This window comes from Phocoena sinus, chromosome 1 (assembly GCF_008692025.1).
Source record: "Phocoena sinus isolate mPhoSin1 chromosome 1, mPhoSin1.pri, whole genome shotgun sequence".
NCBI lineage: Eukaryota > Metazoa > Chordata > Mammalia > Artiodactyla > Phocoenidae > Phocoena > Phocoena sinus.
The window spans coordinates 29,407,902-29,549,495 of NC_045763.1; the positions used below are offsets into that span (position 1 = coordinate 29,407,902).

The following is a 141,594-nucleotide window of genomic DNA, read 5'->3' on the forward strand; positions in this document are numbered from 1 at the left end:
CTATGGGGGGCAGGAGGGAGGAAGGCGAGGCAGCTCGGAAGACTGTAGAGCTGGTGAGTGAGCTGAGGAGGCCCTGGAGGAGCAGAGGCCGTGCTGCGTGGGAGCGGCTTGGACCGAGGAGCTCCCCAGCTGCCATCTGGTGAACTTTTTAAAACACTTAATTAATTCATTAATTTTTGACTGCGTTGGGTCTTCATTGCTGCACACAGGCTTTCTCCAGTTGCAGCGAGCGGGGGCTACTCTTCGTTGCCGTGTGCAGGCTTCTCATGGCGGTGGCTTCTCTTGTTGCGGAGCATGGGCTCTAGGCGCGGGGGCTTCAGTAGTTGTGGCTCGTGGGCTCTAGAGCGCAGGCTCGGTAATTGTGGCGCACAGGCTTAGTTGGTCTGAGGCATGTGGGATCTTCCCGGACCAGGGATGGAACCTGTATCCCCTGCAGTGGCTGGCGGATTCTTAACCACTGCACCACCAGGGAAGTCCCTGGTGAACTTCTGAGGTGCAGAAAGGGGTCTGGGTGGGGAAAAAGAGATAAAAGATGTGGTGAGGTAGAGAGGAGAGGCGAGGGAGGGCATCTGACACAGGTATTATCTTCTCAGTTGTAACTGAAGCTGAGAGGCCTTCTGGATATCCAGAAAACCCAAGTCAAGCATCCTTGACCTTCCCCTTGAATACTTGAAAAAAAGGTCAGCCCCTGGGGAATTTTATAAAGAGCAGGAGGGTGGAGTGATCTGAAGCCAATGTGCACATCTAGGATTTAGGAGTCTTGGGTCCGCCCCGAGCTCTATAAAGCTTTGTTTATAATACTTATTTTATCCTTTGTGTGTTTTAAAGTTGTATGTATCAAGTAACCCTAAAATAAAGAAACAATATTTGAAGTTTATAGACTGCTTTTGGATGAATTATGTAAGAGATGGGAATTTAAACAACTTCCTTTATTGTAATTTCAGCTGTCTCTGTGACTTTCAAGAAGTCACTTTTATTTTCTTCCTCTTATTTTTCTCCCAGGTTACTGGCACTAGTGTTAATGAACCACCCTGGCAGGTCCTTCACCTTCATAATGAAATTAAAAAAAAAAAAAAAAAAAAGGCCACACCTACTGGTGTGGCCTCGCTAGGCCTCAGGCAGCTGGGGTTTCCTGTGGTTCTGGGAACTAACAGAGAAGGTAATGTTATTTTTGACATCAGAGGAGTGACTGGCCAGAAACAAAAAGAACACAGCGTTGTGTATGTGGGGTGGTGGGGGGTGTTAAGGGGATCAAGTAATTCAGAATAATCTCCATCGGCCCTTGGAACGCATCTTGACCTTCTCATCTGGAAAGAGGTGGCTATGATCTGAGAATTTACTTCACGTTGAATCATGAAACTGGGCAGGCAAGATTCAACTGTGAAGAGGGTTCTCCAGCCCAGTCCCTTGAAAACACTTCTTTTCACTCCCTCTGCTGCCAGCTGTCCAGGAATTTGGCAGCTGACGAGGAGTTTTCCAGGGCATAATTCAAAGGGAGGAAGGGGGAGGTAAACAGTGTAACAGTTTTTGGATTTTAATTTGGGTCTTTACGATTCGGTATTATGCTAATATATATATATATATATTTTTTCCCCCTAAGATTTGCATTTGTCTTTCTGTGGTTTCCTGAGGCTTGAGTTGGTCTCCATGGATGTAAACCAGAGTGACAAAACAGGTGGAAGAGGATGAGGGAATCTGATCCTGTTCAGACTTGGGGATCTCCAGGATCTGGTTATGATGTTTGAATTTGTTTCTCGCCTACCAGGATCTGGATCAAAGGAAAAAAGTGAGTTTATCTTTTAAAATTGTTACATACTTATGTGGACTGCATGGGATGACTTTCATTCTAGAACTAAGGGCTAAATACATTTCCTCCTTTTTTTCTTCCCCTTCACTCTCAATTTTTATTACATCTTTCTTCTGGGAGCCATTAAAGTACTTTTGTTCAGAAGGCTTTTCTAGAGCTTTGCCTTGCATGTTCTACGGGGCCTTCCAACACTATGATAAGAACAAGAGCAGGACAGTTTAAAACCTAGTTGAGAAGAGGTTAAGTCACAGAATTGCTGAAAGAGAGCAGATATACTCCCAAAGCATGGAGTGGGGTGGGGGAGTGCGGCACGGGTAAAATTCCAGTTCTCAGACCCCACCTGGGGCAGGGGCTAAGAATCTGTAAACTCAGCGACTTAGCTGGGGTTGTGGGGCCCAAAAAGCCCTTTGAGGATTTTCCATTACTCCATGGTCCTTGCAAAAACAACTTCTGACGCCACTCCCTCCTGTTCAGATAAGGAACTTGTAGATCGGGTACTTTCCAGGTGCATGAAGCCGATATGCCCTTAGGCAAGAACCGTTCTGCGAAATGGGCGGCTTGTGCTAACCGTTAAACCGCAAAAATGTTGAACAAACAAGCCTAACTGGGGCAAAAGGACTGAACCAATAAGTTTAAAGATCGCCCTGTTTGCCCAATCATTGTAAAACCTACGCCCTGTAAGTGAATCAACCTATAAATAGCATGAGCTTTTGCTTTTCGGGGTCCGAAAACTGCCTCCTGTGTGAGGTTTGTGGGACGCCGGTGCACCGGCTTTCAATAAAAACCTCTTGCGTGTTGCAACGACTCTCGGCTCTTGGTGGTTCTTGGGCGAGCTGAATCCCAGACAGACCGGTTGGGTCTAACATTTGGGGGCTCGTCCGGGATCCACACTCGCCCCGTGCCACAAGAATATCGGGAGTCGGAGGTATCAGGTAGGCTTGAGCCTAATTGTCTGTTTGTTTGTCGTTTGTTTGTTGCTAGCCGCCATTAGGAAAAAGCCGTGTGAACCGGCTTGCTGTGAAATCTGTATTGGACTCCTGGCTAGGCAGACGTGCCGATAGCTGGTGTCCACGGGCCCCAGGGGACGCCCTGGTGGTCCATCTGGAAGGAGAAACAAATTTTGTCTCTCCTTCATCTGGTTCTGGCAGGTTATATAAGCTGCCATCTGAATTTGAGTTGGTTTCAGTTTTAAGTTCGCGGCGGCAATATCAATGTGTGTCTTTTGAAATTTTATTGTTTTTCTGTACTATTATCTTTCTTTTGACGGACGACAATGGGACAAACTATGATGACTCCTCTTTCTCTTACCCTAAGCCACTGGACCGAAGTTAGGGCTAGGGCCCACAACCTTTCGGTAGAAGTAAGGAAAGGAAAATGGCAAACGCTGTGTACCTCTGAGTGGCCTACATTTCAGACAGGGTGGCCACCCGAGGGATCTTTTTTGTTAGATAAGGTTGGGCTAGTCAAGTCTAGGGTCTTTAACACAGGACCCCACGGACACCCAGACCAGATACCATATATCCTGGTCTGGGAAGATCTAGTTCTCTCCCCGCCTCCGTGGGTCCGGCCCTTTGTTTCCTCAACAGGCACGTCTGCATGCGCTCCAGCACAATCGGAGATATTGGCCCTGAAGAAAACCCCAGACACGGAAAAGTCATCTGCTGCCCCGGACCCGCCAAAGGCGATATATCCTGACCTGCAGTCTGATTTGCTTCTTCTAGATCCCCCACCTCCTTATCCTCCGGCCCTAAATCCCATGCCGCCCCTAGGACCCCCAGCTTCACAACCCTCCGCACCAGTAGGGCCACCTGTTATGGCGGAAGGGGGGGTCCCTCGGCGGGCACCAGAAGCCGGAGGGCTGTTTCCCCGGATTCCACTGCTTTATCCCTTAGAGAATATGGCCCCCCCGATAACCACGGGAATAGGCCCCTTCAATATTGGCCCTTTTCCTCTGCAGATCTTTATAACTGGAAGATGCATAACCCTACTTTCTCTGAAAATCCACAGGCTCTTAGGCTTTAATAGAGTCTCTTGTCTTCTCCCACCAACCCACCTGGGATGATTGTCAACAGCTCCTCCAGACTCTCCTCACAACTGAGGAGAGGCAATGGGTTCTCCTGGAAGCTAGAAAGAATGTGTTAGGCGCCAATGGACAACCTACCCAGTTGCCTAACGAGATTGATGCCGGTTTTCCACTCGTCAGGCCGAATTGGGACTTTAATACCCCGGAAGGTAAGGAGCACCTGAAAATGTATCGCCAGGCTCTGGTGGCGGGTCTCCGTGGAGCGGCCAGGCGCCCCACGAATTTGGCTAAGGTAAGAGAAGTAATTCAGGGGCCCCAGGAATCGCCAACCGTGTTCCTAGAACGCTTAATGGAGGCTTTTAGACGATTCACTCCTTATGATTCAACCTCTGAGGAACATAAGGCCACCATAGCAATGGCCTTTATTGACCAGGCGGCCCCTGATATTAGAAAAAAACTACAGAGGCTGGATGGCCTACAAGGTTTCTCCCTTCAGGACTTAGTAAAAGAGGCAGATAAGGTATATAATAAGAGGGAGACGGAAAAAGAAAGGGAAGAAAGAAAACAGAAGGAACAAGAGGCTCGTGAGATAAGACGAGATAAGAGACAAGAAAGACATTTGAGTAAGATACTGGCCACTGTAGTCAGAGGAGGAAACATTAGAGACAGAAATAGACAGGAAGGGCGAACAACGGATAGAAGGCGGCCATGAGACAAGGACCAATGTGCCTACTGTAAGGAAAAAGGTCATTGGGCAAGAGAATGCCCTAAAAAAAGGAACGGAAGAAGGCCAACCAGAGATAAAATCTTAACATTGGAAGAGGAAGATTAGGGAAGTCAGGGCTCGGACCCTCTCCCCGAGCCCAGGGTAACTCTTAAAGTGGAGGGGGAACCCGTCCAGTTTTTGGTGGACACCGGAGCCCAGCACTCAGTCCTCCTCCATTCAAAGGGCTCCCTTTCAACTAAAAGGTCATGGGTCCAGGGGGCCACTGGAAATAAGCAGTACTCATGGACCACCCGAAGGACAGTAGATCTTGGGGTGGGACGAGTAACCCACTCATTCTTGGTCATACCTGAGTGCCCATACCCTTTGCTAGGTAGAGACTTACTCTCTAAGGTGGGGGCCCAAATCCACTTTCAACCAGAAGGGCCCACCATAACTGACAACCAAGGTAGATTACTCCAAATTTTGACCATGAAACTGGAAGATGAACACAGGATATATGAAACACCCTCGCCTCCACAAGTTGATATGCAGGATTGGATGACTAGGTTTCCACAGGCTTGGGCAGAAACTGCCGGTATGGGAATGGGAAAATATCGGCCCCCCGTGGTGGTAGAACTTAAAACAACCGCCACCCCAGTGACGGTCCGTCAATACCCCATGAGTAAAGAAGCCCGAGATGGCATCCGTCCTCAAATACAAAGGTTGCTGGAATTAGGGATCCTGGTAAGGTGCCAATCTGCATGGAATACCCCTCTTTTGCCAGTTAAAAAGCCAGGAACTAATAATTACCGACCGGTACAAGACCTACGAGAGGTAAATAAGCGGGTAATGGACCTCCACCCCACGGTACCCAACCCCTATAATCTTTTAAGTACTCTTCCACCTCAGCACACTTGGTACACTCTTTTGGATCTTAAAGATGCTTTTTTTTGCCTGAGACTCTCCTCTCTCAGTCAGCCCTACTTTGCTTTCGAGTGGAAGGATCCAGCCTCGGGGATGTCAGGCCAGCTGACTTGGACTCGCCTGCCACAAGGATTCAAGAACTCCCCCACCATTTTTGACGAGGCTCTCCACCAGGGTTTGGCATCTTATAGAGAATCCAATCCCCAGGTAACTCTACTTCAATATGTTGATGATATTCTTTTAGCTACTGAAACCCAAGAGGACTGCATCAAGGGAACTGAGAGACTGTTAACAGAACTGGGAACATTGGGATATCGGGCTTCTGCAAAGAAAGCACAAATATGCCAACGACAGGTTAGTTACCTGGGGTACTTGTTAAAAGGAGGACAGAGATGGCTTTCGGAAAGCAGGAAAGACACCGTTGCCCGGATACCGGCCCCCAAGAGTCCCAAACAAGTTAGAGAATTTTTGGGGACGGCCGGATTTTGTAGGGGTTTGCTGAATTAGCAGCCCCTCTATATCCTCTGACCAAAACTGGCATCCCTTTTGCTTGGGGGGATAAAAAACAACGGGCTTTTGACCAAATTAAACGAGCCCTGCTATCAGCCCCAGCTTTGGGGCTACCAGATATCACTAAGCCTTTTCATCTGTACGTGGCCGAGAATAAAGGTATTGCAAAGGGAGTATTAACTCAGAAACTGGGCCCCTGGAACCGCCCAGTTGCGTACCTATCAAAGAAATTGGATCCTGTGGCAGCAGGATGGCCCGCCTGCTTAAAAATAATCGCCGCGGTGGCCGCTTTGGTCAAAGATGCTGACAAACTGACTTTGGGGCAGAACTTAACGATAACAGCCCCCCATGCATTAGAAAGTGTGATTCGCCAGCCACCCGACAGATGGCTAACAAATGCCAGAATGACTCATTACCAAGCCCTGCTGTTAAACTCAGATCGTATTAAGTTTACATCAGCCACAGGACTCAACCCGGCCACCTTGTTACCCGACCCTGACCTGGAAAGCACTACCGTCATCCATGATTGTCAGGAAGTACTGGCTGCAGCACACGGTAGCAGACCAGACTTGATGGATCAGCCCCTGCCCAACGCCGACGTTACCTGGTTTACTGACGGAAGCAGTTTCCTAGAGAAAGGTAAGCGTCGGGCGGGAGCAGCCGTGGTAGACGGGAAAGAGGTCATCTGGGCAGCCGCATTACCGCAAGGGACATCGGCCCAACGGGCTGAACTAATCGCCATGACTAGAGCATTGGAACTAGCAGAAAACAAAAAGGTAAACATCTATACGGACAGTAGGTACGCATTTGCTACCGCCCATGTCCATGGGGCCATTTACCAACAAAGAGGGTTGCTCACCTCGGCGGGCAAAGAAATTAAAAACAAAGAAGAAATAGTGGCACTGCTAGCTGCCCTCATGCTCCCCACTAAAGTCAGCATCATTCATTGCCCCGGACACCAGAAGGACAATACCCCGGTGACAAGAGACAACAACATGGCAGATAGGGTAGCACGAGAGGTGGCTCTACGGGAAATCATACTAGAACTATCAGATGAGAGTCCTGGGAAACCAAATGATAGGGGAACAATTACCCAGCCATAACCAAAGGAATATTATCTCCTCAACAAGCAAAATCCATGCTACAACAGATTCACAGATGGACGCACTTGGGAACCAAAAAGATGGTGTCCCTACTACACAAGACAGGTTATGATACCCCTGGACTAACCAAATTAGCTGAACAGATTGCACGGGAGTGCATTCCATGCCAACAGGTAAACTCCCATAAAGGAAAACTTGAGGTCGGAAAAAGACTCAGAGGAGACCGCCCAGGAACCTATTGGGAGGTCGACTTCACTGAAATACGCCCTGGAAGGTACGGTAACAGGTATCTTCTAGTTTTTATAGATACCTTCTCAGGATGGGTAGAAGCTTTCCCGACGAAAAAGGAGACAGCTACTGTGGTGGCCAAAAAGATCTTAGAAGAAATTTTCCCCCGGTTCGGGGCACCAAAGGTAATAGGATCAGATAATGGTCCCGCCTTCGTCGCCCCGGTAAGTCAGGGTGTGGCCAAATACCTGGGGACTGATTGGAAATTACATTGTGCCTATAGACCCCAGAGTTCAGGACAGGTAGAAAAAATGAATAGAACTCTAAAAGAAACCCTAACTAAATTGTCCATAGAGACTGGCAGTACAGATTGGACGGTGCTCCTTCCCTTAGCCCTGTTCCGGGCTAGAAATATCCCCTCCTGCTATCATCTTACTCCATTTGAAATACTATACGGGGCCCCACCTCCTCTTCTTACGCTAAGGGAAAAAATAAGTCCTGACTGCCAGAATAACACTGACTTATATGCTAGGCTGTTGGGACTCCAGTTGGTCCAAAAGGAGGTGTGGTCCCAGCTGGCAGAGGCTTACCGACCAGGAACACCAGCGGAGTCTCATCCCTTCCAAGTCGGAGATTCCGTGTACGTCCGTCGGCACCGAACCCAGACACTAGAGCCTCGGTGGGAAGGACCATACATCGTCCTGCTCACCACCCCCACGGCTATAAAGGTAGACGGCATCGCTGCGTGGATCCACGCTTCACACGTAAAGGCCGCACCAGCATCTTCATCATCGGAATGGCGAGCCCAAAAGACCAGCAACCCGCTCAAGCTCAAGCTTCTGCGATCATCAGACTTATAACTTTAACTTTGTTACCCCTACTGACTGTGAGTAATTTTAGTCCTCACCTGCCCCAGCGTTTAACCTGGCAGGTAATTTCCCAAACTGGAGATGTAACATGGTCTGTTAGCCATACTACTGCTCCTTGGACCTGGTGGCCAGACCTTTTCCCCGATGTCTGTAAATTAGCCATAGGAGCTCCCAATTGGGACACAGCACACTCCCATGATCGTCAAAATGCCCCATCCATACCCGGTCGGGCCGGCCAATACGGCTGCCAAAACTCGGGTACGCGACAGAAACTTAGCAACCCCACCTTTTATGTATGCCCGGGATTTCATCGCCATAGGTCCCTAAATTATCAATGTGGGGGGAAAGAACATTTTTATTGTAAAAGCTGGGGATGTGAAACCACAGGAGACACCTATTGGAAGCCCACCTCTGGCTGGGACTTTATTAAGGTGACAGCCAATTATACACACCCAACCAACCCCTTAACTTATAGGCCTGAATGTATTAAATGGTGCCATCCCCTTAAGATCTCTTTTAGTGAACCAGGGAAAAAGGATAAAAACTGGATAAATGGCCATTCATGGGGAATTAGGTTTTATAAAGAAGGATATGATGATGGATTACTAATGACCATCAAACTAAAAATTGAAACCCCTACTCCAGTTCCTATAGGCCCCAACCCTGAGATAGGGCACTCTTTGCTACCTTTGGCCCCTCCCACAGCGTTACCAGAGATAAGAAACCAAACTTTTGAGCCAAAAGAAATGACAATCAAACCCAAGACCCCCCGGGACTGAATGCTCTCATTGATCCAGGCGGCTTTTGAGGTTCTAAATGCCACAAATCCGGAGGGTACTAAATCATGTTGGCTTTGCTATGCTGCTCCTCCCCCTTATTATGATGCTATAGGATACAGTTCTAATTATAGTAATGTTAACACTTCAGATCAATGTCGATGGAAACAAGAAGGAAATAGTAAATTGACTCTGGCCTCAGTATTAGGAAACGGTACATGTGTAGGAACGCCCCCCTCGTCCCACCGACATCTTTGTGCCAATTTAAGCCTCCCACAGGGCTCAGGATATCTCCTCCCTCCTCCGGATGGATGGTGGGCATGTAACACAGGATTGACCCCCTGCATTTCTTTAGAGGTTCTTAAAGCTTCAACTGATTTTTGTGTATTAGTTCAGCTGGTCCCCAGACTTATTTATCATTCAGATTCATCCTTTCTAGATGAATACGAGGGCAGAGGAAGGTCTAAGAGAGAACCTATAACACTCACTCTGGCTGTACTCCTAGGACTAGGAATGGCAGCCGGGGTAGGAACGGGTACAACAGCCCTCATTCAACAACCCCACTATTATGATGCCTTAAGACAAGCTGTAGATGTTGACCTCCGGGCATTAAAAAGTTCCATAACTCAGTTAAAAGAATCTCTCACCTCGCTTTCAGAAGTAGTAATACAAAACAGGAGGGGATTAGATCTGCTGTTCCTTAAGGAGGGCGGACTATGTGCTGCACTAAAAGAAGAATGCTGTTTTTATATTGATCATTCTGGGGCTATTACCAAAACTATGAACAAACTCAGGGAACGCCTGGACAAAAGACAACAGGAAAGAGAGAATCAAAAAGGGTGGTTCCAATCATGGTTTGATAAATCTCCCTGGCTTACTACTTTGGTTTCCAGCTTGTTAGGACCCCTCATTATTTTGTTGTTGCTTTTAACCTTTGGACCATGCATTTTAAATCGATTAATAGCTTTTATTAGGAAACGCATCAGCACAGTACAGATTCTGATGCTAAGACAACAATATCAGAAATTACAAGAAAAAGAAACTGAAATTCCATGATTGAAATTAGTTACAAAAAGAAAAAGGGGGGGATGTGGGGCCCAAAAAGCCCTTTGGGGATTTTCCATTACTCCATGGTCCTTGCAAGAACAACTTCTGACCCCACTCTCTCCTGTTCAGATAAGGAACTTGTAGATCCGGGTACTTTCCAGGTGCATGAAGCCGATATGCCCTTAGGCAAGAACCGTTCTGAGAAATGGGCGGCTTGTCCTAACCGTTAAACCGCAAAAATGTTGAACAAACAAGCCTAACTGGGGCAAAAGGACTGAACCAATAAGTTTAAAGATCGCCCTGTTTGCCCAATCATTGTAAAACCTACGCCCTGTAAGTGAATCAACCTATAAATAGCATGAGCTTTTGCTTTTCGGGGTCCAAAAACTGCCTCCTGTGTGAGGTTTTTGGGACCCCGGTGCACCGGCTTTCAATAAAAAGCTCATGCGTGTTGCAACGACTCTCGGCTCTTGGTGGTTCTTGGGCGAGCTGAATCCCAGACAGACCGGTTGGGTCTAACAGGGCAAGCTGGCTTTGAGTCAATGAACTAGTTCTTTTCCTTTCTCACAGATGAGAGAACTGAGGCTCGGTGAGGGTAACTGCCTAAGACGCCGTGGTGAATTCGGGGAAGGGATGGGGACCACGGTGTGCCTTCCCTTGGAGCGCACTGGGCACTGTTGTGTGACACCCTCAGACCCCGTGACCTGGTGTTAAGTGAACAATGATGCCTTGTCAGTACTCAGTCCACATTCTTGCCCGGGTAATCCTTGCCTTCTCTTTCCTTTGCTCCCTCCCGACTCCCCTGCTTTCTCTGGGTACCCTGAACCACCATGCAAATAAACTTGTTTTTCTCAACATTTGTGCAAGTCTAGAGACATGAAACTCAAAGACTGCCTCATCACCAGGCTGCCTTACCAGAGACGTGTGTCTTGTTTATTCACTGAGAGAACAGATAGGTTTGAAATCATCAGCACAGCTCTGGGATAGGTGGAGGCAGAAGGCTGCTTCTCAGCAGCCCGTGGCCCGCCTCCAAGGCCCCAGGACAAGCTTGGAGCAGACAGTGAAGTTCAGGTTTGTGGCAGTGCGGTGGCAGCCAGGCCTAAGGCAGAGCCTTCCCCTTCACTTGTCATCCAGTCAGGCCACCCCAACCGGTGGCCAGATTGCTTAAAAGAGACTAAAACAGTCTGAAGGCACTTTGAAGCCTGTAAGAAGCAGATTACACGGCACGGTGTGCTTCTCCTCCTCAGCGGACCTTTTGGGGGCTTTGGTGGGTAAGAAAGAGTCACTTTCATGGGTAGGAAGCAACTTTATTGGGTGATTTACCCTTCTGTATTCAAACCCTATGCCTTGGGTAAGCTAAAGGACAGGCACCCTTGCATTCCAGAAATATGTTCGCCTCAACTCTTGCTAAGGTGCCAGGGTCCCGAGTGGTCCTGGTGGCTGTGGCTCAATCTCAGGCAATGAACAGCTCAGCTCAGTTTCTCTCCTACCATCTGCCGTCCTGGATATTTTCTTCCATGGGACTGAATGTACCTTGGCCTCTGGATATTGGCTGATCCTGAGCCCGCCAGTTAGTTACTCAATTCAGGATGAATATGAGGTGGAGGGCTGACCCTCCCTCCTGAGGCAATCGGGGCAGCCCTGGCCTGAGACAGTTCTCATGGAGCCCAATTAGACTTGGCATCCTGCCAAGGGAAGTCACTCATCTGGTGCACGGATGGGAAAGTGGTACACCGTGTGCACCTCCCGTACATCAAACTTAAGGCTCTGCTTGGCCGCTAATGGCGAAGCAGAGGAGACACATGTCATGGCACGTCATGCTGGGTGTCTTTAGAAGGCAAGAACACTAAGTGGCAGAGGGAGACTCTGGGGGTAAGGAGGACGCATCATTCTTAAAAAGCAAACTGTTTCCTTGGTACGCATTTCCATATGGGATAAGTCCACACTACATATGGATAGAGAGGTGTGCGGAGAACCACAGACACCCACACGCTCTGCGCGGGGCCTGCCTGAGGCGTCCCTGTCACGGCCTTGCTTCCTCTGCCTCTGAGCTGACAGTTCCCAGTGTGCCAGGGAGAGGAGGGCTGTGTAAACTGGGCCCCGACTGCTTGAGGCAACCGCCTTTTCCACTTACGTCAAACTCACAAGGCAGAATACGTCCGAGAAAGCGCCGACGTTTAGTGATGATTCACAGGCACCTGTGAGCCGTAGGTCCCCCGGGCAAAGCTGTAATGAAAACGGCAACAGGAGCGCCCTCTTACTGACTCTCAGGCTTGACCCTGTGGCTCCAGATGCTTTGATTGCCATAAAACTAGCAAGAACGTGGGAAGGGTCCAGTTTAAAAGCCAGAATATATTTTGCTGAAAATATGAATGTGTGTGTGCCTTCCAGAGACTGTGCTCCCCGAGGGAGACCCGCACAGTTCGTTAGGACATAAACAGGAACAAGAGGTAAGGAAGGCCTTCACTTAGTAGAAAACTAGCAGCATCATTTGGCTCCCTGGGGACATCCCCCAGGGTCCTCATCAAGCAGCCTCTCCATAGGGGGAGGGTCGTGCCTGGTCAGCACAGCTATAACTCATCCATCATGGCAAGCAAATCATCGCCCTTGCTGGCACTCCGCCTTGGCTGGTCCGAGATCTCAAACTCCCCCATGATCCGAGCCAGCTCTTCGTTCGTCTGCTGGTCCTGTGAGAGAAGTGAGAGGAGGAAGGGAATGAGGAGGATGTGTGGGCACCATGGCCTCTTTGTGCAGTTGGTAGTTAATTTTCCCACCACTGTGATGCATTTCAGTTCCTCACCTGTTTGTCAGAATAGGGACTACATTACGTGCGGATTAGAGAGGAGAAGGGAGGGCCTTTGGAGTTCAATGTTATTATAAGATGAGGAGGGGAATAAGAATTGACTTGTGTAATCCCCTGCACACACCTGAGTAGCTTGGATGTTGATAACTTCATAGAATAACTCTTCTGGCCTGGTTAGCGCTGCCTGTCTGCACAAGATGGTAGAGAAATGGGTCAAAGGTTAGGGTTTTCTCCCTGCTAGTGTGGCAAACTGGCCCTTGATAATTTGGCAACCTATTTTTTCTGCCTCACCTTCTGCCCTTTCCATTCACCTTTCTACCCTGTCCCCAACCAGTGCACCCTACACTCCAAGAAGTCCTTTTATGTCTCTGTGCCTTTGCACGTACTACTGCCAAGAACGTTTTTCCCCTTCCTCTGCTTGGCAAACTCCAAGACCCAGCTCAGTTGCCACCTCCTTCAATCCGCGGGTGCAAGGTCAGTCGCCGTGTCCTCCACTGGAGTGTTTATGACGTGGCGCTCGAGTGACTTGTGCACGTGTTCGTGCCCCTACGACACTGGGAGTACCTGAGGACAGGTCCCAGGTCCTCCGCTCCAACTGTGGGTCCCCACACGTACCACAGCACCTGCCACTTCAGTGGAGAGGGAAATAGAAGGCAACCCCCATCCCAAATATTTGGTTGCGAGGGGCCTCACATGAGATAATGAAGGCAGAGGTGCTCTGTAAACTGTAAAGCGCTGTGTCAGTCTCGGTGAATTGCCACCACTATTGGTTCTGGGGGAGACTGATCCCAAAGATATCATGCTCCGACCTCCTTCTGGTTTACCAGTCTTTTGTTAACATGATTAACTTGACTTCCAATTCTCTCATTGAGCTGTACTTTGCTAAATGAAACATTAGAACTATTTTTTGAATGAATCCACAAAGTTCAGGCTATTTAATACTGGTGGATTCTTCTTCAGGTTATTGAGTTTGCTGGTATTTCATTTGTGGTCTTTACATCTGTGTTTATAAGGGTCATTGGTTTATAACAGTCATTTTTCGGTTCTTATCACACTTAGGATTTTTATACAGGTCTTTACAGAAACAGGCTGAAAACATACTCTTCCTCTTCATCAGTGGTGAAGAGATTCAACCGGAATCCTGGCTCAGGGCCACTAGGTTTCTTAATCTCCATGCCTCCTATCAGCCTGGCCAAGAGATTCAGCTCTTCTTTAGCAAGAGGGTTTGGAGCAATGCTTTCCTGCAGGAACAATTTCATGATTTTTAGCCACATGAAGGAGACCACATTTTCTGCTGAGACCCCAGAGCCCCGGGGTGGTATTATATAACAAGGCAAAACGATAACAGTTTAAATTACTTCTGGGAAGGACTGGGTCCAAATGAAACATAGAAAACAGGCTTAACCAAGAGAGAAATAACCTGTGTCAGAGGCAGAGGGACTCTAACAAGGCACAAACCAGAGATTCTCAAGATGAGGGGAAGGCCCCAGGGATCCCCATTCTCCTCAAATTACCTTCCTCCTTGAAGGAGAAGAACGTAGCTTCTCCTTCAGGCAATCTAGTTCCCCCAGCCTTTACAAGTAGGAGGCTCCAGGTCCAAGGGCACTCATTCCATGGGAGCGACCACCCCGCGCTCAGGTGGTGTCCGTGCACAATCCCTCCCCCCGTGCCCCCACCGAATCCCTTCCGTCCTGTGGCTTCCACTCACACTGCCTGGTCCCACTGCAGCCTTCCCCCCTCCTCCTAACCGGCTCTCTCTAACCCAGCCTTTCGCTGCTTTGCCTCTTGAGTCAGGCCCCATGTCCCTGCCCAGGCGAATCTCTGAGCACTGCTGCTATCACGTTATGATCTAGCCATGTGGGAGAGACGCTGCCTCCCCGCTTCCCCCAACACTGTGATTCTGGGTGCTTTTGCTCATGCTGTCACCTGGGTTTGTATGCCTGTTTCTCCCTCTGGGCTATTGAGTATCTTCTTCACTCCACAGCCTCGCTTGAATGTCGCCTCCACTGAAAAGCCTTCTTGTTCCCTGTCCCCCACCCCCCCCCCCCCACAGGACGTGTGTTCTGACACAGCTCTTTACTCAGAATGCTCAGCGAGCGTCTTTCGTCTTCCGCCGTGTTGTAGTTATTTGTTCCATCACCGTCTTTATAAGCCCCTTCAGGATGGGACCACATCTAAGCCAGCTCTGTGCCCTGGGAACCCAGCCCATAGACGTAGTTCAGTAAATGTTTACAGAATAACTGAGTATTCCATGATTTGTCCTATAGCTAGCTGGTAGCTAGTTCAGTGAAAATTTGTACAACAGAATTCAGAGAACCAAAAACCCCATTTTCAACTTAGCTTCCACATCATCACACAGGAAAGCATTGAAAAAGGGATGTTTTAAGGATCAGAATACACACAAGTGCTAAACTCAGCAACCACGGACCTTGTGACACTGGTACAATGCTATTTCACGTGTCCTGGTGTGTGGTTCCTGCTTAATTATGGTGGGAGCCAAGTTTAAAATTACCTAATTAGATCACTGGAAGTCTCCATGAGAAACTGTAATTAAAAACCTGTGTGATGGGGACTTCCCTGGTGGTACAGTGGTTAAGAATCCGCCTGCCAATGCAGGGGACACAGGTTTGAGCCCTGGTCCGGGAAGATCCCACACGCTGCAGAGCAACTAAGCCCGTGAGCCACAACTACTGAGCCTGCGCTCTAGAGCCCGTGAGCCACAACTACTGAGCCCACGTGCCGCAGCTACTGAAGTCTGTGTGCCTAGAGCCCGTGCTCCACAACAAGAGAAGCCACCGCAATGAGAAGCCCATGCGCCTCAATGAAGAGTAGCCCCCGCTCGCTGCAACTAGAGAAAGCCCGCGCACAGCAATGAAGACCCAACGCAGCCATAAATAAATAAATAAACAAATAAAATTTAAAAACAAAAAACCTGTGTACTGGTAAGGCGGAATGGAGAAGATTGCAAACAATGAGGGAAATGTTGGCCAGCTCTGAAATCTAGAGATCCCTCCCTCTCCCCGTCCAGACTCTTGTATCTAGAAATAAGCTATGAAGGTAAACAAGGGAGGCAGAAGCTTACCTGTGTCTGTGCAGCTAAGTTCTCTGATGCTCCAGACATATGGGTTTCCACGGGCCGGTTCACACTGTACCTGGTGGCAACAGAAAACCACAAAAACATTGTCCAGCCCTTTTACCCTGACTTCCTTCTAACTCATAAATATAGTGCATAGTTTTTATTTTGAGACATTAAAAAGTGTCCAGAAAGGTGCTGGGAATACAGAATACAACTAAGTGGGTGTCAACCACTCAAATTTCGCTTCTTCCCCAAACAAAATATCTGGGAAGCTGTGTGGAAATTTTTTCTCTGGCAAAATAATATGTACCACTGAAAAAAACATGATCGGTACGCGAAGGCCAGGCCCTTTCGGATCGCCACTGCAACAAAGGTTTTGGCTAGCTCTCTTGCGTGGCTATTTAAAATTATTTGTGTTTTCAACTCGTTAAGTTATCTTATGTTGGGAAATCTGAGGTGCTCTTTGGAAACATCGGGGCTCTGCATGCCGTATACCTAAGGGGAAATTCCTCCAATTGTCAGCAGGGATTTTTCATAGCAGAAGTCAAGCTGGTTTTTTAAGTGAAGGGACCTCCGTTGGACTTGAATTCATTTGGGGAAGGAGGAATTTGCTTACATATTAGTTCCCAGTTTCAGGACTCGGTCTCCATAGAGTTCAAAAGACCCTTCTTTGGGGGCAGTGACATAGCTCCCGCCGTGCTTGAATTCTACCTTCCTCACTTCTTCGCCTTTGTCGTTGAACGTCCTACAATACAAAATAGGACGTGATGACGTGCTCTCCAAGCTTGGAGAGTCCCGGAGGCTTCTTTAATCTTGGTACTATGGGACCAAAGGGAATTCACACACTGCTTCAAGATAAAGATGCTGGTTGATATAATGATAGTAATATAATAATAATATTTATTGAGTACATGTTATGTGCCGGGTGCTGTGTAGCACTTTGGAGCATTACAGTATTATCTTATTCATCCTCACAGTAAACGTTCCGTAGATGAAGAAATAAATCCTGGAGAACTGGGTGGTTTGTTTCAAGTGTCTGCGAGGTGACAAGCTGGGATTAAACCTCACCTCCTCACTGCTGTGCTCAACTGAAGAAAAGGAGGGGCCCCAGCAGGGCTACATTCTACGTGGTGGCCCACATACTGGTTTCCCAGCACCCCAAATATTGGTCTGACAATTACTGTTGAGAATTCACCTGATGAGTCCGGGAACTTTGGTTCCCCAGGGAAGAGGCCCAGACACTGGCAACACAAAGCGACCGTTGGAATTCTGAACTTTGTCCTTTAGAAATATGGACACCTGGAAAAAAAATATTTATTGTCATTTTTCTTGGTATATTTCCATAGACATATGCATTCTGAGGATGGAAAGTGTGTAATGGCTTAAGAATGCTACCTAAGAGAGAAAAACTCACCGTAACTAACACCTGCAGAGGTGTAGTGTTTTTACACAGAACTTCTTTGGCGCCACACATCAAATCTTCCAGGTGAGTAGTGCTACCCCCCTGCCTTAATGAGGAGGCTGAGGTTCACAGAGTGAAATGACTCGCCCAAAGAGAACAAAAAGAGACAGGACCAGGATTCAGAACCAAGGTTGGCTCCAAATTCCACACCCATTCCTTGGTTCCTTGCAAACTTTCCATACAGCTGTGAAGCTTGAGCTATAAGAACCTCATTATCTCCGTTTTACAGATGAGGAATTGGTGGCTCAGAGGTTAAGACACTTCCTCTAGGCCAGCCAGCTCATGAGGGGCAGGGCTGAGGATTCAAGCCCTTGTGTTTCCGACTCCAAGCTCTCAGCTACGTGCTGGACCGGTGGATCCAGCTGGCATTAGAGTCCGAAGGTCTCCTTTGTGTCTGAAAACCCTACGTGATGCTTGCTTCTACTCCTTGCTTTGTGCACTCCGTATTCAGGTCTTGGGCAGGCTAAATCCCATCAAGACTGTAGCAGTTAATCAATTTTATTGGGGAGTTCCCTGGCTGTCCAGTGGTTAGGACTCGGTGCTTTCACTGCTGTGGCCTGGGTTCAATCCCTGGTCGGGGAACTAAGATCCCGCAAGCTGTGCAGCACCGCCCAAAAAATAAATAAATAAAATCAATCAATCAGTTTTATTGGAGCTTAGCTTCCTCATCTGTAAAGTGAGATACATTTGAAGGTCCCTAGAAACTCGAAAATTCTACAAGATCACATTAGTAATATCAAGAATAAGCATTTGTTCCATGCAAGGCAGTGAAAATGCCAAGTGGTGAGGATTTGTATGCTGGCGGTCTGGCCTGCCGACGTTAGACTGCCCAGGCTCACGGCTCAGCTGGGCCTCTCCTTGGCTCGGGGTTTTTTGGTAAGTTACACCACCTTTCCCTTTGGTAAACTGGGGATAATAACAGAACCTATCCAATGGGTTAGTTGACCACTATGTCAGATGATGAACAAAAAGCACTCACCACAGAGCCTGACACATAGTAAGTGCTCAATAAGAGATAACTAATATTCTCAGTATCACAGTCTAATTGGGCACAGGACACAGCATAGAACGGAAAAGCGACGACACTATAAAACACGATATGCTGAATGGAATATGCAGATGAGCTGAGCCCACTGAGGAGAATGACCACAGGCAGCGGGGCTGGGTAGGTGCAACTGTGGGTTTGGAGCTGGGCCTGGAGGAGGAAGGTGGGTGTGAAGACACTTCAGGAGCAGAGCTGGGCAGGCACAAGGCATGTTTTGGGGAAAATGTGTACACTGGGTTGGTTGGAGGGTTTGGCTTTAAGGAATTCTTAACCTTGAGATTCTGTGACCAAGGGATATGAATATAAGCATGGAGAAGGAAAATTATGGAGAGAAGTGAGACCATATGTAGGTACTGGACTCTCTGTTAGCTAATTCTAACAGGGTTGACTATGTCATAGATCTGAAATGTACAAATTTAAGTCAACTGTGTGTTTGACCTGAGAATCTGTCCTTGGCTGGATGGGACTTTGGGGTCTGCCTGCTTGCCCAGCCCCTCTGCTGGCCCTCAGCTGTAGGTGTGACTCTCCCGTGCCCTGTTCCTCTCACTCCACCCTTTTTATTCCGAGGTGATCTCATCTACACCCATACGCCAGTATTCACCTCTGCGCTGATGGCTCCCAGATCTGGAGCTTCCACTCAGTCATCCCCCCTGGGCATCTGACCCATCTACCCCATTGCCTATTAAACGTGTCCACCTATGGGTTCCATGGGATGCACCTCCAATTCACCTTGCTCAGAACAGGGCTCAAGCTGTCTTCCCTAACCTGATCCCAGTGAATGACACCATCAGGTCACCAAGTCAGCAGTCTGAGTCCCCTGCCCACCACCTTCCCATGGCCCTTCAGTCGCCAAGCCCTGCCCACCTGGTGATCACTTCTGTGTCTGGCCCCTCCTCTCTACCCTGCTCCCTAGTGCAGACCTTCATCACCTCCAGCCTGGCCTCCACACTGGTCTCCCTGCCTCCGCTCTCCTCTGTGTTTCATCCATCCTCCACTTGGCTGTTAGAGAGACTCTTCTAAACTCCTATCTGACCGTGTCCCTCTCCTGCTTCACTGGCTCTCTGCTGCCTGGCAGATAATGTCCAGTTGACCCTTGTTCCTCTCCGCAGCCACGCTCCTCCCTGAACCCTGTGTTCTCGCCATACTCGATTGCTTGCAGCCCTCTGGCCCCCCGCGCCAATTACACCAGGTGCTTACATGCCTGTGCCTTTACTGAGATGTGCCTCCTGTTTTCCCACGGTCCTGGTGAAAACCTATTTCTTTTCTTTCGTTCTTTCTTTTTGTGGCCACACCACATGGCTTGTGGGATCTTAGTTCCCCGACCAGGGATCAAATCCGAGCCCACTGCAGTGGAAGCATGGAGTCCTAACCATTGGACGGCCAGGGCTCCCAAACCTATTTCTTTTAAAAGCTATTGGATATTCTATGAAGACTCCCTGATGCTCTTGGGTAGAGGTGGCCATGGCCCACATTGTGTCCTCTCTCTTCACACTTTTCTGGGTCAGAACCAAACATACCCAAGGTACTTAGTGCACTTTCCCTTCTCTGATGAGGTCCTGAAGCCAGGACCCACGTTTCCTATGGAAAGAGGGAATGAAGGTCACAGAGCTGTGGGGCTGGAGTGCTGGATGAGACATCTCCATGAGCACCCACATTCCACAGGATGATGGTAGGAGTCAGGTGGCCAAGAGGAAGTGAGCCAGGGATGTAAATGCTTGGTGAATGTGGGTGAGTGACTTGGCAGTCGGTTTCAGCCGTGAGGGATGAGTGCAGGGCTTTGGATGGTGTAATGGTTGCTGGACTGGCCTTACAAGAGGAGGGCTAAGTTTGTGAGGGCAGGAAAATAATGATCGGAAGGTGAGGGGGAGAAGCTGGCAGAATGACTGACTCTGCTTCTCACATCCTGCCTGTGGATGAGGGAGAATGACCGGCCTCCTTCAGGTGGCCAGAAGACTTCGCATACCGTCTCTCTGCTGTACGCTGAGGATTCCCACATTTACGTCTCCAGCTTGGCGCTCTCCTCTGAGCTCCAGGATTAGGTATTCAACTACCTACTTGACTCTGCTACTTGGAGAACAAATCCAATTTAAATAGAATTGATTATTTTTTCTACTCAAATACACTTCCCTTCAGTCCTTCCCCCACTCAGAAAATGGCACCAGCCACTTAGGAGTTTTTCTTTCTTCTTCTTCCCCTCATTCCCTACATCTAATCTCTTAGTAAATCTTACTGGCTCTGCCCCAAAGGTATATTCCATATGTGTCTCCACTGCTAGCACCTAATCCCAGTGCTTTCATTTTTACCTAGATTTTGTAACTGCTGTCCTACCTCTACCCTTGTTCCATTTAATTCATCTTCCAGACACAAATCATGTTACCATTCACCTTAAGATGCTCCAGATCTCTGTTTTACTCTTAGAATAAACTCCTTTACTAGGGTCTAAAGCTAAGTCAACTGGTAGGTAGGTACCAGTTTACTTATGACTGGCACCTCTTCTGATTAGTTAGTGCCCATGCTGCACAAGTGGTTAACTTTATTTTAAATATCACCCCTGCCTAGATATGCTCCATCCTCACTGGCTTCCGCTCTGTCCAAGGAGCATATCGTGCTTTTTCCTACCTAAAGGCGTTTGAACTAGCTGTCCCTTCAGGTTAGATGTTCTCCCCTGAGATCTTTGTTGTTACACTCTCAACTGAAATATCTGTCCTCAGAAATGCTGTCCTTGCCTCTATCGTCTACGGATGTACCGTCCAGTAATGGTAGCTACCAGTTGAGCATGACTATTTAGATTTAAATTAAATCAGTAATTCAGTTTCTCTGTCGAACTAGCTATACTTCAAGTACTCAACAACCACATGTGGCTAGTGGCTCTCATATTGGATAGCACAGATACGGAACATTTCCATCACCGACAGGAAGCTCTGTTGGACAGTGCTGGTCTAAGGCAACATCCTGTCCCAGTTGCCTTCTATAACTTTACTGTATATGGCCACCTTCCTAAGAGTTATCAGAGCCATAACACGATTTACGTGTCCTCCTTGTCTCTACCTACTAGCACGGAACCTCCTCAGGGCAGGGCCTCTGCCTCGTTCACTTCTGTATCTCAGGACTGAAAACTGCCTGGTGTAGAGCAGGCACTCAATACATATTTGTTAGACGAACTAGTTTTCCAGGGATGAACTGTTTCCAAGTGGAGTGGATAATGGAGTGGAAGTGTAAGGACCATGCTATGAAGAGGCGAAGATGGAGTTATGTTTTCCAACAACTGGAAGAGGGGGAGTGCAGGAAGAAGTCCATGATAGAAGGCGCACGTGTGGGAAGGAGCATTCGGAGCAGGGTGGGTGACCTGAGGGCCCACCTTTTAGGAGGCGACTCTGGAGGGGCTCTGGAGAGCTGAAGGGGGTTGGGACTTGAGATGGTTGTACATAACTGCTCAGGACTCCAAATGGAATCGGTCTTCGTGCAGCCTCTGGGGCCTGGGGCACAGGTCAGGCCTTGACCATACTAAGGCCACTTCACGTTGTTTTGTGATATCACAGAAAGCTTTGGACATTAGGATGAGGAGTCTTGCATTTGCTTTGGTTAAACAATGAGCAAGGGAGTTTTCAGAGCTGTGTTTTCTTGATTTAGTTAGTTTTGCTAACAGAATCGAAAAACTATGAAGGTTGTTTTGAGCACAGAGAGAATCTGTGTAGGCAATCATAAATTGCAGCTGAGCAGAAATACCATTAAAGACCAGATGTGGAAAAGCGGCCGGATGTTACAGACCAGAGGCTGAGTAACGGCAGGATATGTGATTCCAATTTCTCTTGATGAACATTCTGATGTTTCATTGCCTGCCCATTTAGCAATTAAAGCTTAATATATTTTGTGGTTTCATATATTTTAATGATTTTGTTATAGACTTATTATTAGGAAAGTCTTTTTATCATAATGAATTTTATCTTGCCAGAATTGAGAAGTCAGTATGGCTGCTTATATTACTACAGTCCATAAACTAATGTCCAAATATGCAGCCTTGACAACCATATGATGCAGAGTTTTTAATATTTAAAGCAACGCGAAACTTAATCTTATTTGTACTTTCATATTTTTAATTTTAATTGGTGACTATTAGAGATCTCAATTTATATTGATGTTATTATTGCTCCATCCATAGCAAATGAGATTATTCATGGGGGTTAAAAATAAAGTTGGCCTCAGCGTTGAAATCTATTTGTCTTTCCCTGTCCACAGGAGGGAAATAACAATCAGGTTCTAAGCATATTCTATTTCTTCTTTTTTTGAATTTTATTTTGTGAATATGTTACACATGCACATATACAAAATTTAAAAGGTTCAAAGGGTGGGAATTCCCTGGTGGTCCAGTGGTTAGAACTCTGTGCTTCCAGTGCAGGGGGCACAGGTTCGATCCCTGGCTGGGGAACTAAGATCCCACAAGCCGTGTGGCACGGCCGAAAAAAAAAAAAAAAGAAAAAAGGTTCAAAGGATACACGATGGAAAGTCAGTCTCTCTTGTATCCCTGTTCTCCATGCAGTTCCCCACTCCCAGGAGCCAACCACTGTGACCAGTTTCCTGTACATCCTTCCGGAAGCATTCTATAGTGTATACATATATATACGAGCAAATACATATATATTACATGTGATGGTTCACTTAATCCTCCTGAAAAACCCTAAATTAGGTACTATCATTTCCATTTTTCAGATGACGAAACTAAGGCGCCAGGGAAGTAATTTGCCCATGGTCATGGAGCTGTGCTGTAGGTGGGATTCAAGCACAGGAGTGCCTGACTCCCGAGCCTGGGCTCATTTTGCTGTATCACCCACCCTCCCATACCAGCGTGTTAAATTCTGGGAAGGAACAAAGTCCTGTGCAAGAGAGACAGGCCCCAAATTCAGAAGCTCAGAAATGTGTTTTTCTGAGCTAGGGTGTAGAACTGTCTGGAGGAGGCAGGGTCAACTGGGAGGCGAGAGCCAACAAGAAGTATGAAGGCCTGAGCTGGGCTGGTGGTGACAGGAATGGAAAGGAGGGCGTGGAGAGTGAAAAGGCAGACTCGATGGGCCATAGAAGCAATTAGAAGATCAGAGAAGGGAAATCAAAGGTGTGATGCTCTGGTTCTGAGCCGAGTGAGGGAATGGTGGCGCCCTGAAAAGAGACCGGAAGTTGGGCAGGACTTGAATTGTGGAGACTAGTTTAGCTATAGACATTAGGTTGTGGACATGGGAGAGTGTCTCCCCAAGCGGGTGGAGATGTGGGTCTGGACGGCAGGGCTGGGGCAAGGGTTGGGTAGAGGTTAGATGTAGGAGTCATAGGTGGAAGGGTCAGTCGGCAGCCAAAGTGGGGAGGAAAGCGATTCCTCACGAGCAGGGGGTGGGTAGAGGCAGAAGGGGGAAGGCTTGGAGACAGGAGGAGGGGGAGGAAAGAGTGAAAGGCAGAGAGATGGGAGAGGTAAGGGAAGGCCAGGACGGTATGGTGCAAGGAAAGTCCATGAAAGGTGACAGTTTCATGCAGCAGGAGGGCAGCCTCCTGACAGCTCAGACACTGGAGAAGTCAAGATGATAAAGGCTTGAGAAAAGGTTTTGGAATTGAGATCAGGCTGGTGGCCTGGGAAAGCAAGGGAAGAAGCCACATTTTAAAGAAACACATAAGGTAACTGGGAGGGAATGGCGGCATCAACTGTCTTCCTTGGTCCATTGAAAAACTGCTGCGATTTGCTATGAGCATGGAGCCAAACACCGAGGATGTTGCTAACTGGGCAGAATCCCAGCCTTATCTGCCCTGAAGACTTGCACCCTGTCTCCCCAGGACAGCAGCGGCAGGGTGCTCCCAGGCCGCCCACTCACTCACCCTGACGTGCAGGTCCTGGAAGAAGATAAGGAGCGTCTGCCGGATCAGCTGGAACTCCCCCGCAGAGAGACCCCCATATATCTGCGGAGGCAAAGCAGATAGAGGCATTCCACTTTCAGAAGTGAGATGGAAAGTGCGGACAGGCAGGGGTGGGTGGGTGCCCAGGGATGGGAGCCAGAGAGCAAGGAGAGGACTCAGCTGCTGGGCAGGTGGGGCAGGAGGGCCAGCACTGCACCCTCGCCTGAGGGACAAGCCCCACGGTGGCACACCGAGCAGCATGCACTTTACCTCCCCCGTTCCCCAAGATTCTATAGAACATCCACCACCAACTCCCTTTCAGAAAAGTTAGGCGAGAACAGCTATGCTCTGTATCATTGCTTCCCCATTTATGAAGGCAACAGTGAGAGGGTATAAGATGATAATGTCTCTTGTGTTTCCAAAATGGATACCTGTAGATTTTGAGAGTTTTCTGGGAGAGGCAGGTTTTGTCATTCCTCACCCTGTTCTCTTTGTCATAGAATCTGCCTGTCCTTAACAGAGGAATGAGAACGAGTATTGGGGCTGAGAGGTGATAAACTGACGATACGCTTACTTCAGTCAGCTGCTGGAAAGTCTCATCCACTTGATGCAGGATGGTTGGGGAGTCTTGGATGAATCCCTTGATGGCATCTAAATGATTGAAAGTGACCAGCAACACATCCTTGGGACGAGGACACAGCAATACTTGATATTTGAAAGCCATTGTCATCAGGTCATAGAGCTGCCAACCCATACATGAATAAAAGAAACAGGACCATAAAGGCAGACATCAGAACCTCGAATGATGATTCAGTCGGCACTTACCGGAAACCAATTCTGGGCTTACCATGCAGCTCAGTGACCATATCTAGTCATCACTCAAACCAAGACACTGTTGAAGTAAAAAGGGGTGATAGTAATAATTAAGCTGGGACAACAGGAGTAAACCGGGATGTTCCTGGGCAAACCAGGATTTCTGGCCAGCTTACATGTATTGTTGATGGACCACACGTGAAACAGTACGGGCAGCTGGGGGGCCCTGGAAAGGTGCTGGACGTGGAGAATGAAATCCCAAATTCAAGCCCTCCTTGCTGCTGACTTGTTGGATGGCCCTGGCCAAGTCTCTTTGCCTCTCTAAGCCTGAGTTTTCTCATGCGTAAAAAATATTCCTGGGACTCCCCTGGTGGTCCAGTGATTAAGAATCCTCCTTCCAATGCAGGGGACACGGGTTTGATCCCTGGTTGGGGAACTAAGATCCCACATGCCACGGGGCAACTAAGCCTGCACGCCAGATCTACTGAGTCCGTGCACTCTAGAGCCCATGTGCCACACTAGAGAGCCCATGCGCCACAACTACTGAGCCCGTGTGCCACAACTACTGAGCCCGTGCGCTCTGGAGCCTGTGCGTCACAACTAGAGAGCCCATGTGCTGCAACTACCGAGCCCGTGTGCTCTGGAGCCTGCATGCCACAATCAGAGAGCCCGGACACCGCAACTACTGAGCCCGTATGCTCTGGAGCCTGCGCACCGCAACTGCTGAGCTCGTGCGCTCTAGAGCCACAACTGGAGAGAAGCCCGCGTGCTGCAACGAAGATCCTACGTGCCGCAACTAAGACCCGATACAGCCAAATAAATATTAAAAAAAAATACTCCCTAATTTCCCAACATTGCAGAACAGCTGAGAGGAGTAAATGAGAAAACACATGTGAAAGTGGCAAGAATGAAGTTCCACGACTGTATGAGATGAAAAATGAAACTTAGTAAGAGATCAATAAGCCCCAAGTATGGTATGACACTGGTGAGGACCAAAGTGGTCACGATAGGCTTTGTGGAAGAACTGGGCCTGCTACAGACTCAAGGCAAGGTTCCAGCTGGCCGAGGGAGGGGAAAGGCATTCTAGTGGAGGGGAACAGCATGCGTGAGGGTCTGGAGGCAGCTATAGCCATGCTATTTTCCTGGGAGAAAGAGTAGAGCAGCCTGACTGGAGGGGATGGTTTGTGTTCGGGGTGGTGGGAAATAAAGGTGGGTATGGCAAGGTTGGAATGTTAGAGGTTTTAGAAAGATGGACAAGATAATTTAGACTAGATGTGGTAGGAATTAGGGGGCTACTGAAATGCTCTGTGCTGATGTGATAAAAGTAGTAATTAAGTGAGATTGGTGACTCTGGCCATGATGAGATGCGAGAGAAGGGAGAGACTGGAGTGGGGAGGATTAGCTGGTGCCTGGCTCCTAAGAGGATGGCAATAACATCTACTGATTGTATGAATGAAAGAAATTTTGTTGGAGTGACCCAGATGGAAGGCCTGGAATAAAGATGGTGGGGATGGATAAGGAAGGGAAAAGAAGAGCATATGACACTCAGGAAGAAAGCTGTCAGTACATGGTGCTCGCCTGACTGGACTCGGGAGACGATCTGAGGGCTGTCCAAAAGGACCACAGCATTTCCAACTTAGTGCCTGGGAGATACATGATGCTACGACGGAGGGAGGGGAGTTTGGGAGAGAAGGTATGGACACATCTGAGGTGGGCTTGGGAATTAAACTACAGCCACCTGAATGCTGTGCGAGCACGTGGATATGCATGGCCTCAACTGATCCCCTTTAATTTCACAAGAACTCTATGAGGTACGTATTATCCCAAGTTTAAAAATGAAGAAGCTTGCCTAATTTCACATAGCTGGTACTTAGTAGTAGGGTGAGATTTGCAACTAAAGACGGTCAGATCCTGAAGCACATGCTAGAACCCTCTACACGATCCCCTTTCTCCAACATGCAGATAAACATCTCGCTTAGAAGGTGGCATACAGCAGGAGCAGCCTGGTTGTGTGTGTGTGTGTGTGTGTGTGTGTGTGTGTGTACACACGCAGGTGTGTCTGATACTGGAGATGTAGATTTAAGACTCTCCATCATCACCATCAAACATTAAGTACCTGGGACGTCCCTGGTGGCACACTGGTTAAGAATCCACCTGCCAATGCAGGGGACATGGGTTTGATCCCTGGTCCAGGAAGATCTCACATGCCGCGGACCAACTAAGCCCGTGAGCCACAACTACTGAAGCCTGTGCACCTAGAGCCCATGCTCTGCAACAAGAGAAGCCACCGCAGTGAGAAGCCCGCACACCGCAACGAAGAGGAGCCCCTGCTCGCCGCATCTAGAGAAAGCCCACACGCAGCATCTAGAGAAAGCCCGCACGCAGCAACGAAGACCCAACGCAGCCATAAATAAACAAATAAATAAATTTATAAAAACCAAAAAACATTAAGCACCTGTTGTGTACAGGGCACTGTGCTAGGAATAAAGGATAAAAACAGGTATAGGATGAAGAAATGAAAGCTCAGATGAGTTATTCAGTCAATTGTGTCTCAGAGCTATTGGTAGAAAGAAGACTTGAACCCAGGGTTTTTTATTCCAAGTTCTGTGTCCTTTCTCAGTGGAAACCTAAACTTTCTTAAAGGCAGAGGGAGAGGAACAAGCAGAGAAGAGAAGATACCGAACATTTCTCGAACATCTATGTGCCAGGCCTTCTTGTGTCATTATTATCTATGTTTCTCACTTAATCTTCCCACTAACTGATGAAGTAGCTATTATTATCCCCATCTTATAGATGAGAAAATGGAGGCTCAGGGAAAGCAAGTAACTTTCTCAAGGTAAGTGGCAGAAGGTAGGAGGGCATAGTTAAAGGCAGTCTGTCTCTCTGAGGTTTCCAGGTACCAGCAGTGAGACACTGTTGATTTTTGCACACCTGGCACCCACTGTCAGTCCTCATGATTTATAAAAACTCACGTAATGAAGGGACTTGAAAAGGAACTATTATTATCATTATTTTAAAAACTAACTGAAGTCCATGTATTATTCAGATTTTGTTAGTTTACCCTGATGTCTTATTTCTGTTCCAGGATCGCACATTATATTTAGTTATCATGTCTCCTTAGGCTCCTTTTGGCTGTGACAGTTTCTCTGGCTTTCCTTGTTTTTGGTGGCCTTGACAGCTTTGACGACTGGTCAGGTATTTTGTAACATGACCCCCGAATGGTATTTGTCTGATGTTTTTTTCACCATCAGCCTGGGGTTGTGGGTTTTTGGGAGGAAGATCACAGAGGCAAAGTGTTATATCCTCATTGCATCATATCAGGGTACCACCACATGGCTTATCACTATTGATGTTATCACCTGGCTGAGGTAATATTTGCCATGTTTTTCCACCGAGAAGTTAGCTGTTTTCCCCCTCCTTTCCAAACTGTCTTCTCTGGAAGGAAGTCACCAAGTGCAGCTACATTCAAGCAGTGGGGAGCTATGCTCTCTATTCCTGTGGGCAGAGTATCTACATAAGTGTTTGGAATTCTTATGAACAGGAGATTTATCTCTTCTCTGCCATTATTTATTTGGAATTATTCCTTTTAAAATCAGAGTACCCAAAAATTGGTTTCGCAAAGAAACAGATATGTGTATATTATAAATATTGGGTTGGCCAAAAAGTTCGTTTGGGTTTTTCCGTAACATCTTACATCTTTACATCTTCCGTAACATCTTTGGGAAAAACCCAAACGAACATTTTGGCCAACCCAATAAAGACTGAGCAGTTTTGAATTTGCTTTAAAAAAAAAAAGCCTGGTTTGCAGAGCTGAGCTTTGTTAAGGAAGAAGCAGAATTAAAGCTTTTAGGATTGGGTGCTTGTATTGGGTTAAGGTGTTCCTAAACATGGACATGCAAATCAGCACACTCTTTGGGTGACATAATGGAATAAACAACACAGGGGTTGGTGCAGATGACTTCTGAGGTCCTTCCCCACTTGAAACTCAAGAGCAACCCATGTTTACATGTGCCTGTCTTTTGCCGGGCACCACTGCATACGTCATCTCATTTGATTCCGGTCTGTGATCATCCACAAGAAATGCAGCCCAGGGGACAGAGGCAGCTGTCTGCTCACCTTATCCATGCTGGCCTGGTTTAGTCTCATGATGGAGGCGTGAGCCAGGCGGTCGTAGACTGTCCTCAGGGCCTTTTTGGAGTAGAGCTCTTGGGGTTTGAACAATTCCTCCATAAACTTTCGATTGAACATGGTTGAGATGATGTCATTCAGAACTGTAGAGACAAGAGAAGATGCAGTCGAACAAGGTACTGGTGGAAGCTTTATTCAGGAAATGTTCCCTGTGTACGAATGGAATGGAGGAGCTGGGCCTATGTAGAGTGGGGATGTGGATGCGTTTGGTGGGATCTGCTCCCTGGGGAGATACCACACAGGTGTCCCAGTAGAAAGCAGGGTCAGGAGTGCTTTATGAGACCATCTCAGGGCAAACATACATGTGACAATGTACAAATACGCTGTGCTTCAACGGTTACAAACCACTTTTACATACGTTATCTCACTTGGTGATAGGGGATAAGTTTCTTCTTTCTTTAAAATAGATTCCTATTAGAATCTTTAAAAAAGATTCTTTTCGATTAGAGCTCTACCTTAAAACGAGAAACAGCATCATGGTGTTTTGTTTGTTTAGCAAGTTTATAACATTTTTACTTAAAATTAAATTTTATAAAAATGGGACCTATAATGGTAATTGACTCTTTTTTTTTTTTTTGCAAAACAGTTTACAAAGATAGACAAGTCTACCCACTGGTTAGAGATGAAAACTTTTCTAATGTTTCTATAAGATGTGTACTTCAGATAAACACCATTCAGGATGCCTTAATTTCTATATGTGATCTATAATATTGATATACTGTAGTGATGTGTCTCATACTGTTGTTCAGATGGAAAATGTCCATACGGTGAGAATAAAAGGTCCTAAGGCCTGTGCACACCAAAGTTTCTACAATTCTAGTGTCTCATTAACTCATTCATTTAGATATTTTGTGCTACTCAAATAACATTAGTTGAGGGCTAGGAAAACCCTTTGGTACAAGAAATAAGAACGGGTATGGTTGAACACAGATTATTCTTAATTAAGCCAGATATATTCCTACCTAAAGGTGAGGGTATATGGATGCTGAGACTATACATTCATAGTAATTAAAATTTGAAAGAAAACTGGTTACTTAACATAATTATACAAAATCAATTATCAAACGTGGGTGATTATTGCTGAAAGATACAGATGCCTCTTTCTCTTGCCACACAGAGGACACACCAGGTGACTGGCTGTGGCCTTGTATCTTAGAGAGTGAAGGCAAGGTCATGATTTCGGGCACCCTCTCAACCTGTAAGTAACTGATAGACGTACACTGAGGGCTCAGGCCAGCATTTTAAAGTATCTCAAAGGGCAGTTTTGGGGAGAAGCGGGGAGCTGAGGGCTAGTCGTACTTAAATTTTAAATGGAAGGGCTACAGAGAGAGGGGAGAGGGGGAAGGGAAACATCTCCCTCCCCACTCCCCCACCAAGACACAAAAGAACGGACTCCTTCCAGAAGTGTTGAACTCACACTTGACCTTTGGATTTTACTCTATACTCCATCCCATTAGTGAGGAAGAATCAGATCCGTTACCAACACAGGGCATCCCTCACACTGGACAGTTCCAACCCAGGGCAGCTTACCTTCCATGTGCACTAACATTTCCCCATTGTCTCCCTAGAGACAGATGAACTCTTCTGGGTTTGCCTCAAGCACAGCCTTTTGCCTTTGACCTAACCAAGCACGGACCTGCAATAAACTGGGCTTTCTGACATTTTTCTTACCACAGCCTATATAACATGTAGAATTTGCAAGGAAATAGCTACAAATGGAAAGACACGCATAAAGCCTCAGAAGAGAGAATCTGAAGGATTTTCCATAGGTGTATGTAGGCCAGGGAGGAGTGCCAAAGAGGAAGAATTCAAGTTAAAGAATCACACCAGCTCTGACTATGTTCACGCATACAAAGAGCTCCCATCCCCCTAGGGGCTGCAATATGTCCCTAGGGTCTTTGAGCCTTTAGCAGAACCTAGGAAATTAGCTTAGGCTCAAGTAAATCAGCTCTAAAGGAAAGACAATCCCAAGGTGATTGTTAGTCCCTCTGGCAAAGTAAAAAGCAAAATGAAGCCTTTCCCCCCGGGGGGGAAGTGAATAAGCTATGTATCACCATGGCTCCTTGCACGAGAACTTCCAGAAAGTTCTCCTGCTGGAAAGAGAGCACAACAGGCCCTGTCCCTGTGGGCAGAGCAGTGAACACAAATGTCCCCAAAGAGGAAATGGCAGTTTTACTGTTGGGCCCTGGCACCCAGAGCGTCCACCTTTCACTTAATTCTTTGGGGGCACAAATTAACATGCTTATATCTCACAGTGTGCTTCACCTGGCACTTGGTTGACGTAGGCCTGCTGAGTACGAGACACTGAGATGAACAGCAGGGCACAAAGAGGAAGTAAACTTTGTCCTTGCCCAAGAGTAGCAGCCCGCACCGTATTCAAGTTAAACCTGAGAAATAGTTTTAACCCGATCTGTCAGCTGGTGCCGGGGTTGGTTTCTGGCACTCTCACGAGCTCTGCATACTTTCATGAGGCAGGCATGTGCTAGCAGCCAGATTTCATCGGGAGACTAAAGCCAGGGAGTGGGGTGGTTTTTCACAGGTGCACTGGAAGGGTCAACAACTGAGTTCTTCACATAACAGGCTTCTAATACCGGGGTCAGATTATGAAGTCAGGTTCTGCTTATTATTTTTGGACGCTTAAGTTAAGATAAATTCCAGTGATTCAATTACTTACATGAAGAGTCTTCAAAATCCATACTTCTCACCTGAAGTTCTGCCGTGCGTCAAGAGGTGGGCCAAAAATTGCTCAAGAGAAGTGGTGAAAGATGGTTGTGAAATATGATAAAAGAGTATCAACCACTTCGATTGGGCTTTTCTTTGAGGCTGGCCTGATGAAATAATTCTCTTGATGAAAGCAACTGAGTTTTTATCAGCTACCTCTGCTGCAAATTTTATTGTTTATGGGAACATACAACTTGGAACCAAGGGTAAAACAGACAAGCTACTACTTCTGGATGATTACCATGTTTTGAAGCCTTATTATGTTCCAAGTACTGGGCTTAGAACTTTCCATGCATTATCTCATTTAAACCCCAGGACAGCTCTGAATTATTATCCAATTCTGTCAAGGGGGAAAACTGAGCCTCAGAAAGATTGAAGTCCAAGATGACACAGCAGACGGTGCACTTGAAATTAGAATGGGGTTGTTTGATTTTAATGCTTGTGCTCTTAAATATTATATACATTATCTCCTCAGCATACTTGGTGTGGGGAGAGCACTTAAAATATCGAGGACATTGGCTATGACGTGCATAAACTATACCCAAATGTCAAATGATGGAAGATATTCGTGACAGTTAACGGTGAGAAAGGCTAAGGTTTTACTCTGAGGAATAGACAGCTTTTTCAGGTTTGCTGCTAGTTGTAGGTGAACAGGAAACTGAAGATTTGGCATGATAAGGCCATAGTGCGTGCGTGTCATGCCTTCTGCACGCAATCCCGGCGGCCATGCAGCCATAGGCTTCCATTTTTCTCGGTTGTTCAACAGATATCTCCGTGTGCTAAGCAGAACAGCTCTTAGGCTTCACGATGCTATCACAGAATTGTTTTAAGGATGACTAAATGGGACAGCCTATCCAGAAATATAGCTACTGCTCCAGCTATCCTTGCAAAGCTTGGAACTGATGAAAAGGGACAAATACCTCAGGTGCAATATGGTCCTTTGGCCAATGTTTCCTTGGTTTTCATCTTCCACTCTGTATTTAGTTAAGTAAAAGATTCAAATGTATAACCGATGTCTCAGCTAAAGAGAAACTCACACCTATTCTTTTATTTGGAAATATTTAGAGTGGTCCCACTTTAAGCCCCACTGATGAAGGACTGGGTGAACCTGTGGATGCAGACTGAATACATGCAGCCCCGAAATAGCATACCTCGTTTTCTGTCCACCTCTGTCCATTCATCTACATGAAGCATATAAAAAGAAAACACCAGTTCATGAAGCAAGAATGTTATTTTCAATGAGGCTTTAAAAATACCAATTCCAATTACCTGGCTTATGAAACTTTAGTTTTCATGTTTGCATTAACGTTTAATGCAAATGCTCTGCCTTCCATTTGAAGCTCTTAAAAGGATGATGGTTAAACAACAAGTTCCAAAAAAGCCCTAGGGGGGCTGTTATCTTACACAGGGTGGCTTAGGAGGAGAGGAAGCTCAGGAGGACTAGCTACCCTGGGGTTTATCTTGAAAGGCTCAAGAAGTCATCCCCTCTAACACTCTGAAAATACACATCATTCAATACAAGGCTTTTAAAAACACTAACTTCCACAAGGAAGAATAACCCCAAGAACAGGGAGAGAAAGGATTTTCTTTCTTCACAAACCAGATTTTCTTATTACTGTAAGATTTTGCTTTCTAGAGTACAGACAGAACTGCTCAAATTAAAAAAACTTGAAATGTGAATTAATAGGGAAAAAAGTCTATTTGTTTCTGATTTACTTTTTATAGAGAGAGGCATGACTTCCATGTAAAAAGAGGGAAATAACGATGTACAGAAAGCTCCTGAGGACAAAGGTAGTCAGGGAGATGCCAAGAAGAGACCAAACAAGGAAAAATGTACTTGGCTAGAGAAACCTGTGAGAATCAAGACCCTTTATGGGTTGAGACCTGGCTCTACCACTTACTAGCTAGATAACTTCAAACAGCTTGTTTAACCTCAGTTTCTTCATCTGTAAAAGGGGGATGATAACTGCACCTACCTTGTAGGGTTGTGGGGATGAAACAGACACATCAGGCACTTAGCTGGCTTCTCTCCTAATTCTGCTTTCTCTACTGCAGAACTTTGGACACCACCCATAAAGGATGGTGATTTTCTTTTCCTTAATTTTTTGGGAGAGATTACAATCTAGAGAAACCACCCACAGATAAACAGAGCTCCACACACATCCACATTTCAAAAACATTTCGTATTTTGGTGTAGTTTGGAAACATTTGCACTAGATTGTTTGAGAGGTGATTTCTGAGGTTATAAGCAAAGCATATATGTGCCTTCAGTACACAATACCAACAGCTTCGAAGAGACTGGCCTGAAAGCACAGCCAGTGCCATGTCCTAACTAACTGCAAAGGGTTCCCACTGCAATGTCAGACTCCGCTGGGAAAATTCATCATCTCTCTCCCACAAGAGTCACAGGGTTTAGGAGAGAAAACACTGGGGAAGCAGCACCAAGAGTCTGGCCTTCTTAAAGCAGATGCTGGCTTCTTTGGCATAATGTCCGCATCTTCTATCATTTCGTGGCATTTATTTTACAGGCGGTCTTGCCTGAAAGGCTCGTGGGAATTCAGAGAGATAGAGCTGCAACCCTCTTGAAGGTGTGTTTGGGAACAGAGTGGCTGCCAGGGGCTCACCTACCCTAAGGGACAGTGATTACCTGCTGCTGACAAAACAGAGCTGGCTAACACATGCCCAGGGCTACCAGGCACTCCCGCAGGCAGTGACAGTCAGCTCCAGCAGAGGTCTCTGTCGTGCTGTGTGCTCCTGGCCCACTTCCTCCTGAGGATCCGGAGAAGGTAAAGGATGCCCTGTTTTTCTCTTATTTCTCCAGATGACTTGTTTGTGACAATTCCACTTTACTTATATTTTGAGTGGGAGGTAGGCCCAAGGATATCCAGAGCTGCCTGTTAAATGGGAACTAGAAAAATAAAAACAGAACCTCACAGCATTCGGTTGCTCAGTACTACGCTGTGATCTGCGCATCTTGGGAAAATCACTTAATGGCCCCATGCCTCAGTTTCCCCTTGTCAGCTGAGGAACGTAGACAAAACGTAAGAGGGTCTTACTGATGAGTATCTTTGAGAGGGTGGGAGTGAGGTGAAGGCACCTTTTATTATTCTCGCGATTGCTTAAACATGGGACCGCATTCAATATGCAACACTCAAAAGTTGCCCCACAGAGAGAGCACTTCCTTTCTGTTGAATTCTAAACTAGAGGCTGCACTGTGGGGAAGAACTGCAAGATCTGCACTGGCCTTGTGGGAGCAGGATGGCCTCCAGGAGACCAATTAGTTGTATAAGGCAGTGAAAACATCTAGAAGAAATACGATTTCCATTCAAAGCTTCAATGAGGACTAGTTTACCGTGTCTGGTGTTTTATAGGCCTCTGTGCAGGGGCATTTGTCACAGAGGCCCCTGCTCCTGCAGCTACGCCAACTCTAAGTGGTGGAAGAGATGAGTGTTTCTCGATGTTTTGAATCCCGCACTCTCTGCCCTGCTTTCTCGCTCTGTCTTCTGCAGGTCCTCATCAACTAACTACTTTCTGTCATTTCTTTTACAAAATCAGTGGTTATACCGTATTTTTTTTTACAAACCTCTCTGTCTCCTCCCAGTCTTCCAGTCCCCTCCCTACCCCACTCCCCCGACAAAGATTCTGACACAGTCCCCTCGGGTATGGAAGTACAGGGCAGCAGTTAAGGATACGGGTGAAGAGTATGAGCTCTGGAGTCTGATGACCTGGGTTTAAATCCTTTACTCTTCCTCTTACCAGCTATGTAACCCTGGGCAAATTAGCCTACTTTCTCCATCTGTAAAATGGGGACAGGACTATTACCTATATGATAAGACAGTTGTGGGGATTAAAGTGTTCAGAGACGTCTATGGTACATGGTAAGTGCTTAATAAATGTTTTTTGGGGCTTCCCTGGTGGCGCAGTGGTTAAGAATCTGCCTGCCAATGCAGGGGACACCGGTTCGAGCCCTGGTCCGGGAAGATCCCACATGCCGCGGAGCAACTAAGCCTGTGTGCCACAACTACTGAGCCTGCGCTCTAGAGCCTGTGTGCCACAACTACTGAGCCCATGCACCTAGAGCTCGTGCTCCGCAACGAGAAGCCACCGCAATTAGAAGCCTGCGCACTGCAATGAAGAGTAGCCCCCGCTCGCCGCAACTAGAGAAAGCCCGCGTGCAGCAACGAAGCCCCAATGCAGTCAAAAAAATAAAATAAATAAATTAAAAAAAATGTTTGTTGTTGTTGTATTAGGAAGACATATCCCCCAGGTTTAGAATCAGTTACTGGACAGACTGATCAAAAGCCCTACCTCCAGTGAATGTGCAGAAGGGCTGCATCAGGCTCCACCCAGCATCTCACATGGCATCTGACACTCAACCCAACTGTGGAAGGAATGAGTGTGTGAAGGTGAATTATGAAAGGTGGCTGAAACTCCCTGAAGCTGTATCTAGCAAACCCAGAAGGACTGCAGCTCCTGAACACAAAGGAAGCCAGTCCCCTAGTATTCACAGGGTCTTGCCCAGACTGCCTCCTGAAAGACTGCACCTGCTACTCATGGGGTTAAACGTGTTAAATACATGACCTCATTCGATCGTTACAAATTCATTGTAAAGTGCACATTATTATTCCCCTTTTATGGAGACAGAAACAGGCTTATAGAGGTTACACTCCAAGGTCACACAACTAGTTAAATGGCAAAACTGGAATTGGGACCCATATCTGTATGACTCCAGAGAGCATGCTCTTAATTGCTAATTTACACTGCCTTCCAAGATGTAGACTACCAGTCCAAGAACTACCTGTCAGCTCACTAGTGCTAACAGCCCAGATGAAATCACATAACATAGCGCCAAGGAAGACAGAACCCTTTTGAAGAAGAAATGGCAATGTCATACAAAACAGCAGTTCAACAAACATTTACCGAGCACTGATTTATTCTGCTGCAGGCATTATGCTAGGTGCTGGGATACAAAGATGAATAAAACAATCACATGGGGGAGACAGACGCATATACAGACCATTTCAGTATAATGTGGCCAGCGATAAGGTAGAGAGGGACACACTGGGGTGCTATGGGAGTATGCACAGGCCCTTTCCCATGCGGAGATGAGAGGGAGATGGTTCTTAAGCTGAATAATGCAGGATGCAAGGGGATAACTAGCATGGAAATGGGAGGTGTGGGGTAGAATGGGAATTACTAGCATGCAAACACGAATGAACATGCTTTAAATGGAGACCTACAAGCAGTTTGGTATTAAGATACACAGTAGGAGGCAGGCAGTGGTGAAAGGTGGGACTGCAGAGGTGGACAGAGGTCAGATCAGGAAGGGCCCTGAAATGTCCTGCCAAGGACTTGGCCTCCATCCAGAGAGCAGTGGAAAGCTGACAAAGGGTTTCAAGTAGCAGGAAGTGTGGACGGATTTGCAGTTTAGAAAGCTCACTGGCAGCAGTGTACAGAATGAATGGAGGAGGTATGCTATAGGGAGTTCTTTTATCTCTTTATGCATGGACTTGGACTCAGCTGCACAGATACAGTAGTGAATATCTGAATATGTATGCTTAACATCTGAATTCGCATGTTTAACATCAATGGAGCATACAGAAACTGCTGGGTAGAATAAATGTTTTAACCAGCGGCCATGTCAGTTACCTTTGTACCAACTTTTCTTCCTCTACCTTGAAATATAATATCTCCTTCATAGTTAATCCAGGAAACTTGGTGAAAACCGTTGTTGGTTGAAAAGAGGGGGGAAAAGGGAGAGAAAAGGGGTGGCAGAGAGTTCTGGGTGGCCACTCCTCTGGGGTTAGATGTGCTGTGCACAGGAGGCACATTTTGCACTTTAGAAGCTCTCATATCATTACTTCCACAATTGCATTCTCTCCAAACAATTGTGAAGGGAAAAGATTTACACCTTGTCTTCTATTTTCTTATTTATCTATGTTACTTCAGAACCTCACCTTTCGAGAAATAGCTTCTGAACTTAGCAAGACTGGCCTCCAGTTTATGAAGGAGGATACCACACAGAGGAATGGAGGCTCAGAAGCTTCCCTGGGGGGAAAGAAGATGCTCGGGCTAGCAGAATGTGTCGCCAGGTGGTGGGCCACTGGGACTCCCACATTTGGGAGGGACCGGTTGTCAAGAGAGATTGGGAAATCATCTCCAATTTAAGGGGATAAGTAAATGGCGGGGGGGGGGTCAGGTTCCCTAATAATATCCAACAGGGGTATTAAATCCCTCCGCGGTGAAACGATCTTTTGGGGACTTTGCTCATGAGGGCTCTGCCTGGATGGGGCTGTGGGTTGTGAAAGAGGTCCATGGCTACGAGAGAGCAGGGTGCAGGGGTGTTGGTCAGTCTGTAAAGGGGCCTGGCTGGGGAGCTCTGGCTGCGAGAGCGGGGGCGGGGGCTGGCTGTGCGGGCCTGGTCCCTCTCACCTTTTCGGGCCTTGTCTCCCGGGACGTTCTGGGCTCGCAGCCGCTGATCCAGGATGTAAAGCATCTCCCCACCCAGGTTCAAGAAGAGCAGCGGTAGCGTCCGCACCGACATGGTATCGGAAGCGAACGCAGCTGGTACAGAGCCCGGAGGTTTGGTAGTCAGAGGCCTGGAGGCCCGTCAGACGCGTCCTCAAAGCCCGGTTGCTAGGCAACCCGGCGGACGGCAAAGAAGAGCCAATAAACAGGCCGCTTGTTGGGAGGAGCCCGGGGGCGGACGCGTATTGGGCGGGGCGGCGAAGACCTACAGGGTAGATTGGTCCGAGCCGGAGGTGGGAGCGGCTTGGGCCTTAGGCCCGCAGCGCCTGTTTTGAGTTTCTTGAGCCCCGACGGATGGGTGAGTACCCGGCAGGACTGGCGGCCCGGCTTCTTTCACGCCGACACCCTCACCCCGCTGGCCCGCGTGCTCACGTGCCCACGTGCCCCTGAACCGGGGAAACTCAAGCAAAACTCCTTTAGAGCAGACTCCGGGCAGACAGACCTGGGTTTGAATCCCAGCTCTGCAGTTTCCTCGCGGTTTGACTTGGGGCAGGTGTTTTGAGCCTGGGCTTCCTCATAGGAAAATGGAGGGGACACCCACCTCCCAGGGTTGCAGAGAGGAGTTATTGCGATCACAAAATGCCACGAAAGCACTCAATAAAATGGTAACTGACTTTTAGGTGGGGGAAGGACCTATTTGCATTTCCTCCCTAAAAGCTACTTGGAGTGTAGCCCCTCCTGTTTCACACACCGGGAAGCAAACCAGGCCTGTTCACGTCTGTCCCGCTGTCGGAAGACGCGTGCTGGGGGCTCTCCGAAGCTACCCCCCACGCTGTTAAGCAGGCCTGGCATCCAATTCTCTGCTTTGAGGGCAGTGACCACATACTTCACCCCCATCTTGAGCTCCAGGATCACATTTTCATCACCTGTTGCACATTTTTACTCATGAGCAACCATTTCTGTAAATTTCAGTACTTCTATGACCTACTCATCATCTTCCCCTCCAGCCAATCACACTTGAAACCTTAGCCTTGGTTTCCAACTCCCTCCCCCTGGTCCTCTTATGTCACCAATTCTGCTTTTTCCACCAAAATCTTTCTCAAATTTACCTCTTCATTTCTTTCTATCTGCATTACTGTTTCTCCATATTAATTGCTCTCTTTTCTTCTCCACGGGCCTGGCTGCTAGGCTAAATTTCAGGAGACACCACTTTTAGTATGACATCCCTTCAGTGGCTCTCTACTGTTTGGCAGACCACAGGTGAAATCCCTTTGTATGGCATTCAAGGCTGTCCACTCTGGCCAGTAGAGAGCCACTGAAGGGATGTCATACTAAAAGTGGCGTCTTCTGAAATTTAGCCTAGCAGCCAGGCCCGTGGAGAAGAAAAGAGAGCAATTAATATGGAGTAACCAGGGAAGCCCAAAGCCGAGTTTTAAAGAGTAGTCTAGGGACTTCCCTGGTGGCGCAGTGGTTAAGAATCCACCTGTCAATGCAGGAGACAAGGGTTCGAGCCCTGGTCTGGGAAGATCCCACATGCCACGGAGCAACTAAGCCCGTGCGCCACAACTACTGAGCCTGCGCTCTAGAGCCCACGTGCTGCAACTACTGAGCCTGCATGCCGCAACTACTGAAGCCCGTGTGCCTAGAGCCCGTGCTCCGCAACGAGAAGCCACTGCAATGAGAAGCCCGTGCACCGCAACGCAGAGTAGGCCCCACTCCCCACAACTAGAGAAAGCCTTCACGCACGCAGCAATGAAGACCCAATGCAGCCAAAAAATAAAATTAAAAAAAAAAAAAAAAAAAGAGTAGTCTACACTCACAACCTGAATTTCCATAACATCCTCATTCCCCACCTCACTACCACTGGATTCAGCTCCCTCTACTCTACTGAAACTGCTTCACCATGAAGACTTTTTGGTCCTTAACTGACATCTCAGCATTGGATACTATACAGTAATTGAAAGCCGGCAGCCCAAGGCTTTGATCTGATCTTGCCTGGTCTGTGCACAAAAGGGAATATAACTAGGATGGGAATGTAACAAGCAGCTTAGCATCATTATCTTACACCTGGCCTTCATGCATTATGCTATCTGCCTGGTGGCTAAAGGCTTTTGAGTTTGCTACAGTGTAATTACCAGAGCTTCTCAGACCACTTTTTGCCCTAGGCTGTGTGATAATAATGAACAGAACATGGGCTTTGGAGTCAAGACAGATGTGGGTTTGAATCCTTGCCTGCCCCTAACCAGCTGTGTGAATTTGGACAAATTACCTAACCTCTCTGAGCCTTAATTCTTTCACGGTAAAATGAGGATAATTATGCCAATATGGTGAGGGGGGGCAAATAGGTAAAGGCGGCTTTAAAGATGAAATGAGTTAATGTGCCTAACACGGCACTTAAAACAGTGCCTTTCCCGAAGGGCCTGTTCCACGAATGTGCGAATGTGTTCCTTTTCTTGCCTTCTTTCCACTAGCCCCCTTACATGTCAGCACCTGGCCCTCCACACAATACCTCTTAAGTAGCTGTGAGTCCTGCCCCATAAAAGGCCTTCCCTCTTGTTCTTGAGGTGGTATTTGAGCAGCTCATCTTCAGTTCTGGCCCTCTCATTTCATTTCTGATTCTGCAGGATCCCAGGTCCTCTGTTCCACCCTCACTTCACCTTCCCCTTAACCTCGGCTACTCCTCCTGACTCAGGCTACGCCCTCAGAGATCATTCTTCCCATCCAGACATGGTCCTTTCTTCTTTGTTTACATTCCCTCCCTGGGCAATTTCACTCACACCCATGGCTTGGGTCACTTTAAACGTTAACTCCCAAACCTGTCTCCAGCTGCTCTTTGGACATCACTTTAACACACCTTCCTTCCTTTCCGGCTTTCCTCAATGGCAGGGGTATTGGTGTTCAGATTGAGAATCAGGTAAAAGCTACAAGTCCTGTCCCTAAAATCGCACACATACAAAAAACATTGCTTATAAATTCTGGCTTCCTTTCTCACTCAGAATGAAGTCTTAAGGTCTTCCCCACAGTGATATGGACTGAATATTTGTCCTTCCCAAATTCAAATGTTGAAGCCCTAACCCTCAATGTGATGGTATTTGGGGGTCTTTAGGAGATCATGAGAATTAGGTCACGAGGGTAGAGCCCTCATCATGGGATTAATGCCCTTATAAGAGGAAGAGATTCACTCTCTCTCCCCGTCTCTCCCTCCTTCCACATGTGAGGACATAGTCAGGAGGCAGCCATCTGCAAGCCAGGAAGAGATTCCTCATCAGAAACCAAACAGACCAGCACCTTGATCTTGGAATTCCTAGCCTCCAGAACTGTGGGAAAATAAATTTGTTGTACAAGCTGCTCGATTTATGGTATTTTATTTGACTGCACTGTATCTTAGTTGTGGCACACTGGATCTTTTAGTTGTGGCATGCGGGCTCTTAGTTATAGCATGCAGGATCTAGTTCCCTGACCAGGGATTGAACCCAGGCCCCCTGCATGGGGAGTGCAGAGTCTTAACCACTGGACCACCAGGGAAGTCCCAGTTTATGGTATTTAAAAATGGCAGCCTGAACAGACTAATACACCCCACAAGCTTCATATTACCTGGTTTCTGCTTGCTTCTCGGACCTCCTACTCTTCTCTTTGCTCACTCAGTTTTGGACACACTATCTTCTTTGGCTTCTTCAAACATGCTAAGCATACTCAGGCTTCAAGGCCTTGGCACCTAACTTGGTGTAAGTGGGTGGGCTTCGTGGGGAAGGGCTTATCCTTCCCCAGAATATTCTGACACCCCAGAATTTATAAGCAATGTACACGTGCAGTTTTAGGGACAGGACCTGTAGCTTTTACCATTCTCAATCTGAACAGCAAAACCACTGCCCCCCAATCAGTCAATCGCTCTGATCTCTCCCCCTCCCATCCACCTCCACACTGATGCTGCTTAGCTATCAAACAGCCTTGTTACCATCATCACGCCTTCGGTTTTCAGACCGAAACTGTCTCCCCTCTCCATAGAGGACCGTGTACCGTCTCCTCAGCCAGCATATGAAACCTCTCATATCCCAGCTTCAGCTTACCCATCAAGCTGTATGTCCCGTTCTGCTGCTCTCTGAATGCAGCATGCACCTGTACACTTCTTTGCCTCTGCACCTGCAATTCCTTCTGCCCGGGATGCCCTCGCTCCCATTTCTGCCCAGTGAACTTCCACTCATCCTATACGGCCCCATCTAGAAGGGAGTTCGTATGCTGGCTTCCTCTGTGCTGCTGTGTGCTCAGTCTTGCCTCCACTGAACGGCCCCTGGAGGACAGGAGGTTGTTTCTGTGAGTGTGTGTGAGGTGCGTTATGAGAATGCATCCCGTGGCATGTGAGGGCAGGGACTCTGCCTCAGATATCCCCGGGACCCCAGAGTTCCATGATGGAATGAATTCTTCCTCGTCCTCAGGCCACTAAGAGCCCCACCTTCTCTACTGTTATTCTTTAAGGCAGCAAGACATAATTTTAACATTTATTGGTTTTCTTTGATTGCCTCTTCCAGTTTTGGAAGGCCTCTCTGGGTTCTTCTGGCGTTGTTTCTGGCTGCTGCAGCTGCAGCTTTTAAGGCCCTTTTTTGCTTCTTCAGCTTTTGAGCCTCTTGGAAAACCTGGGGATGAGAGAGGGCAGGAAAAAGCTTTGTAATGCTATGCAAAACCTCAGACTTCGAGCATCTGGGGTGGGAAGTGACTCCCCCAGATGGTCACCCTAGCCTTTCTCTATGGGCTTCGTGCCCTGGGAGCCACTCAAAGCCTCGGGGCCAGCTCCACGCCTTGCTCAGAAACAGACGACCCCTCCCTTATGCTCTCCCCTCCACGGTCCTGGAGTGGGGCCAACCGAAGCAGCAGTCCCGACTCGTACCCGAATGCACAGAGCCTTCTTGGTCACCCAGCGGCGGTGGGCTTTTCGGTAGTACAGAGGGGGAAAGGTGTACTCAATCCCCAGCTCCCTGCATGTCTTCTCAAAGACAGCATAGTTGGTCTTGCGGAGGTTTTTGAGCATCTTTTTCCTCTGGTCAATGCTCATCAGCAGATAGCGCTTGTGGGCTTTGTCCTGTACGAGAGTTGGTATTACTTTGAGTATTATGTAAATAAGTGGTGTGCCACTTCACAGTAGCAAAGGATGGTCATTTTACCCTGGCAATGAAACTTCCCCACAATCTTAGGCAAATATTAGTGCAACTCTGAGGTAGGCAGTGTTACTGTTATTCCCATTTTACAGATGGGAAAATAAAGGCTCATAGATGTTAACTGATTCATTAAAGGTTCTAGAACTGCTGGGTCGGGACCTTGTGTTATACCTTGAATCCAGGTCTAGTGGTCTGACTCCACATCTCATGCTCTTTCCCCTGTACCACCCACTCAGCCTCTGCAGAGCTCAGCAAACTATCAGCTGGGGTGGAGAGGAGGGAAGGCTTAGGAAAACCCCTGCCCTCAGCCAGGCACTGCTCCCTCAGTGGGGCTGGCATTCCATACTCCAACTCTGATCTCCAAGGAACAGCTCAACTAGCTTCAGGGAACACTGAAGTGCTAGGTGTGGAGCTGGGCCAGTCTGTGTTCACAACTGTGTGTTTATTAAAAATACCAGCAATTGCCTAATTATAGCAGCTCTGTGTCCGACACTGTGCTGAGATCCAGCAGAATGGTTAGGAGTGTGGGCCCTGGAGCAAGATCACCAAGTTTCAAGTCCTAGCACATCATTTCCTAGTGGTATGCCTGTGCCTGGAGGGATAACTTCATTACGCCAGCCTAGCTCATTCTTCTGTACAATGGGATACAAAGACAAGTATAAGGGTTAAATGAACTGATGCATGTAAAGTATTTAGCATGAGGCCTAAATACTTTATATGCGTCATGTTGGCTGCCATTACCTCATACAGCCCTTGCAATCCTGTCGGTGGGTACTATTATGATCCCCGTTTGACAGACAGGAGAACTGAGGCTTGGACATGTAACTTCCCCAGGGCCACACAGCCAGTTAAGTGGCAGTGGCAGAGCTGGGATTTGAACTTGGGGCAATCTGACTCCATGCACGCATTCAACAACTATTTATTGAGCGCCCACTATGTGCCACACGCTGTGCCCTTGCTTTGAAGTTTGTGTTCTTGACCATTAGTGACACTCAGCACTGTCCTGTAAGGCTCCCATTTCACTGTCCTGTAAGGCTCCCATTTCACCCCTGGAGGTGGAAGGGAAGTGTGTTTCCCACCGCAACTGAGGGGTGGGTGCTCTGCTGCTCTAGCCACCTGGCTTCTCAAGTTGTTTCTCTGGACCCAGAGCCCATCAGTGCTCAGGCTCCTCTCCCCCAGCTAGCTGTGAGTGAGGCCCAAGGGTTACCTTTCGATGTTTCTGCATGTGTGCTTCATAACTGTGGATCTTGACAGTCAAGGCAACAACTGAAACCACAAACCACAGAGGATGAGAGCCGGGCACAGAGGAAGGAAGAGCCAGACCCTGGTTATGTTTTAAGACCTCAAGGAAGGGCTTCCCTGGTGGCACAGTGGTTGAGAATCTGCCTGCCAATGCAGGGGACATGGGTTCGAGCCCTGGTCCGGGAAGATCCCACATGCCGCGGACCAACTAAGCCCGAGCGCCACAACTACTGAGCCTGTGTGCCACAACTACTGAAGTCCCCGTGCCTAGAGCCCATGCTCTGCAAAAGGGGGAAGCCACCACAATGAGAAGCCCGCGCACCGCAACGAAGAGTAGCCCCCGCTCACCACAACCAGAGAAAAGCCCACGTGCAGCAACGAAGACCCAACGCAGCCAAGAATAAATAAAATAAATTAAAAAAAAGAAGACCTCAAGGAATAACAATCACCAAAGCTCTTGTACACCTCTCTATCACTCCCAGAGCACTCTGAACTTCAAGATCTCAAAAGCCTTTGGATTATCTTTCCTTTAGAAAGCAAAGTATAAGGAAGGGAAGTTCCTTAATCTTATGAAGGTATCATCCCCAAACCCCAAATCCCAAATTAGCATTCTTAATGGTAAAACTTTAGAACATTCCTGTTAAATTCAGGAATTAGTCTGGGATGGCTGCTGTCACGGTTTATGATTCAATACTGCCCTGGAGGTCCTCAGCAATGTAATAATTTAAGATCCCAAGACTGTCAAGGGTCTTCTCCTTGCCTCTTCCCTTCCAGCTGCCATCCTTATCTCTGTGTTTTCATTAATGAGTTTTCAGAATTATCAGCTCCCACTCATCTCCTAAAGCCCCAGAATATTCTTCCCTCAGCTATCCTCTTATTTAACTCAAACCTATATTGCAAAGGCAAAAGCAGAAGGTGGCCCCAAGGAGAGGCTGTCACTACAGCAGACCCTTGCCGTACACACCCTGAGCTCTGGGAACACTGCAGAGTGCAGTGGGAGCGCTGGCCCTGACCCCATGCCCTTTCACACCACTTCAGCTGCAGAGTGGAGAGAGAGACAAGCTCTGGTTCCTGAGGAGCTTGGCCTGAGCTCATACAGAGGTAGGTACGAGGCAGGACCTGGGCGCTGACTACAGCATCACGGATAGAGTCCAGTTTTCACTGTCCTTGGTCCTTCCCGTCTCTCCCTTTACCAAGCCACATCTAATACCAGCGTATCTGCAGGTGAGGGGGCTGGATTAAGTACCAGCTAGCAGACTCCCCTGCACCCCGACCCCCCCCAGGGCCCCCCGACCAACTTCGAGCCTCCAGGGAGCCGGTGTCCTTAGGGTTTTCCACGACCTTGTTCATCAGCTGCTCTTTCTTGACTTTTAGCTTCTCTTTCTGTTTAAGACAGAGACCGAGAATCAGTGAGGTCTGCCACCCTGTAAGAACTAGCCCTCATACCTCCAGGGCCAGGGCCACAGTCATAGCAACTAGGCCATAAGGCTCAGGGCGTGACTTTACTCTGCTCATCAGGGTGTGGCCTCTGGCCAACCACATGGTTGTTCACATCTAGGTGAGCCCAAGGCCAATGCCACTGACAGAAGAATGTTGGATGAATGTCCCCAAACCATGCTCACTCATTCAGGCATTAGATCTTTATCGAGTACCTACTGTTTGTCAGGTGCTAAGGGTACAATGGGAAACAAGACAGTCCTGGCCTTGGAGGTGCTCAGTCTGGGGGTATTGACAAGTGGATATAGAATGAGAGTGGGATAAGTGCTGTGACTTGAGAAGCATGGGCTGGGTGGTGTTACCAGGGTAGGAGGGAATCTCAGAGGAGAGGACTGAGAGAGGCCAAGCCTTGGCAAAGGCCACTCACCTGGTTGGCCATTTCCAAAGATAAGAGTTTTTTCACGACATCATCAACCCTGTGGAAAAACCATAGCAATGAGAGACAGGTGTCGGCGGGGGTGGTGGGTGGGAAGAAGGAAGGGGAGCAATGCTGTTTTCATTTTAGTTGGAAAACCAAGGATGAGTGAAAATTTCTTTTACAACATGAGTCTCTCTGGAAGCGGGGTGCCATTTCTCAGGGATTCAAAGTCAGCACGGATCTGATTTGCTGGGCTGTGAACACGGAATGATGTGATAACTACAGAAAATTGGGGCTGTCAGCTCACGTGTTTCAGGCTTGTCACAGGGAAAGCAAAAAGAGGATTTCCATTTTAGCTGGAATATGGTTCAATCTCTCTTGAGACACTTCAATTCTACAATCATTGTTTTTTTCTCATGTCACACTGCACAGTGGGAGGGACTGGAGGGACTGCCCAGCTCCCACTGCACAGGACAGGGGCTGAGCAGAGGATCCTGGTTTTGCTATCTTTCAGCCCTGGATTCAAACTCCAGCTCTGCCCCTTAGGAGCTGTATGACACTGGGCAGTCTGACAATCTACAAAATGGGGACACTATTTCTTCCCTCACAGGATCAAGAGATGAAAGATTTCTACAAACACCCGTGAGGCACGGTGCCTCTTTGGTATCTCACGGTAGAGGGTCTTTACCCAGAGCACAAAAATGGCAAGCAGGTGTGCTCCATGTGCCCCTGCTGCCCACTCATCCTCACCATTCCTGGGCTTCTATAGTTCTCTGCCCTGTTCCGTAGTCAAGCTGCAGATACATCAAGCATCTACCTCGAAGCCCCCTCCTTGCCAATCCTCCCAGGGCCCCCTGCCTCATCAAAGAGATTTCTTCCTGCTTACTTCTCAATTCCGGGGATGTCCTGGTAGTCCTTGAGCAGCATAGAAGGGGGTGGGTCATCTTCATGGCTGGGCTGGACTGTCAAGTGGAGGAATGGAAAACACCCAGAGTCAACTCTCACTGCCCATCCTCCCAGACTTGGCTCTTCTCACCAACTTTGTCAGAGACATCCACGGTCTCAAGCAAGGCACTGGGTAACCCTGGGCTCAGTTTCTCCTGTGCAAATCCTGTGGGCCTCTGCCTTGATATTTCATGCTGGGAGTAGGTGGCCTTTCCCAAGACCCTGGACCGTGCCTGCACTTCTCACACACCTGTCTGGCTCTACAGTTATCAGACGTCCCGCTAGGATGGGTGCGCCTGTGCACGGACTGAGGTCGACTCCCTTTGAATCCCCCACGTCTGGTCTGCGGCCCAGCACAGAAGAGACGCCCAACTAATGCTCGCTGGCTGACTGCATGAATGAAATAAGGGGCTTGAGGGGGGACCCTGAACTTTAAGATGCCCGAATTGTAGACACCAAATAGAGATCCAAGGAAACCCTGAGGCTTGGACTGTGCTTGTAGGTGAGGGAGAGGCATGGGAGAGAGAAATTTGTCTTCTCCAGTCAGCCCCCGCTCTGCCGCTATGCAAATAGTACTAACTAAATAACACTAAGATTTAGTAAGAGACCTGAACAACTATGCAGACTGCCTGGGAATGGGAAACCGGGCCCTCCCCCTCGGAAGGGCGGACACGAAGAGCTATATCCCACCCTCCACCTCCCCTCCTCTTGCCCTTCATGCAGGCTCCAGGCCCACGGCTTTGTCATAAGGTGGGCGTGGGCTTCTTCGCAGGACCTCCGGCCCCCCCCGTCACCCGCACCCCCCTTCCCCCCACTGGCTCCACGTAGACACCTCTGTCCCTTTGGCCACCCCAAGCTTTCTAGGCAATCTAATCTCTCTTCTGCCCTAAATCCCACCCAAGAGCTCCTACCTGGTTTCTGGGTGGCATATCCGCGGGCGGCCCGGAGGATGAAACCTACACAAAAAAGGGGGGTGCTGAGGACATTCTCCTTCAAAAGTCCAGCCTCGATTCTCGTCTACAGCCCTTGCGTTACCCTTCTTCCAAGATCTTGGCCCCTCTGCGAGGACCACAGTCCCATTTCTTCCGCACCCCGAATACCCCATGTCTCTCCCACCGCGCCTTACTTGTTCCCCACCCACCACTCTTTCTCCTGCCGCTACACTCCGCCCCCCCGCCCCCCTCTTCCCGCGTACCCTCTATCTCCGCCGAACCCCATTTCCCTACTTCCGCTGTCCGGCTTCTCAGCTCCTTACCTCCAGGACGTGAGGGAAGGTCCCGCTGGACGGAGAGAAGCTTGGCGCACCCTCCGCCCGGCAGCCCGAGGACTGGGGCCTGGGTCACTGCTTGGGTCCGAATCGAACTCAGCGCCCTCCACGCCGCCCTCAGCATGGTACCTTCTCACCCCCGAGGGGCCCGCCCCACGGCCGCCGTCGCCTTCGCGGTACGGACTTGGTTTAGGGCGCCGCCATATTGGCTCAGGCTCGACCAATCGAGTGCAGTTGCGAGACCGGATGAGCAGATGAGGACCGAGATGATGGATTGGCAGGCCGGACTCAGTGATGACGCCAAGTTGGGTCGAGGGGAGAGGTCTGGTTAGCTGTAGCGCGAGATTGAGGGAGCTTGGTCGTCGCCTGACATCGTTAGTGGCGTGCGGTGCCGTATAAACTCTTAAGATGCCACGTTTTCTTGAGCATACCTCCCGCCCTTAATCCTACTCCACGTTCCTGACCTTGGGCCCCGATTATCTCGGGGGCTTTCCTGGGGCCTGTCGTGTCTTCTTCCCCCAACCTAGCATTTCCACCCCCTCTCCCTCCAGAGTGCAGGATGGACCCCTGTAAGAACGACTAGGTTTCAGCCTCTTCTCTGGCAGTGTTGCAGCGTGGTGATTAAGGTCGCTGATTTTGGACAGCCCTGGGCTGGAAGCCTAGCTCAGCCGTTCACTGGCTGTGTGATTCTGTGTGCAAGTCGCTCAACCTTTCTGGGCCACAGTGTGCTTACTCAACCATGAAATGGGAGTGGTAATAACCGTGTCTTATCTTTTAGGTTGTTAGAGGATTAACAGAGGCAGTTGTGTGCAAAGCACCCGGAATATAGTTAAGTATTCAAGAAATACTAGCTTTGATATTTGTGAAATGAGGGGTGTAAGGACAAATGCCAATTAAAAGTAGGAAAAATAAATCTTAATTTTCTCTGGTGCAAAAAAGGGAAAGACTCTTCTGCCCCTTGCTTTTTTTCTTAGAGCATTGACTTTAGAATACCTGTAACTGTGAGTTCTTTCTCTGCCCTTTTGAGATGTATGTAAATCTTTTTAAAAGCTAAATAAGCCTCTTGCCAATTTTACAACCCAGGAATGTGTTTTTCAAGGACCTGGGAGCCGGCTCTTTGAAATATAATCATTAAGAAAGATAGAGCCCCTGTCTCCCAGTTTCTGCTGGAGGGTAGGAGCCTAACTTCAGCAGGTGCCCAGCTCCAAGTTGCAAACCTCCCTCCTCTCATAAAGATATGAGAAATTTATTTTTCCTTTGGTTAATGGCAATTAGCAAACCCAGGTGGCTACCCCATTTCCCAGCTGAATTTAGGATGACCCCTGTGTGACAAGTAGTGCTGTCAAGTCCTCTTGCTTGAGGACTAGTGATTATCTTGAGAAAATGTATGCAATGAGTCGTATCCACTTGGCTGTGTAAACAGATACAATTTCTCTTCATCTTTGCAAACTCTTGAGCTGATTGCCTGTGACATTCTGGTTTAATTCTCATCCAATTAAAAAAGAGTTTTCTTCCTCTTCTACCCTTGTGGAGAGGTTTTCTAGGTTGGCAGGAGATTTTGTTTTTAATTACATTTCTGCAACAGGGGCTACTCTTTTCTGAGGTCTGTTCCCCATGTCCCACAGTTCTCTGTGACTCCCTCGGTAACCCTGGCCACCGTGCCCTAATGGTCATTTCTCAAGTCTCCACCACTGGAATGGGAACTCTTTTTTTTTTCCTGGCCTCGCCGTGCAGCATGCGGGATCTTAGTTCCCCCACCAGGGATCGAACCTATGCCCCCTGCAGTGGAAGCGCGGTGTCCCAACCACTGGACCGCCAGGGAAGTCCCTAGAATGGGAACTCTTTGAGGATGGACTGAGCCTGGTCATTTTGGAACCCCCGCTGCCAGCACAGGGCCTAGATGCTAGGCGAGGGCAGGCTGAATGAAGGAATTAAGGAAAGGATAAATAAATGAATGATTCTAAGGAGTAACCCCCCCCCGCCCCGATTTCTAGGGTTCTGAAAAGAAAAAGAACAGAGATTCAAGCACACTCAAGAGTTTCTCAAAACCAAGGCAAACCAAATCAGACCATAAACCAGTTTAAGAGACTGAAATTATAGGAAACAAGTACAAAAAGCTAGTGGGCAGGGCTTGAAAAAACATTCTCTGGCCTTTGAAGTGGGAGGCCCAGCCCATGGAAATTGGGGGGATGGGGGAGGGATGCTAGGGGCCAGAGATAGGGGGACACTGGGAGACTTTCTGCCTTTCCTGGGGCTGGGGGTTTTTAGTGAAGGGCTTACTGACCTCCTCTTCTCTGGATAGCCCAGGCTTATCAAGAAGCAGGCCCAGGTGGGGAGTTCTAGGAAGCCCTAGAAGCCCCCGAGACCCTCCACCCCACTGACCCGGAGCCCCTGCAGGAGAGGGAAGTCAAGCAGTGGCTCAAAGATACAGTCATCCTCCGGGTTTGGGACTAGGGGCTCTGGGGTCCCCAGGGGGCTGGTCTGGAACCAGAGGTTCTCATAGGACTTGGGGCTGGGGGTGAGGCCCCCCAAGAGGGGCTGAGTGGAGTCGCAGCGGAGGTAGTGCCCAGGCCGTGGGCCTGTGGGGCTGCCCAGCACCTGCACGTAAAGGACCTGGTCACTGGTGCCAGACTGGGGCTGGGGCTGCATACGAGGTACTCTTGGGTCCCCCTGGAGCACATAGGCCTGGACCAGGCTGGGGAGGCCACAGGTCCCTGAGCTGTCATTGGACTCCCAGGGTCCTGGCTTCTTCTCTTCCTCCTCCAGCACCGTGATCTTGGTGATGGGTGGCATGCTGGAGTCCCGAAGGCTGGGCAGCTGGAAGGTATCCTGGACATAAGGATGTGGGGTGAGGGCCTGGTTCATTTCAGATATCTGCCCCAGCCACTTCCTGCTGCTCTTTGCTGAAACTCAAAGGGTTACTCAAAGGATGCAAAGCATCTCATATGTTCCTGACACGTGTTATGTGCCGTTTAGACTTAGCCAACTCTTCTGCATGGGGTTAGTCCCATTTCACAGTGAGGTGACTGAGGGTTTGAATGGGTAGAGCAGGGATTCGCACTCAGGTCTGCTTTGCTCCAAAGAGGTGAAGTGATGGGAAGGCCTGAGTACTCATCCTCAGAGGGGTATCCCTTCACTTTGAGCCTGGGGTGGGAGCCTAACCCCCAGCCCCATTTCCCTCTCCCTCTAGTGTTCTCACCTCCGTTGTGATGGTAGGCACCCAGGAACCCAGGCTGCTGTGGGCTGGGTCTGGAACACTTGGCCAGAGGGGATTCTTCCTGCTGGAGAAGGGGGCAGGTGAAGGCTAGGTCAGGCATGCCCTCCCATCTTTCCATCCTTTCTCCCACCTACTCACAGCAGCTGAAGGGACGACCCCTTCATGTAGAGAGGAGAAGGTGGAGGGCCCGACCCCCAGACCTGGGTCCTGAGGCCTGGCAAGGCTGTGACGAGCCTAGACCGGCTCACTCAGGCCTGCACTTCCCTGCAGGCAGGGTTAGTTGGGTGTCATGCCTCTCAAAAGGACTCACCTGGGTCTGCAGCAGAGCTGGGCAGCCCCACAGAGGCAGATGAGCAAGACCAGGAGGCCAAAGAGGCCCAGGAGGATGTGCAGCTCAGACTCCTCTAGAGTGAGGGGAAAGCCAGAAGAGGCAAGAGTGCACATAGGTAAGGCTGGGCTTCCTCCCTCAGACTGGGGTCCAAGGGCAGGGCTGGGTCTCCTCCCTCAAATCAGGGGATCCATGCAAGGCTTATCTACTTGCAAAATGGAGATCCTTTGGGTGAGGCACCCTCCCAACAGCCTTGTCCTGCCAGCCCCCTTCTCCCCTTACCTAGGGCCAAGGTCATCAGGGTGAGGCTTGTACTGTTGGTGGCCCACACCTGGCTGGCAGCCATGAGGTGGACATGGTACAAGCTGGAAGGCTCCAGGCCACGGAGGACAAAGCTATGGGAGGAGGCGTTCAGGACAGTGGCTGGGAGGAGAGGAGAATGGTGAGTCTGGGTTGGCTGCCGAGCCGCCCCAAGGCTTCTGAACCCGCCCTCTCTGGCCTTCTGGGGCTGTGGGGCACTGAGGATAGACTCACAGAAGGACCGGTCCTGAGCATTGGTCCAGAAGATAGTGTAGTGGGTAAGGGGGCTCCTCCCCAGCTCAGGGGCCTCGGGTACCCACTCCAGCTGGGCCCAAGTCTTGCCAATGTGCCTTAGATGCAGCTCTGGGCCATGGGAGGGGGCTGCCGGAAGAGAGAGGTACAGGGGCTGACAGGGAGCGGGGCGGCGGGGAGAGCCCAGTTGGAGTTCTTGTGGCTCCCCAGACCCAAGAACTGGGACAGTTTGTGGGGGTGGGTGATAGGAGAGAGTCCAGGGGGACTCATGTCCAAGCCTCATTATCCCAGGAACTTTCCCTGAATCCCACCGACTGCTAATAAGTGGTTGAGCTGGGATTTGAACCTGCTCCTCGTTGACTCCAAAGCCTTGCTACCTGATTTCTGCCAGGCCTGATTTTGTCTGGTTCATTATTTCTGCCACTGACTCTCTAAGTTTATGCCAGGCCCTCAGTTTAATTTCTATCACACGTGACACCGGATCAGTTTTTGCCAGACTGGCTCCCTGAATTCTGCCGTGCTCACTGCCCAATTTCTGTTACCCCACCACCTGACTTCTTTCCAGCTGCAGGGGTCCAGTGTAAGCCAGAGGTAATCTTAGGATTGGGAGAGACCCTCTTCTGGGCCAGAGGTAGGGGAGGAAGAAAATGTTCCCTCTTATTCCTGATTTTGGGGGCCTAGACAGGCCTTGAGAGAGAGGAGAGGATTCTGAGAAGAGGCTTGGTGGCTGACGAACCCATCTCTTGGGAGTAAGCATAGATGTGCTGGGAGGGTCCTTTGGTGTCCTGGTACAGGGGGGTCACAGTGATCTCGTAGAGCTGAAAGGGCCTGATGTTCTCTGTAGAGAGAAAATAGGGGCACCCTGGTTAGGGGCTAGTCTCTGATGATGGTTGGGGGCTAACCTCAGACTTCAGGGGTAACCTGGGCCTCATTCTGCAGGGCTGGCCTCTGCAGTCTCTTCTTCAGACCATTTGGTGCGGGTAAGGGGCAAAGAGTGGGAGAGCTAGGAAGGTGGCAGAGTCAGGGCTGGAAACAGAGGATCCAGTTAGACTGCAGGAGGGACTTCCTGATTCTGAGGATGTGAGATGAGAAAGAACAGTGAGAGAACAGGAAAGACTGGGGAATCTGCGTCTTTAGGGTGGTTCAGCTCGCCCCTTGCCTACTGTCAGGCAGGTAAAATGTCCCTCCCTCTCCCGGGCCCTGCCCACCTGCCCAGCCCCCCAGGCCTGCCTCACCCTGCAGCAGGGTCCCTGCAATGCTTCCATTATGCTCCATCCGCCACGTCTTAGGGCTGCCGCTGGGGCTGGGGGGACCGAGGCCCCACTCAATGACATAGCCCCGAGGCTGAGGGCTGGGGGGCTCCCAGCCCACCCAGAGGCTGTGAGGGTCTCGAGCCACGGTGTGGAGTCTGCCCAGGGGTGGGCCTGGAGACAGAGTAGGAGACGATGACATGAAGATGAAAAGAATGCAGGCCCTGGAGCCAGATGCCTGGGTTCAATCTGGCCTTTGCTACTTACAAGCTGGGTGACCTTGGGTAAGTCAACATCTGAGCCTCAGTTTCCTCATCTGTAAGTGGAAACGATGATAAAAGTTTCTACCTCGTAGGGTCATGGTGCAGATTAAATGAGGTGGTACATGAAACAGGCCTGGCATGGAGTAGTGCTTGGTGATGATGAAAGCTAACCCTGTGTGGTTCTCGGTATGTATTAATTCACGGAGTCTGCTAACAGTCCCATTGTGGGGCACAGCTACGGTCCCCATCTTAGCAATGAGAAAACTGAGACAGGGAGGTTAAGTAACTTGCCTAGGGTCACGTGGCTGGGAAATGGGAATATTAGCTATTGTTATTGTGAGTCTCACTTCGTGAGGACCCACGTTCAGGGGCACCTGGGGTTGGTAGTGGCTGATCCCCTGAGAATGAGCATTTCACTCAGGGACTGTGTTCGAGCTGGAAAAACTTAGGGCTTTCTTTCCCATTTCCTTGGCAGAATAGACTGTGTGTGTGTAGGCACCACCACCGGCTTAACCTGGTTCTGGCTAATGATAATAGCTAACACATACGGAGCAGTTACTTTGTGCCAGGCACATGTCTTAACTCGTAATCTTCACAGCGATGCTTTGAGTTAGATGCTGTATCATCCCCATTTGCTAAATGAGTAAACTGAGGCCAGAGAGGGTAAGTAACTTGCCCAGATCACATTGCTAGCAAGTGACAGGGCTAGATTTGAACCCAGGCAGTCTAGCCTCCGAATTTACATGCGTAACCATCATGCTCTACTAGCTGCTGGCCCCCTTTACCTCCGCTCTCCAAGAAGACCACTGGGGTGGGATGAGAGGTCCCAGCTGTGTTATAGGCCTCAAGGATCACCTCCCGGGCTTCTGAAGGCAGTTGGAAGGTACAGTTTAGCTCCGTGGTGTTGCAGAGTATTGGGTCTGCCCCAGCCTGGTCTGAGGGTCTCAAGGAGACCAGGTACCCTTGGATCTGCCTGCTGTCTTCCTCCAGGGGCACTGGCTGCAGTGGGCATAGGGGGAAAAAGATAAGGGGATGCCCAGCTCATCTGGAGTGGGGGAGAGCTTCTAGATGGGGTGGCCATGTCCCAAGAACTAAGCCCCCCAGGCTGAGAGCCAGCCCTCCTCCCTCTGTGCCAGGTCCTAGGAGGGAGGGAAGGGAAAAGCAAGTCGGTGTATGCAGCGGGCAGCAAACTAGATGAGTCCTCCACTGTAGTCTCTCCAGAAGGGCCCTACCCAGCTTCCTACCCAGGCACATGCAAAGTGAGTGCAAGTCACCTACAAATGCATCCAAGCCTCCGAAACCTGTTGGAGTCCTGAGCCCCAGCTTGCAGGGGTCTGTTTGGGTTGAAAGAGGTGGAGGGATGGCCTTCAGAGGGGGTTACCTGCCAGAACAGCTGCACGTCCACCGTCCTGGGGTCCAGCTGCCTCTGCCGCCACCATGTGTCCATTCTGACAGTGGGGGCTGTGGGTGGAGCAGGAGGAGAGGGTCAGGGAGGGCCCTGGAGGCCAGACTGGGTCCTGATGGCCGCTCCCAGCCTGTCACCACCCACTTACCCCGTTGTGTGGTGGTCAGCTCCAGGCTGGGGCTCCAGTTGCTCCAGTGGCCAGGCAGGCGCCAGCGGGTGCAGCGCATCTGCAGGGCGTAGGCTGTGGATGGGAGGAGCCCGCATAGCTCATACTGGAGGGTCCTGGAGGGCAGGGCGCCCACCTGGTGGGGGGGACGTGGCTCTGAGCCTGAATCTCTGTGCCCTTCGGTGCCAGCTCAACTTACCCTGCCCTCAGCCAGCCCCACCCCAGTCTCCTGAGGTTGCCCTCCGCCTCACCAGGTCCCAGCTGGCTTCTCCAAGCAGAGGCTGGTGGCGCAGCTCACACTTCTGATCTATGTGTAGGCTTGGCTTCCAGGTCTCCCAGCGCAACCTCAGGCAGCCTGGCTGGGGTGGGGCCACCTCAGGGCTGGGCCCCAGGGCCCACAGTGTGGGGGGCTCCAGTTTCACTGCAAAGAGAGGGGTCGTCAGACCCTTTCTCTGATCAGTCCTATCGGGCTCTATCCTAGCTTCCACTTGTCTCCCTGTCTGTGGTTCCATTTCTTCTCTGGGTCTCCATTTATGGGATCTCTGTGTCTTTCTGTTTCTCTCTGTGTCTCTTCATCTCTGTGTCATCCTGTTTCTGCAGGTCTGCCTGTTTCTCTCTCTGTTTCATACTCTTGCCCCAGGGCCTTTGCACTGGTTGTTCTCTCTGCCTGGAGCACTTACCTTCCGGATATCCAGTGGCTTGCTCCCTCATTTCCTCCAAGGATCTTCTCAAATGTCACCTTCTCAGTGAGGCCTTCCCTGACCACCTTCCTGAAATAGCAATAGCCCCCTGTCCCCGTCGCGTCCCCCCGCTCAATTTCCTCATCAGATTGCCGTTACCCGACATTCTATTTTGTTTATTTTGCCCACTAGAATGTAACATTTCAGGGGCAAGATTTTTGCCTTTTTGTTTACTACCGTATCTCCAGCACCTAGAACAGCGCCTAGCGCAGAGTGGGCACTTCAAGAAATTTGCAGAAAGAATTAAGGAGTGTATCTCTTTGCCTCTGTGTTTCTTCCGCGTCCTTGTCTGGGTCTCCACAGCTCTGTCTACGACTGCATCCACTTTGTTTTCCTCTCTCCTCCTCCTCTACCTCTAGGTGTTGCAGCGTCTCATTGCCTGTCGCTGGGTCTGTGTTTCCCTCCCTGTGCCTCTCTGTGTCCGCCCCTGGTGGGGGCCGCTCCCCTCCCCCACACTCAGTGTCACCCACCGACGTCCATGGGGACAAGGCACAGCTTCGGGGACACGCTGGTTCCCAGCGCGTTCTTGGCCTGCACCCAGATGCCCATGTTCTGGTACAGCTGTAGGTGTTTGCGGGGGATGGAGCAGTGGCTCTGCCCGTCCTCAGGCACGCAGTCGGGGATGGAGTCCTCCCGGCTCTGACAGTTGCCCCGGCTCCTGCCAACGGGCCAGGCTTGGGTGTCAGGCGGGGGAAGAAAGCGAGGCTCCCTTCTCCCTCCCGTCTTTGGCTCTCGCTCCCCACCCCTACAGTCCTACCCATGCTCTGTCCCAGGACCCAAAGGAATGGGGGCTGGCGTAGAGAGCCCTACTCACTTGAAGCTCTTCAGGGTGAAGTTGGTGGACAGGTGGGTGTTGGGGCCTGGCTCCCACTGGCAGGTGAGGCTGTTGGTTGTGAGGTTCATGAGGCAGGACAGGTTGTGGGGTGTGGCGGGAGGGTCTGTGTATGGGGTGGGGAGAGTGAGGGCTTCAGGTAAGACCACTCAGAAAACTCCTACTGGGACCACTTGGCCTCGTTTCCTTGCCCTGGGTCATTTCCTTGTCTCCATGCAGGGTGACCCCAGAGGGGCAGCCCTGGGGGAAGCTAAGTTACAGGCACATACAGGGATAAGTACCACAGAGTCTCCAACCCTCTCAACTCTGCCCCCTTTGACAGTAACAGTGTAGCATCTGGTTTTCATCCTGGTTCTGCCATTCATTAGCTGTGTGATCTTGAAGTCACCTAACGGCTCTATGCCTCAGTTTCCTCATCTGAAAAATGGGGGTAATGGTAATATACCTACCCCCTAGGGTTCTTGTGAGGGCTGAGTGACTTACTATGTATGCAGTGCTCAGAGCAGTGCCTGGCATATAGCGAGCGCTCTGTAGTGTTAGCTTTCACTATTGTTGATTCTTAAATGAGAACCTTGGTCTTTCTTTGTTTTTAGTTATGCATTGGCTTGGCCCAAATCCATCCTTCTCAGTTTGAACAGAAGGCTGAGACTGGGGTAGGGGAGAAGCTGGGAGCAAGCCCAGCTCATAGAGATTATCCTCCCTGGAGACGCTCTCCTATGGCTGAGGGCTTGGACTTACTCGGCAGCCATATGGAGTAGTGGTTACTACACTGGCTTTCGAGCCACACTGCCTGTTATAAATCTTGGCTCCATCCTTATTAGTTTGTTACCTTTAGCATGTCACTTACCCTCCCCGAGCCTCGGTTTTCCCCATCTGCAAAATGGGGCTAAATAACACTACCCACTGGTAGGGAAGATGACATGATATTGTGCCTTTAAAGTGCTTCTTGAGCAAGAGCTTAAGAAAGAATAGTTCTTATTAGTATTGGCAGGAGGGCATTGGAGGCAGAGTGGGTGGATGGCTGCAGGGACTCACAGCCTGCCTGTAGCTCAGCCTGGTCCAGGATCTGCAGGCTGTTGCCCCAGTGCAGGCAGCAGGAGAGAAGGGCCCGAGAGCGGTTGAGGTGGGGCAAGGTGATGGTGGACTGCAGGGTCCCATTCGGCAGGTACTGCTGCCTCTCCCCGGGCTGAAGCTCTGCTTCCAACTTCCATACAATGTGCGATTCCGAGTCCAGGTGGCTGCAGTTCTGGCTGATGGTGCAGGAGGCTGTGATGGGATCCCCCAGGCGGACGATGGGGGCTGAGAGGCTGATGTGCCCGCACTGCTCCAGGCCTGGGGTGGAAGAGAAGGGGCCGTAAGTGATTCCTCTGCTTGGCAGAGCCGGGCTCCTAGACTCAGTACCCCTAGACTCTGTGCCGTTACCTTCATGCTTTACCTCCCAAGATGTGTCACTGGAATGGGGAGGATGTGTATGGGGACCGTGAGAGGCTCTGGGGATGAGATCAAGATAGCGGTCTGTGGGTAAATGTTTATCAGCTGGCTATACAGAGAAAAACAGATCCTGGTTTGTAGCCTGGGCTGCTTTCCCTGGTGTAAATATTCCCACCGTGGCTGACTGCAAGCTACCAGTGTGACATCACTGAATGTGAACCTGGGAAGAGATGTACACAATCAGCGCTTGCAAGCCAACCCCAGCACGCCACCAGATGGGAGATTAGTCCCCTCCCCAGCAGTGGTGAAACAATGGTTAGAATGATAAGAACCCCACAGCCACAGCAATCTTTTCAGATTTCAAATCTGTTACCCCATCTTGATTATAGCACTTCAATGGTACGTTATTCCTCTGAAAGGCAGTATGGTATGGTGGGTAAGAGCATGGATGTTGGAACTAGACTGCCTAGGTGTAGAGCCTGGTTCTATTGCTTATTAATTATGTGACCTTGATGTGTCACTGAGACTTTCTGTGCCTCAGTTTTCTCATCTGTAAAATGGGGATAAAAAAGTCCCTACCTTAGTTTTGCTGGAAGGATTAGATGTGAGAACACGTGTAAGGCACTTAGAACAGTGCCTGTCATGTAAATATTTGCTGCCATGATTAGGATAAAGACTCAGAACCTTCTCACAGCCCTTGTGGCCTGGCCCCTGCCTAGCCCTCCTGGTTCCAGCTCAGACCATCCTTTTCCAGCTCCCATCACTCTGGCCTTCTTGCTATTTCTTGAAAGCGCCATGCTCCCTCCAATCTCCAGATCTTTGTACCTGCTGATCCTTTTGGAGGTGCTCCTTTGCTTCTCTCCCACCCCTCCTTCACCTGGTTAACATTTAGGCGTCTTGCGGGGAACCAGACCAGGTTCCGACCAACCAGACCAGGCCAAGCCCCTTGAACTTTCCCAAAGCTCTTATTATCCTTCATAATTATGTAGTCATGTGATTATTTGCTTGTTTGTCCCCCAAACTAGACCATGGGTTTTGTGAGGCCAGAGACCTCGGCTGTTTCACTCATTGCTGCATTCCCAGCACCTAGCACAGAGCAGGCCCTTGGTGGATACGTGTGGAATAAACGAGTAAGCACTGCACTTTGCCCACGATGCCTTCTCTCCTCTCCCAGGTGTTCTTCAGCCCATTTTGCTGATGGGGGTGCTGAGCCCTTAAGAGGAGGAGCAATTTGTTTAGGGTCACAGAGCAAGTTCATGGAGGCTTCTACTACTCCACAGACTCAGAATTTCAGACTAGAAGGAAACCTGCCAACTGTTTACTTCAAAACTCCACCTGATACTGAGTCCTCCACAGCAGGGCTAGGATGGCCTAGTTTTGTATGGCCTGTCAGCTAAGAACATTTTTTATATGTCTAAAGGGTTGAAAAACCAAACCAAACAAAAACCAAACAAGAACATGCAACAGAGACTGTATGTGGCCTGCAAAGCTGAACATTACATCAGACAAAGTTTGCCGACCCCTGCTGTGCCTTGGCTTGCATACCCCCGGAGATGGGAGGCTCTCTACCTATCAAGATAGAGTTTCCATAGTGTGGAGAGCTCTGCCTGGGATTCTTTTTATTTTATTTTATTTATTTACTTTTTGGCCGTGCCATGTGGCATGCGGGATCTTAGTTTCATGAGGAGGGATCAAACCCATGCCCCCTGCAGTGGAAGCGTAGAGTCCTAACCACTGGACCACCAGGGAATTCCCTGGGATTCTATATTTCAGGATTAAAGCTGCCTCCTTTCGTCTTCCACCCTGATCCCTTTGCTGCCCGTGAAGGCTGCACAGGACTCAGGGGTTCCTTCTGACAACACGGCACAGATTTGCAGGCAAGACCTGGGTCTACCCCACCTTCTCCGGGCTGGCCAGCCCAGGTCCTCTCACTTTTCCTCAGAGGTGGTGGTTTGCCTACAGAGGTCTATGCGTGGGAGCCTGGCTACCCCACATCTGTGGCCCAGTTGATTCTTTTGGGATTCTCTGGGAGTCCCAGGAGCACTGTGGCAGTGCTGGGAAATGCCTCCCTCCTCCACCCCCAGCATCTCTCCCTGTGCTCCCCCCTCCCCTCGGCACCCTCGCTCCTGGCCACACTCACTTCTGGGGAGCAGCAAGATGATCAGAGCAGCTCTCGCTAGGTTCCAGGCTCCCAGCCCCGCCATAGTGCCGGCTTGGTGCTCACCTGGAGGCAGAGGGGGATGGTTAAAGTCATGGGCTTCGCAGTCAGAGCTGAGCTTAGTCCTTGCTCTGCCACAGTGTGGCTTCGGCCTGGTTACTTGATCTCTCCGAGCCTAGTTTCATTGCAAAATTGAGGTAACAACAGCCTATACTGCCTAGGGTTTTGGGAGGAGGAACCAAAATGATACAAGTCAAGGGCTTCACGCAGGGCCTGGCACATAGGAGACGACTCTGTAAGTGACAGCCGCTGTTATTATTCTATTTGCCTTCCAGGAGAGAGCAGGGAAAGAAGCCGCAGGGAACAGTATTCTTCTCCACTTCCGTTCTGTCTTAGCTGGGTTTCCCCCACAAAGCAGAGGCTGAGATGAAGGCTTGCATGCAGGGAGTTTCTTTTGGGAAGGTTCCAGGAACAGAGTGAGGGAGTGGGGAGAATGAAATGGGTAAGGAGGGAAAGCCAACACAAGGGTTCGTCATCAAGCCAGTCACATTTATGGACAACTGGGGCTCAGTCCTGCTGGAACCTTCCAAGGAGCCATGTAGAACACGCCTCAAGAACTGTCCACCCAAGGGACAATTCATCCCTTGGCTGGCTGAGAGAATGGGAACATTTATTCTCCAGTTCCTGCCCCCCGTTGGTCAAGGGCTGTCCCTTGGTGTATTAATTCTCTGGCATGTCCATGTTGCACATGCATGAGTACCAGGCAGGTTCTCCTGGGTGAGCCATGCTCAAAGTCCTTTCCTCTAACGCTGGTGAATATCAGAGACGCTCCCTGGCAGAAAGGGACAACTCCACAGAGTAGCTGAGGACAGGTTACACCTTGGGAAGCTGGCTGCCGCAGAGATGGCTAAAGGGAAGGTGGGCTGGAGGATACCCCCAATTCTGGGCACAGACCTCTGGAGGCCTTCTGGGGCCAGGCATCCTGTGGTCATGGCGACAGTGCCCAGATGGAGGGAGCATTAGTTCCTTCTAATTAGTTCATTAGTCTCAGGAAGTATGCATGGGTTTCTACCGCTGGGGTGGGCTTCCAGCCTTTCCACTCTGCTCCCACTGGGGTCTTGGGGCCAGACACCTGATCCTCCAGCACTAATTGACGCTCTTGGTGGCAGGTCAGTGGGAATCACCAGCCTGTACGTACATGAACACATACATGTACATGGTGTCTCAGCTGATCCCCTGTGCTCAGAAAGGATTAAACTCCTCTCCCTTTTCTCTCCTTCCAAGACAGAGGTGTGAATAAGAAATGCCCAGATACCCAAGGCTATTCCTGCCTGCCTGGGTCTTACTTAAACCCCTGGTCTATCCTTATGTGTTGCAGTATCAGGACACCAGGTGAATGCTAGCCCATAAGTCACCTTTTTGCAAATTAAGAAAAAAGCGCCCCTTCCCCTGGACGAATGCAGCCCCACACTGGGACCTGGCAACTAGAGAACAGGCTGAATTTCAACCTCTGCTTGCTGGGCAGCTTTGTGCAGTGAGAAACCTGCGCAACTGTTCAGAGCACCCCAGTCTACCAATCAGTGGTTGGCAACTTTCTTCTTACAGCATGCCAGTGTGATTATCCACCATGCACACTTGTTGGGGAAGATTTAGCCCCCTTGGCCCAGATTTTGGGACACTGGTGCCCATCTCCATGTATTTTTGATCATATCCCAGCCCTCCTGCCCAGCGAATTACCATTTCATCCCTCTCCATTGGCTCCTGTCCAGAGTGGGCAATGCAACCTCAAACCCCCAGGGGCCCAGGCATCCTCTCCCAGGGTTGCCAAGGGTTGGCACGTTTGGCATCAGTCCCTGGTCCCCCACGGCAGCCCTGGGTGCTCCCTACCCCAGCTGAGTGGGATCTGGGGCCACGTAGAGCATGGTCTCACTCTCTGGCAGCCCAGCACTGAGTCAGACCACCTGGTCTGAACCCCGGCTCCACCACTTACCAGCTTGGTGACCTTGGACAAGTTACTTCACTTTTCTGAGCCTCAGTTACCCCATCTGTGAAAGAGGGATAACAATAGCACTCACTTCTCAGGGTGGTGGTGAGGATGGAATGAGATGGTCCCTGATAAAAGCACTTAATACGGAGCCTGCATAGAGGAAGCACTCAATAACCATGTTATTTTCACGTGCCATAAAGCGGGGCACCGCCTTGTGGAATCAGCATGGTTTAGTGCCTCCCTGCCCTGCTTACAGGCTGCGTGGTCACAGCCTCCTAGGACTGCCACCTTGCTTTTGTCCGTGTCACACTGCACATTTCAAAGTCCCATTTCTGAGTCCCCTGCTCCTTGGCCCCCCAGTCTCCCCTCTTGCTCCAGCCATCTCGGCTCACTCTCTGGCCTCTCTCTGAGTCCCAGCACACCACGCTGGCCCCTGGGGTCACTGCATCACCCCCCACTCCTATCTGCTTTCCTCTCCTTTCCCTCCCATCACTTTCAACCTTCTCCAGTTCACACCCCTCTCTCGCCTGTCCTTTCTACTCCCCTTCACGTGGATTCTTTCCTTGGGAAGAGGGTTGGGGGGAGGAGGAGGCTGGGAATGAACAAAGGGAGAGGACTTCCCAGATGTGGTTCAGACAGAGAGAGACGGGCGGAAAAAGTAGGAAAGTGAGATACACAGACCAAAACGATGGAGAGAGACTCACAGAGATAAAGACAGGCAGGAGAGAGAAAAGAGCCAGAGACAAGAATGCTGATACACAGAGACCGAGGCACTCAGAGGCCGAGAAGCAAGAGATACTCGAGATTTTCAGATTCAAGAGACAAAGGGAACCGTGAGAGACAAAAAGAGAAGCACAGAGAGACTCTGAGACAGACAGAAGCTCAGAGGCATGGCAAGACAGAGAGGGGCTGAGGAGGAAAGAGAGATGGAGAGTGAAATAGACAGGGATGGAGACCGGGAGCAGGTAAGACATAGGTTCTGAGAGAGAGACGGGGAGAGGGACAATGAGTATGCCCTTCGCCGAGTCCAGCCCTTTCCTGAGCCCAGAACAGTGTCCTCAAAGAGGTATTTGTCTGTGACTTCCCCAATGCAAAGAAAAGTAGGGGCACCCTTGGAAAAGTAACTCAGTGTCCAGGGCTCTCGGTTCCAAGGGACAAATCCTAAAGGCAGGAGCTCTGCTCCCAGGCCCCCTGCATACGCACGCCCTTGACAGAGCTGGGGGAGCGTAACTGGGACTCCAGGGTCCCCTCGAGCCCAAGGCCCAGCCCTCCCTGGGGCTCCCCTACTCACGTTGGAGCCTGCGGCTGGGCGCCCGCCTGGCCTCCCTGGACTCTGCTCTCCTCTTCAAGGCAAGTTCCTGAAAACAGCCACAGCCCGGCTGCTCTCCCCAGCCCTGTCGTTAATGGCTCGGCCTCTGACAGGCGCAGGGGCTGCGGATTGCAACACCTGCCCAGCCTCCTTCCCGCCCTTGCATCGTTGAAGCTGGCGCGGGCAGCCCCTTCCTCCCAGGAAGGAGCCTAGGAGGGAAGCTGGTGGGGCCCGGGCAGCCTTCCTGCCTCGGGGGTCTTAAAGGGGCAGAGGGATGTGGCAACGTTGTCCCCCTCCTCTGCCTCCGGATTTCCTGACCTCAAAGCTCTGAGGCTGGCAGGGCCCAGGCTCCAACCCGCTTGGGTGCCATTCCCATGCCCCCGCACCCCCCTGCCCTGGGGGAGCATCACTTGGAGACAGACCCCGGCTCGAAGGCTCGCTCAGCCCTAAGCCTCTTTTTAGCACTAGCCTTGGGGCCCTGATCCTCCCAATATTCAGAGGGGCGTCCTCCAGGTTACAGGGAATTCTGTAACACAGTATCTTCCTCCCCACTCCCTCTGCATGGCATGTTCCTTACTGTTGCCCAAAGGCCACACAGACAGAGGAATGCGGACTCTGGGGACAAGGCAGGGGATTGCCTGTGAGGCTCTGGTCTTCACAGGCTCACTAGAGATTAGTAACGTTAACTCACAGTGATTCTGCCAAACTGAATATGTTTTCATTGAGCGAAACAGACTACATTTTATGTCTTTCACAATTCCTCTGCAATTGTTTACAGATAATTTTCTGTGCATTTTTCTAAACAGGGTTCAGACCGTTCACAGTTTATTGGGTTTATGATGCAATAAAGATTAGGTACCAACAGAGTAGCAGAGTGTCTATAACATACGATCCTTTTTAGAAAAAGTGGGTTTCTGAGTCTGTTGTGATGGGGCAGGCCTGGGCTCCACTTCTCGTTCCAGTACGAAATATCCAACTGTCTGTAGCAGCCTCCCCGAGGTGTCCCAGAAGGCTCATGTGCTCAACAAATCCCATTGACTCTTCTTTCAAAATATAACCAGAATCCTGGGTAGATAGGTATTCACTGTAAAGTTCAACTTGGCCATATGTTTGGATATTTTCCTGATGAAAAATTGGAAAATATAAATATCACTTAAACCAGTACCAGCCAGCTCTAAGCCATCCTTTCTCTTACCTGATTCGTTGCAGTGGCCCCCTCCCTGGTCTCCCACTTCCATTCATCCTCACCCCCCACCGCCACCCCGACCTGTCTGTTGTTCCTTCAGCAGCCAGTGTGGTACTGATCAAACAGAAGTCAATTCATGTCATCCTCTGCCCCAAACCCCCAAGGGCTCTCATTTCACTCAAAGTCAAAGCCCTTTCAATGACCTACAAAGCCCTACTCAACCCGGGGCCCATTCCCTCCCTGGCCTCTTTCCTGTGATTATTCTCCCCCTTGCTCCTCTGCTCTAGCCACTCTGTTGTCCTTGTTATTTCTTGGACTTGTTAGGCTCCCTCCTGCCTCTGGGCCTTTGCACTTGCTGTTTCTTCTGCCTGGACTCTTTTCCCCAAAATCACTCTATGGGTCACTCCCTCCCCTTCTTTGGGTTTTTTGCTCAAGTGTCACTTTCTCATTGAGGCCTCCTCTGACCACCCTTTAAAAAAATTGCAACCACCCCTCACTTTCTAGCTCTCTTTCCCCCCTAATATTACTGTTTTCACCATCTGACACTGGCTGCCCCCAGCCCCACCTCCCACTAGAATAGAAGCTCCATGAGGGCAAGGGTTTTAGTCTGTTTTGTTTAGAACTTTATCTCCAGGGACTTCCCTGGTGGCGCAGTGGTTAAGAATCCGCCTGCCAATGCAGGGGACACGGGTTCGAGCCCTGGTCCGGGAAGATCCCACATACTGTGGAGCAACTAAGCCCGTGCGCCACAACTACTGAGCCTGTGTGCCTAGAGCCCATGCTCCACAACAAGAGAAGTCACTGCTATGAGAAGCCCGCACACCGCAACGAAGAGTAGCTCCTGCACACCGCAACTAGAGAAAGCCCGCGTGCAGCAACGAAGACCCAACGCGGCCAATAAATAAATAAATAAAATTAAAAAACGAAAACAAAACCAACTTTATCTCCAGGGTCTTCAACACTGTCACATAGGGAGCCCTCAATACATAATATTCGTTGAGTGAACAATTGAATGGATGCATCTTCCCTCCACTTCACCAAACCTGTCCCCAATCCCTGCAAACCTCATCTTTTTTTTTTTTTTTTTTTGCAGTATGCTGTGGCCTCTCCCGTTGCGGAGCACAGGTTCCGGACACGCAGGCTCAGCGGCCATGGCTCACGGGCCTAGCCGCTCCGTGGCATGTGGGATCGTCCTAGACCGGGACACAAACCCGCGTCCCCTGCATCAGCAGGCGGACTCTCAACCGCTGTGCCACCAGGGAAGCCCTGCAAACCTCATCTTGGTAAGTTATATCACCCCCAAGTCCCCCAACCCAGGGACCCAGGAGTCATTCTTCACGCCCCTCCCCCACACTGTCACCTCCAGTCAGTTCCTAATGAAGGGGAATGGGTCTTTTGTTCATCATTCAGAAAACTTGTTCCTCAAGTAGGTTGCAGGGGCATGATGGTGAGCAAAAGCAGCCCTAGTTTCTGCCTTGATGGAGCTCTCAGGCTTATCAAGAACTCAGAAATTCATCTCCTCTCTCTGCCTTTGTCAGGTCTCCCCAGCCTTCACCTGGACACATTGCTGCCTCCCTCCGGGGCCGAGCCCCCCTCACCTCCGGCTGGCCAAGTCCTGGCTGTGCCGCCGCTTGGGCACCTTGCCTGCCCTGAGCATCTCTCTGGGCTGGGTCGGGTGCCCTCCCTCCTAATGCCGCAGCGGCTGTTGGCTGTCTGCTTCCTTCATTAGACTGTGTGCTCCTTGAGGGCAGAGACCACGTTCTCTTCTCTGCCTGCAGCCTCACAGGGAACCCAGGATTCTCAGTGCAGATCTATTGGACTGCAGACTTTGGAGAAGCTGTTTACCCTCTCCAAGCCTCAGTTTCCTTATCTGCCACAGGGGTAATAATTCCTCCCAGGGGTTTTGTGAAGATTAAATGAGCTATGGGAGGTACGGAGCCTAGTGTGGTAACAAACACGTGGTAGGTGTTCCAGAAAATTCCTTACTTTCTTTCCGCTCTGCAGAGTTGTGTCAGAGCAAGGCTCTACTGATCTCATCTGTGCTCCATTCTCCACTGAGGACCTGCACCAGGCAGTGGAGCTGCCACAGCTGAAATGAAAATTAGATTGAAGGAGAAACTTTCCTTAGGTAAGAAGCATTAGCAGATAGAGAGGCTAAGAGCAGAGGGTGAGGAGTTGACTGCTTCGACTTCCCACTTAATGCCGTGTGGCCCTGGGCACGTTGTTTGAGCTCTCTGAGCCTCCGTTTCATCATCTTTAAAATGGGGATGATGTTAGTATTTACTTCAGGGGATCCTTGAGAGAAATCAGTGAACTAATACGTGTGAGGCTCATGGGCCAGAGCCAGGCTCACAGTAAATGCTCAATAAATGTTTACTCTGGTGAGCTGGAAAGCACGAGATAGCTGTGAAGTCAACCCCTCCCTCTCACCTAGTGTCTGCTTTGTGGATACTTCCTCCTCCAGCTCTCCTGCCCCACCCCCTCCTCCCTCAGACTGGGTGGCCTCTGGGGGCTGGAAACCCCAGTCAGGGAGTTCTGCAGTGGATGGGGAACCCCATGCTCCGCAGCCCTACTGTGGGTTGGGTGGTTTCAGTTTCTGCAGGCAGAGGCCAGGTGGACCAGCCAGGGTGAGTGTCCAGAAGCGGAGGCCCTGCTCATCCTCCAGGGGCTGGTTTGGCTGGAATACAGCAGTCGGCTGAGATTGTGCAAACAGGTCATTGTGCAAACACGCCCCCGTGTGTGACCTCGATTGTGCAAACAGGTATTTACTGGAGGCTGCCCAGCTTGGGCTGCCTGCTTACAAAAAGCGCCTGAGCTGTTGACTCAGAAGGAACCAGAATCTGGACACTCATTCTTCCTTGAACACACCCTGAACTCTCTGCCTCCCAGCCTTGGCTCGGGCTGTCCTCCCTTCCTGGGGTGCCCTCCTCCACCTCCATCTCTGCTTGTTGAAATTTTACCCATGCTTCAAGGCTGAGAGAAAATGCCACTAAGTCTTTCTCCATAAACTTTCCCCTCATTTGCATACTCTGGGCATTTGATAGACCTCGAAATTCACAGGTCATGTTTTCCCCTATGGCCCTTTCTAGACTCTGAGCTCCCTGAGGACAAGGACCTTTCCTTATTCTCCTCTGAAAGGTTAGGAAGCTGAGGCCCAGAGAGGGAAAGTGACCAGCCCCATGTCACACAGCCAGCTCTCTGCAGATCTGGGCTCTAAATCAGGTCTCTTCATTTTCTGCCACACTCACTACCTCTCTTTCGACCCCCACCCCACCTCTGACCCTGGATCTTTGCTCCAGCCCCTGGGTTGTAGTGGAACTCCAGTTGGAACTTAAGGGATGAGTGGGATTTGTACAGAGGAGGGAAGGGTATTCAGGGCAGCGGAACAGCAAGAACAAAGGCATGGAGGCTGGAATGGGAAAAGTGTGTTGAAGGCTGTTAAAGAGGTAGGAAGGGCTTCCCTAGTGGCACAGTGGTTGAGAGTCCGCCTGCCGATGCAGGGGACGCAGGTTCGTGCCCCGGTCCGGGAAGATCCCACATGCCGTGGAGCGGCTTGGCCCGTGAGCCATGGCCCCTGAGCCTGTGTGTCTGGAGCCTGTGCTCCACAACGGGAGAGGCCACAACAGTGAGAGGCCCGTGTACCGCAAAAAAAAAAAAAAAAAAGAGGTAGGAAGAGGTAGCACACGCCTGGGAATGGTGGGAGATGGTGGTGGGGTTAGGGCTGCATCCTAGACCCAGAGATGACATTGACTCTGCACCACCTCGGGCAGCATCTCACGGTCCTGCCTCTCAGACCCCCATCTCCCCCTGATACTCCGCAGATGCCCCAACTAAACATGCCCCCACATGAGCTCCTCCACTTTTTCTCCTGAAAACCTGCTTTTCTGTCCAGGCATCCGGAAACCTGGACTTGGCCTGGACTCCTCCCTGCTTCTTATGCCCCACATCTGGCCTGTCACCCTTTCCTGTGGGTTCTGCCCCTTCTCTCCCACCTCACTGCCATGGCAGGAGTCAGACCACCATCATTACTCTTCAGAATGATGGCAACGACCTCCTCCCGGTCTCCCTGCCTTCGTTCCTGGGATACCACCCTTCTTATACTCATCTGGAGGGCTTCTTCCAAAACACAAGTCCCAGCATGTCACTGACCAACTGAAAACCCTCCATTGGTTCCTCGCTGCCCATGGGATAAAGTTCCAAGTCATCCTCATGGCCTTTGAGTCCCTTCGTCGCCAGCCCCTAATCCTCCCCGATGCTGGAGCCTCATCTCTTCATACTCCCTTTCCCAGCCTCCTCCTCCCCTTAGGGGCCTGAAACCCCAGCCATTCGATTTACCATCACTGTCCAGTCATGTGCTGCTTTTTTGAGGCTCCAGGGCTTTCCAACACTCTTCCCTCTGCTCAGAATGCCCAGCCCCCTTATTTTTGTGTCTGAAGAAATCCCTTTCATCCTTTAAAATCCAGCTGAAATGTCACCTCCTCTGTGAAGCCTCCCTGGATTTCCCAGGCTGGGTTAGGTGCTGCTCATCCGGGTTCCCGGGTGCTCTGTGAAGCCCAGGACTGGATCTGTGACCCCAGTATCCAGCATGGGCCTGGCATGGAGGAGGTGTCTGTGAAAGGGTGCTGAGCAGTTTGGATGCTGGACTGGGTCTTCAGGCCGGAGGGATCCCCAGTGGCCATCAGTTTACCTGCCAAGGGATCTGGAAGAGTCTTTTCCACCCAGTGGCAGCCCATACTACACTCTCCTGCTTCCCTGGTGTTCAGATTGGCAGGATTTTCTGCCTTTGATGGGTGTCCCAAATGAGAGATAAATCAATTAGGACATAATCAATGCTGAATGCTGGAGGGCCATATGCAGGGCCCCAACCTGCCAAGAGGCTGGGATGGCTGCCCAGATGCTCTCCTGGAGGGCCTGCTTCTAGGGAATGAAGCGGAATTCTAGCTTCGGGTGGGCAAAAGGGAAGATCCCCCCCTCCCTCCCCGGCCCCATCTGCCGCTTGTGGTCTGCTGGCCAGGAGGGCCTTATCTCTGCTCTCCCGGCCTTAGCCTGCCATGGTGTGTCTGGGTGGGGGGTATGGTCCTGGTGGTGGTGGTGGAATCAGAGGCTGAGGTGAGATAAAACTCAGATGCTTATCTTGGCTTGGAGGAAACCTATCTGTTCTGCAACCCTGAGGCTGGCAGAGTGTCCCCAGGCAGGGCCAGCTTCTGCCCTGATCGTGGCCTTCCTTAAATGAGGTAGCTGGATCCAGGCAGCTGGTTCATGTCCCCATGCATTGGGGTGGGCAGGTGGAAGGGAGAAGACAGGGACATTTTTCCTCAAAATCTTGCCAGGAGGAGTAGCCAGGAGAAGTCAAATAACATGGTTAAGGCAAGAGAGAGGTGAAGGCAGGTCCATAACTTCTGTGATGAGAACCTAGGGTCTGCATTCTTCTGCTGCTTCCTGGGGCACCTGGCCTGGATCCTGAGAGGGAAGAGGGGTCATCAGATGTAGCCAGTCTGTTCCCTTAGTCCTGTGTCCTCTGTCCCTCCAGTCTAGACTCAGGGGCTTTTGCCCCCGGCTGAGCCTTTGGGCTGGGGACCCCCAGGGAGTAGAGGGATGGTGGCTTTTGCAACCTCCTGTGGTTATAGCTGTTCTAATGAGTGCTGTAGACTCCTGGGGCAAGGCCTGGCCTATTAGCTCTGTCACCTCTCTGACCTCCCCGGCTGTCCTGCTATGTTTCCTGGAACGTCCAGGTCATTCAATTCATTCACTTATTTATTCACAACCCCCTGCCACCACCACGCACGTTCCACCATCTCACTCTCCTTTCCATTCATCCTCTCACTCACTGGTCCGTCCATCCATCCATCCATCCATCTATCCATCCGCTCACTCATTTATCCACCCCCTCATCCATCCATCCACCGTCTGTCCATAACACCCACACATCCATTCACCCATCTGCCCACCCGCTCATCAATCAGCAAATGTTTTTGTAGAAGCAAAACTTCCACCCCCTTAGACTCTTGACAGAACCTCTGCCCGCCTCCCATCCCTCCCACACTTACGAAAGGAGGCAGCTCCTTCTCCCAAGCTCCAGGTACGACAGGGGCCAGGAATATGGTGGGATTTCCTCTTGATCGCAGGGTTGCATCCAGATGTGGCTCCTGGGCCCTCATTTGAAGCCCTTGCCCGTGGAGCTGTTTCACCCTCTACCTTTCCCCGTTCCTCTCTTCTACTGACCTCCACTCACTCGTGACCTGGGTGCCTGCCTCATGGTCTTCCTCTCCACGGCCACCCTGCCACCACCTGGGGGCACCTTATCAGCCACATGGATGATGCACCCACACCTGGGTTCTTCAGTTCCTTGACCAGTCACCTCGTGGCTTTTCCCTTTTAGCCACCAATGCTGTGGTCACACCACGGACCTCAGTGTCACCTGGAACTGCTCAACCTCTAAAACCTCACACTCCATCACCTGTCTCTACCCACAGCTCTCCCTCCATCTAGCTCTCACCACTCCCCCGTAGCTCCTGCACTCTGAGCACAGAGAGACCTCCAGGCCTTGGTTCCTCCGTGTCCTCATCTGTCAGCCTCCTCCTCGCCTTTCTTCCTTTCCTTCTCCCTCAGCAGCCCAGCAATAACTCACTGATGACTCTCTGACCTGTACCCTCAGTGCCTTTGCAGCCCTGTCCTCCCTGCTCCCTGGTCAGAAGAACCTCATGGGTTGTGCTGTCATTGGCTGTCTCCCCCTCCCCAGCCTGCCCTGTCCTGGTGGCAGGCCTGGGAAGATGCTCATGGAAGATCAGGCAGGAGCCTGGTCCTGGCTCCAGTTTCTCCTGGGCCTCAACCATCCCTCAAGCTCTGTTCTTGTCCTCTGTCCCCAAACTCTCCCTTCGATGCTTTTGGCCCCTTTGCAAGAGTTTCCCCCACCAATTCTCAACTGGTCAGTAAAAGAGTCTAACTTTGTTTTTTTTTTTTGCGGTACGCGGGCCTCTCACTGTTGTGGCCTCTCCCGTTGCGGAGCACAGGCTCCGGACGCGCAGGCTCAGCGGCCATGGCTCACGGGCCCAGCCGCTCCGCGGCACGTGGGATCCTCCCGGACCGGGGCACGAACCCGCGTCCCCTGCATCGGCAGGCGGACTCCCAACCACCGCGCCACCAGGGAAGCCCAAGAGAGTCTAACTTTGATTTTCTGACCCCCAAACATGCCTATCCTGGCCTTTTCCAAAATGAGGAATCTCTCCCATGGTCCAAAACCAACTTCTCCTTCCACCCTTCTTCCAAGTTCCTTTCACTTCCGCAGCGATCACCACCATTTCTCCCCCTGCTTTTGTACTAATAATAACTACCGTAACTTCCTCTGCTGAGTGCTTCCTGGGTGCTGTGCTCTGCTTTAAACACTGCATTCATTAACGTATCCAATCTTTATGGCTGTTCTTTGGGGTAGAGTCTGTTATCACTATCACCCATACCAAAGATGGGAAAACTGAGAGACAGCTGGCAAATGACAGAGCTTCGATCTGGTTCTGAGCCCTGGAAGCTTGACTCCAGATCCTGTACGCATGCCCACTATGTCTGTGCTATGCTGCTTCTGGGCTTTTCTTGCTGCATGGCTCTGCCAGCAGCACTGCACCATGATCCAGTTTCTTCCATTCCTTCAACGTAATTTCCTTTTTGGTACTACCCTATCTTTCTCCTGCCATTCACAGCCAAATGATCGTAAAGAGTTGTCAGCATTTGCTATTTCCACTTCCTTACTGCCCAGCTGAACCTGGCTTCCACCCCATCACCCCATAGGAACGTCTGTCTCCAGATCACCCACAACCTTCTGATCACCAGATTCTTCCCGGTCTTCTCCTGACTCAGCTGCGCTGCTGGATTTGCCAACATTAGTCTCCTATTCCTTTTGACTTAACGGATTTTTAATTAATTAAAGTTTTAATAAATTTATTTATTATTTTTGGCTGTGTTGGGTCTTTGTTGCTGTGCGTGGGCTTTCTCTAGTTGTGGCGAGCGGGGGCTACTCTTCGTTGCAGTGTGCAGGCTTCTCACTGTGCTGGCTTCTCTTGTTGCGGAGCACGGGCTCTAGGTGCACAGGCTTCAGTAGTTGTGGCACACGGGCTCAGTAGTTGCGGCTTGAGGGCTTTAGATCGCAGGCTCAGTAGTTGTGGCGCACGGGCTTAGTTGCTCCATGGCATGTGGGATTTTCCCGGACCAGGGCTCGAACCCGTGTCTCCTGCATTGGCAGGCGTACTCTTAACCACTGCGCCACAAGGGAAGCCCCAATGGATTTTTTAAAGTAAAATTTTAATTGAAGAATAACATGTATATCATTGCAAAATTGTAATTGTAACTTTTAGCCTTATTGGAAGTGTATATAATTATATATGCATGTGTTTTTAAGTTCTTAATTTTGAGATCATTTCAGGTTTGTAGAAGAGTTGCAAGAATAGTACAGAAAACTTCTGTCTCCCCTTCATCCCCTTAACATTTTACCAAATTTGTCATCTATCTAGCTATGTATTATGCGCTGAATTGTGTCCCCCAAAATTCATATCTTGAAGTTTCAACCCCTAGCAGAGAGTGACTATATTTGGAGGTAGGGGCTTTAAAGAGGTGATTGAGTTAATATGAGGCCATTATTAGAGGGCCCTAAACCAATATGACTGGTGTCCTTATAAGAAGAAGAAGAGACACCAGGGATGCTCCCATACAGTGAAACGACCATGTGAGGACACAGGGAGAAGGCGGCTATCTGCAAGACAAGGGAGGGGAGGGGCCTCAGAAGGAACCAACCCTGCCAAAACCTTGATCTTAGACTTCCAGCCTCTACAACTATGAGAAAATAAATTTCTGTTGTTTCAGCTACCTGATCTGTGGTATTTTGATATATACATGCATATACACATGCGGCTTTTTTCCTGAACCATTTGAGAGTAAATGGCACGTGATCCTGCATTACCCATAAGTACGTCCCACTGTGTATTTCGTAAAAACAAGGATATTCTCTTGCCTGGTCAGAGTATGATGACGAAAATCAGGAAATTAACATTGTTACAATAATATTATCTAATCTACAGCTCTTATTCAGATTTTACCAATTGTCCCTAGATACGTACTTTAAAATATATCATGTAATATTTGATATGTAAGAATGCTTGAAAATTATGTAATAATAAAATAATCATCCACCCATCAATCACCCAACTAGAACAGGGGTCTAGAACAGGGGGCAACAAACCCCATTTGGCCCAGCCTGTTTTGGTAAATAAGGATTTAGTGGCTCACAGTCACATCCATTTATTTACGTATAGTCTGTGGCTGCCTTTGAGGTACAGCAGCAGAGTTGAGCAGTTGTGATAGAGCCCTATGTTCTGCAAAGCCAAAAAGTTTACCATCTGGCCCTCTACAAAAAAGTTTGCCAAACTCTGGTCTAGAACAGAGGTGTCCAGTAGAACTTTCTATGTTGACGGGAATGTTCTGTAAATCTGTGCTGTCCAGTAGAGAAGCCACTGGCCACGTGTGGCTATTTAGCACTTGACATTTGGCTGGCATGGCTTGAGGAGCTGAATTTTAAATTTTATTTAATTTTAATTAATTTAAATACAAATCAAAGCAACCACGTGTGGTTTATGGTTACCGTATTACTGCACAGATTGGATATGGTTACTGTATTACTGCACAGGTCTAGGACATCACCCATGTCTTTTCATCTACTTGTAAATTTCTTCCTATTCTACCTGCCTGTCTCCTCAGCCCCCAGAGGTAACCACTATCTTGAGCTTTGTTTCTATTATTTCCTTTCTATTTAAAAATATAGTTATCACATGCGTATGTTTCTATAAACAGTATATTATTTGATTTGATTGTTTTTGAACTTTATAACAATGCTGTCACACTGAATGCAGTCTTCTGCAACTTGATGCTTTTCTCTCAACATTATGTTTCTGCCATGTTGCTATGGGTGATTGAAGCGTTTTCATTTTTTTACTATGTAGCTATACCAAAAATTAGTTTTACCCATTTCTTATTAGATGTTAAGGTAGTTTCCATTTTTTTCCTACTAGGGATATTCTTACATATCTCTCTTGAGGCATAAGTTCATGAGTTTCTTTAGAAGAATTGCTGGGCAAGTAGGATATATAAATGTTCAAACTTACAATTGGCACAATCTTGTTTTCCAACACGCTTGTACTAAGTTACATTCCCACCAGCCGAGTGTAAAAGTTCCTGTTGATCCAGATCCTTACCAGCCCTTGGTGGTGTCAGACTTCTTCATTTTTGCCAGCATGGTGTAAAACTGTAGTTCATGTTGTCTTAATTTGCATTTTACTGATTATTAATAAGGTTGATCTTCTTTTCATACGTTGATTAGTCTTTCATGTTACACTTCTGAGAAATGCCTGTTCATGTCTTTTGCTCATGTTTTTAACTGGGTTGGCAGTTGTGTATGCTGCAAATAATTTCCCCCAGTTGGTGGCTCGTCTTCTCATTTTCTTTGTGATGTCTTGATGGATGAAATTTCTTAATTTTAATGTAATTGAATTTATGATTATTTTCTATTATGATTGTTGCTTTTTACCTTATTGAAGAAAGCCTGCCTTGTTCTGAGGTCATAAAGATTCTGCCTTTAGTAAACAATGTTATACATTGTTTAAAAATTTAGCAACGGTGTTAAATCTCTTTTTCTAACACGTCATTTGTAGATTTTTGGGTTTTCTTTGTAAATAAACATGTAATCTGTGCATGATACACATTTCTTTCCTTCTGATCTTTATGTGTTTTATTTCATTTTCTTGTCTTACTACACTGGCTAGGACTACCAGTTTGGCTTTGAAGAGAAGCAGTGATAGTGAGCATCTTTGTCTTATTTATTATTTTAAAGGAAATAGTAATGTTTCCCATTAAGAATAAAGTTTTCTAAAGGTTTTGGGTAGATAACCTTTATTATTTAAAAAATTTCCAGGGGAAATGGAGGAAGACGGTCAAAAGGTACAAACTTCCAGTTATAAGATAAATAAGTACTAGGGGTATAATGTACAACACATGATGACTGTAGCTATATATGTAGGAAATGCATAGGAAAGTTGTTGAGGGTAAACGCTAAGAATTCTTATCACAAGAAGAAAAATTTTCTTCTTTCTTTCTTTTTTTTTGTGGTACGCGGGCCTCTCACTGTTGTGGCCTCTCCCGTTGCGAAGCACAGGCTCCGGACGCGCAGGCTCAGCGGCCATGGTTCATGGACCCAGCCGCTCTGCGGCATGTGGGATCTTCCCGGACCGGGGCACAAACCCATGTCCCCCGCATTGGCAGGCGGACTCTCAACCACTGCGCCACCAGGGAAGCCCCTGTTTCTTTTCTTTTTATTGTATCTATATGAGAAGATAAAATTATCTGAACCTATTGTGGTAATTATTTCACATTATATGTAAATTAAACTGTCATGCTGTATGCCTTAAACTTATACAGTGATGTATGTCAATTATTTTTTAATAAAACTGGAAAAAAAGAAGTCTCCCTTATAGCCCTAGTTTAAGAGTTTTAAAAAATCATGAATAACTTATCATATCCAGTGTTTCCTACTGCATCTATTGAAAAGATAATGTAGTTTTTCTTGATTAATTTGTTAATGTGATGAATAACATTTATAGATTTATAATATTAAATATATTTGCAATTCTAGGGTAAACTCAAATTGGCTATAATATACTGTCATTTTTATGCACTGCTAGATTTAGGTTGTTATACCCTTTTTAAGGATTTTTTTGCATCTGTGCTCTTGAGTGAATTCTTTCTCATACCCTCCTTGTTAGGTTTTGGACTCAAGGCTCTACTGTCCCCATAGAATGAGCTGGGAAGTGCTCTGTCTTCTTCAGTTCTCTGTAAGAGTTTGTATAAGTTGGAATGATCTGTTTCCTGATACAGAGTTGTTCATAATGTTCACTTTCTGTCTTTCTAATCTCTTCTGGATTTGTAATATGTTCCTTAAAATTTTTTTTAATACAAAATTTTGGTGACCTCTGTCTTTTATTATTGATCAATATTGCCAGAGATTTGTCTTCTTCTTTTAAAATTTCTTTTTCTTTTTATATTTTTTGGCTGCACTGGGCCTTCATTGCTGCACGCGGGCTTTCTCTAGCTCCGGCGAGCAGGGGCTACTCTTCGTTTTGGTGCGCGGGCTTCTCATTGCGGTGGCTTCTCTGTTCCGGAGCATGGGCTCTAGGTGCGGGCTTCAGTAGTTGTGGTATGCGGGCTCAGTAGTTGTGGCTGTCAGGCTTAGTTGTTCCACAGCATGTGGGATCTTCCCGGACCAGGGATGGATCCCGTATCCCCTGCATTAGCAGGCGGATTCTTAACCATTGCACCACCAGGGAAATCCCGAGATTTGTCTCTTTATTAGTCTTTTCAAGATACCAAGTTTTGATTTTTAATTTTTTTTGCTTAGCTTTGCACTAATTCTATTTTCTTTACTTTGATTTAATTAATTTCTCTTTTTAGCTTTATCATTACTTTTTTGGGGGTTTTGTTTTCTTTGGGTTTATTCTATATTCTTTTTATAATTTCTTAAGTTGGGTGTTTAGTCCATTAATTTTTTGTCTTTTCATCTTTTCTAACAGAAACTTTCAAGAATCTCCATTTTACTAGAAATATTTCTTTGGCTCTGTCCCACAATTTTGATAGGCACTGTTTTCACTAACATTCTGTTCTAAGTGTTTTAAAATTTCCATTATGATTTCTTCTTTGACTTATGAATTATTACACTTAGAAGAAAACTTTAAAATTTCCAAATGTATGGGGATTAAAAAATTTTGTTTCTTATTGAATTCTTTTTTTTAGGTATGTATAATTTTTCTAAGGCATGTATAATTTAATATTCAGTCCATATACAAAAATCCCCAATTGTCCGAAGAGTGTCTTTTATGGCTATTTTCCCCTCCTTCCCCTCTTTCTCTCCCCACCCCCTCTCTTCCTGTCTCTGTTACTGATCCAAGGTCCTATCAAGGTTAGTGAATTCCACGTGTTTTTTTATGGCGTTTAATCACTTTTAACCGATTAAACAACAGCCCCTCCCACCTTTTTGTTATTCTAACACTGACCTTTTTGAAGAATCCAGGCCAGGTATGTTACAGGTGTCTCACATTTGGGATTTGTCTGACTTGTTCTTTTTTTTTTGAGAACTAGGTTTCTCTCATTTATTTATTTATTTATTTGGTTGCACTGGGTCTCTTAGTTGCGGCTTGCAGCCTCCTTAGTTTTGGCTCACGGGCTCCTTAGTTGTGGCATGCGAACTCTTAGTTGCGGCAGGCATGTGGGATCTAGTTCTCTGAGCAGGGATCGAACCCTGGGCCCACTGCATTGGGAACGCGGAGTCTTATCCACTGTGCCACCAGAGAAGTCCCTGACTTGTTCTTCTTGATTGCTTTTAATTTGTTTACATACAGTATTGTCTTTCCGTAAACCCAACATTAGATCTAGAGGCCTGATTGAATTTGGGTTGATCATTGGAAGCAAGACTGTGTCACAGGAGCTGTTTGCTGCCTTATATTGGATAACAACACAAGGCTTAAAGGGTCAATAGAAGGTCATAAAAGGTCCATGTGTCTCACCATTGCTGATGCCAAATTTGATCACTTGGTTAGAATAGCAAGGATCAGATTGTTCCATGTTGAAATATATTCCCTCCTTTGCAATTACTAAGTAATTTGTTTGGAAACAGTATTTTCACAGTGTGCCAAAGAATGAACCCACAGATTAGTTAGTTATTGAATTCTAATTTAAAGGCATTGCACTTAGAAAACGTGATCTGTGTGTTGTTGATTCTTTGGAATTGAGACTTGCTTTATAACCTAGTACGTGGCCACTTAAAATAATTTTAAAAAATTTGTGCTTGAGAAGTGTAGTTGGATGCAGAGTTCCGTAAACTTCCATTAAACCCCACTTGTTATATTGCTCAAATCCTCTTTGACTTACCAGTAATATGTATGTGACCTACCAATAATGGAGAGGTGAGTAGTCAAATCTACCCCCATGATAGTGGGTTTTTCTATTTTGCCCTGCAGTTCTGTCAATTTTGCTTTCTATTTTTTGAGGGTATTTTATTAGGTACATGCAGATTTAGAATTGCTGTGTCTTCCAGGAAGAGTGAACTTTTAATCTTTATGTACTGACCTTTTCTATCCCTAATAAGGTTTGTCATCTTAAGTTTGTTTTTTTCCTCTGATTTTAGTGCAGCTGTCCCAGCTTTCTTTTGATTAGCGTTTGTATGGTCTTTCAACCCATCTCCTTATGTTTTAGATGTGTCACCGTAAACAGCAAAGAGCTGAATTAAAATCCAATCTAACACTTTGTCTTCTAAATGGCACATTTAATCCTTTAAAGTTTATTGTAATTATTGATATCTTTGGACTTACTTTTGTTTTCTTACTTATCCTATTATTTCCCCTATGCTTTCTCCCCTTCCTTTCTTTTTTTTTTTTTTTTTTTGCAGTACACGGGCCTCTCACTGTCGCGGCCTCCCCCGCCGCGGAGCACAGGCTCCGGACGCGCAGGCTCAGCGGCCATGGCTCACGGGCCCAGCCGCTCCGCGGCATGTGGGATCTTCCCAGACCGGGGCACGAACCCGCGTCCCCTGCATTCGCAGGCGGACTCTCAACCCCTGCGCCACGAGGGAAGCCCCTCCCCTTCCTTTCTTGCTTCTCCCCACTTTGGATTGATTGAGTTTGCTTATTGTCTTATTCTATCCTTTTCTACGCCCTTTATTGATTTGGAATTTATACACTCTACCATATTTCTAGTGGTTGCTTTTGAAATTCTATCCCACATACCTAATGAAGTCTAAGATTATTAGTATTTCTAAACCTCTTTCCAAACCTTACAAAGAGCTTTGAACCCTCAACTTTGATCTCCTGCAAAGGGTTTACATACTATTTCTGTGCAGTATTTTGGTTCTTTCCTCTCCTTTCCCTTATGTTGTCATTATTTTATACCATGTTTCTGTAGACTTATCTACATGTTTATCAATTTCTTTACCCACCATTCTTTCTTCCACACAGAGTTTCCTTCTAGGATAATTTCTCTTTTTCTTATAGCACATCCTTCAGAGGTTCCTTTAGTAAAAACCTGTTGATGGCAAACTCTTTTTGCTTATCTGTAAAAAAAAAATCTCCATTTCACCCTCAGCCTTGAAAGATAGTTTTTCTAAGTTCACAATTCTAGGTTGACAGTTATTTTCTCTCAGTGCTTTGAAGCTATTCCCCGTCTTCTGATTTTCACGGTTGCTGTTGAGGTGTGTTGTCTAATTATCCTTCCTTTGTAGGTGGTATGTCTTTTCTACATAGCTGCTTTTAAGATCTTTGTCTTTGGCGTTAATGCAGTTTCAACACACTGTACCTAGATGTGGATTTCTTTTTATTGAGCTTGTTAGATATATGTTATGCTCTCCATATCTGTGAAGTCATGACTTTCATCAGTTCTGGAAACTTCTCAGCCATCGTCTCTTCAAATATTGCCTCACCTCCCCTTTTCTCTCTGAGACTTTCACTCAATCCACCATAACTTTTCAGTCTCTTTTAGATTTTCCATTTGCATGTCTTTGTGCTGAAATCTGTGTAATTTCTTCAGATCTACCTTCTAGCTCACTCTTTGTCCCTTTGGTCATGTCTAATATGCTGTTGAACTCATTCGCTGAGTTTTCTGTTTCAACAGTTATCATTTATATTTCTAAAAGTTCCATTTTGTTCTTTTCCAGATCTGACTAGTCATTTTTAAAAATCGTCTCTTCTTACTTAATTATTCTTATAATTTCATCTTTATTTCTCTAAAAAATTTAATCCCTTATTTCATATACTATAACAATGACAATTTCTGACATCCTTAGGGATCCAAATCTATGGTTTGCATTTTCTGCTCACTCCCACCTTGTGTATTTGATTTTTTTTAAATCGTGGGTTTATATGTATATTCCTTGGGAATTCTGAGTATCTAAGCTGAGGATGCTGTCCTCCAGAGGGGATTTTTGCTTTTGTCTGGGGTCAAGGGACACCGCTGACCTGGTATCACTTTAGCCTCTGTTGAAGGTCCTGGGCTAATGATGAGGCAATAGCCCCCGTTTTGAATCTATCCCAGTCTTGGTCTCCTGACAGTAGAATTTGCTCTCACTCCTTTGTTTTCTTACAGCTCCCTTCCCATCCAGATGGGAAAAACTCAGGTTTTTTTTTTCTATTTCTTGCTGATGGTGCTGGTGGGCTTAGAGCAGTTCCTTGTTCCCACGTGCCTAGCAATGCTTAAAATTTTTTTTTTCATTTTATTGAAGTGTAGTTGATTTATAATGTCGTGTTAGTTTTAGGTGTACAGCACTGTGATTCAGTAAACAGCCTAGCAATGCTTTAAAAGCCACTTTCTTTCAAGGAGCTGGTTATATGTAGTGCGAGGACCCAATATCCACAATGGTGCTGGAAGAGGTTTTCACCTTTTCGTGCAACTCCCTACTCTCTCTCTATGACTTGCATGTTCTTCCTGTCTCCAGGTTATTAAACCTTCCTCCGTATTGATGCTAGAGAGTAGTTCCCAGAGCAAAAATATGATCAAGTCGCTTCCCTGGTTAAAGCCTTCCAGCTATCCCCACTGCCCTCAGGATAAAGACCAAGCTCCTCAAGTCTTTCCAATCTCATCTTCATGGCTTCTAGCCTCAAACTGCATGCTCTACTAACTTCTCTGTGGCTCCTACCCTCTCACTCTGAGCCCTTTTCCATGTTATTTGCCTATTTTCTTGCCTTAGCTCAAGCTCTTTCTACTGACTGAAATTCCCTTTCTCCCCACCAATATTTTTTCCCACCTGGATACACCTTACTCATCCTATAAGATGCATCTCATGTGCTGCCTTCTTCCAGAAGCCTTCTCTGATCCTATTCCAGGTTGGAGGACTCTTCTGTCCTCCAGGGAAGACTCCACTGTCTTCCCCAAACCCCTGGGCTTACCTCACTCTTAGCGTCCGTCAGATCATGTTGAAAGTTACTGTTTGTATATCTCCTTCTCCACTAGACTGGGGGTGCTTCTGGAGGTCAGGGATGGCTTCTCACTGTTTGGGTATTCACACTGCTTGGTACAAGTCCTGGCTTGGAGGAGTTGGTCCACAAATGTTTGTTTCATTGAACAGAGGCCCTTTTTCCTATCCTGAAATTTCTCATGCCTGAAATTACTTGTTGATTTGGAGCATTTTTATATATGAAGACATCATTTAATGTTGTTGATGTGGCGTTCTCCATCAGTGCTCGGAATAAGGAAGTTCCTTTAACCAGATGAGGTCTTTTGGACATGCAGAGGCTGATGGGTCTTTGGCCTCCTTGTTTGGGCATGTGCCATCGTGTGGAGTCCAGTACTTTGGGCTTGGCAATAATAATACTTATTGTACAGGTTTGTTAGAAATATTAAATGAGATGCTATATGCAAAGCACCCATCTCAGTGTTTGACATATAGTAGGTATTAAAAGGAAATTTTTTTTTCCTGTTAATGATTGAATTCCTTGAGGTTAGGAAACTTGCATATTTATTTCATTGGTTCTCACTCCACCAAGAGCAAAACCTGGCAAAAAAAGGACACAACAAGTATCTGATAAATGAATATGTGCCTGAAGCCTCAACTTTCAGAGAAGAACAGCACTTCTTGGGCATCTCTGGTTTCCATAGCCTGTGGCTCTGCCCCACCCTCACCCCATAGTACTTTGGGACCTTTCAGAAAATCAAATGCAGCTTTCAGTTCTCAAAAGACAAAACCCAACAATAGGTGAGACACGTGGGGGGAAATTCTAGCTTTTCTGAGCTCTAGCCTACAGTCAATCCACATGCTGGAGCCCCTAAGTCTGTCGTTTCCAAGATTGCATGATGCCCTCTCTCTTCATACTAAAAGTCCTCCGTCTGCTCTTGCATCGTTTAGAAGATTGCGTTTTTATTATGTCACATCATGTCCCTGACATGAGGCCCCATATGAGAAGCCTCTTTCGAATTACTTCCTGGAAATATCTGTCCCTGTGGAGGAACTGATCTGCTTCCTCCTTTCCGATAATAAGAGTGTTGGAACTCAGTGTTTCATTTTTTGCCCTGGCTGCCAGGAAGCTCAAAACCAAATTTCAGGATCAATCACAGCACCTATGACAACCCTTAAGATCGTTGTTGTTGTTGTTGTTTTTCTTTCTTGAGGAATATGAATCTGTTGAGTGAATTAATCTTTCCTGTTATAAAGCCATCTCATGTCCTTTTGGGAAAAAGATGAGGCACACGTGAGTTTCAAAACTATGACAGCAGCAGTAGCAACAACAGCAAGAGGATGTGGGGGGGCAGGGGAAGAATTGGCCATCAATGGAGCCGTGTAGGATGCTGGTGAGGAGTGGGGGTTCTGGAACCAGACTGCTTCCATACAAACCTTAGCTCTCCTTATCACTTGCTCAGGACTCTGGTACAAATTACATAACTTTTCTGAATTTCCTCAGCTGTGAATAAGGATCTTCATTGTATCTACTTTAAAAGGTCACCATAAAGATTAATGAACACCATTCCTGTAAACTCCGTAACATGGGGTCTACCCCAGAGGAAATATTCAATACATGTGAGCTGTGTTTTTTAAAAATTTTTATTGCAGTATAGTTGCTTTACAATGTTGTGTTAGTGTCTACTGTACAGCAAAGTGAAACAGCTATACGTATACATATATCCCCTCTTTTTTTGATTTCCTTCCCATTTAGGTCACCACAGAGCATTGGCGTAGAGTTCCCTGTGCTGTACAGTAGGTTCTCATTAGTTATCTATTTAAAAAAAAAAAAATTTATTTATTTAATTCATTTTTATTTCTGGCTGCATTGGGTCTTCGTCGCTGCACACGGGCTTTCTCTAGTGCGGTGAGCGGGGGCTACTCTTCGTTGCAGTGCACGGACTTATCATTGCGGTGGCTTCTCTTGTTGCAGAGTATGGGCTCTAGGCGTGCAGGCTTCAGTAGTTGTAGCACACGGGTTCTGTACTTATTTATTTCATACATAGTATCAATAGGGTATATATGTCAATCCCAATCTCCCAATTCACCACCCCACTTCCCCTTTGGTATCCATACTTTTGTTCTCTACGTCTGTCTCTATTTCTGCTTTGTAAATAAGATCATCTATACCAGTTTTGTTTTCAGATTCCACATATATGCGTTAGTATACGGTATTTGTTTTTCTCTTCCTGACTTACTTCGCTCTGTATGACAGTCTCTAGGTCCATCCACATGAGAACTGTTTTGAAAATAGCACTGAGCCTGGGTGGCTGGACAAAGAGACAAGAGCCTCATGGAAAGAATGATTTGGTTTTAAGGGACTCGTGATATTGGCGGTGGCTGGGAACTTTGTGTAGAGTCTCCTTCAAGGCCTCACCAGCCTGGGAAGGTATCAGTGGAGTCACTTTAATAGACACGACCTGTCCTTGGCTGACTTCTATTCCCATCTGTTCACCAGGATTTCTGGAAGCCTGCAGTTCTTGTCCAGTTATTTCTGGAAGCCTCCAGGGGAGTTTGCATGGTGTTCATAAAAGAGCCAACTAACGTGAGTTACCTTGTGGCCTCCACTGTGTCCTCTGGATCCTGCTTCTGCTCCCCACCCCCTCGATGTCCACCATCTGTGAGGTGGCCTGAGACCGCCTCATCGCTCACAGCTGCCAGGGCCCTCTGAGGGGCACCTATGCCTGCCGTGCCATGGGTGCTTCCCCTGGGCACTCCCCAAAGCCAGAGTGGCATCAACCTTCCTGCAGACTTCAAGGCATCAAAGTTATTTTGAGCTCCTTGAAGAAGTAAGGAGCCTGGCCCTCGCTCTGGGTCTGGGTCACACCTTGTTGCATGGGTGCTAAAGCCAGGCTGCTTCTGTCCATGCGTATCACAGAAATCCTGGAGAAAGTTGCGCTGTTAGTAACCCTTGCGGCTGCTCTCAGCTCCGATGTGAGTCCCTGGGACAGACCTGGGGACTGGCAGGCTCAGCATGACACCCCCCAGAGGCCCCTCTCTCCTGCAGCCCAGGTTCATTCTGCTCCACGCACGTGTCTCAGGGCGGCTGCCCCCTCCCTCTCCCCTTGGGAACCCTCAGATGCATCTGAGCCCCAGGGGAGGACTGAGCTCAGACATAAGCTAGTGTTGGTTACTACTAACAACCCCAAGGTCGGGAAGGGGTGACTTCAGGAACGACCCAAGGTCAGGGAGAGTAAAGGACTGGGATTGAGCTTTGGGGACCCTTTGCCCAGAGGGACGGGCTGAAGGGAAGGAAGTGGATGGAATCAATGGGAGAGAGAGGAGCAGAGTGTGCCTCCATGATCCCTGGGCAAGACCCAAGGAAACGTCTGTGAAGGAGACAGAGCAGTAGCAGCTCGGGAGGTGGGGGAAACCAAGGGAGAGCTGACCGGCAGAGGGCAAGGGAGGAGGGAATTTGAAGGAACAGGAGGCAGTCACCTTGTCTCACCTGGTGGATAAAGCCTTTGGGGCTGTGCAAGTGTCCGGGGGACCCCAGCTCTTTAGCTAATGAACCAGGGGGTCCACGACTGGTTGTAGCTCTCTCTGGGCCTCAGCTATTACATCTGTAAAATAAGTGCATAGAATTCTGAAGACAAGCATAGGAGAATAAAGACAAGGGCTGTTTCCAGGCATGGAAGAGAAGAGGAATCCCAGGTCAGGGGGCTGACCTCTGGGGTTGGGGAGGAAGGGGAGAGGAGGGGGAAGAGAAGAGTCCAGAGCTCCTGCTGGGTGGGGCAGAGGGGAGGGTGGGCCATGGGAGTGAACTGCACTTTGTGACTGGGTCTCTCTCTCTCTCTCTCTCTTTCTGTGTGGGGGGAGTCCTATTGATGGAGGCTCCACCCAGAGTCACACCCCTCATCTTGTCCTGGGTCTGGTCTTTGGCGGCAGCACCAACAGCTTGTTCAGCGGTGTTTCCGAGATATGTGGAGGTGAGGGTGAAGGGGATGGATCTGGGAGAGCAGGTATGTAGAAAGGTGGAAAGATAGTCATTGCCTTTGAGGGCAGCTATTGGGCGATCTTACTGGGCCAGACATGCAGTCACGGGAGGAGCACGCGTCAGGTGCCATAGGCTGAGTCCCTAAGTGTCCAGGGGGTTTGGGGGAGAGGAAGCAGCTGGGCAGAGCTGGTTTTCTCCAGGAAGCCTTCCGGTGGAGGTGATTTCGGAGGTGGGAAAGGACATGGGGGAGTAGAACGAAGACGAGTGGTCCATGTCAGGCTCAGAGGGGACAGAGAAGCTGTGGGTGATGGGGACAGCTGACTTGTTTCAAGGGCAGTTTGGGTTGTGGCCCCAGTACAGGGCTCCTCCCTCCCCCACATGGGTGTGGCCCAGAGTAGGCCCCCGGCAAACCTGGCTGAGTGCTGAGATGGAGGAAGGGGACCCCAAGGAGCTGGTTTATTTATTTATTTATTTACATCTTTATTGGAGTATAGTTGCTTTACAATGGTGTGTAGAAGGATTGCTGGCAGTGAGGAGGGGGAGCTGAAGGCTGATAGAGAGGGTCGGACCCCTGTCTTTGCGCTTGTGCTTCTTTAGTCCCCAGCCCAACCATACTGCTGATGTCCCTGAAGCACTGGGACAGCCAGAGGTGTTCACTGCTAGGCCCCAAACTTTCCAATGGCTCCTGTGGTCTGATGGCCGGATGGGGTCCAGGAAATCCAGCACCAGCCACTGCTGTGACTGGTAGCATGGGGACTGAGAAATCCAGCTTAGGATCAGGAATCCCTTTGGGCACAACCCTGGTACTTAGGATGTAGAATTTTCCCAACAGGTGATTGTGGGGAATGAAACAATCAGAGAGGTCATTGCCTGGGACAGAGATTGGATGCTCCAGGGCCGGCCAAAAGGGGAGAAGAAAACGAGCTGGTGTCAGAGTGGATCTGAGCAGGAAGGCCACTGTGAGCCACTACCCTGCAGAAAGGGTATGAGGTGGAATCTGGGAAAGGGGATAGAACAAGAGGGGAACTTCAGCCCTGGGACTTGCTCAGAGAAATATGGGGGCAGGGATACCATAAGAGCTGTTACCATCTGGTTGGAATTTTCCATAATATAAAGCTTTTTGGAAAGAAGAAGTGCACAGTCGTTTGGCTACAATCACTAAGGTGTTATTGCTGGGCCCCGAGACCTTCCATCAGCCTCCAGAGTGTCCTGGGGCAGCTCCCCTGTAGTATCTTGGTAGCCTGTCTGTCCCAGATGGGGTTCAAGTCCTTCCTCTGGACCTGGATCTTGAAAAGTGTCTCCTTGGCACAGAGAAGGCCTTCCTAAGCAAGGCACACAGCTCAGGAGCTGTAAAGGAAAACACCGTGAGGTTTTTACCTCATAAAAGTAAAAATCTCCTATAAAACAAATGACATCATCAACTAAATTAAAAGAGAATCGACAGACTGAGAGTTGAGGGGGAAAAAGAAAATATCTCAACATTCCCTCCAAACGTCTCAGAATTAGGAGGGAAGGCAGGAGGAATGATTTTTCTGAGGCTGCGTCTTGGTGCTGGTGTCTACCCAGTGGGCTTGACTCTGAGAAAATTTTATCAACCAGAGATGAGATCACCCTAAGAGGACTGCATCAAAAGGGAAGAGTTTGTAGTTCATTTTCACAGCCCATTAAATAGATTCGTGGGTGGGCCAGTAGCCTGACACACCTCACATGAGGCCCCGTGCCACGAACCAAACAAGTTCCCCCTAGTTCTAGTTGAGGTTTTGAGCTGTCTGTCTCCTCCCCCAGCCTTGATCCTAACCAGTCGGTGCCCCACCACCAGCAGAGCATGAACGGTGCCACCCCCATTCCCTGCCCCAGTCTCCTAGCTTGCAGGAGGCAAGGAGGACGGGAGAGCTGTGACTGGGTCTCTGCTGGGGATGCTAACGGGCAGGATAAGGGGTTGCAGCAAGATCTTCATGTTCATGGTAATTTGCATGGGTCCAGGGACCAGAGGCATCCAGCCTCTCACCTGGCTCAGGTGTACTAACAGCCGAAGTCTGGGGCCAGTGATGGATCCAGGGGAACCTCCCCCATAACCATCCTGCCAAGTGGCCGCTGATACCCTTAGGGTTATGAGCGCCTGAGGAGTACCACAGGGTGTCGTCTAGGGAGGCCAAAGAGCTTAAGAAGCGGAGATGTGACAACTGTGGACTCCACTCAGGTGAGGTCTAGAGCGATGGGTGGGTGAGGTCTCAAAACATGGAAGGGTGATGGGCCCACTCACGTGATGGGCAGCCTGAGACCGAGGTCAGTTCTATGTCCAGCAAGTTCTGGGCTTTCAAACATGTTGAAACCAGTTCAGGAATGAGGATGCTTTGTCCTGAGGGACTTGTTTACAGGCCACAGAAGTGAGCCCCAGGGTGAATGGGACCCTTGAAAGAGTGGGAGTTTCAGGGGTGCTGAGGAACAGCAGCTTTTCACCACGTGGTGCCCAGGCCCTTGTCTGCACCTTCCTTCTAGGGCGAGGAAGGAGCAGTGGGCTGATCAGGGGCCTGGCTGAGAGTGGGGGTCAAAGGGGAGAACAGGGGGCCTGGCTGGAAGGAACAGGACCCTCCCCAAGGCTCCTCTGTGTGTAGTGGGGACTGGGGTGGGCAGACTCACTAAGAGAAACTGCCAAGGGCAGTGGGACCGTCAGAAAGACCTGGTTGCCTCCAAATACTGCCGTTTGCCCTTCTGAGTCCTGCAGGATGGTTTTTTTTTTTTTTTTTTTTTGCGGTACGCGGGCCTCTTACTGTTGTGGCCTCTCCCGTTTGCGGAGCACAGGCTCCGGATGCGCAGGCTCAGCGGCCATGGCTCGCGGGCCCAGCCGCTCCGCGGTATGTGGGATCTGCCCGGACCGGGACACGAACCCGCGTCCCCTGCATCGGCAGGCGGACTCTCGACCACTGCACCACCAGGGAAGCCCATGCAGGATGGTTTTGACCACCTGAAGATGGACAGAACTCTAGTTAGTAGGGCTTGGTTTCTCTGGCCCAAGAAGGCAGAGGATGTCAAGGCCCAACGGGAAACCTGACTTCTGCTGGAGGAAGCCTGCATGAGAAGCTCATCAGAGATCCTTCCAGGAGCTGAACTTCAGAAGTTAATGTACTTGCATTTCTTGCCTGCGAGAGTTAAAACCTCTCGGCTGGGATTGATCAGTTTCCTACAACACCTGGGCTTGTCCTTCTGGGTGGGAATCAGAAGGCACCCCAGTGGCCTCAGGGGTGTGAGCGAGGCATCCGTCAGCATGTGGGTTCCCTGCTGGAACTGACTTGAACCTGGAGATTTTTGAAGGCTGCTGACTGTCAGAAATGCTTCTCCAGCTGGAATACCGAAGTCCAGGGCCCCTATTTCCATCTACATGGCAACTGGGAAAGTGTATTTGTTTGTTTTGGGGGCTTAAACACGAGAGAACTTTCTCTGTCATGTAGAGGTGCAGGGCTGGTGAGGGGCTCTGGGGTGTTCATGGAACAGGCGTCTTACACCTTATTGCTCCGCATCCCCAGGGAGCGGCTCTTTCCCTCATGGCCCAAGATGGCAGATCCATGTTTTAGGAAACAGATTGGAGGATGGGGTGATGGGCTGCAAAAGGCAAGCTCCAGCTTTGTTTCAAGTAAAGTCCTGGAAGCTGCCACACCACACTTCAGAGCGTGGGTATAGTGACACACCAGACCTACGTGCAAGGGAGGCTGGGCCATGTGGGTTTTATTTTGCAGGGGAAGGGACATATGTCAGCTGGAGGTGGTGGTTAATGGAACCTGTATACGTATGTGGAGACATCTCGAGCAAAAGGACAGTGGAACCAACTGGTGGCATTTTTGATTTACGTCCTGTTCATATATGGCTTGCTATGTTCCGATCACTATTCTTTCTGTTTTACACGTACTAACTCATTTAGTCTTTACGAGAATCGATGGGGCAACTACTAGCAATATCCCTGTTTTATAGACGAACAAGAGAGGTTAAGTAACCAGCTTGGGGTTACCCAGAAAGTGGCTGAGCCAGGATGAGAACCCAGGCAGCCTAGCTTTAAAGTTTGTGCTCTCAGCTCCTGTGCTATTCTGTCTGGGGCTGCTGCCATGGGATTCCCCTCCTGCTGCCCTTCACTTGGGGGTGGGGTGGCTTAGCAGGGCCACCAACCACAGGGGTAAGTTAAAGGTTGGAGCAAGCTGGCTGCAGGTACCGTTTGCTGCATCCTAAACAGGACAAGCCCTGGGTGATGCCGGGCCCTCCTCAGCACTCAGCGTTGCCTCAGCTCAAACCTGGGGCTGGAAGCATAAAGCAGCCCAGCGCCGGAAGCTGCCTCTAATCCCATGGCAGGGAGGCGGGATTTTACCATTGTTCAAGGGGCGGGGCGGGGCGAGCCACAGAAATAGCGACAGACTGCCCCGAGGATGAGAAAATTCCCCTGGGCAGCTCAAGGTGGGTGAGGACCATCATGGCAGACAACGGGGGGACCCACAGATTAAACCTGAGAACTGTGACCCCAAGCCCCTAGGGAGTGAGAGGTGAGGACAGGCCAGCAGGAGTCAGGTGTGCTTTGGGGGTGGTGACTTCTCAGGCAGGGCATCTGATTCTGGTCCTGTTTGAGAATTCCTCACTGAGGGGCTTGGGGAAAATGAGGGAACTGGCATCTTTCCACACAGTTGAGGACCTGGGGGCGTGCAGAGGCTGTCACAGGTGGCCCAGGCCATTGGGATAAGAGAAAAGCATGGACTTGAGATATTTCAAGGAAGGAGAATTAAGAGGGCTTGGACACTGATTGGATGTGACCAGGGACATGTGACACAGGACACATTTTCTTTCCAATGGGAGGAGGAAATAACGATGATCCCAAGCATGACGCAACTGGCCACACCCTATGGGGGCTCTCTGAGGGCAAGTCCCCACATTGCAGACCATGCCCTGGTTCAGAGAAGGCATTCAGGGAGAGGTAGGGAAAGAGCAGGCTCTGCCAGAGGTCAGTGGGGCCGTGGTGGCTGCCTCCTGCCCTCTTTCAGGCTGCCAGATCCCTGGAGTCAGCGGGCATATTGGGGTGCCCAGAGGAGCCCCACACCAGGTGGGAGGGTGGGAGGGAGTCCTGGGAGCTCTGGGGCCCAAGTTTGCTAAGGGCAAGGTCTTCCACTCAAGTCCTAGCCCAAGGACTGAGGCCTCAGCAGGCCACAGGCCTGTCCATCAGGCCGGTCCTGGAAGCTCTCCAGGGTCCTGGGACACCCTGACCCAGGCTCCTCGGTCACAGAGACCAGACCTGCTTGTCTGACAGCTGTGAGCCTCTGCTTCCTGGCCTGAGGATATGCTGGTCACTTCCTCCTGCCCTCGCTCAAACCCTGGTCTGATGGACATTGGTGCCCCCTCTTCCTGCCCAGCTTCAGAGTTCACTGCTGGGCTTGCCTGCCATTCCTGGGAAAGAGGAATTACCAGCAGGTCTCATAGCAGCACGGCTTCCTCCTGGACATGAGAAAGCAGAAATCAGAAGTGGCACCGTTGGGCTGTGAGCCCTAAGCTCAGGATACGGACCTGGATGCCCCCTCCTCATCCCATTTCACAGATTGGGAAACACAGAGGCCCAGAGAGGGGATGACATTTACAGTCACTGGGCAGAGCTGGGAATAAGCCTGTCCACTGGCCTGGTCCTTGGAGGAAATGAGTCTCACCATGTTAATGAGAGTCATGATGGGGTTCCCCTCACTTCCAGAGCTCCCAGCTGCACCCCAAGCTCCCCAGGATCTTTCTCACCTGCAGACCTTGGCTTGTGCGTCCCTGTCTAGCCTGCCTCCCAAGCCCGCGCCACTGCAGGTTCTGCTTTCAGCCACTTCACACCAACGGGACTGTGGCTCCCCCAAGGCAGGAACTGGATTCCCTCTTCCCTGAGATCCAAGTCCACAGCAAAGCCTTGCAAACTTGAAGAATGTTCCTTTCCTAGGGCTGGGCCCAGCTGCTGGGGCTTGGAGGGAAATGTGCCATTTAGACACTGGAGCTGTCTCTGCGGTAATGCCCAACCTGGAGAGCTGTGCCTTGGTCACCACCTTCTTCTCAGCCTGCCAGGAGATCTGGGTGGGCCCCGAGGCAGGAAGAAGAACCCAGGGACCCAGTCTGTGTCAGGCCTCCAAAGCTGGTGCCCCAGAGGGCTGCAGAAGCCCCTCTCCTCTCTCCAGTGCGTCTCTTGTGTCTTTCCCATAATGGCCAGCAGGTGGCACCATATCCCCAACTTTGCCCACCTCATGTGGCTTTGTAACTCTCCTCTTTGCTGGGGGCAGGGCTGCAGCCCAGGACGGTCCCATGAATCCTGCCAAGGCCCCTTTGTGGCCCTCTTCCTGCCTCTGCTGGTGGTTTCTGGTGGAGTGGAACGTCTCCCAGGGCTGGCAGAGTCAGGCCCTTTGAAGTCTGAACACAAGTTCATGGCATGCCCCTAGCTCCAGCTCCTTGCTATCCTGAAAGGCCTCTTAGTTGCCCAGGCTGTCTGTTCTCTGTAGCCTGGGCTTCATTTCCCACCTATTTCTACGTGCTGTGCACTACATGGGGTGCGGCACACACATCAGCTCATGTATTCATCACACAACTGTGTGAAGTATGTACCCATTGTAGAGATGAGAACATCAAGGTCAGGAAAGGGCACTCAACTAGCAAGTGGCTGAGCTGGGCCTGCAGCCTGGCATCTGTCTGACCCAATCCTGTGTCCTTGCACTGGACTGTAGCCATGTCCTGGAGGAATTACTGATCTTAGGCAAAGGAGCCCAAATCCAGGACCCTCCTTGCATCTTCCTCCACCCCAGCCCTGGGGCACTTTGTCCAACCACGTGAAGCCCTAAGCTGAGCACGAAGTGAGAGCCCAAGAGAGCAGTCCGGGCCTGCCTGGTTGGGGGTGTCTTATCCTGACCACCTCATGACTTCTGTGGGTGCAAAGGGTGGGGGTCATGCGAGGGAGCAGCCATGGGGACCGCAGGGCAGAAAGGGTGCTCTCCCAGTGTGCTGCTTCCTCACTTGCTTCTCCCTGCCCGTCCCTCTCCCTCTCCCTACTGCGCTCCTGTTCTCAGCTCTCTGGATGCCTCTCCCTCCCGACCTTCTGCTCGTACTTCTTCCTTTTACTCTGTCTCTGCTGCTCAGCTAGCTTGTCTTTCTCTCTTTTCGTGTCTCTGTCTCTCTCCAACAGAATTGGAGTTAAGTGACAAGAGAAAAATGATCCCCTCCTGCCAGGGTTATTAAAATCATGTTCTACAGTTGAGCCGCCAGAAGCGCCCCGGTTAATGACGGATGATGAGGCCACAGCTTCCCTGCAGCTGGAAGTGAGGCGATAGGCTGGCTGCGGGATTACCACCAATTACTCTGGGCAGAGAGGGAGCAGCTCTGCTTCTCTCCTTCAGATCACCTCCCTCCTGCTCCGGGGAGATGAAGTCTCAACCTTGGCAGGGAGGATGGAGTTGGGGTGTAGGGGAGGAGGGACCAAGTCCCCGGGAGCCAGCATTCCTCGCATCTATGGGGATCATTTCCGTTTACCCAGGGCTTCCACATCTCCTTACGGTGGCCTTGGAGGCAGGCAAGGCACGATTCTGAGCCCTATGGAGATCAGGGCTCAGAGAAGTTAGGTAACTTGTCCAAGGTCACACAGCCAGTAAGTGGCAGAGTTAGTACTTGAACTCCCAACTCCAGTGTCTTTTTTATTCGTTAGTCAACCTCGTTACCATGAATGGAACTTTGGAAAAGAAAGATTTTGTTTGGTGGAAAATGACAGACCTTGGTCAACCAGGCTTTGATCCTACTGACACCATGATAAGAGTAAGCAATTATGTTGCAGAAAAGTGGATTCGAGTTACACACTGGGAAGGACTTCCCAAAGGAGCGGGCACTAACAGAGACTCTCAAGTCTGTGGTTTTGCCTTCCTTGATGTTCTTTCAGAAAAAGAGGGACCATCTTGGCAGTCTGTCTAAGCTAGACAAGGTGCCGGAGTTATGGAAGTCTGTCCAGTGGAGGTTGAGGGCCCCGGGGGTGGTATGCGCCAGCGTCGGGGAGACTCGACATAGCAAATTGCAGAAGAGATAAGGGGGCCCATTTGTTAGGCCCAGCCCTGGGGCCCAGAGCCCTGGGAGTGTGGGTGGGAGAAGCCAGGGCCCTTCGGGTTGCAGATGCTACCGATGTGGGTGGGGGTGGCATGAAACCCTTCCATGTGCAGCTCATTTAAATGTCCCAGCCTCTCTCTGGGTAGCAAATGAGGAATTATTGTCCCCATTTTTCAGATGAGGAAAATGAGTCTCTAAGAGGTGAGTGAGTTAGTTAAGGTCACACCCTAGTGTCCCAGTTCCACACCCTGGCTCTTTCATGCCCCAGGCTGTGAGGAGGCCACCGGCGGCCGCGATGTCCCTGGGCCTGCAAGCCGCCCCCAGCCGATCCCCCATCTTGCTCTGGCCTGACCTCTCGGTCCCTAGCGGCCCCCAGGAGGGGGGTGGGGGGCTGATGTTGGCACCACAGTCTGTGCAGGCAGGACGAATGACTACCTCTTTCCCATCTGGATTCTATTAGTTTTCAGTTTATCCTGGTCAAAAAGCACAAGATGAACATCTGAAGGAAGGAAAATATAATCTCTGAGAAAATTGAAAATATATATCATTGTTTGGGGCCAGGGGCTCCGAGGCCCTGGAACCTGGTTCCCCTCGGCTGATCGCTCGGGTCTGGTTCAGCCCATCTGGGCACATGCGGATTCTCTGCCTGATGGCCGCCTCACGGGACCCCCAGGGGATCTCCCTCCTGCCCCTGGGACTCCGTCCAAGACTTGGTCTCCTGGGTGTGTATGTGGGGGGCCCTCCTGGGGAAGGAGGGGAGAGGAAGGCGCTCGACTTCTTTCCCTGGGGACACGGGCCTGTTCTGGATATTTCTGGAGCCCTCAGCTTGTTCCCTGCAGGAGAAATACCCACTCCAGCGCTAATAGCTAGGGTGTATTGAGCCTTTCCTGCGTACTAGGTACTCTTCCAAGCACTTGTCATGTATTCTAAGGACTTTTCATCTTCTTTGTTCCTCACACCGACACATCTGATAGATGAGGAAGAATAGACCCAGAGAGCTGAAGAAACCTGTTCACATGCACGTACCTAGAAAATGGCAGAGCCACCCAAACCCACTCCTCAACCCTAAGCTATAAAGCCTCCTTTCATTGGAAAGAGAAAGGGAAGAGGGAGAGGGAGAGACCGTGTGTCTGGTGAGTATGTGAGTGATGGTCCCGGTGTAGGACAGTGTCTAGACATGGCTCTGTGTGTTCCTTGTGTACCTGATTGTGTGTAACTGTACCTGTTCATTCATCCATCCCTCCACCACCCACCCACCCACTCATCTCTTTCCCTCCCCCTTCCCTTCCCCCACCCACCCATCTATTATCTATCCATCCACCATCCATCCATCTATTGTCTCTCTCTTCATCTACTATCTATCCTGCCAGCCATCCATTCATTATCTACCCGTCTATCTATCTGTCATCTCTTTCTAAGTGTGGGGTCACATGTATGTCGGGATACTTCCAAGTATGTCTGTGTATAGCAGACGTGTGCACATCTGAGTGTGTCTGATAGATGTCAGTATATATTCAGGTGTCCAGACATGTGACCCCCTCCACTCCCTCACCGGAGACCCTTCCCCACACCTGAAAAGCCACGTGAGGGAGAGGAGAGAGAGGCCTAGGCTCAGAAAGCCTGCCCTGGGCCCTGGCTCCCTTTCGAGCCCCAGCAGAGAGTTAATTAAATCCCTTTCCCCTCAAGTGTGGTAATTAGTGATAATGGTTGGGCTTCAACCTGGCAGCTGAAGAGGTTCCCGCTGTGTGTGCGTGTGTGTGTGTGTGTGTGTGTGGTGGTGGGGTGTGGTGCGTGTGTAGCAGGGCCTTCCCAGCTCTCACAGCTCATGGGGAAAGGAGGCGGGCTCTTCTCCCCCTCCATGTCTCCTGATCTGGGGGCTCCAGAAGACTGGGAGTGTGGTGTGTCTCCTGTCCACCTGCCTAGAAGGGGCCCGGTTGTGGTACCCTTGGCCTGAGTTCTTTGGCTCTCTGGGTGTCTGCGTGTGACTGAGGGTGTGCTTGTGTGTGTGTGTGTGTGTGTGTGTGTGCGCACAGGCCAGTGTACACCAAGGACACTAACCTGTGTGCCTTGCTGTGTGCGTATAAATGACCGTATATGAGCAGCCGTGACATGAACGGTGTGTCCTGGGATTGTTCAGTGTAGCCCTGATCCGTGGACCCCAAGTTTGTGTGACCATGACGTGTGACTGATTGTGTGTTTCTGGGTGTCTTCTGTGTGTCTCGAGGTGTACCTGACTGTGAGTTGGCGCTCAGGAGGTGTGTGCCTCTGTGTGTGTGTGACAAAGAACGAGGAACAGCAGGGCAGCCCTCTTCCGGGCCTGACTGACACCCCAGCAAATAAATGTGACAATGAAATATAGTCCTGGAATTGCTTTGAACGCTCCTTCAAGCAAGCGACTCGGAATAGGTGAAGTTGTAAAGTGTTCCCCGGGGAGCTGTGGCGGCTGAGTGAAAGCCTGTCCCTGCTCCCACCTCCCTGCCCGCCCGGCTCTCCCCCTGCGGCCCCAGGGCTCATCCTGGCCCACAGGCAGGAGGACCGGGGGCCCCGTGTCCACGGCCTGATTGGAGGGTGAAGGGCAGAATTGACCCGCCAGAGCTTCTTGCCTCTGTTTTTCTTGTCTCCCTCTTCAGAATGAAGAGCCCCAGAAAAGGGCTCCATGTCTCTGTTGAATGTGGCCAGAATATGTCCAGACCCCATGCTGTGCCCTCGGACTGGACTCCCCGAGGACAGGCCATGTGTTCTGCCTCAGACTGGACTCCCTGAGGACAGGCCGTGAGTCCCCCCTCAGACTGGACTCCCTGAGGACATGCCATGTCTCCCGCCTCAGACTGGACTCCCTGAGGACAGGCCATGTCTCCTCAATCAGACTGGGAAGGTGGAGGGAGTAACAGCTTCCAGGAAGCCAGGCCGCTGCTTAAGGCTCTGGCCAATGGGCTGAATGAGATGCCTTTAAGTCACAAAGACGCCTGGGCTCAGTACGCACTGTGCCCTCCCAGGCAGCACCTTTGTTCTAATCCCTTAGCCCAAGGGGGCACCTCGTTAAAATTCACCCCCCAACAGGAGCACAGGCTGCAGTGGCCATGGGTACCTGGGTATGGGGAGGACCATGGGGAGGACCAGTGAGACAGGCATGTGAAGCACTTGCTCATTGCCTGGCCCGTGGGAGCACCCATGGGCACCAACATCACCTCGGATGGTTGGCAGTGAGGGATAAGGTGTGTCGGTTTGAAAGCTGCATGGGGGACACTTTGGTTTCTTTGTTTCACTTCTTTATTTTGGGGTGACCATCTGTCTTTAGAGCCAGAAGTCGTATATATATGTGTATGGGTGTGTGTGTGTGTGTGTGTAGGTGTGAGAGAGAGAGAGAGAGAGAGAGAGAGGAAGAGCTGGGAAAAGTAGACAGGGGCGGGGTAGGGAGGGGGCGTGAGAGGGAGACGCTTCCCTTTCCCTCACGCTGGGTCCTCTCCATCCCCTGCACGGACATCACTGGGGTTTCCACTGCCCTTTCTGGGAACGTGCCTGCATCTCTCTCTGTGCACAAGGGATTCCAGGCCGTGAGTTGTGAGTCCAGGCCGCGCACGGGGGGAGGCTCTTGCCCTCTGTCCTGCCTCTCCCAGAGCGAGTCCCAGGAGGGGCTGTGGCCAGGGAGGGCCCTCTCTGCTCCTGCCTTGTCCCTGGGGAGTGGGGCTCCTCCTGCCCAGAGGCAAGAACACGTGGCAAGACCAGAAACCCCACGAGGGCCTGGATCGTGGCTTCTTCCCCGAGACGTCCTCAGCTCCTGGCACATAAGTAGCTGCTCAATATTCGTCTTGTGAGCGTGTTTGGACACCAGGACCCACCCTCCCATAGCTGTGGCTTCAGCGCTGTGGGTGGTGTGACAAAAGTTAAGACCAAGACTGCCTGGCTGGCGGAACGTTCTGGGGGTTTTATTGACAGGTAGCGTGTTCCACAGGGTGAGGGGCAGCAAAGACCTGGGTCCAGCCTGACCCAGAGAGAAGGGTTTTGTACAGGCTTTATAAGCCCCAAAGGGGCCATAACTTCCGTATCTCCTTCTACCAATTTCATCTCCATCTCAACCAGACATCCTGGCCCCCATGACTTTTGCTCTTCATCATGGAGGCTCTTAGCCCAATCTTTAGTCTTCCAAATGGGCCATCAGTCGACTCCTTGGTGCCCTTAGCCAAACTTGAAAATTCCCAAATTCTAAACTGTGCAGCCCAGACACAGGGAAAGGGACGTTCTGCCTTTCCGGATCACGCCCCTGTTTATGGGTGGCAGTAATTAGACCCTGGTCGGGAGGCCTCTGGGTTTAACAGAGGTGTGAAATCTAGCCAATTTAGTCGGGAAGAAAAAGAACAAAGGAAGCCATTATGCAGATGTATGATCATTTAAATCTAACTTTTTTTTTTTTTTTTTTGTTTGTTTGTTTTTTTGCGGTACGCGGGCCTCTCACTGTTGTGGCCTCTCCCGTTGCGGAGCACAGGCTCCAGACACGCAGGCTCAGCTTCCATGGCTCACGGGCCCAGCCGCCGCTCGGCGGCACGTGGGATCTTCCAGCATCGGGGCACGAACCCGCGTCCCCTGCATCGGCAGGCGGACTCTCAACCACTGCGCCACCAGGGAAGCCCGATGTATGATCATTTAACACCACTCTGGCTTTCCCTGGGAGGAGCACGAGGGAAGGAGCCCTGTCTGCCCACGCCTAGGTCGCTGCTAGTTTCATTTTAATATTAGGCTATTGTATGATGAATAATTACATCCCTCTGCAGAGCTCTCCAGAGATGGGAGGTGCACGTGGGGAGGCAGAACCCAGAGCGTCGAAAGCGCTGGGTTCGGCTCCTCTGCTGACAGCGGGGTGACCTCGCATAAGCTCCTGAGCCACTCTGTGCCTCGGTTTCCTTGTCGGTAACATAAGATGACACTTACGTTGCAGGGTTTTTGTGAGTATGAAATGGGATTATGCACACAAAGTGCTAAGTCTGTTGTGGAGCTAAATATTAGATATTATTTTATTGTTACACTCAGGTGTCTGCATGCATGTATGCGTGTGACCAACACCCCTGTGTGTGTGTACGTGATGGACACCTGTGTGTGTGTGCGTGTGTTGTGATGGACACCTGTGCATGGGTGTGTATGTGATGGGCACCCGTATGCGTGTCTGTGTGTGATGGCCCCCGGGGAAGGTTGAGGTCTGTGTATGATAGAGCCAATTGGAGGAAACGAACACTTGGCTGGGAACTGGGTTCTGTGGGTTTATTTGCTGTTTCTACCATATGCTTATTATGGGTGACCTTGAGCAGGCCATTTTTCCTGTTTCCTCATCTGTAAAATTGTGCTAAAATGATAATGGTAATCATGGTCAATGTTTAACGAGCGCTCACTGTGTGCTGGGATAATGAACCTGGGCCTGGCCACCTCCCAGTGCTGGCATTAGCCTCAAGGGTGGTACAGAAGTGCTTTCCCAACCAAGGTGTCCTGGGCACTCAGGAGCGGAGGTCCTTGGGGATGGACATGCGTGAGTGAGTGTGTGTGTGCAGCAATGTCTCTCTCTGAATCTGTTTCCAGGCCAGGCTGAATGAACGCACGCCTGTGTACAGACAACTCCACGTGCCTGTACACACACACCACCGTCATGGCCACAAATGTGGTTTCACCCCCCCCAAGTCAGTGCACACTTACCCACACCCCCCCCACACTGGCCCTGTTCCATCCACACGCTCACTCACACCTGTGCAGTAGTCCAGGCACTCCCCGCTCTCATAATTGGCAGGGGCTAAGCCACGTCCTATCCCTGGGTGCTTGTTCATAACTAACTGGTGTTTTAGTTTGCTAGGCTGTACCACACACTGGGTGGCTTAACAGAAATTAATTTTCTCACAATTCTGGGGGCTAGAAGTCTGAGATCAAGGTGTTGGCAGGTTTGGTTTCGTCTGCCGCCTCTCTCCTTGGCTTGTAGTCTCATCTCCCTGTGTCCTCACATGGTCTTGTCTCTGTGTGTGTCTGTGTCCTAATCGCCTATTCTTTCAAGGACACCAGTCATATCGGATTAGGGCCTACCCTAAAAACCTCATTTTACCTTCATTACTTCTTTTTTTTTTTTTTTTTTTGCGGTATGCGGGCCTCTCACTGTTGTGGCCTCTCCCGTTGCGGAGCACAGGCTCCAGACGTGCAGGCTCAGCGGCCATGGCTCACGGGCCCAGCCGCTCTGCAGCATGTGGGATCTTCCCGGACTGGGGCACGAACCCGTATCCCCTGCATCGGCAGGCGGACTCCCAACCACTGCGCCACCAGGGAAGCCCCTTCATTACTTCTTTAAAGACTCTCTCTTCAAAGATAGTCACAATCTGAGGTACTGGGAATTAGAATTTCAATTTAGAAATTTCGGGGGACACAGTTCAGCCCATAATACTGGGAGAGAGAAACTCTCCAGCATAGTGTTCTCTCTAGAAAACCCTTTGAACCAATCCTGCTTCCATTTCCTCATCTGTAAAATGGGGATAATAACCATGCCTACCATACAGAGTTGTGAAAATTAATCAGTTAATCTACAGAAGTGCTTAAGGTGGTTCCTGGCACACAGTAAGTGCTCAATAGGTATTAGCTGTTTTGTGATCATTTCTTAGTATATTATTGAGTTTTACATTTGCTGCATTATAGGTGATGCTATGCCTGTAAAGAATAGTAGGTCCAGGCAGCCAGAGGCTGTGAGCCAGGCCCAAACCTCTGAGGTGGGTTCCCTGCTTAGTACCAATGGCTTGAAAGAGTGTGCCTACACTTGTCAGGTTTTGTTCGCATACCTCTGGTGATGGGGAGCTCATTTCCTACTAGAGCAACCTGGATAGGAAGCTCTTTCTGACTGCTGCCCTGAGTAGCAGTGTGTCATTCTGCCCATGCTTCCTTCTTCTGCCCTCTGCGGCCACTCTGCAAGCCTACACCCATTTCTAAATGGTTTCTCTGGAACAGCAAAGCCTGCAATATTTCTTTTGTTACCTAAGTTGTGGCCCAGCCAGGTCCTCAGCTTATGCAAGTGAGGCAGACTTTTAAAGAAAATGTTAATAGCTCTATTATTTTTCTTGATTTAAAAATGTAAAACACGGTCATTAGAAAAATTCAGACAATACAGAAAAATATGAAGAAGAAAGTAAAACCATCCATCACCCTAGCAACCAGAGATAACCAGTGTTAACATTTTTTACTTTAATTTTTGAATAGGCAGTACATTCACAGGGTTCAGAATTTAAAAAATTATAAAAGGGTATTTATTCTTCAGGGAAAAATTTCCCTCCCACACCCCTGTCCTCTAGCCTTAGTTCTCCTCCCCACAGACTAAAAAATAGTTATTAATTTCTTATGTATGTTTCCAGAGATATTTTAAGGTATATAAGGCTATTTTAAGATGTTTTAAGGTATTATCAGGCTATTTTTATTTTTTTATTTTTATTTTTTTTATCAGGCTATTTTAAAGGATATTTTAAGCTCTATAAGGATACACACACACACACACTTTTTCCTCCTCACCGTCATTTCTGTTTACTGCTTTGTTTGCTAAACATCACACAGTGGAACTCTTTTCCTATCTGTTTTCAAAGAGCAGACCTTTTACCTTTTCCTGTTACACTTCGTCTTCCTAGCCTGAATACACTGTTTTGGACTTTAGGAGTCATTCAACATTCTTGTGTTGGCCCTTCTAGCTTTATGACATCTTGTCATCTTCAGATGTATTTGAAATGACCCTCTCCAATGACATGGGCTCCGAACCATTTAATCAACACTCAGCAAGCTTCAATCAACAAATGACAGTATTTTACGCAGCCCACATTTTACAGAAACCAATGTGGCTCTCCCAGGGGAGCATCACGTGCATTTCTGAAATATCTAAAGTGTTCTCTCCTGCACTCCTCATCCCAGGACTGCTGTTCAAAGGGGAGGTTTGCAAGATGTAATTTTTTTAAGGGAACCATTGCTGGCTCCTGGGGCCTTCTCTTTTCTTCCTGAAATGTTTGCAAATGCCTTTGACCACAAACCACAGTGAGCACTCTTTACCTGCCAGGTATGGTTATGGACTCTATGTACATGATGACGTTCACTCCTCCAAATAACCTTATAAGGAAGGTACTATTAACCACCTCCGACTTACAGGTAAGGAAGCAGTCTCTGAGAGGTGAAGTAACTTGCCTGAGGCCACACAGCTTGTAGCGGGCGGAGCCCCTGCCTGGAGCCCAGGTCTGCTGGCTTCCAGGGCCCCCCTCTCGGCTTCCCCACTCTGCTGCCAGTACTATTGTGTCTGCTGAACGATGTGCTGAGGAATTTCGCTGGGGATTGGCACCAAGCTTCTGCCCCTGCATTGCCGCCATCCTGTTGGACCACTTGGCACCGTGGTCCAGGCTCCTTCGTGGGGCTTCTTCTTCACCGGCTCCAGAGGGGACTCCAGAGGTGACCCACGCTTCTCTGCCCTTGTGAATTTCCTTAATGCAGCTTTGTGGAGTGTGAATTCACAGGAACTGCAGCAGCAGGTGTGAGCTGGCCATCCCACAGGACCACCAGGGCTTATGAGGACTTGGGGGGAGTGTAGTAAAGGGTAATGATTAAGGGCAGAGGTTTAGGGGTGAGACCACTCGAATTTCAGCCAGGTTCCACCTCTTCCTGCTGTGTTGCCTTGGACAAGTTACTTAACCTCTCTGAACCTCAGTCTTCACATCTGTAAAGTGGGAAGAATAAATGAGACAATGTGTGGAATGCTCAGTGTCCAGGAGGTGCTCAGGAAATTTACCATCCTCATTATCGTGGCCATTCTAACCTCATTGTCACACTTCAGTTCCCCAGGCCCTCCTCTCTCTCCTCAGTTTCCTCCATTAGTTCTCCTCCAATGGAGCAGTTTAAGTCCTAGGCTGGGCAGGGTGGTGCCTCGGCTGTAGAGATCGACAGTCTTGGTCCCCATCCTTGAGGCTCCCAGTGTGGGGTGCAATGGGGCAGCCAGGACCGGGCAGAGGGAACGTGGGACTGGCTCTGTGTCCTCTCTCCCACTCTACCCACCCCTTTCCATCAGCCTCCGAGGAAATACCAGTTGCCTGGTCCCTCCTGAGGGAAGGTGGTTCATAGATGCACTCCTGTGGAGACACTGGCCTCGTGCCCTGTCTCCCTGCGTGGATCAGGGGCTTTCCTGGGAAGGGACCACTTGTCGTCCCTCAGACCAGGCTCCCCATGGTCTTGGCTACATCTCCCCCTTCAGCCTGGGGCCTCCAATGATGGGTGTGTGTCTTTCTCTTCTGCTGAGGCCCCCGGAACAGGGGCGAGGCTGCCCTGCTCTGACTGCTGTCTTGTCCCTCTCAGAATAGGGGTACCCAAAGAGAGAGGTTGTGCCTCTCCAGACCAGGGTCCTCTGGGAACATGAGTTGGGTCTTCCCCCTCAGGAAGCTCCCTGGGGGTCAGAAATGTATGCCTCCCCTCACCTGGGAGATGCTCAGAGATAGAGCCTGTCTCTTCCCTCTCAGTCTGCGGCTCTCCGGGGACAAGGGTTGTGATTTCTTGCTCAGATGGGGGCTCCCCTGGGGTCAAGTTGTGTCTCTTCCCCTCAAGCTGGGGCTCTTCTGGGACGGGCCTGACTCTTCCCCCAGACTAGGGCACTTGGGCTGGGCACTGTAGCCGCTGCTGCCGCCCGCCCTCACTGCCTGGCCAGGAGTTCAGAGCCGGGCAAGTAATTGAATCCCTGCACATGAACAAGTCAATCATGGAGTCTTAATGAGTCTTGAGTAATCTCAGACATGCGTGTTCATTAAATAGCTGTGCTGCTTCTAATCTGCTGGAAGTTAATCACTGGGGAATTAGGAGGTGTCAGGCAGGGAACTTCATTAAGGCGGGGAGGGTGGGGCATGGCCGGGGGAGGGATGCCGGGCTTGGGGTGCCCTGCCCTGAGTCCTAGGACCAGGGGGCCCATCAGAGGAGTGGGGGCAGGGGCACAGGCCTGCAGGGATCCCACCTCCTCCTCCAGGCATCAGGGTCAGGAGCCTCCCCAGCCTCAGTGCTTGACGGCCCCCTTCAGCCTGGGCAGACTCCTGCACTCCTTCACCCCTCAGCCCCCAGCCTGGCCCAGCCCGGGCCTGCCCACCCCTGCCCCGCCTCAATCTCTCATCCAGGAAAGCGCAGGAGGAGGCCACAACATACAAAAAGTGGACCCAGCAGGGTGAGTGTAGAAGGGCTTTGTAAACAGAGGTCCTCTAGATCCTCCTGGTGTTTGCTCACCTCCACCCTGCCTCCTAACCGTCCCCACCCACCCTCCTCAGTCCCCCTACGGAGGGCATCACCTGCCCACCCCCTCTGGCTTCCGGTGGGTCTGGCCAATGGGAGAATTCTGTCGGGTGGCAGCCTGTTGGTCCCTTTGACCCTGCACCCACCCCTGCATACAGTCCAGTCATTAAACCTTCTCTTGGAGCCCTTTGAACGAGCAGTGTCTCTCCTGCCAGAGCCCTGACAGAGGTGTTTTTTTTAAAATTTATTTACTTTATTTTTGACTGCATTGGGTCTTCATTGTTGCGCATGGGCTTTCTCTAGTTGCAGCGAGCGGGGGCTACTCTTCGTTGCGGTGACTGGGCTTCTCATTGCAGTGGCTTCTCTTGTTGTGGAGCACGGGCTCTAGGTGCGTGCGCTTCAGTAGTTGTGGCTCTCAGGCTCCAGAGTGCAGGCTCATTAGTTGTGGCTCACAGGCCCAGTTGTTCCACGGCATGTGGGATCTTCCCGGACCAGGGCTCGAACCCGTCTCCCTTGCATTGGCAGGTGGATTCTTAACCACTGCGCCACCAGAGAAGCCCCTGACTGAGGTTTTGAATAACCACTTGGGGCTTAGAATGTGGTCCCATCAAGTGTCTTGGTCTCTATGGCGGTTAAACATGGCTACGCCACACATTCTTTGCTACTCCTCCCACTGAGAGTTGGAGTATGTTTTCTCTCCCCTTGAATTTAAGCTGGCCCCTGACAGCTTTTACCGTCATCAAAAACGAGACTAACTTCCAAGGCCAAATCTTAAAGAGAGCTGCAACTTCCACTTTTGTTGCTTATAATACTCCCTCTTGGAAGCAGGCTGCCATGTAAAGGCTGACTACCCTGAGACCACCATACTGTGAGGAAGCCCAAGCTAGCCACATGGGGCAGGGTGTCCGGAGGTGGAGGAGAGAGGCCACGTGGAGCAGTGTTTAGGCACCAGACATGGGAGTGAGATCTTGGACTTTCCAGCCTGATCCACTTGCCAGCTGAACGCAGCCAGTACAGGACCCCAGCTGAACCCATACGGAGCAGAAAAACCATGCAGCTGACTCCTGTCCCAATTCCTGCCCACAGGATTACAGAAATAGTAAATTGTTGTTTTAAACCACTAGGTTTGGGGGTAGTTTGTCATGCAACAGTAGATAACTGGCACGGTCACCAAATACATTCGTTTCTTAGGACTGTCATCCTCTTCTGAGGGTATTTGTTATTGAATTTAGGGCCCACTAATCCAGGATGATCTCATTTTGAGATCCTTACTTTAATTATATCTGCAAAGACCCTTATTTCAAGTAGGGTCACATCTTGAGGATCTAGGTGGGCATACCCTTTGGGGGCCACAGTTCAACCTACTCTACTGGATAACATGGCCCACTGGGACTTCTGTGAGTCCTATGCTGGCAGTCCCACCTGGGACGTGATTCTCAGACCACTGCCAATGTGCATTGTTGTTCTCTGCATCTTTTTTTCTCTCCGCTGGAGATAGAATCAGGGTACCTCCTTTGGCTGTATCCAAGCCACAGCCACATGTGCTGACCCATGTGGCCTGACCCAAGCACAGGGCACTTCACTAGACAGACAGTCACCAAAGGTCCCCTTTCCCCAACACCTCTGCTTTGTGTATCCACTTCCCATAGGACAGCATGAGGTTTCGTGTCAAAAGCGCTCTGCAGTCCATACACTTGGAGATCGTAGCCTTCTCTGCTGGTTGGGTCGCTCCAAAATAGCGAATGGGGCTCACCGATTGAGATGTGATCACAACTTCTCTGAGTCCTCACAGTCTAGCGCTTTGATAATCCACCCTGGAGTCTGCTAGGGCTTTGCAGGATTAACTTCTCTCTCCTCCAGGCCCCCACAGGGCTCCGGGGGAACATCTATTACTGCTTATTTTATTCTCCGCTCTTTTTCCCATCAACTCTGAAGTCCATCCCCGGCCTGGAGCTGGGAGGACAAGATGATGGCTGCTGGCTCGCTGCAGCCGGAGATCATTTAGCCGAGTACCTACATATTGGGAGAGACCCTCCCTACTCCCAGCCAGATGGCAGAGGTGACCCGTTCACCAGCCCAGCTCACTATCTTGAAAGCTTCTAAAGGCAAGCTCTCATTCTGTAGTTTCCCCACCAGGCCTGGTCTACAGCCTTGGCTATATCCTTGTTTGGATTTGGTTTGTCCTGGTTGACAGTCCCCAGGGCCATCAACACTGCCTCTAGGTCTCTATCACACACGTGGGCTCTCCTCTCCTGAAGTCTCCAGCACACTCTGTGGGCCTAGACAAGGTCTGGGTGTACGCCAGGTGGCAAATGTGCAGGGGGCTTGGTGATGGGGCTGAGGGCTGCGAGCCCCTGGCCTGTGGTTTCTGGAATCCGTGTCCTTTTGGGACAGGGGGAGCTGCACTTGCTGCCCCACACGTGGGCGCCACTGCCTGTTTCAGGCTCGAGACCTCTTGTTGCTGACAGCACACACACACACACACACACACACACACACGAGTGTGCACACACCCTGGGGCTGCATTGGTCTGGCCCCAGGGCAATAGCTCATCTCCAGCCGCACCTCCTGTCTGTGCTCCCATCTCCCCTCTCTCCTGGCCGCGTTGGTTCTGCCTGTCTGCCCACTTGTAGATCGGACAGCTGCAAGCCAGACAGAGACCGAGTGGCTTTTACTCTGTCGGGGAGAAGGGACAGGTCCAGCCCAGAGCACAGCCATGTTCCTGGGCCTGGTGGGAGGCCATAGTCTCCACCTCTCGGCCCCTCATTCATCTGTGCAGCCCTCTGGGAGACCAGCTCAGTCCAGAGGGGCTCCCCAGTGAACTGACCTGTTGCCTGAGGGGCGGGGAGATCTCAGTTCTCTTTTTAAAAGAAATCTGCCTTTCCAGAGACAGTCAAGGGCAATGATAAAAGCCCAGGCTCCTCCCAGATTTCCCGTTCAGTCCTGCCTCTGTCTCTTCCCAGCTGTGTGATTTCAGACAAGTCAACCTCTCAGCACCTCAGTTTGCTCCTCTGTATAGTGGGGAGAATAACAGCACCCACTCTGTAGGACTGGCAGTTTGAAGAGCGCCTGGCAGGTAAGTTCTCAGTAAGTGTCAGTTATCAATCCCGAGGCTCAGGCATGGGTCTGACCCTGTCCAGAACTGTCTTCTTTCCGCCTGTTTTTTCCTTCTTCCCTTCCTCATGCAATAATGATGATTCTGGACCTTTTCTCTGTTGCCAGCTGGACATCCTGGGATGAAGGGAGCCAGGTGCCTGTCGTCACAGGATCATAGACCCACGACAGACAGTGGGCTGGGGAGGAGTAAGTGATGTGCTGTGTGGGCAGAGCACAGAGGCAGGTGCCTAAGGGGTGGAGAATCGGAAGGTGACTTCTGCCTGCGGTGTTTACAGAGAACTCCACAGAGTAAGCAGATTTTGAACCTGACCTTAAGAGATTGGCTAGGTCAAGGTGGGAGGAGACATGACAGGTGACTCCAGGCAGACAGAACAGGAGGTGGGGAGCGGTGGTGGGTGTCGGACTCCTTCGGTCGTGATGATGCACACCAAGACACCGATGCTGGCGAGGCGGGTTGGGATCAGATCGGAAGGGCCTTCAATACCAGGTTAAAGATTTTGGCTGTATGCCTGGAGAGACCCTGCAGGCTTTTGAGCAGACAGGTGATGGGGATGCAGTGGGATCCAAGAAGCCAAATCTGTGCTTTGGGAAGGATGGAGGTGCACTGGAGGAGAGTTTGATCAAGGGTCTCAAGGTTGGAATAGAGGTCCCGGGGGTTGGCTGAGAGGAACCTCACCCTTGCTGTTTCACCTGTGTGTGGGAGCCATTCTGCCGGTGGAAGGGAACCCGGGTAGGAAAATTGCTGCTGGGCCCAGGAGGAGCGCCTCCCTCTGCCTTCTTGCTTTGGGGTGTGCAGGTGCACTGCATCCGTGTGTCATGGGCACGTCTGCAGACCTGTGAGAGTGAAGCGGTGGGATATTTCCTCCCCTCTGCAAGCCCACATAAATACGTGTGATACTAGCAGCTCACGCTGCTTATGATGTGCTGGGTACAGTTCTAGGTGCTGCTATACAGATGAACTCATTTAATCCTCCCAACAACCCAGGACAAGGGAACTGAAGCTCAGAGAGGAGAAGTCACTAGCCCAGGCTCACACAGCAGGGAGAGGCAGAGCTGGGATTTTGTTTTTTTTTGTTTTTTTTTTGCAATATGCGGGCCTCTCACTGTCGCCACCAGGGAAGCCCCAGAGCTGGGATTTGAACCCAGGCAGTCTGGCTTCAGAAGCTTTGCTTTTCACGAGCAGACTCCATTGTCTCTTAGGTGGAAGCGTGTCTGTGTGCGCCTCATGCGTGCACACGCGCCCATGCGGCTCAAAGGAAGCTGGTAGAGGGGAGGGGCAGGAACGTTTATTAGGGAACAGACATCCCTACCCCAGCCCCAGTCCCCCAAGGTCTGCTGTCCATCCAGGTGTTGGGGAGGAGCAGGTGGAAGGAAACGGCCCTCCCCCTCCCTCGCCCAAAACATATCTACAGCTGGGGTGGGGGGGTGGGGAGGAGACCGCCCAGATCACTGGGTTGACCTTGGACAAGGTCACGCAGCCTTGGCCCCACTGGCCCTGGGTGCTGTCTAGGAGACTGGAGAATGCCAGCCGCCTGGGCCCTTGGGGTCCCCCCGCAGACCGCTGCTCACCCCACCCTCCCTCTCTGCCTCTACAGCACCCCCCACTTCCTCTTCTCCTTCCTCCCCCACCTCAAATCCCCTAAATAAGGCAAAGGGGAACTGGCAGCTGGAGCTGTCAGCAACTTCCATCTTGCCTGATGTCCGGGTTGACCGAGGCTGCCTCTACTCCCACCACTGCAAATAGCTTTCAGTAGCTGGAAGATAATTTTATTTTCCTTCCATCCTGAGGCTTACTTTTGGGGAGTGAGATTAGGAGGGGGGACAGTAGGGGTAGGATGAAAAGGAGAGAGACTGATTTCATGGAAACATTTATATATTTATATTTTCCCAGATCCCTGGATCTATCTCTACGGTATACATGGACTTACTCTCTGCCCTCAACCCCACACGCCCTTGGCCACCATCATTATCATCATCATGGCCACGCGCACCCCTCTGGTTTAATCTCCTGGCCTTTTGCTAGCTTGCTCCAGCCATACTCGCCTTTTTGCTGGCATGCTGCCGCCTCAGGGCCTTTGCCCTTGCCTTTCCTGTCGTCTGGACATTTCTCCCTTGATATCCACATGGCTCGCTCTTTTACTCCACTTAGATCTCTGTTCAAATGTTGTTTTACGGAGGTACATACTCTGGATAAAACAGCATTCCCCATCACTGTCTCTCCCCCCACCCTGCTTAATTTTTCTTCACAGCACTTACGACCACCTGAAAAACAATGGTATTTGTTGTTGATGTATTTTCTTCCTGTCTGCTTAAGAGAATATAAACTCCTTGAAGGAAGGGGCTTTGCTTTGTTCACCTCTGGATCCCCAGAGTCTATAAGGGTGTCTGTTGTGTGCTTGTTAAATGAAGGAATGAATATTGACTTATTTAAGCCCTAGGAGGTAGTTACTGTTTTTTTTTAAAAATGATTTTGTCTTTTTTTTAAAAACATCTTTATTGGAGTATAATTGCTTTACAATGTTGTGTTAGTTTCTGCTGTATAACAAAGTGAATCAGCCATATGCATATGTATATCCCCATAACCCTCCCTCTTGCGTAATTATCCCCATTTAGAGTTAGGGAAACAGAGGCACAGAGAAGTTAAGTAACTTACTTAAGGTCACAGAAATGGTAAGTGGCTCAGCTGGTTTACAAACCCAGGCAGTCTCACTCCAGAAAACTCATTGTTACCGCCTCTGTCCCTTGATTTCCTGTTTGCCTCTGACTTATGGGGTGGGCTGACCCCATGCTGCTTGCTCTCGCTGACGAGTCAGGGGCTGGCTGAGTAGGCTGCAGAGGGCAGAATTTCTCATGGACCCCACTCCCATCGCCTTTGCACGAGGCGGGGACCTGGCCCCAGCCTTCTTGGGGTCCACACGGCTCTGGGCGAGGACCCCAGGGCAAGCTGGAGGTGGACTGCCTTGCAGGTATGCGGGGAATTGTCACCAGCCCACCGTCCAGCTCCCTAGCTGGGCCCTCCCCCCTCTCTTCATTGTGGTGGGACAAAACATTTCTTTCTTAAGAAAAGCCACGCCAGAGCGGTGAAATTGGACCTATGACAAACCACAAGGGGATTCAATTCAGATTCCTCTTGCCAGAGGACACCTTCCATGACTTTTACCCCTCTGATCTGTAGCAGACGTTACTAGTGTTTATGCGGGTCAGGTTTACCTCTCTTTCCTGGACCCATGGAAGACCATCCTTTCCAGCCTCTGTGCAGTTGGACAGGGCCGTGTGACAGTTCTATGAGTGGAGGTGATGTGTATCACTTCTGAGTCAAGGCGTTTGAGAACCTGGGTGATCACTCTTCTAATTCTGGGGCAACCGTGGAGGTCTTGGTGTTCCAAACGGTACAGCTACGAGATGGTGTGGGGGAGGGGGTCCTCTCTCCATCAGCCTGGGGCCCTGAATTTCACTGTGCAAGCAGAGACCCTCCTTCTGCTGACCCAGACTGAGCCTGCAGTGCTGGTCACCAATAAATCTTTGCTGTGTTATACCACTGAGATTTGGGGTTAACTTATTACTACAGCTTGGCCTAGCCTTTCCTGACTAATGCACCATTTCTGATCCGTTTTGTATATCTTCAGTATTGTGGCCGATATCTCATTTGCCACTAGTGGGAGCGTAAATTAATACAACTTTTCTGGGAGACAATTTGGCAGTGTGTATATATGAAAAGCCCTAAATAAGTGTATTGTCTTTGACTCAGAAATTTCACTTCTAGGAATTTATCCTAAGGAAATAACTGGACAAGTTCAGAAAGTTGTATGGATAAAGAGGATATTCATCACATAAAATGGTGAGAAATTGGATCAGCCTAAATAACCCACAACAGCAAACTGGTTAAATAAATGGCGATTTGGCTCTACAATAGAGCACTATCTGTTCCCGGTGGCACGGATTTATTGACGTAGAAAGAGAGCTACGTTCTGCTGTAGTGCAGGAGATGCATAACGTGAGCCCATCTTTGTTAAAAAAGATATGTATGTTTGCACGAAGAAAGTCTATGTCATAGTCTGCAAGCACTCAGCATTGGAAATTTCTGGGTATGGAATCTCAGGTGGTTTAATCTTTATTGTTTTTATTTTGCCTCTCTATTTACATGTTTTCTTCAGTGATTTTGTATCACGTATAATTAAAAACTAAAGGTGAGAAAAAAGTGACTGTGTGATCTTGGACACATGAACCTCTAAGGGTCATGATTTCCTTATCTGTGAAACAGGCACGAAGGTACCCACTTCCTTGGGTTGTTGTGAGAATTCAGTCTGATCACGTGTTGTGAAGCACCTGGCACCTGCCAGGCCCTCAAAACCCATAACCACCGTTTATCAGTTATCCCTGAGCTAAGGACCCGTAGAGGTGGGTTGGTTCATTAATTAATCCATCCATCTATCCATTCCTTCAGTAAGCGTGCCCTGAAACCCACTGTGCGTGTGGCGACGTGCTGGAAAAAGGTAATGGTGATGATAAGAATAGCAAACACTTACATGGTACTTAGTGGGGCCAGGCACCACTGCAAGCATTTAATCTACACCATAGCCCTATGAGAGGGTACCATTCTTAGCTCTGTTTTATAAGGCACAGAGAGGTCAAGTGACCTATCTAAAGTCACCAAGTTGGGAGGACACAGAGCCAGGTAGTTGGGCTCCAGAGTCCACGCTCAGCCCCTAGACTTCACCACTCCTCTGCTCGGTCCCACTTTGCTCCCAAGGCGGGCACATCAGGGCCAAGGAGGGCGGGTCCCTGCTGGGAGAGGAGCAGCCCCGGGCTAGAGATCTCAGAGCTAATCTAGGCACTACAGAGATGGCAAGCAGGATGAGAGGATGGTGCCCCCCCTGGCTCTTTGAACTCAGGCTCACAGGAAGCTCACACTGCAGGTGGGTGGGGGACACCAGCCTTCATAGTGAGCTGGGTGGGAGCAAATAACCGCAGAGATGGCCCGTAGGTACTGTGCTCACCGTGGGCCAGGCATTGGGTGAAGCACGTTCACGCATGATCTCATTTAATCCTCGTGATAGTTCTGAAATCGACACTATTTGACAAAACAGGAAACTGAGGCTCTGGGGGGCGGTGAGGGCCAGGGTCAAGTAAGTGGGAAGCCTAGATCTAAACAGAGGTCCTGAGCGAGAGTCTTAACCACTCTGCTAAACGTCCCCTGGGGTGGGGCTCCTGCATCTCCCACCTGTCCTCACAGGGGTCCTGGAGACACTGGGGAGGTGGAAGACTTCCTCTCTCAGGCCCACCCTAGGCAGGGGTTGCTGTTAGGGTTTGCTGGGCCCAGCCACGGGACACTTTCATATCAGGGCAGTGGCAGGGGATGGCCTGGAGATCCCTGGGGTCAAATGGGGACCCAAGACGGGAGTAAGCTAGGGGAGGAGAACAGTGGAGAGCAGGCTGGAGGGAAAAGGACTAATGCTCCATCGCCCACCGCCCGTGACTTGGGCCCCGCTCTGTGCTGCACATGTGTTATCGCCTGCTGTCCTCACCACCGTGCTGGGGGGATGGGGTTAGTCCCCCCACTTTACAGAAGAGGAAATGGAGGCTGAGGGTAGCTGATGGGACTTACCCAGGGTGGCACTGTGAGAATGCAGCTGATACTTGAGCCCAGGCCTATTGGCTCTGAAGCCGGAGCTCTCTCTGCTCCAGCTGCCTCCACTCTGGGAGCCCACTGCCCCTGGGGGACAAGTTCTAAAGGGGAATCTACTGCTTCACCAGAGAGTGAGTGTGGATGAGGCTGGGTGGGGGACAGTAGCCCCTGAGTGGTGGTTAGGGGACCGGGTCTCCTCTGGGGCAGGGAAACACTTAATACTCCTATGACTCCCGATAGCTTGAGCCACTGTGTGACCTAAGCCCCGGAAGCCGGGGCTTTGTGCTGGTTTCTGAGACCTGCGGGTCTGACCTTCCACCAGGGTTTTCCTGGGGCAGGGAGCTCACCCTCAGAGCTGCATTACGACTTGAAACTTGTGAACGTTGCCTTGCGTGAAAAAAAAGGACTTCACAGACAAGGTTAAGATTATCCTAGATTATCTAGGTGAGCCAAGTGTAATCATCGGGGTCCTTAAAATGTGGAAGAGTCAGAGATGTGATGACACAAACAGGAGAGAGAGGAGAGAGAGAGAGAGAGAGAGAGAGAGAGAGAGAGAGAGAGAGAGAGAGAGAGAGGTGGGGGGAGAGAGAGAGAGAGGGGGGGGGGGGAAGAGAGAGAGGGAGGGAGAGAGGGAGAGAGATGTTGCCTTTGACTTTGAAGATGGAGAAAGAAGGGGGTGAGGGATGCAAGCAGCCTCCAGAAGCCATCAAAGGCAAGGAAATGTTTTCTTCCTAGAGCCTCCAGAATAATGCAATCCTGCCGTCATCTTGATTTTAGTCTAGTGAAACAGCTTTGGACTTCTGACCTTCAGAACTGTAAGATAGTAAGTTTGTGTTGTTTTAAGCCACTAAGGCTGTGGTGATTTGTTACAGCAGCAATAGGACATTAATACTTTCGGTTATTATGATGCCATATATTTGTTTATTTTTATTTTTTTATAATTTATTTCCCACCGATACTGGATTAAAAAAATTTAGGCTGCGCTGGGTCTTAGTTGCAGCATGTGGGATCTTTCTTGTGGCATGCATGCAGGATCTAGTTCCCCGACCAGGGATCGAACCCAGGCCCCCTGCGTTGGGAGCAGAGTCTTACCCACTGGACCACCAGGGAAGTCCCACAGTTGTTTATTTTTTAATGTTAAACCAGCTTGTATTCCTGGGCTAAACCTCATTTGGTCATGATGTATTAGCCATTTTAAATATTGTCAGGTTGGATTCGCTAAAATTTTTTTAGAATTTCATATCTATGCTCATGAGGGTTGTTGTTTTGTAGTTTTCTTTCTTATAATGTCTTTGGCTTTGTTATCAATCAGAGGAATGCTGGCCACTTAAAATGAGTTGGAAAGTATTTTTTCCTTTAATTTTCTGGAAGAGTTTTTGTTGAATTGATATTATGGCTTCCTTAAATACTTGCTAGAATTCTTCACTGAAATCATTTTTTCCTGCAGTCTTTTTGTTGGAGGGTTTTTAACCATAAATTCTATTTATTTAACAGATATAGGGCTCTTCAGGTTATCTGTTTCTTTTCGAGTGAGCTTTGGTAGCTTGTGTTTCAAGGAATTTGTCCATTTCATCTAAGTTGTCAAGTTTATTTGCAGAAAACTGTTCATAATATTCCCTTATTCCTTTTAATATTGGTAGAATCCTTAGTGATATCATTTCTCTCATTCCTGATATTTTGTGTCTTTTCTCTTTTTTCCTTATCAGTCTAGCTAGAGACTTTATCAACTTTATTAATTTCTTTAAAGAATCACTTTTGGGCTTTATTGATTTTCTCTCTCTCTTTTTTTTTTTTTTGCTTTCTTTTTTGTTGATTTCTGCTCTAATCTTTATTATTTCCTTTCTAATGCTTACTTTGGGTTTAATTTGCTCCCCCCTATTTCTTTGTAAAAATTGAGGTATAATTGACATTATAACGTTATATTAGTTTCAGGGGTACAGCATAATGATTAGATTTTTGTATATATTCCAAAATGATCACCACAGTAAGTCTAGTTAACATCTGTCACCTTATGTAGTTACAAAGTTTTTTGTGATAAGAACTTTTAAGATTTACTCTCTTATTTTCGAATATGCAACACAGTATTATTATTATTTTGATACCAATCACTTGTATTTATTTCAGGATGTTACTAAATCATAACCCTGTTAAGCATTTATAGGATATTTTATTTTTGAAAAGACAGGTCCTTTAAAAAAACCTGGCATCATAATAATATAACACGTCAAAATTAGATTAAAAATATAGGTCATTGCTCTCATTCACTCTGTCCTAGTGTTAAAGATGTTACAAAGATACACAGAATATCGCCTTGCTGTTCTCTTTTGGGGAGGCTATATCCAAGTTGACAAAAAGTACACTTACATTTACAGACACAGGTGTTGTCAAAGGGGTCTTTCTCTGACTTTAGCAAAGAAAAACAGTCCAAATTGTATTCTTTATACTGCGTGCTTAACTACATCGTGTTTGGAATGTGGTATTATTATTCTCCTACTGGAGTAAGATCCCACTTTCTCAAAGCCTTTCCCCCAACTTTTCTAGAAATAAAGCTTCAATATCATTTATTTCAAGCTTTCAAAATAAAATGTTATCCTCATATATACATGTACCAGGTTGGTATATTCATATATATCCTATCCAATTGCAGGCTAAGCAAAGACATGCATTTAGAGGTGTATTAACATATTAAAGCAAACGACAACCCAACTTAATATCAAGAGAAGTTGTGACCTTCCATGTAGGGTTTGATAGAGAAAACACTGATTTTTGACACATTGTCTTATTTTATTCAAATACCGGCCTGCTCATACATGGTCCAAGAGCACCCAAATAATAAAGCAAATATAATCACATGTTAAAGATTGGTCTTCAAACATCATAGCCAACGATGCCACGCTTCGTTGGCTTCGTATGATCTCGCCAACATAAACCCACATCCACACCTCAGTGGCTACCAAACCATTCAGTAGAGCTTCCTTAACTGTGAGCTGTTTGAAGCTACTGGTTTGAGCACTACTGACAAATTTTTTCAAGCTCTGAATAGCTGTAGGGATCTCAGCAGGGACAGGAGGAACCAGCTCAACTTTGGCGTAGTGCCAAAATGTGGCCCCTCGAGCTTCAGGTAAGTCACAGAAGCATTGACCAGTGCCAGGGCCTTCTCTGTGAAGTTACGGACAAACTGGGCCATGGTTCTAGGACAGAAAGTCCATTGCCCCCACTGGCTGGCTGAATGTCTCCCCATAACACAATATTATTAACTACAGTCACCATGCTGTACATTACATCCCCAGGACTTATTTATTTTATGGCTGGAAATTTGTCCTTTTTGATTCTCTTCACCCATTTCCCCCTCTACCCCTCAGTTTCTTAAGGTAGAAAGTCAATGATCTGAGACCTTTCTTCTTTTCTAGTATCAGCATTTAATGCTATAAAGTTCCTCCTAAGTACTGTTGTAGTGGCATACTACTAATTTTGTGTTTTTCTTTTGTGTAGTGTTTTCATTTTCATTTGGTTCAAAATAGTTCATAATTTCCCTTTTGATTTCTTCTTTGACTCGTGGGTTATTAAAAGTGTGTTATTTAGTTTCCAAGTATTTGGTGATTTTTCTCATATCTTTCTGTTATTGATTTCTAATTTAATTCCATTGTGGTCAGAGAACATTCTTTGTATGACTTGAATCCTTTTAAATTTATACAGACTTGTTTTATGACTCCATCTTCTAAAATTTCCAATCTGATGTTGCTGAGTGGAGTTTTCTGTAAATGTCAATTAGGTCAAAGTTGTTTATAGTGTTGTTCAAGTCTTCTATATCCTTAGTGATTTTCTCTCTACTTGTTCTAGCAAATGTTGAGAGAAGAATGTTGAAATCTCCAACTATAATTGTGGATTTGTCTGTTTCGCCTTGCAGTTCTAACCCTTTTTGCATAATGTATTTTGAAGCTCTGTTATTAGGTGCATAAACATTTTAGATTTTTATGTCCTCTGTATGAATTGACCCTTTTATTGTTATGGAATGAACTTTATCTCTGGTACTGTTTTTGATCTGATAATATACTTTGTCTGATATTAATACAGCTATGCCAGCTTTCTTTTTTTTAGCTTCAGCATGGCATACTTTTTATATCCTTTTACTTTTAACTTTTTTGCGTCTTTATATTGAATGTGTCTTTTTTGAGACAGGCTTTAGTTGGTTCTTGTTTTTTTATCTAATCTGACAGTCTCTGCCTTTTAATTAGAGTGTTTGGGTCGCTTACATTTAATGTGATTATTTATGTTGTTAAGCTTAAGTCTGTCATCTTGTTATTTGTTTTATACTTGTCCCACCAGTTCTTGTTTCCTTTTTAATATTTTTCTTTCTTCTTTTGGATTTTTTTTATGATTCTAATTTATCTCTATTATTTGTTAGCTAAAATTTTTAGTTTTGTTACTTTAGTCATTATTTTAGGACTTACAGTATATATCTTTAATTTATAACAGTCGACTTTCAAAATACCACTTATGTAGATTGTAAGACTCTTACAAGAGTGCGCTTCCATTTCCCATCTCTCAGCCGTTATCCTATTGTTGTCATACATTTAACTTATTCAATATATATATATAATAAACTCCACAATGTAAATTGTTATTGTTTAAATAATCAATTATTTTAAAAAGTGGTTTAAATAATGTTAAAACTCATATACTTCCCTGTATAGTTACTATTTCTGGTGTTTTTCATTCATTGAATGCATATTTCTATCTGGTATCATTTTCTTCTGACTGAAGGACTTCTTTTAATATTTCTTATAATGAAAGACTATTATTAATGAAATCTTTAAGCTCTTGTATGTCTGAAATAGTCTTTATTTTGTCTTTGTTTTGAAAGATATTTTTGCTGGGTTTAGAATTACAGATTAACCCCACTCTATTCTTTTGGAAACTCCAATTACACATATATTAGGCTGCTTAAAGTTGTCTCACAGGTCATTGATACCCCCTTTAAATTCTTTTTGTTTTTCTTTCTGTGTTTCATTTTGGGTAGTTTCTATTGCTATGTCTTCAAGTTCATTCATTTTTTTTCTTCTGCAATGTCTAATCTGCCATTAATCCCACTCAGTGTATTTTTCACTTCAGATTGTGGTTTTCATCTTTATAAGTCTGATTTGGGTCTTTTTAATATCTTAAATGCTGCCACTTAACAATTTAAATATATAGACTACAGCTATAATAACAGTTTTGATGTCATTGTCTGCTAATTCTAACATCTGTGTGAGTTCTGGGTCAGTTTCAATTGATCAATTTTTCTCTTCATTATGGACCATATTTTCCTGCTTCTTTGCATGTTTGGTAATCTTTGATTAGGTGCCAGACATTGTGATTTTTACCTTTTTGGGTATTTTTGCATCCCTTTGGGCACTCCAATTACACACACATTAGGTGTTTTTGTATTCCTGGTTATTTTTGTATTCCTGAACTCTGTTGTGGAATGCAATTTATTTGCAGGAAGAGTTTGATCCTTTTGGATTTTGCTTTTAATATTTGTCAGGTGGCAACAGAGTAGCGTTTAGTCTAGGGATAATTATTCCTCACTGCTGAGGCAAGGTTCTTTTGAGTATTCTACCCAGTGCTGCATGAATTTTGAGGTTTTCTGGTTTTGCTGAGCACAGATGTTATTCCAGGTCCTGTAGGAGTCCTGGATGCCATTCCCTCTAATACCTTTGGGTTGTTATTGGCCTGACCCTAGGTATTTTCCTTATACACACATGTTGATCAGTACTCTGATGAAGACTTAAGGGGGCCCTCTCCAGATCTCCAGGGTTCTCTCTCTATGTGTGTCTCTCCTCTTGAGTACTCTGTCCTGAAAATTCTGGTTATCTTTGTCTCTCCCTGTTCTCTCGCTCCACTTCCTCAATTCACAGGGCTTTCCAGGCATCACCTCCAGTCCCATTTTTTTTTTCTGCTGCAGCCTGGAAACTTTCTCAAGGCAGTAAGCTAAGATGATTTTAAGGCTCACGTTGTTTGCTTCCTGTCTCTTAGGGATACTGTGTTTTCTGATGTCCAGTGTCTTGAAAACTATTGTTCCATCTGTTTTGTATCATTTATTTTTGCTGTTTCAGGTGGAAGGGTAAATTGGTCTCTATTCCCTCATCTTGGATGGAAGCAGAAGTCTCTCCATGCCTTTCAACACCATCTATATGCTAATGTCTCCCGCATTCACCCCTGATCTTCAGAGTCTTATATCCAACTTGGAATACTCATGGCTAGCACCTCAAACTCACCATGTCCAAAATGGGACTCTTGATTCTCCTCTCACAAATCTCTCCTTTCTGTCTTCCTCATCCCAGGAAATATTCACCCAGATGTTCAGGCAAAAAGCCTTGGTCTCATCCTCTTTTCTTCTCTTTCCCTTACATTCTATATCAGTACCTCAGAAATTCATTTAGCCTTGACCTCTAAAATGTATCTCAAATCTGAGACCCTTTCATTATCCCTACTACTGATTAAAGCCACTGTTGTTGCTCATCTAGAATCTTGCATTAGGCTCCTAACTCCAAACTAACCGCTTTCATTTCTTAACCTCTTACAGTCTTTTTTTCCTTCAGTAGCCAGTGAGCCCTTAAAGAGGCTAGCCCCATCATGCTCGTTCAAAACCCTCCAATGTCTTCCTAACACAACTTAGGATAAAGCCCAAAGTCCTAATCACGGTGCACAGGACCCTCTAGGATATGACCTCCACCACCTCTCCCACCTCATCTCCTCTGTCTTCCTTTCTCACTCCACTTTGGCCACCCATCTTCTCACTGCTACTGGAACATGCCAAGGACTCCCTTCCTTTAGAGAATACTTCCTTTTTCCTTTGCCTGGAACGCTTTCCCCTGGATAGTTCCCTGTCAATCTCTTCATGGGTCTCAGCTCACATATCACCTCCTCATAGAGCCCTTTCACAACTATCTGATCTAAGACAGCACCCCTGCTGCTTCTGATCTTATTCTGCTTTATTTTCCATCATAGAACTTATTCCCACCTGACACCCTGCATATTTATTTGTTCATGTGCTTATCATCCCTTTCCCTCAGTAGAATGCAGGCTTCACAAGGGCAGGGACTATATCCTGGTCACTCTTGGGTTATCTATGCCTAGAAGAGTGCCTGGAATACGGTAGATTCTCAGTGAAGCAGATTGAATGAATGAGTTCTCTTCTTGGCCACTAGGTACAACCTACTTGCTGTGCGACTGTGGACAAGCCTTTACCATCTCAGGGCATGACCTTTTCTAGTTGGCACGGGCCCACTGACTGAAAGTCAGCCCCCCAGCCCCTCACTGTGCACTGTGCCAGATGAATCCTGGGCTTTGCCCTTCAATTCCGCACCCGACTGGAGGGGGCTGGGCCAGGTGTTCTCAGTCCGAGCTTGAGGGCTCCAAGCTTTGGATTGCCATGACCACCACCAGGGGGCGCTCGATGCTGCGATTCTGGACCAGGGGCTCTGTAGCTCCTGTTTGGGTCGGTAGAAGTCACTGTGATTGACCATCACTTACGACCCTTGTATGTAGGTGGTGTAAGTGTGTGTGGGGAGTGGGAAGGCATTTCTAGGAGCCCTGACACCGGGGGCTCAGGGTATGGAGTCAACTCGTGCTGCTCACCCTCTCATGGCTCCCACCTAGATAGAGACAGACCCCAGGAAATGATTCACCTGTGTCTTCCTGGGGAGGAGCGAAAGAAGTGGGCTCACTAGGATGGAAACTGGGTGGGGGCGTTCAATGGCTTCTCACATGTCCTGGACCCCAAATCACCTTGTGGCTTTGGACAAGTCAACCCTTTGGCATCACTGAGCAGGGTGGCCCTATTATTCTTGGGGTCACTCCAAGGAGTCAGAAATCTGGCAAACCTGTCTTAGCCCTTGGCCTCCTCCAGGGCTGAGCCGTTTGCTACCCCTCCTCAGGTTGCGGAAGGCCCCGCCCTGGACTCCAGATTGTCCCTCAGACTCCTGAGGCTCAGAGGGTAGGAAAGACAGTTTGAAGTCACAGGTCAGCACGTGGAATGCTTGGTTATACCGCAAACGCTGTTTTGGGTGTGCCCAATGCCCCCTTGGGCCATTCCCTTTCCCGAGAGTTCTCTCCTCCAGCTCAAACACAGCCTCTGAGCCTTTGCACTTGCTGTTCCCTCTGCCTGGCATGTCTTACCCTCAGATTTTCATGGGGCTGGTTCCTTCCTGTCATTCAGGTGACAGGCCAGATGTCACATCCTCAGAGAGGACTTCCTGGACCACACCTGGTCCCTCTCTATCTCACCTGCTTGTTTTATTTCTCCTAGAGCACTTATGACCTTCCGAAATTAGACGACTTCCTGGTTTATGGTTTGCACTCCGTCTCCCCTGTCAGAATGAAAGTGCCACCAGAGCAGGGGCCTGGCCTGACTTGTTCCCTGATGGGCCCCGTCTCTCACGTGGCACACAGCAGGAGGTGCCCTATGGGCATTACTGAATGAGTGGACAAGGAGGGTGGAGAGTTGCCTGTCAGTCACACAGGTCTCCAGACAAGAGCGCAGAGTCACGCTGACCCCTCCCTGGAGGCCTCAGGCTCTGGGACACTCTGGGGCTGATGTGTCCTTTCTTCTCTGGGCTTCTTACTTCCCCATCTGCTCCCCCTTGAGTGAGCATGCTCCTCAGACAGGAAGTAATGGAGTGTTTGATTTAAGAATCAAAGCCAAGAAAGGGCAGGAGGAAGGAAGGGAGCAGTGGACCCATAGTGGGGTCCAGCCCCTGGTGTTCTGGGGAGGGGAGCCCAGGGATGGCAGAGGTGCTGGATGCCTTTGCTTTTCCAAACTCAGGTTAAGTGTGTGGATAGGTTTCTGACCATGCTGACTGCCCTGTGTCACAGGGTGTGTTCTCCGTCAGGAGGGTGTGGAGGGCACCTCCTTTACTGTGTGAGTCTGAAGTGCCCCTGAGAGCCCTCCCAGTGCCGTGAGCCGTCTTGCAAGACAGCTTGGTGACTGGGTGGAGAGCAGACAATGCATCTGGAGATCGTGTCATGCTTTGGGCCAAGAAGATCTGAATTAGAGTTCTGGCTCAGTCACTTCCGTGCTGTGCGACCTTGGGCAAGCAACTTCCTCTCTCTGAGCTAGGAAGAAATGAAGTCTGCTTTCTGGGACTGGCTCTGGAACTCTACCCTCCAGGCCCAGGCTTTTGTATCTGGATTTCCTGGCCATCTTTCTTTCTTTCTTTCCTTTTTTAAACTGAATTTTAGTTGATTTACAATATTGTGTTAGTTTCAGGTGTACAGTAAAGTGATTCAGTTGTACACATATATATACATATATATATATTTTCAGGCTATTTCCCATTATAGTTTTTTTTTTTTTTTTTTTTTTTTCAGTACGCGGGGCTCTCACTATTGCGGCCTCTCCCGTTGCAGAGCACAGGCTCCGGACGCGCAGGCTCAGCGGCCATGGCTCACGGGCCCAGCCGCTCCGCGGCATGTGGGATTCCCCCGGAGTGGGGCACGAACCCACGTCCCCTGCATCGGCAGGCGGACTCTCAACCACTGCGCCACCAGGGAAGCCCCCATTATAGTTTAATACAAGGTGTTGAATATTTTTCCCTGTGCTATACAGTAAATCCTTGTTGCTTATCTATTTTATATATGGTAGTGTGTATCTGTTGATCCCATACTCCTAATTTATCCCTTTCTCCATCCCTTCCCCTTTGGTAACCATAAGTTTGTTTTCTATGTCTGTAAGTCTGTTTCTGTTTTGTATATAGATTCATTTGTATGATTTTTTAGATTCCACGTATAAGTGATATCATATAATACTTGTCTTTCTCTGACTTTTTTAGTATGACATTCTCTAGGTGCATCCATGTTGCTGCAAATGGCATTATTTCATTCTTTTTTATGGCTGAGTAATATTTCACTGTATACGTATATCTGGCCATCTTTCAATGCCCAGCATAAAAGGGTACCTCTTCTGCGAAGCTACCCCACCCCCACCTGGTTCTTTTTGTCCTGGAGTCACCCTGTTCTGCCTATTTCTGTAGCATGATGGCATTGTCCATATAGATCTCTGTCCCCCTCCCACTAGACCAGAGCCCCTTGTGGCAGGCCTGGGGCTTGATTCATTTCTGGATCCCTCATGCCCGGTGTCGGGACAGGCCCACCACAGATATGATACTATTTCTTACCCATTTTAGACATGAACAAACGGGCTCAGAGAGGTCAAGTGACTTGCTTGAAGTCACACAGCATACAAGTGGCAAAGCTGGTGGTGTGCTGGTCAATATGCTCTCCACACACAAAAAAGCCTCGGTCTGTCGTATTTGTCAATGTCTATGGTGTAGATACTCCCAGGGAATTTCAAGCTACCAACATGCATCACTGAACCTGAGGTTGGGAAGTGATGTTCACAACTGGCTCTTGTGAGGGGGGATGAGCCAGCTTCAGTACACCACGGGGCAAAGCTGGGATTCCAACCCAGGCCTGTTTGATGCTGATCAGTGGGCATTCTATTCTAGATTCCTAAAATCTGGTATTACGTGAAAAAAATCCCAAGGTACATAAGGGTGTATATCAAGGGGGAAAAAGAGTATATATACTAGAAAAGAATGTGCGTGTATGGATATATATATATTTGTTTGTGTGTGTGAATCTTGAAGGATTTGCTAGAAACTAATAACAGTGGTTTTTGCCGATGAGGGGGACTGGGTGGCTGGGAGACAGGGTGGGAGAGAGATTTACTCTGGGTATCCTTTATACTCTACATTTTGAACCATGTGAGTATATTAACTGTTCAAAAAAACCCCAAATGAATAAACAAACAACAAATCCAAACCAGCAATCAACCACAAACAGATGCTGGGCCTGCAGCTCTTTGCCAGGCATGTCTGTGGGCCTGGAGCTGGGCAGCGTGTGCTGAGTGGCTTGGTTGGGGCTGCCCACCGGACCACACTGTCTTTTGGCAACCCTTGGCCTGTGACCCAAGGCTGGTGTGGGAGGTGGGGAGGCCACTGTCTTCCCGGAGCGCGAGGGATGGGTGCACTTGTTTTAATTCTCGCCCACGCGGCTTGGTCACTGAGACCATGGCACTGCATTCTAAACTAAATTAGAAATTTAACAAACCTTATAAATCCTCCCCAGCCTGAGCCTTGTAAATCTCCAGAGCAGGGCAGGCTTAGCACTTATCCATCTCTGGCTTAATGACCTACCCGGCCCAGCCTGGGAATGATTCAGGGCCGGTGACAGGTCTAATTAGTGAACACAAACTACATCCCAGGCAAGGTGAGGAGGAAGAATGAGCCTGGTCCTGGCCCCAGGGGTGTTAGGGAGGTGAGACGTAGCCCTTGTCCAGTCTGGACTTCGGAGATCTGGTGCGGGGGGAGGGGTAAGGAGGGACTGGCAAGTGTCTGCTTAACCTTCACTGTTAGTGCAGCCCTGTTGGTGGTGTGTCTCGCGCATGTCATTATTTGGGGAAGGCAGTTGTATGATGTGCCCCTCGTAACATTATTGCATCAAGAGCCATGTGGGACCCATGGAGTCTCCTGGCAAGGCAGCACGTTTGTGGGCAGATCTGAGGCTGTGTTGGTAGCCCGTGTTATGGGTGTGGGAGGTTTTGAGGGTGGGCTCTGGTCTCCCAGTTCCTGAAGGAATTGTGTTCTAGAGCAACACATGTGCAATAAGAGGGTGTCCAGAGAGCCCCAATTTTCAGGGTGTACATCTCAGTGAGAAGATGGATTTTTCCAACCAAGCTGACTGTCCTTGTGAGGTAGTGAGCTCCCCGTCAGTAGATAGACAGCACAGGATCCTCTACCATTAATGGAACCCGAGCTGTGTGCCAGGCCCTTTACACATCATCTGATGCCATCTTCGGGCCCCCATCTCACCGATGAGGAAACTGACGTTCAGAGAGGTTACGAACATGTCCAGGTCATTCAGAACAGGATTTGAATGCTGGCTTGCTTGGCTTTAGAACTTGTGGCTCCCCTGCTGTACCTCCCCACTGTCTGCTGCTGATGTGCCCTTCAGGCTGCTCCTCACCTAAGGCACACTCGTGATGATTCTGGGCACAAAATGATGAAAGGCCCCAGAGCCACAATCTCCTTGGCAACAAGGGCTGCCTTTGACAGGCTCTTGCACCATGTTCCATGCTGGGGCGGGAAGATGTGGGTGCTCTCGCTCCTTCCTCTCTTTCGCTCATTTGCTGGCCTAATTTTTGTGTCCTCTCCCAGCCTCCTCTGGCCTCTCTCTGGCCCCAATTCCCAGCACCTGCTGAGTTATTTGCCGGGAGTTGCGGGTGGGGTGGGTCTGAGCCTTCCCCTTTTACCCATCACCCCTACTGCTCAGATGCAGGAAGCAGGGCTGACACTGTTACCTGGGGGGCATCCGCTCCCACCTCACCAGTCCTTCTGACCCCCTCTCTGCCCTGACCCCAGAGCAGTCACCAGGAGGAGGCCGCCTGGGTAATTGGTTCCATCTAAGCCCCATCCTCAGTGGCGCGAAAGGGAAAGTTATAAATATTTTTATCCATAACTCACGAGAAATAAAAATTTCATTACGCTGAAAAATTTAAATTTCATAAGAAATAAATATTAATCTTGGAGAGTTACTTTTGTGGGAAGTTAACTTGCAAATGTCGTGAATCTGGAGGTGCCTGGGGTCTGGGAGGGAGGGGGAAGCCCCCAGTTTGGCCTCCTGGTCTGGAGTGGGGGTCTCCACTCCTGAGACTGAGGGCCCACGGACTCAGATCTCCACCCAGCGTAGAGCCCACCCTCAGCCCCCTCGCTCTCTTCAGTGCTAATTGATTATCTAGCACGTGCAGACAGTTTAATGGTGCTGGGGTGCCGCAGGAAAGGAGATAGATGCTCCTCACGTGGAGCAAAGGGTGAGGTGGAGGCAGACAAATGAATAACCACCAGCACCACCAGCACCTCCACCCAGTTAGAACCCCTCTACTGGGCACAAGTGCCCCTGCCCCCTGCTAGGTTTTATTTTATTATTATTGTACTTAAAACAATTCAAGTATAACATACACACAGAAAGATGCACAAAGCACAAGCATACAGCTCAAAGAATGACGGCAATGTACAGGAAGGCACCTTGCCCAGGTCAAGGAATCCAACTTTGGCTCGCGTGCTGGGCATTTGCGGGAGGGGAAGGCCCTGCCTGGAGGACCTTGGCAGACTGCTTGATGGATGATTCTTGCTGCCTGACTAGGGAGAGAACGATTTGGGAGGAAGGTGGCCTAATACATACTGAACGTTTATCACATGCCAGGCCCCATTCTATGTGCTTTATGTGTATTCCTTTAACCCTGACAAAACCCCACGAAGTAAGTGCTGTTATCACCTCATTTTATTGATGAAAAAACAGAAGCACAGAGAGGTTAAGTAATGAATCCAAAGTCACACAGCCGGTGGGAGGCATAGCCAGGTTAGACCTGAATCCCCTGGCTTAGAGCCTCCAGTCTCTTCTGAGATGAGAGAGCCCAGTCTTGGCCCCAGGAGGCCTGGGTTCTAGTGTCCTCTGGAACCTCTGCAAACCTTTTGATGTTTCACACCTGCTGTGTGACCTCAGGCAAGTCTCTCAACCTCTCTGAACTTCAGGTTCCTCTTTTGAGAAATAGGGATAAAAGCCCCACTTTGTGCTGCCCAGGGTTTGTATGGGGCGAGGAAGAGGTGGCAGAGGCGGATGTTGTAACCCTGACCACAGGGATAAAGCTCATCCTAAGTATGAGCCCTTCTGGCCCGCGTGCTGATGCGGTTACACCGAGTGCGCTATGTGTCTCCGTCACTCCCTGCTGCAAGCCACCTCACTGTGCGGCAGGCCCTCTTGTATTCTCATCTGATGGGTGAGGAGGGTGGGGTGGTCAGAGATGCTCCCTGTGGGGCGTGGCAGGGGCAGCGGGCTGCTGCTCCAGGCAGGGAAGTGAGGGCAGGATTTGGGACCTGCGTTTAGGAGGGGGTCCCACATGAGCAGAGGTGAGGAGGTCAGTGCGTGCAGGCTGTGTCGGGGGCTGCGAGGGTTGGCTGGGTCCTGAGCCGCTCACCTCAACCGCTTCCGCATTCCGCAGATGGGAGAGCTGAGGCCATCCTGAGCTGGGGCTGCAGACCCTGGGTCTGGGGCTGTGCTGCACTTGGGGCAGTGGGGGTGGGAACTTGGACTTGAGCCTGGCAAGCAAAGTCCTTGTCTCTTGAGCCTGACACCAAGGCTGAAGGGGACAGCTGGGCCTAAGTTCCAGCTTGTGGCAGTGGGGTGGTGCCCAGAGGGCCTTGTCCTGCAGTTGACACCGATGTGGCTGGCTGGGACAACCATGGCCCATGTGTGGCAAGGAGAGCCCAGAGGAGGCTGGAGCCCAAGGGTATAATTTCCCCCTTTATGATTCTCCAAAGAGGTGGGTGACAGAGACCTACAACTCTCCAGGGACCAGAAGGACCAGATCTCCCTTAATATTGGAAAATACCCTGAATTCCTACTTGGCTGGCCCAGGACCTTGAATGGGGGACTTTGGGCAGCAGTTGGGAAATTCACCTTCTGTAGAAAAATGCTTCATTCTCCCCCCAGAACCGCCCCCCACCCCAAGTGTACACATTCTCACGTGTTCGAATGTAGACATGTGTGATGACACAGACACGTGTGCACACAGATGCACATACACAGGCGCCCACGCAACCATAGATAGATCCCTAGTTGTTCGTGTATCCCCAGAATCCACCCTCCTGACAGCGTTCTGCTGATGGAATGCTGTAATATTTTTCTATTAAATGTTGCATTTGTCATGCCTTTTAGTACCTCCCCTCATTAAAAATGATATTATCCCCATAAATAAGCCAGCACCTGAGAAGAGTGCCCGACTCCATTTCTCTTCCTAATTGAGACACTTAGCTTTGATTTGCACATCGGCACATACTGAGCGGATTAATTTTCAATCAATGCTCCTGGGCAGGAGGCTGCAGGTGGTGTGGGCTTGCAGCCCAGTGGCCTGGGCGAGGGGCAGGTGGGGACCAGGAGGACCCAGCAAGAGTGTCTCTGTGTTTCCTGGCTGCCGGACAGAGAGCTCTGGGGACTGTCTGGGGCTTTGCGGTTTTGTTCTTTGTGGAAAAGTGGATCCTGGGGGCCTCTCTTGAGGGAAGCACCCTCCTCCCTTACCAGGTGCTATGGACTGAATATTTGTGTCCCCCACCCGCCAGATTCATACGTTGAAGCCCTAAGCCCCCATGTGATGGTGCTGGAGATAGGGCCTTTGGGAGGTAATTAGGTCATGAGGATGGAGCCCTCGTGATGGGATTACTCTCCTCCTAAGAGGAGGCATGAGAGAGCTTGCTCACTGTCTGCTCTCCATCACGTGAGGATACAGGATGCCATCTGCAAACTAGGAAGCGGGCCCTCACCAGACACTGGATCTGCTGGCACTTTGATCTCAGACTTCCCAGCCTCCAGATCTGTGTGAAATAAACGCTTGTTTAAGCTACCTAGATTATGATAATCTGTTATAGCAGCCTGAGCTAAGACACCAGGAAAGGGCTCCCAAACTCTGGTTTGAGCCTGGGTTCTGTGACCAGACAGGCCCGGAATGACAGTCCTTCTGGGCCACTTCCTAGCAGGATGCCCTTGGACCATTCATGTTGATCTTCTCAAGACTTAGTTTCCTCATCTGCGAAGTGGGGCTAATAAGATGAAGGGCCTCAAAGGTTGTTGTGGGGATGAAATGAGGTGATGTGAGCAGTGCCTTGTGTTCGGAACATCAGCTCACCTTTCTCCCTCTCTTCCTCCTCCATGTCTGTCCGTAAGTCTGGTTTCCCATCTGTACCTGTCCCTCTGTCTGTCCAGACCCTTTGCCTTAGACCCACACCTGTGAACAGGAGCCTCCCTGGCTCACCTGGGGGTGGCTGCCCTGAGGTATTTCCAGCAGCCGCTTGTATTCTGTACCGATGGCCTCTCTTTCCTTGGTGCCTGTGGGTCTTTAGTGGCTCAGGGTACAGGATGTACTCATTGGCACTCAGGAAACCCTCCGCTCCAAGTGGAATGGGCAGGACACGGTCTCACCTGCTCAGCCCGGGATATCTATCTGCTCAATGCATTGGGCAGCCACTTCCTGGTCCTGCCCTCAGCCCCTGGCTGGCAGTTCCCCCAGACCTTTGCCTCCTGTGGGTTTGGCCTTCCTTGTGGGACCCGTATAAAATCACGGAGCTGTATGGCTCAGTCTCTGCCTATTGTCACAATTAAAGACACTCTAGTCTGCGAGCCAAAAATGGAAAAACCACTTGAATGTTCATTAAAGTCTTTTGAAGAGCACTAAGGAAGATTCTCTTCACGACAAACAGCACTGCATCTTAAAACCCTAGTTTCTGTGCTCTTTCTCATCGTCACGATATATCTAACAGACATAGCTGCTGTCTCTCGACCCTCTCTCAGGACTCCCCCAAACCCTTCCTTAAACCCAGCCTGTGCTGGCTCTGGTCCCGAGGTTGCAAAATGGTGACGCAAGGGCATATCTTTCTCATAAACTTATGAAGTCTGCACAATATTACACATATATTTTTTAAAAATTTAATTAATTAATTATTATTTTATTTATTTAATTTATATATTTTTGGCTGTGTTGGGTCTTCATTGCTGTGCGTGGGCTTTCTCTAGTTGCTGCGAGCGGGGGCTACTCTTCACTGAGGTGTGCGGGCTTCTCACTGCGGTGGATTCTCTTGTTGCAGAGTACGGGCTCTAGGTGTGCGGACTTCAGTAGTTGCGGCATGCAGGCTCAGTAGTTGTGGTGCACAGGCTTAGTTGCTCCGTGTTATTTGGGATCTTCCCGGATCAGGGCTCGAACCCATGCCTCCTGCATTGACAGGCGGATTCTTAACCACTGCGCCACCAGGGGAGCCCTACACATATAGTTTTGGCAATAGTGGGTAACATTAAAAAAGTGGGGGTTTCACATAAAGATCTGCCTTTGCAGCTTTGCTTGAGAAATCAGCTCTGGCAACACAGGGCCCTGAGAGAGACGTGTGCTTTCCAGCTCCCCACATGGCCTGCCCCTCTCCCTCCTGGTGCCCACCTGGCCCTTGTCCACGTTTGAGCACATGAACCTTGCTCTCTTCTTCCCCTCCCCCTTCTGGGGATTTCTCTCTGACAGCTAGCTCCTGGGGCCTCTCAGCTCTCCGCATCACTGTTACCACAAACACTGAGGAACTGGGCAGGCAAAGACCCCTCCTGGGCAGGTGGGCGGGAGGAAAGGGTGTGAGCAGTTTTTCTCTTTGGCATTTGCAAAGTCATCCCCTAAACGCAAGGCCAGGGCAAGTCCTCCCAGTTCCTTGTCCCTGAGAGTGGGGACTCCTCCTTCTCGTCCTGGCTCCAAGGCCTCTTCTCAGACCAGTTAAAATTTTTTCTTTTCAAAGCAAACCATCCCCATCATCGAAGCAGGAGAATTTTCCAGAACCAGCATCTCTCTCTTCTGGATACAGCAACACCTGCTTTCCAAACTGCAGCTTCCTTCCTGGCTGAAGCTCCCAACTCCTTCCTAACACCACCTGCCTCATTGGAGCTGTCCTGCTCATCCTCAGAGCCTCGCCCCTGGCGTGGCTCATACGATTCCAGGCAAATGCTGGGGAGATGGTAGACCTCTGGGGCTAAGTGGGCAGATTCAGGCCGGGAGACCTGGGTTCCGGTCCTAGTTCTTCTGCTGAGCTCTGTGACCTGGTCAAATTATTCCATCTCCCTAAGCCTCAGTATTGTCTGCAGGATACAGACGATAATAATAGTACCCATTTCCTAGGGGTGCTGTGCCATTTAAATGAGAAAAAGCATTTTGCACCTGGATACTCAAAGTATGGTTTTTGGACTCTCGGTACCTCCTGGGTGCTTGTTAGAAATGCAGAGTCTCAGGCCCCATCCCAGACCTGCAAACCGGAATCTGCATTTCAACAAGATGCCCAGAGATTCCTTGTACACAGTCAAGTTTGAAAAACTCTGATTTAGCACAACTCTTGGCACAAGGGAAGCACTCACAGGACAAGTGCTAGCTGTCCTGGTAACTGTTAGTCTAATAAAAGTCCATATATTAAGGCAGATTCTGGCGCTGGAGAGAAGATGGGGCTCAGTCCTGGCTCTGCGTGTTTGTATTGTGTGTCCAGGGTAGCCTTGCTTTCCTGCCTCGTGTTCCCCATCAGTGAAAATGGAGATCCTGATGCTGTCTCCTGGCGCTGATTGGAGAGTGAAATAAGATCAAGCAGGAGGTGTTTCAGAGAGTCGTGGAAAGTGATTCTGAGATATCGAAGCTCTGAAAGCACTTTTGCACACGTTTTATTTACTCTTTCTGCTACTGTTCCCATTTTAAACATGAGAAATGGCAGCGTTTCAAAACCAAGTGATTATTCTGAGCTCATTGAGTGAATCAGCTATAGAACTGGGTCTAGTCCCAGGACCTGAGGCCATGAGCAGTCCAAGACCCCTCCCAGAGCTCCCAGATCACCCCATAGCGAGCCCCTGGACCCTCCAGTCTGGCCCTCCCACAACTGAAACCTTCTGGGTGACTCTGGCTGTATAGTGCTGTTGGCTGATTGCTTCGTTTTTGTGTGTGGGGGTTGGAGGTGGCTGCAGACCAGGGAGGGGGTGGGGACAGGAAGGATGGGGCAGCTGTGGGATCTGACGGTTAATTATAATGTCCTCACACGTGATCAATCCACAGTCCATGTCTTGAATCCTCAACGACCCAGCTCCTCTTTGGCCGAGCACGAGGCCTTCGTGGGGGTGGAAGGAGGCCAGGCTGTCCTCGTCCTGGTCCTTGGAAGCCCAGCGCGAGGCTGCAATGTCGATGTTGCCTCCAAAATATGCCCATCTTGTTTCCATAATAGCTTCTGTCATTGCTCTTGACAGGCCAGCCATTAAGTCTGGCAAGATTGTAAGAATTATTAACGTATGAGGTTTTATATTATTTGACAGCTGTCGGCTCCTTTGGAATCCACATCACCCTGTCCCATCTCTTCCCTCCCACCCTCTCCCTCCACATCATCCCTCCCCCCCCTCCCCCAGGAGGATGGGACGGCCTCCCAGTCACTGGGGAGCCAGGAGGAGACAAGCTCCTGTCAAGCTTCACTCACAATCGCTCCTGCACATCTGTGGGATGTTCCCCGAGGGCCCGCACATCCCATCTCCGGTCCTAACCTGGATCCTTCCTCAACTAAACCCCTGGCTTCAGTGGTTTCAGCGACGATTCCCAATGCTCCATTTACCTCCCAAGTCTGCCCCAGACCCACATACCATTTGCATCCCAGATGTCTCCTCTCTTATGCTGCAAAGTCTCCATCCTGGCTCTTCCTATTTAGGTGCCATGCTCCAGTATCCCTCCTGTGTCCCAGGCCAGAAATCCAAGGGTTGCCCTGCTCTCTGCTCCCTCCCACAGCCCCACAGTCTTCTGGTCCCCACGCTCTGTCCATTATGCTTCCTAAAGGCTTGACTCGCCCCTCTCCTTCCCATCCCTGTTGCTCGGCCCTAGTCTGGGTCTCCACACCTGTTTCCTCACTGGTCGGTGCCCTGCCCAGATCCCTTTGGGCCCTCCCATGTAGTGTCTGCCCATCCGACTTCCAAAAGCATTTCCCTGGGGCTGCAGCACGCTGCCTCCACCCAGGCAGGCAAGGGGTGCTGGAGAAGTGATGGCCCTCCCTGCTTCTCAGGGCCCCTCTCGGCCAATTGCTGAGGGGAGTTGGTATATAAATGCCCCAGCTCCTTTCCTCGTGGTTAGGATGGCTGGGGCCTGGTCTACACGAGACCCTGAGGTCCCCAGTGGAATGAAGCTCCATTTCCCCATTATAGTATGGGGATAATATCAAGTATGGCTTGATAAAGGCCCGCTTCTCACCTTCCTCCACTTCTCTGCCCAACTCCCCCTCACTGTTGGTGCCCCACCCAGATCCCCTGGGCCCTCCCAAGTAGTGCAGGCCCCGCCTACTTCCAAAAGCCTGAAGCATTTCTCTGGGGCTGCAGGCTGCTTTCCTGGGTCTGTCTTCTAAAGAAACTGCTTGCACTCAAACCTTGCTCAGAGTTGGTTACTAGGGGAACCCAAACCAAGACAAGACTCGTGGTCTGTTCCTCCTGCACACCCAAGGGTGAGTCCTGGGGTACACACGTCTGATTCTTTCACTCCCTTCCCTGGATCACAGGAGTCCTCAGTACTTCACTTCCTGTTCCATCAGGCTGCTACAGAAAAGAGAGTCCTTCCCGTTGCCGGTGGCCTAGATCCAGAAATCTGAATGCACACAGAGTTTAGGGCTGCTACTTACATTTCGGAAGCAGTTGCCACAGGCTCCAAATAGTATGTTTTTTTGGTACTTTCATTAGATAAAGTTTTGCATTTACACAGCCATTAAGTAATACTGATACAGGGCCATCAGTGTTAAAGAGAAATCCATTCCCGGATATCAAAATATATCACTTGTGTTGGTTAGCACAAGAATTAACAAATTAACAAAGATGTCCAAAAAAGAACCCTAATACATGATAAAAGTGGCAGTTCTAATTAGTGTAGAAAGGATAGGCTAGTCATGAAATGGAGCTGGATAATTAGTTAATCATTTGGGGAAATAAAGACACCTAACCTCATGCAAATTCCAGACGGATAAAAATGTTGATATAAAAAGTGAAACCATAAAAGAACTAGAAGAGACAAAGGTGATGATCTCAGGATGAGGTGGGCCTTCCCAAGGAAACAAGGGAAGAAACCACAGATGAAACTGTGAGAACCGACAAATTAAAAATACAGAATCCCGACGTTAAAAAGCAGACCATTAGACATTGTTCAGCCACCGGCAAAGTCTCGGAGGGTTCAGGCTTCTCTCAGGGTTCACTGGATCTTCAGGCTGGACGCACGGGCCCACAGCTGGTCCTTGTCTCATGCTGTATACCTCCCTGTCCCCATCTTTGTCCTGAGCCCACCTCAATCCTACCTGGGCCTTGTCCTGAGACCCGTTCTGAACCTTATCTGGACCCCCCTCTTGACCACCTCTGACTATCTCTGACCCATCCCAGGCCATGGCCGGAGCCCCCGTAGCCAGGTCCTGTCGGCTGAGTTGCCGCTCTGAGCCAGGTTGGCTGTGCGGGGAACAGATGGGCTCCCTGTGGACAAGGCAGCAGCGCAGAAGCTAATCCACTTTTATCTCGTTATGGTGACAGCCACCCTGTTAAATGGAATGGACTATCGATTCGGGGCTCACTTCCAGCCCGAGGATTTTCCATCACAGGCCTGAGTAGAATAGGAGAAAAGCAACACTTATTAACTCGGGTGCCAGTCAGGGAGAGGCTGGGATGGGGGCAGGGGCTGGATGGGCGCAGGCGCCAGGAGCACTGGGGACCCAGGCTCAGACCCAGGGTCCGAGGGAGTCCCTCCTTACACCCTCCCCCCAGGTGACAAGGCGGGGGATGAGGGGACAGAGGCACACGCACACACACTGGTGCGCCTATGTGTCAACGCTGACACGTACACACGCAACACTGACACACACACACATACTTCCAATACCAGCTCATGCATGCACACACAGTACTGACATACGTACGTTCAACACTGACAAACGTCTGTACCCAAGGCTGACACACATCTACACAAATACCCAACACTGAATCATGGGCACACTCACATATACACACTTGATATTGACACCCATGCACACAAGGCTGACACATATAGACACCCGTCATCGACACACGTATATACACACAAGGCTGACACACACAGACAACATGCTGACACGTGTACATCCCACAGCTGGTGCAGATCCACAGAAGTGCGCTGACATACAGATACCCATCGCTGACACACATATGAACACACCACTGACACACATCTACACTAATACTCAACCCTGACACATGCACACCCATCACCGACACACATATGCTCCAAACGCTGACACACACAAATGCATAATCCTGACATATATATATTCAATACTGACACACACAGACACACAACCCTGGCACACACGCTCACACAATGCCGGACACATACACATGCGCACCCATCACCGACACACATATCCTCCAAACGCTGACACACACAAATGCATAATCCTGACATATATATATTCAATACTGACACACACAGACACACAACCCTGGCACACACGCTCACACAATGCCGGACACATACACATGCGCACCCATCACTGACACACATATCCTCCAAACGCTGACACACACAAATGCATAATCCTGACATATATATATTCAATACTGACACACACAGACACACAACCCTGGCACACACGCTCACACAATGCCGGACACATACACATGCACACCCATCACCGACACACATATGCTCCAAACGCTGACACACACAAATGCATAATCCTGACATATATATATTCAATACTGACACACACAGACACACAACCCTGGCACACACGCTCACACAATGCCGGACACATACACATGCGCACCCATCACCGACACACATATCCTCCAAACGCTGACACACACAAATGCATAATCCTGACATATATATATTCAATACTGACACACACAGACACACAACCCTGGCACACACGCTCACACAATGCCGGACACATACACATGCGCACCCATCACTGACACACATATCCTCCAAACGCTGACACACACAAATGCATAATCCTGACATATATATATTCAATACTGACACACACAGACACACAACCCTGGCACACGCGCTCACACAATGCCGGACACATACACATGCACACCCATCACTGACACACATATGCTCCAAACGCTGACACACACAAATGCATAATCCTGACATATATATATTCAATACTGACACACACAGACACACAACCCTGGCACACACGCTCACACAATGCCGCACACATACACACGCGCACATACACTGACATTACATGCTGACACGTTTCCAGTCATGGTGCTGACACATGCCCAGCACGGATGCACACACAAACACACCTTCACTGACCTACATTCTACAGACACACCCCGTGTGCACCGGCATCAACGTCCAAGTGACACGTCTGTGCCGCACTGATAGCCTAACACAGACAGACACAAACACAGTGTGATGCTGGCATATGGATCTGCATCTACCACTGACATACAATTAACGATGCACATGCATATAATATGTACACACGTATACACAATAGTCACACACACACACATGCACACACACTCATAAACCCACTGGCAGCTCCCTTTGTTCAGGCCCCAGGTCAGTATGAAACACCTGGGCAGGTGCTATGGCTGGATGGAGGATGGGACTCAGTGCCTGCCCTCAAGCAGCTTTGCCTCTAGTTGGGGAGACGACACCCAGAATACTTACAGCTAATTCACGTACAATGCTTAGCATATGCCTCTCGCTGTTCAAAGCACTTTACATGGATACACTTCTAAAATCTTCACAGCGACCTCTGGAGTTGGGTACTATTATTAGGCTCATTTTGTAGATGAGAGGCCTGGGCACAGAGAAGCTAAACAATTTGCCCAAAGTCACACAGCTCTGGAGTGGGAGAGCTGAAATTTGAACTCAGGCCACCAGTCTCCCAACAATGTCTAACCTCGTCTAACGTGTCTAACACGTCTAACCTCGACGTGTACCGTTTCCTCACATCTGCATCTGGCCACCCGTCTGCTCACACAGGCACACCCCCAAGGTTCCAGCCTGGCCCATTGGGAATGACGCTCCTTGGAGAATGCCCCTACTTCCAATGAGGGCTGTGTGGAGGGCGGGTGCAGCTTTGAGGTGGGACCTCCGACCGGGCAGGTGGGAGGCAGTTCTTGTTGGGAAAGGCTCTGGAGAGGGTCTGGAGGGCCAAGGGCCAGTGTGGGGATGGCTTCCCGGGTGTGTTGTCTGAGCGGGCAGCTCCCTTAGATCTTATTTGCACGTAACCAGCAATGGCTGCTCGATGCAGCTGGGATCTCCCAGGGCCAGGGCCCAGGGGAGGAAGGCTGCCAGGCAGTGAGTGGCTGCCAGGAAACTGGTTTTCTCCAACAGGGAAGGGGGAGGGTGAGTCAGGAAGGCAGACAGCAGTGAGCTGGGCTTGGAGGACTTGCTCCCTGGTCAAGTTCTGGAAAGGGGCTTTGGGCTGCCGCCTAGTGACAGAGCCTGGAGCTCGGCTGACCATATTCAATCCCTGTTGAGACCCTGACAACTTCTGTCTGACCCACCTCTGTGGGCAATCACTTAACCTAATCCTCAGTTTCCCCATCGGAAAAATGGCGCTCACAAGATCACCTGAAATCCCTGGGAGGATTAAATAAAATGACATATTAAAGTGCCTGGCCCAATGGGGTGGGACATACAGCCTCCCCTGTCCCATTGGCTGCTGAGTTCTTGGGACCTTTGCTGAGGGCAGCTCCCGGTTACCTGCGGTTAGTCCAGAGTCTGGAGAAAGGCTCTGCTTTCCTTCTGGGAGGGAGTTTCAGGTCAAGAGGGTGCCCCAATGGCTGGAGTCTGGGGTTAGGTCCAGGGCTGGGGGATTGCTATGGACTGAATTGTATCCTCCCAAATTCATAAATTGAAGCCCTAGTACCCAATGTGATGGTATTTGGAGGTGGGGCCTTTGGGAGGTAATTAGGTTTAGATGAAGTCATGAGGGTGGAGCCCCATGATGGGATTAGTGCCCTTAGAAGAGATACCAGAGAGAGTACTCTCTCTCTGTACCCCTGTTCCCCCCAGCATGAACCCAACCATGCTGGCATCCTGATTTTGAACTTACAGTATCCAGACCTGTGAGAAAATTAATTTCTGTTGCTTAAGCCCCACTCCCATTCCAGTCTGTGGTATTTTGTTATGGCAGCCTGAGCTGATTAGGACAGGGATGGAAGGCTGCTGGAGAGGGCTGGTCTGAGGCTGGCACCAACACCGGGCTCTCTCACATACCAACTACAGCCCAGGACTCGTCTTATGTCTCTTTCTCACTTGTAAAATGGAGGCCTAGGTTGGATTCTCTCCAAAGACCTGCTCCATTTTGATACTATGTGACCCTGGAATTGGGGTCTTTCCCATCTCCCTGGTGAGCGTCTGGAGGGAAGTGGTGGAAGGCAGGCCTGCATGCTCCTGTTCCCTGTTCTCCACCCCATTTCCTGGAGCTGTGACGCTGTGGTGGGAGGTGGGGTCAGGGGTGGGGAGGATATTCCTGCCTGTGACCCTCCCCTGTCTGTGGGTTGAGGCATCAGGACAGGACTTCCCAAGGCATTTCTGGAAAGTAGGATGTGGGCCAGAACACTGAAGACAGTGGTTTACATTCAGGGTCTCTAGGACCTGGGGACTCACTGACACTGCCCTGAGGTTCTGTTTTGTCCCGACCAGCCAAGGTGTCCTCCAGCTCACCTCAGCCCAGCTGTCCCCCACCTCAGCCCAGCTGTCCCCTCACCTTGGCCCAGCTGTCCCTTCACATCAGCACAACTGTTCCCTTAGATCAGCCCACCTGCTCCTCCACGTCAGCCAACTACTCTCCAGTATAAGCCTAGCTGTTCCCCAATGTTAGCCCAGGTGCTTCCCATCACAAGCTTAGTTGTTCTCTCACATCTACTGCCTGTTCCGCCACATCAGTCCAGATGTTCCCCATGTCACCAGTCGTTCTACCTTATTGGACAAGTGGTTCTGCCCTCACATCAGGCCAGGGGTTCTGCCCCATCTGCTCAGCTGTTCTCCCCCAACATCAACCTGGCTCTTCCTCCTCAGGTCACCCCAGCTGTTCCCCTCCATATCTGTTCAGCATCTTTCCCCATCACATCAGCCCAGCTGTATACTCCCATAAGCTGGTTCTTTTCTCCTTATATCTTTTCTGGGCACCTTCTCTGGGGGTGGCAGGGCTATACTGGGTTCTTCCAGGGCAGCCTCTCTGGTATTGCTAGAGGGTCCCCCCTCTCTGCTCCAACTTCCCTCACCCACATGGGAAGCCGGGGTATGACCTGTGGTGGCTAATCCTGCTCTTCCCTGAGAGGCACAGGGTAGGGAGGACGAGGCACCCGAGACTGGAAGAAGAGGGAGAGAATTCAGACATCCCCATCCCCCTATTGACAGGAGGGACCCCAGCATCATCTCTGACCCTCCCAGAACCAGGGGGAGTGCCTGGCATTACCGCATCCCCAGAGAGGCAGGAGGAACCCCAGGCATTCCACAGTCACCCCAGCTCCAGATAGGAAAGACACCCCCTCATCATGCCCTTCCCCATAAAGATAGGAGCAACCTCTGGAATCATCTTCCCCACCTTAATCTGAACCCCCAGAGGAGAAAAGACAGATCCTGATTAAATATGCAAATTCAAGCAGATGGTGGAGCACGGTGATGGACGGGTTGTCAGGAGACGATGTCACCATGATGTGTGTGCCTGTGTGTAAGTGTGTGTCTGTGTGATTAGTGTGTGTGTGGGGATACTGCGCGGGGGGGAGGGAGAGGAGCCTGGGGGTTGGTGCTGCCTCTGGCCAGTGGGACTGGATGGGGCGGGGCCGGGGAGTCTGTGGGAGGGAGGAGGGAATGGGATGACTTTCCACAGTGGGCCAGCCCAGGACCTCCCTGTGAGCAGCTCTCCAGGCCTCTCCATGGCAGGATGCTAAGTCCACCAGATCAGGGCTGGGACAAGAGGGGATTTGTTGGTATAATCTGCACCTGTATCTCTGCTCTTGCCATCAGCCAAACAATAAAGACACAATAGTTACACAACTTACCAGGGGAAGCAATATTGGGTCATTGATTTTGCGTCCCTTGGATTTTCACGGTCTAAACCTTAATGGTTTCTAATCATGAAATATTAGCGCCGCAGGGCACTTAGCACTGACACCTTGCTGGTGAGGGATGGCTCCCCTGCCCCCTCCCCAGTTCCAAGGGGACCACCCTAAAGAGGAGGAGCCAATATCCGCCCTCCACACACACCCCCCGCCAGGGCAGCAGAGCCTCTGGGAGCCTGCCGAGGGATTGGTCCAGGTCTAGGCACAGTTGGGGGAGCCCCCGGAGAACAGGGCACCCTACGATCAGTCCCCCCAGTTCTAGAGGCAGAGCAGAAGAAAATCAACTCATCCTCCAATAAAAGAGATTTGCTTTCACCAGGGTGTGTAAAATAAAAGCTTTTGCCCTTGTCTTTTCCTTCTCCAGATACAACTTTCACCTTAACTCAGTGTGGGGACTCCTACCCACCTGTCAAATCTCTCGGTGGGGTGGTCCCCAAGCACGGGGCCAGGTTGCATTCATTTCTGTATCTTCAGCACTTGGCCCAGTGCCCAGAGCATCACTGGTGCACGTATCGGTTGAATGAATGATGAGTGAATGTGCTAGACTTTGAAGCTAGGTTCCCTACAGAGACTTTTCATTCATTCAACAAATATTTACCGATCCCCTACTGTGTGCGTGACCTCAGAGGTGAATCTGACCCAGGCCCTGCTCTCACCGTGGTAAGTGTGGTGGCCGGGGAGGCCCCATGAAACGGAAGGGGCTTTGAGGCACCTGAATGAAATTCAGCCTCCCAAGGGGACCACTTTGAAAAACCAGACTTGTGAGATGTTGAGATCTGAACACACCTCTCAGGCCCTCCTCATCCCGGTCAGGCAGGGCTTCCAGATGGGGCTTCCTTGGAGAATGAGGTCTGGCTGTCGTGCGTGCTGTACAGGAAGCCCAGCTGGACTGCCCCGGAGAGGCTGGTTTTTCTGGTGCAGACGAGGTGGGTGGCAGATGTTGTTGCTGTTGTTTATTTTTTCTGAAAATGAGCGCACTGCCCACTCCGCCCTGTACCTCCCCTCCCCAGCGCCCGTGGGGAAGTTGATAGCAATGGATTACGCAGAGAGCAGAAGGCAGAGAGCACAATTGGAAGAAAGATAAAGATAATTGAAACTGATTGCAACTGTTCCCAGAGAAATCAGTTTCATAACTTCAGTGCCTCCCTAAGCTTGCTCCCAAGGATCTGCGGCGCCTGGAGGAGGGCGCAGT

The 141,594-nt window shown here is 49.4% G+C and overlaps 3 protein-coding genes, 1 long non-coding RNA gene and 1 pseudogene across 13 annotated transcripts; 1 reads left to right on the forward strand and 4 right to left on the reverse strand.

Moving 5' to 3' along the window:
• Positions 1 to 8,131: 8,131 nt before the first annotated feature.
• Positions 8,132 to 10,848, forward strand: LOC116744862. The gene is made up of 2 exons (XR_004347195.1): positions 8,132 to 8,187; positions 10,564 to 10,848. It is a non-coding gene; the product is annotated as an uncharacterized LOC116744862 (long non-coding RNA).
• Positions 10,849 to 11,900: 1,052 nt separating this feature from the next.
• Positions 11,901 to 42,967, reverse strand: OSCP1 (organic solute carrier partner 1). Of its 3 annotated transcripts, none has more exons than XM_032614975.1 (11): positions 42,888 to 42,967; positions 36,278 to 36,350; positions 29,177 to 29,331; positions 24,822 to 24,989; positions 24,230 to 24,310; positions 17,068 to 17,171; positions 16,489 to 16,617; positions 15,879 to 15,948; positions 13,898 to 14,037; positions 12,921 to 12,984; positions 12,326 to 12,680 (listed from the first exon to the last, which is right to left on the reverse strand). In XM_032614975.1, exons 2-11 carry the CDS (start codon positions 36,303 to 36,305, stop codon positions 12,564 to 12,566), a joined length of 1,056 nt encoding a protein of 351 aa, XP_032470866.1. In that variant the 5' UTR covers positions 36,306 to 36,350; positions 42,888 to 42,967; the 3' UTR covers positions 12,326 to 12,563. The 3 variants fall into 3 exon arrangements, with proteins under 3 accessions (XP_032470861.1, XP_032470866.1, XP_032470862.1); XM_032614971.1 differs by lacking the exon at positions 42,888 to 42,967 and adding an exon at positions 38,402 to 38,463; XM_032614970.1 differs by lacking the exons at positions 36,278 to 36,350; positions 42,888 to 42,967 and adding an exon at positions 38,402 to 38,595 and having other exon boundaries at positions 11,901 to 12,680.
• Positions 42,920 to 49,167, reverse strand: MRPS15 (mitochondrial ribosomal protein S15). Its single transcript, XM_032614976.1, has 8 exons — positions 48,885 to 49,167; positions 48,541 to 48,585; positions 47,571 to 47,646; positions 46,694 to 46,742; positions 46,128 to 46,212; positions 44,795 to 44,853; positions 43,320 to 43,511; positions 42,920 to 43,068 (listed from the first exon to the last, which is right to left on the reverse strand). The coding sequence occupies exons 1-8, from the start codon at positions 49,018 to 49,020 to the stop codon at positions 42,934 to 42,936; spliced, it is 777 nt and encodes a 258-aa protein (XP_032470867.1). The 5' UTR covers positions 49,021 to 49,167; the 3' UTR covers positions 42,920 to 42,933.
• Positions 49,121 to 64,734, reverse strand: CSF3R (colony stimulating factor 3 receptor). Of its 8 annotated transcripts, none has more exons than XM_032614911.1 (17): positions 64,517 to 64,727; positions 63,229 to 63,283; positions 61,221 to 61,304; positions 58,685 to 58,981; positions 57,632 to 57,755; positions 57,288 to 57,475; positions 56,329 to 56,498; positions 56,060 to 56,213; positions 55,888 to 55,967; positions 55,292 to 55,505; positions 54,229 to 54,417; positions 53,730 to 53,831; positions 52,976 to 53,122; positions 52,724 to 52,864; positions 52,424 to 52,535; positions 52,096 to 52,174; positions 50,960 to 51,725 (listed from the first exon to the last, which is right to left on the reverse strand). In XM_032614911.1, the coding sequence occupies exons 3-17, from the start codon at positions 61,282 to 61,284 to the stop codon at positions 51,246 to 51,248; spliced, it is 2,541 nt and encodes an 846-aa protein (XP_032470802.1). In that variant the 5' UTR covers positions 61,285 to 61,304; positions 63,229 to 63,283; positions 64,517 to 64,727; the 3' UTR covers positions 50,960 to 51,245. The 8 variants fall into 8 exon arrangements, with proteins under 8 accessions (XP_032470851.1, XP_032470802.1, XP_032470783.1 ...); XM_032614892.1 differs by having other exon boundaries at positions 52,096 to 52,177; positions 64,517 to 64,725; XM_032614931.1 differs by having other exon boundaries at positions 52,424 to 52,517; positions 64,517 to 64,721.
• Positions 64,735 to 116,591: 51,857 nt separating this feature from the next.
• LOC116741016 lies at positions 116,592 to 116,910 on the reverse strand (annotated as a pseudogene).
• Between the last annotated feature and the right edge of the window lie 24,684 nt (positions 116,911 to 141,594).

Coding starts and splice junctions, on each gene's coding strand:
- OSCP1 (XM_032614970.1), bottom strand. CDS start 38,513: ATGTCGGTGCGGACGCTACCGCTGCTCTTCTTGAACCTGGGTGGGGAG. Junction 17,172..24,229: donor TCCAGGACCTGCACGTCAGG/GTGAGTGAGTGG, acceptor TTTTTTTTCCAG/GTGTCCATATTTCTAAAGGA. Junction 16,618..17,067: donor AAAGTTCCCGGACTCATCAG/GTGAATTCTCAA, acceptor TTTGTATTGTAG/GACGTTCAACGACAAAGGCG.
- MRPS15 (XM_032614976.1), bottom strand. CDS start 49,020: ATGCTGAGGGCGGCGTGGAGGGCGCTGAGTTCGATTCGGACCCAAGCA. Junction 44,854..46,127: donor CGGCTCCCTGGAGGCTCGAA/GTTGGTCGGGGG, acceptor TTGTGGTTTCAG/TTGTTGCCTTGACTGTCAAG. Junction 43,069..43,319: donor AGAAGGCTCTGTGCATTCGG/GTACGAGTCGGG, acceptor TCTCATCCCCAG/GTTTTCCAAGAGGCTCAAAA.
- CSF3R (XM_032614902.1), bottom strand. CDS start 61,284: ATGGCGGGGCTGGGAGCCTGGAACCTAGCGAGAGCTGCTCTGATCATC. Junction 57,476..57,631: donor TTCACCCTGAAGAGCTTCAA/GTGAGTAGGGCT, acceptor GCCCGTTGGCAG/GAGCCGGGGCAACTGTCAGA. Junction 53,832..54,228: donor TGCAGGGACCCTGCTGCAGG/GTGAGGCAGGCC, acceptor TTCTCTCTACAG/AGAACATCAGGCCCTTTCAG.